General features: G+C 40.4%; 3 protein-coding genes across 3 annotated transcripts; 1 reads left to right on the top strand and 2 right to left on the bottom strand.

The window, feature by feature from the left end:
• Positions 1-8498: 8498 nt before the first annotated feature.
• On the bottom strand, positions 8499-22473 carry LOC126475496 (cytochrome c oxidase subunit 6B1). Its single transcript, XM_050103403.1, has 3 exons — positions 22450-22473; positions 9167-9291; positions 8499-8798 (listed from the first exon to the last, which is right to left on the bottom strand). Exons 1-3 carry the CDS (start codon positions 22456-22458, stop codon positions 8627-8629), a joined length of 306 nt encoding a protein of 101 aa, XP_049959360.1. The 5' UTR covers positions 22459-22473; the 3' UTR covers positions 8499-8626.
• A 148-nt stretch (positions 22474-22621) lies between these two features.
• Positions 22622-44445, bottom strand: LOC126475494 (eukaryotic translation initiation factor 3 subunit A). Its single transcript, XM_050103400.1, has 2 exons — positions 44188-44445; positions 22622-24294 (listed from the first exon to the last, which is right to left on the bottom strand). Exons 1-2 carry the CDS (start codon positions 44330-44332, stop codon positions 22979-22981), a joined length of 1461 nt encoding a protein of 486 aa, XP_049959357.1. The 5' UTR covers positions 44333-44445; the 3' UTR covers positions 22622-22978.
• Positions 44446-44788: 343 nt separating this feature from the next.
• On the top strand, positions 44789-93767 carry LOC126475495 (uncharacterized). The gene is made up of 3 exons (XM_050103402.1): positions 44789-45334; positions 45450-45583; positions 93423-93767. The coding sequence occupies exons 1-3, from the start codon at positions 45176-45178 to the stop codon at positions 93535-93537; spliced, it is 408 nt and encodes a 135-aa protein (XP_049959359.1). The 5' UTR covers positions 44789-45175; the 3' UTR covers positions 93538-93767.
• The last annotated feature ends 48009 nt before the right edge of the window (positions 93768-141776 follow it).

A 141776-nucleotide genomic window follows, 5' to 3' on the forward strand; every position in this document is an offset into this window, starting at 1 on the left:
GTGAAGCTTTGACAATGCCAGCCACTCGTGCTGGCGAAACATCAGAAATATCATTAGATGAACGTCGGCCGAAGAACCCGAGACAGAAGCCAATAGGCAGTCTGTCAGAAATCACTTTCCCACAAAACACAGAGTTTCTGGTCCGTGAAACCTACACCTGGTTCTTACACTTGTCAAAGCGCCAAATTGGGTATAAAAATATTTTTCAGCTAATTAATTGCAGTGATGCACCGTTAAACATACTGAAAGCGTGTGACACACGATGGCTATCTATCGAACTGGCTATAGCAAGAATAGTTCACCACAAAAACCAAAACATTACTGTCACACATTCCATGTACAAATGAAGAGCGACTGACATACTAATACTTCAGGCATTCACCAATTACCGTTTATGGTCACTTGTAATTCTCCCTTGCCAAGCACTCAGAAATAACTGCCCCTGATAATCTCTGTCCATAAAACTAAAATCACTTTTAGCAAATGGATGACTGCAGATCTCTATGATTGGTTTCACAATGAGCTCTGTCTGTAAGTTGGTGCTGGAGTGGAGACCCTCATGTCTTAACACTTTGTAACATTGCGATCTCTTGTAGGACAATTCATCTAAAGAAGTGAGTTGAAACAGGGAAACGGCCGAGTTTTGCCCAAAAGCCCACTGCCCAGCAAGTTGTTGAAATTGTTAAGGTCATTATCACAAACTGACCCTTTGAGAACTGCTTTGATGACACCTTTGTAAAATTATATATGTACCACAACATCAAACACCTAAGCTTGGACCACAGTTTAAAGAAACATCCTCTGAAGATTAACAGATGATTTTACAGTGCAGGCATCCACAGCTTACTTGACACATGTTAAAAATTTCTTTACAATTCATTTTTATTAAAATCTTGCAAAAGGCTTCTGGAAACTGCACTTTCTTTTGATAATGCTTTATTCCAATGTTATGTAACCTTGTAATAACAGTTTATCAACAGCTAACACAGTTTCCAAAGTTGTTTTAGAATATTTTAATAAATACGTTTAAATAAATTTTTTGCCTGAAGATGAAACTAATGACATAACAGTTTCCAATTATATCAAAGATTTCCATCAATTCACAATGAAAGTCAAAACTGTTAGAAACTGCTACTAACCCTTTTGCTTCTACAGATATGCTCTCTATATTCTGTGCCAAGTGTGGCTGTGTTATGGCTGTCATAAGACTGATGTGAGATGGCATTCCAACTGCTATGAGTTACATATCATCCAGCTTTAACAAAATTACTGGGTGAATAAATCTGATTTTTTGCACATCTTAGTCTGGTAGCTTCACTCAAAGGACTGAATTTATTTTCGTTATTTGTCATAATTACTGTGCTAGTCAATATAAATAAACATGGCATGAAATTTTAAATAGTTTGCAGAGGTAAAGAAACATGTGCATGTGGTTGAGTTTAGCTAATACATTGCAGTGTATGCACATATACTGTATAATAAACAATCAAAACTTTTTTAAATCATCAAGATATGGAAATCTCCATCAGTGAGAGATCAGCAGAACAGGATGCGTTAACAAGTCAAAGTGCTTCAGGAAAACCCAGGTTCACACTGTAAACACATCTTCAGCATCTGGGAAGCAGCCAAGCATGACAAGTTAACCCTACACTGCATGGTGTTGCTGTTTGGCAACGCTAATTTTCATTACGTTTTTCGGGTGTACTTCTTGTTGCCAGATGGCAACACCATGTGTATTGTATACATTGGAGCTATTCTAAGGATTTAGTTGATTGTTTCCTCCACAAAAGGCAGCACAGTCTTGAATTGAGGAGAAATGCAACAAAGAGTGCAATGTAATTATAAACTGACAACTACTAATCCCGTAAAAAAAAAAAAAAAAAAAATATTGCATGTTAGAGACCTAATATGAGTTTAAAACATATTAAACACTAATTTTTTTCTTAAAAGTAAGTTTCTGTGTAAAGAAAATCATGTGTCACCATTAGGCAACACTATACATTCAGTCATGGCATTGTCGTGTACTTGCTTAGAAAGCTTGCACGCAGCACTGACGAAATTTCTGCAATTTCAGTGAATTATGCTCTTTCTTTTATAAAATTAGGTATCATGAATCCTGAAAAAGTTTATTTTGTGGATAACAATGGACAATTAAAGGAGTTGACAGAAGAAATTTGGTTTTCAATACCAGTTCCGAGTGAAAAGTGAAGATGCCAGTGGTGATGAAGATAAACATGTGACACCAGCAATAAATTTGTGAAATCACACAGTGAAACTGTTAATCTTGTTGAATCCAACGTGACTTCAACGCTGATTGTTAGATTATGTCAGAATGTACCAGATAATGTAAATGACAAAATTTACTTTGATAATTATTACGCATCAATACTGCTAATTCACTATTTGAAGGGAAGAGGCATTTTATCTCTAGGAACTGTTTGAAGAAATAGAGTTCACAGTAAGAAACTCCATCCTCCGGAAGGACAAGAAGACAGTCATGTTATCCACATTTGTAGGAAGTAACCCTGCAAGCAATACAAATACATATGATAGAAGTAGGAAGGAACATATTTTTGTATCTTGTCCAAAAATTGTGCAAATTTATAACAAGCATATGGGGGGAGTGGATCTTCTAGACAGTCTCACTGGCAGATACAGAATCATAATGCGGAGTAAGAAACAGTACTTTCGAATATTTTACCATCTTGTTGATGTAGCCACAATCAACAGCTGCATTTTGTACCGCAGAGTTAACAGAATCTGCAACCCAGCGTCTCAAGCTAAAGAGCTCCAATAAGCAAATTTTAGGATTGAACTGGCTGAAACTTTCCTCAAAATAGGTTTCAGTTCTACAACAGAGAGAGGAAGGCCAAGTTTTATAGAGAAACCACCTAAAGACAGCTTCACACCATCATCAGTTATCTGCTATATTAGCAGGTCCTTTGCCTCTCCATTTTCTGCGATCCATTGCTTCCTTCTTAAGGCTGCTGTATGTTGTCCCGTCCATCATGTCATCCAGTATCTGGAACCTCTTCCTTCCTCACTTCCTTTTCCCTTCTACATAACCTTCTAAAACTGTTTTTATCAGTCCGTCATTCTTTCTTAATATATGCCCAATCCAATTTCTTTTTCTTCTCATTATTACATCTAGTAACTGTCTTTTCTCTCCCACTCTTCTCAGTACCTCTTCATTTTTTACTCTGTCCATCCAACTTATTCTTTCCATCTTCCGCCATGTCCAGATCTCAAAAGCCTCCAGCCTCTCTCTGTCCTTTTTCCTCATAGTCCATGTTTCAGCGCCATATAGAAGAACACTCCATACAAGACATTTTATGAGTCTCTTTCTGAGTTCTCAGTCCAGACCACTGCAGAAAATTCTCCTTTTCTTATAAAACGCCTCTTTGGCCATTGCTATCCTTGTTTTAATTTCTGTGGTGCACTTCCAGTCGGTGTCTATCCTGCTTCCAAGATACTTAAAATTTTGCACCTGTTCTAGTGTTCCTCCATTCAGCACAATTTTTATTTCCTCGTATTGCCAATACTTTTGTTTTATTTGTGTTAATTTTCATTCCATATTTTTTTCCGTTAGTTGCAATGGTGTCCACCAAATCCTGTAATTCTTTTTCCCCTGTGGCTAGAAGGACCACGTCATCAGCAAATCTCAAGCACCCTACTCTTCTTCCTCCAATTTCTACTCCTTTGTCATCTAATGAGCATTGGTCAATCATATTTTCCAAGTACAGGTTGAAAAGAGTAGATGATAAACAGCATCCTTGTCTTACTCCTTTCCCAAGTCTGATCCTCCTCTCACTTTAACTGAAACTTTTTGATTAAGGTATAATGAGTTTATAAGTCTTCTGGTTTTCCAGTCCACTCTTTTCCCTCATAATAGTCGCCAGCTTGTCCCAAACCACATTGTCAAATGCCTTTTCTAAATCGATGAAGCACATATATAGGTCTCTTCCTTTTTCAATAAACCTTTCTCCCAAGATTCGTAGGAGCCCTATTGCATCTCTGGTGCCCGTATTCCGTCTCAAGCCAAACTGCTCCTCGCCGAGATTCCCCTCTATTACTTTTTCCAAGTCTTTTATTAATTATTCTTAACATCACTTTGGCTGCATGTAAAATGAGGCTGATTGTCCTGTGCTTGCTGCATTTCTTGGTTCCTTGTTTTTTCGGTAATGGAATCATTACTGTTGTCAAAAAGTCCTCGGGCCATTCACCACTGTCCTATTTTATTACATAACCTCAATATTTCTCTTATTCCATTGTGGTTCACACCATCCAACTAAAAATATCACAGATTCGATCAGGTCGGATACTGGCCTGTTTATTTAGACAAAAAACAGAGGTGCAAAAATGAAAATTTCAAAGGTTATAGTTATACCATTATTAAATGCAAAAATTGTAACGTGGAGCTGTGTCTTAACAGGAAAGGTAACTGTTTCACTAAGTATCATGTACTGTGATTTCAATGTTTTCAGATTTATTTCACAGAACTATCCTGCTTTAAATGCCACTGAGATCAATAATATGAAATTTAAATTCAAAATCAAAACTCATAAAATCTTTGTTCCATAAAATGTATTTGTTACTTAATTTTCCTGTTTGATTTGCTGTTGTAAAAGTTTTGGCAACTGGAGAGAGTGTAATGTCTAAACTCATGATGTTGCCAAATGGAAACAAGTATTAATGACTTTCACATTGTTAAATGAGTTATATATTTTTTCAGTATTTTTCCCCTTCATTGGTGAACATTTTCTACTATATATATTTTTTGCACTAAAATAAAAATTCATGCAGTGTAGGGTAAACTAATCACAGCAGTTAGAGGGTTGTTGACAGTAACATACTGGAAGAGTCTGATTAGAGTGGTGATTAAAGTGTCAGAGTTCATTTTGTCATTGAAAGATTTTGAACTACTTTAAACTGCCCCAAGTGAAATCTATATACTACAGACAGGGGCTATGGCAGCTCCTAGGACACTCACCCACAAGGAGCCAAAAAAAAAAAATCATAGCTACTTTTTAACTAATTATTTTTTCTTTAATTCATTTATATTACACACAGGCAACAGTCTCTTATCACATTACTATTAACACCCACATATCACTCATTTTGCATAATTAACTGTTTTCTGTTTTGAAAAATGTAAATTTATATTCTGTAAACCACTGTGATGTGTATAGCAGAGGGTACATCCCATTATGCCAGTTATTGGGGTTTCTTCCCATTCCACTCACATACGGAGTGCGGTAAGAATGACTGATCATCTCTGTGCTTGTAATAATTATTCTCATCTTACCCTCATGATCCATACGAAAATGATACATGGGGGATTGTAGTATATTCCTTAAGTCATCATTTAAAACCTGTTCTTGAAACTTTGTTAATAAACTTTTGCAGGATCCCATTAGTCCTATATGGTATGGGTCCTGCACACTTGAGCAATGTTCTAGAATGGGTCGCACAAATGAGTCTACCACCTGTTTTACTCACAAAGGAGCCTGTATGATCATTCCATTTCATGTCCCTACAGTCTTTTACACTCAGGTATTTGTACGAGTTGCCGTTTCCGACAGTGACTCACTGGTATTATAGTCATAGGATACTACTTTTTTTTCGTTTTGTGAAGTGCACAGTTTTACATTTCTGAACTGCACCACTTTGAAATCTTACAGAGATCCAACTAAATATTTATGCAGCTTCTTTGTGATATTACTTCATTATAGATAACTGTATCACCTGCAAAAAGTCTGAGGTTACTATTCACATTATTATACAACAAGAACAGCAAGGGTTCCAATCTGCTTACCTAGAGCACACCTGATGTTACTTCAACTGACAATAACTCTCCATCCAAGATAACATGCTGCATCCTCCCTACCAAAAAGTCCTCAATCCAGTCAAAGATTTCACTCTATTCCCCTTATGACCATACTTTTGACAATAAGTGTAGATGTGGTACTAAGTCAAATGCTCTTCAGAAATCAAGCATTCATCTACTTGACTGCCTTGGCTCTGAAAGCTTTCAGTATGTTATGTGATAAAAGACGAAGCAGGATTTCACGTAATTGCTGTCTTAGAAATCTGTTTTTGGAATCCACACTGGTTGGCACAGAGGAGGTCATTTTGATCAAGATACCTCATTATGTTTGAGCTCAGAATATATTCTAAGATTCTGAGACAAATTAAAGTTAAGGGACGGTAGTTTTGTGGATCATTTCTACAAATGTATGCAACATTGTACTTTTTTTCCTATTGTCCGAGGCTGTTAAGCTCTTGTCTACTTTACGCAATCTAGGTTCACCTACTAAATACAGCTTATGGAAAAATGCTTTTTCCTTTCTACAAACAGAACAAAGATCACAAACAAGCATATTTTGCAGAATCTAAGGCATCTTCATCAACCGCACACAGATACACGAGAGAGAGCACTTTCAAACCTCCTGCCAGTGTGCTGCTGAGACAGCTCACTCGTCCGCTGCTCACCATTCTCCAAGGGGTGTTGCCAAGCACAGATGCTGAGTTGACAGTACTTCACTACTAGTGACCATTGCATCATTTCAAGCAGCCACAATTCAGGGCTTCACCTCCAGATTTAGTACATCTACAGACTTAACATCAATACAGAAGACTGTCATGAGGACAATACGTCAAACATGACACTACAAAGCATTACTGCTATTCACTGACTTATGTTATTGTATTTGCATTAAAGATTATTTGTTACGATCACCAATTCAACTCTCTCTGTATATAACTCAGCGTAACAGAAGAACCTACAGCTATATAAAGTTGTGTGTATCTCTACTATTAAGTGTACAAAGTGTAAATGAATTTATTAATGTGTTAAGTTTTTGTACACATCAGACTGACTGTATTTTACCTTCTCTACTACAGACGCATCAGTCTGTACATTCTCTCCTTGCCCTGTAAGTTATTTCTTTGAAGAGTTGCTTCCACTCTGTTAATGCACCATAAACATACTTTTGCTTTTGTAATTTAAATATGCCAGTCCGTTGAATTATCAGTTTCAGAAAATACTCTGAACACACACTCTGCATCATTTTTTACTCTACTGTTAGTCATTAAATTCTGCATAGAATATAAGAACACAACTTTCATATTTTATGATACAAGCAAGTAATAAAATATAAGATGTTCTTTTTCTGAGGAATGAACTTGAGATTCACAGTATTCAAGACGAAGCGTATGCCTGTGTGTGTGTTTGTTTGCTGTGCTACAGTATCTCTTAAGTGCAGTTATTTCCTTTCTCCACTAGATAATTTTAGTTAATTTCACACTTTAACAAGATTTAATAGTACACAAGCTTGTAAAACTGTAGCAGAGATGATAATATTTAATAAATGTGAAATTAACAGTAACTGATTTTGGCTATGTAATTAAGGTGACATAATTTTATTGTTGTGTACACAATACTGTAAGAACTAATTTGCTGATATTACAGTATGGATTGAACACAAACTATTAACTACCTTCATCTGAGTAGATTTCCAAACTTCAATGTCTACAAACTGCAATATGTTAATGTACTCAAAAGAATCAGCACAAGCACTCGAACCAGCTTTACCACTGCAAGATAAAACAAAACCAGGAAATATATAGTGTTCATTTTATACTCTTAAAGCTAAAAGTAACTTTCGATTGCCTGAACAACAAAGATATCCACTGGTTCGGCCAACCACTTAAGAATTGTCCTTTTAAACATACCTAAGTCACTAAGTTACAGTTTGAGCAAATCTGAATTGTCTTTGTGCTCAAAGCATACACGTAAGTTCACCCCATCAGAGGATTACCAACATCATAAAAGGTCGGTGACTAGGGAGCGTCGTCAAAGCTGCCACTGTTATCCTAATCCTCTTGGTAAAGAGTGCCTATAATTCGCATATGTGACAGTATATATAACACAGTTGGGAACATCTGTAACTGAAAATGAAGTTACACATGTTTCGCAAGAGGAAATGAATTTATGATTTCCTCCCTACAACCATCGTAAGTCCTACCTGTTTAATTGGAGCAAAGTGAAGATGGGCTCATACCTGTATGTTGTAAACCCTCCTTTTTTTGTGTATTTTATGTTTCTAACAGTAATATTTTATAGAAATTACATATAGGATGCCCTAATAACAGTGTACATTCACAATTATTCATACATGGCAAACAAACATTTACAACACACACACACACACACACACACACACACACACACACACACACAGAGAGAGAGAGAGAGAGAGAGAGAGAGAGAGAGAGAGAGAGAGAGAGAGAGAGAGAGAGAGAGAGAGAGAGAGAGAGATCGATGGAACTAAGTATGTGGAATTTAAGACTTCAAGAACAGATTCAGGAAACTATTTCTGACAGGAATGAAAAGTAACAAACAGCTTTAATTGTTCATTACCACATTTTCAACTGTCAGGGACAATTTATTATATACACTAAAGTTTATGAAATTTGAAGAACATTTTAAACATTCATTACCATCTTCTCAAGCATATTTTATCAATGTATTTACATGATCCATTTACAAAAGCATTATTAACCATTACAACAACACTACAGGAAAAACTGTCATTTCGTGCCTTAGAGCATACGCACACACACATTACAGAATTTTTCCAGGAAATCTGCCCTCTTCGAGTTGTGTGTCCCATTTTTCAATCCACGCATTAGGACAAATGGATTTGAATACCCTCCTGAAATAATCACACGGCTCATAGTTCTCACCCTTCAGAGCTCTGCAACGATGAAAGTCGAGATAGCTCTGGTAACAGTACCTGAAACACACCTTAGTAGTAATACACCGTGCTGTTCAAAAACTATTATAATTACGTAAGGCAAGGCATGTTACAATAATCAGAGTTTGATTTCAACCGGTTTTGTTTCAATTCCTACAGTTACAAATAAATTTTACTCTACAAAAACATTAACAAGGTTTTTCTATTTAATACTGTTATTTTAGCAGCTTGAAGAAGCCAAAAATTGATTGATTATTATTCCCCTACAAAGTCACCGAGTCCCTAGTATTTCCCACACACTATTATGCACCACAGGCAAGATATATTCATATAAACATAACAAGACTATTTCCTGTTTCCTCACAATAAATAAATTCAATTCAACAGCCACCAAAACTTTTACTCACTTTGTTTGATTTTGATTTGGGAATCTTGGATCAAATGGAGCTGTTCGTAGCTCATGCTTTTCTTCTTTACCCTTTGCCGCAGCTTCGGTAACAGGCATTATGGCGACAGGCATTCTATATAAAATCTGCAATCAAATACAATTACTCACTTTATACATAAACGAAATCCAAAGACACCTGCTTTCATTTAAAAAGCAACATTCAATATATTTTATGTTAATTTCAAGATCCAATGAGTAACCACACAAGGAAAAGTGGAAATTTGTCAGATTTCATAAACATTTCTTACAACAGTTGAATTTGAAGACACTGGTAACCAAAATATATATGATCTTTACACACATCATTGGAAGAACGGCAATATCAGTGCAATTTTTTTTTTTTAAGTTACAAATTAAAACAGCCTTGATCAAGTAATTGTAATAAATGTTTTTACATGATCGGGATTGTTTTGATTTGTAACTTGACGAAATATATAATAAATGTAAACATTGTTTGACCACACATGCCATTACATCTCCACAGCTAACCAACAGTCCCACAGGAGTTATACAGTTTGTAAGCTTTCCAACCAGCATCCTTGAAGAAGGTTGGAACTGCTGGAGTTGGGTTGGATGATATAGGTCTCTAAAGGGCGCACCACATGAATGAGAAGTCTGTGAAGCAGCTGAGAATTATGTGCCAAAGTTACAGATTGGCCAGAATGTTCCTGAATGTTCTGTATGGTGGGGATACCTTCCAGCTTAGAAGGGTATGTGCAGTAGTGACAATTATTTTGACACACATTTTCACTGCTAGGTGTGTCATGTGCTTCCTACCTCACTAGCCCGTCTAGGCTCACAGTGCAGCAGCACACATCCATATAAACATGTGCATCAGGATTCAGCACAATAGCAGTAAGTACAATACTGACAATATTGTGGTCCGAACAAAAGCATTTTGACACTGTGGTTTATTGTTGGAAACAAAATGCCTATGTCAGTATAACGTCAAATACCTTTGGTTTACATTAGCTTTTGTTTTGTTTTCATGCAGTTAACTACACGCAGAATGGTAGAGTATACAGCAGACCTCAAAAACACTGTAATCAATGCCCTATAGCGGACAAGTATCAGGCAGATGTCACTCGGGATTTTGGTTTGTCCTGAAAAATTTTGACTGTAGGGAATAAGAAGAAACAATTCACAGGAAACAAAGTTAATAAAGAGCACATACGCCCAGCAAAGTCACACTCCAATTGAAGAATCTCATAAGGATAATGTCAAAGGGCGACCCAAAGAAGACTGTTGTTGACATAAACAGAGAACTGCATAAATTCCACAACATATAAATATGGAATGGTACTGTAAAACAGATTCTTAGAGTCTAGTCTCATGGCCAACACCCAAGCAAAAATCCATTAATATCTGCAAAGAACAGGAAAGCCTGACTTGAGTTTGCGACATCACACGACTGGACACAAACAGTGGTTGCGTGTGCTGTGGAGCGATGAAAGTAAGTTTAACTGGCTTTTTTTTCCAATGGGATTCGATATGTTCAAAGGCCATTCAATGCAAGAAATGACGTCCAGTACCAAATACCCTTTGTTAAGCAAAGTGGCAGGAATGTATTGGTGTGGTGACCCATTGAGGTGGCAGCCCTCTGGTGCTTACTGAAGACATTACAGATTGTTTCAAATCTTGAGAATGCACGTTGCCCTACGCCAACAATAAAAATGGGACAAAACTGGGAATTTCAGCATGAAATTAATCCTAAGCTCACCTCTGTTATGTCAGACTTTTTGTGAAGGATGCAAGTAAGGATACTGAAATGGCCTAGCCAAAGCCCACATCTCACTCCAATTGAACATCTGTGGGAGAAACTTTATCAAAGGCTAAGGGAACAAAATTCTCCAGCCTTTGTCAATTATTGCGATCTTTGGTTAAAGAATGGCAGAAAATCCTTCTGCACCATTTATTGGGCTACACTCACTCATTGACTCCATGCCACCACACTGGGCGGCTCTAAGCTGAAAGCTTATTGAACCAAGTACTGATAGCTATCTACACTGACTCAAGTTCCAAAAGTCTTAAACTGTAACATGACCTTCGTCAAACTACAGTAATTTTGTAAAACCTGTCTGTGATATTTGCCAGTTATAGAACACAATGTTCCGTGATATTAGCACAATTAGCTCTGTTAATCAAATGGCATAACAGTTAAAGATTTTCTGTTGAATAATTTGGTTTTCTTATGAAAATGTGCTTGTCAAAATATTTAGTGTTGCTGTCGTATGAACAATGCTGAGATGCATGCATCGGTATACTCTTGAAAATCTATTACAGCAGATCAATGAGAAGTGAAGTAAATTTACATGAAAGGGAATTCCTTAAGGTAGCAAACAATGAATTTAGTGGAATTTTAGTGTTCGAGCAATAAATATATAACAGAATACCAAAACATAAAAGAGAAGATCTTGCCAATGGCAAATTGAGTGAAGGAAACAGCAGCAAAGAAATTAAACAGATGAGGAGTGAGAAGCATGTTTAGCTTCACAACAGAAGAGAATGAATGGACAGAAGATATGTAACAGATTAACAATGAGATGAAATTAGATAAAAGGAAAGAGTGAGACACTCAAAAAGCAGACAGAGAGAAACTGCTCAAGAAACAAATTATGAAATGAGCTAAATAGAGTAACAATGAGTGAAAGACATTTACATGTTTCTGGGTATGAAACATTAACATTTTTACAATTTTCTGAAGTTCATTTTCACAATACAGAATATTCCAAAAACAAATGAAACCAACAACTAAAGTTTGCAACCTTGAGAAATGCTACAGACACGTGGATTAGGGGAGGAAAAAAAAGCATATGTTACTGAAAACCATTTCCCCATAAGCAAAAAGAAGTCTTCCATACTTATACACAACTAGTAGGATGAAAATCACAATTCCAAAAGTGTATTACAGTACAGGATGAAAAATGCTTTAAAAATTACTGGAGAACTTTGTCAACGGCCAGTACTGCTATGTCAAGTAAAGAAGCTAAAAGAAAGATAAAGTAATATAGCTTAAGTTTGCTAAAAAATTATTATAATATACTTTTGTGTTACACTTCAACTGATAAAAACCGCAACAGCTGCTTTACAATGATTAATAAATTATGAGTAAATTCTTGACATAGTTAAACCTTCAGGTAATAAATTGTTTATGTTTCATACACAATGACCTTACAACTCTTTAATGGTAGATAACAGAAAAGCCCTCTCTTTCAGCATTAGATTGGCATCACAGGGTACAATTGTCATAAATATCATATTCCTCGATGGTACCATCTGACATTATATGTAATTGTTTATGAGACGCACTTTAGATCAGCCAATGTGCAAGCAAACATTGCATTTCTTTATCGAGAATATTCTGCTATAACTAAGTTGTCATCTGCCATTTAAGTTGCAATAATGCCTGCAGGTAGCCACAGTAGTGCTCCGCAGATGCAGACGCGCACAAAATCAATCAATTTAAAGTATATCTCCTGCAAAAACTTCACAAAAATACTCAAGTTCATTTATGGTACAAGTACTTTAGCCAATATAATTCTTCTAGAGATACAGCCATCAAACATGTTCCACTGACTTTGTAGCAGCTTTGAAACTTATCACCTTTGGCAGTATTTTCTTGAAAGAAACAGAACTTTGCAATCTTTTACAACTTTTTGTGGTCTTAAGAACAATAACAAAATATTTCTTCAGCAATTTTCAAATGGATAATTCAAAGGGAAGGTGACCAAAAAAATTAGACACCTGAAAAAATGTTAAGTTTAGCTTTTTATTTCTTCAGAACTGTGGCATAAAACTGAAACCTCACCTGCATTAACTTAGCAATACAAGGTCTTCGAATGTAAAATTCAATTCTCTTACTGCTTTCCAGCAGTTTACAAGTTCAGGGAAAAGTTCAAGATTTTTGCAAAACATCACTTTTTGGCATTTTAGGCCACTTTTACAATAAAGTTTTTCCTGCAAACACTTTTAAACCATTTTCATTAGAAAGACTATGTTCTAAAACCACCTAGAAACGGGAGTTGGTTTTTCAATGTGAGCATATAAGACACTAAAAGACAATGACAAGGTGGAGATGCATTTAAAAATATGCCCATTTTCCACTGGCACTCAAATCTGACGTCTTTAACAACGTTTTACAATTGTTAAGTATTCTCTGGGAAAGGTAATATTTAAAGTCCTGATGACCAGAAAGTGAGATTGAGTCAGGTGAACTCTAAATACTTTAGAAGAGGGGTGTCTTTGGTCACTACTCATCAAGACAAATTTCAGACTGTTTTCCTCCTATAACAACTACAGGATCAAACTGGTTCTAAACTTAGAAATTTAACTGTGAAGTAACAGGGCAACGGGCATCATGGTAGTAAAATAGTTGTGCAACACACATCGTATAAACTGTCTTCAACTATTCATTTTATTGGCAATCGAGGACTGCCACATGCTGGGTGCTATAACAGCACGTTATTGCAGTTATTCCAGCTCCATCAGTGACATCACCTGGCTGGCAGTACAGTTTCCCCTCAATTTTTTTCGGTATACTAATGAAACCTGAAAAACTTCAAGCAGCTTGAAGTAAAAACATAAGCTTACGATCCTGAGAGATCTCTCTTCTAGTTTTGGCTGGTGACACTTATAGGAAAGAAATGTAACATCCTGCTTGGGATGCTATGTAAAGAAACCCTTATCAGGTTAGAGAAACTAGTGAACAAATACACTGGTGGCTGCTGTTGCACAGCTATTGGGCATGACCCCTATGATTATGAGAACGTCAGTTTTCTCAATTTAAAAGAAACCCAGCAATGGTAAGGCTGTCATGGACCAGAGTAACAATTTACACAATTTTTCACCAGTACATTAATATTCTTCATAAGCTGCAAACTACGCGAACACAAAATCTGCTATACTTTAGACTTACATTAAATTAATGTGTTAATAGCATTGCATAATAAAAAATGTGAGGCAGATTGCTATGAACTTCGCCAAAATTAATGGTTCTTTCCTTTTGATTATGGTGTAGAACTTAAGGCAGTTTATGCGCTGTGTATTGCAGCAGTTATGCAACAATTTTACAACCACGATGTCCAGTGCCTCTGTAATGCATAGTTGATTAAGAAGTTTAGCACAAGTCTGATTCTGTATTATAGCAGGGAAACAGGCTAAAATTTGCCATGATGAGTAATGACGAAAGACACCCCTTTCCTGAAGTTTTTTTGAGTCCTCCTGACACAGGATTTTCAATATTACCTTCTCCAGGGAATACTAAACAATTTTGTATCATCATTAATGACGTCAGACTTGAGTACCAATGGAATATGGGCATATTTTCAATGCACCTCCACCTTGTTTTTCATGGCCTTATATGCTCGGATTACAGAACCAAATCCAGTTTCTTATGTGGTTTACAAGATGGTCTTTCTAAAGATAATGGTTTAAAAGAATTTGCAGAAAATGTTTCTGTAAAAATACGCAAAAATTCTCATTTTAGTGTTTTCAAAAATCATAAATTTTCCCTGAATTTGTAAACTACTGGAAAGCTGTAGGAGAATGAAATTTTATATTCTCAGACCTTGTGTTAGCAAGTTATTAAATGTGAAGTTTCAGGTTTATATCACAATTAGTTCTGCAGATAAAGAAAGCTTAACTTCACATTTTTTTAAGCATCTATTCTTCGACCAATTCTGCTTATATTATTACTCATAAGAAAATTGCTCAAGAAACCTATCATTTTTCTGAGAACACAAAAAGTTGTACAAGATGGTCTAGCTTTGTTTCAAGAAAAACTGGCACATACCGCTGAAAGCTGCACTATGAAGTCAAAAACAATGACTATTTCCACAACTATTGAATTGGTGATCAGGAAACTTTACCAATGTTTATTTGGAACCTGTGTAAATGTTCACACAATCTTATCAGGGTGTATACATGGAAGAGGAAAAAAAGTTCCTGGATCCTTCACGGATTTCTCAGTTAAAAATACACTTTCTCCCGTATGAAAATACACTTTTTCCATGCTAAGTGACAGTATACTTTTCGTCGTAACTGTAAAACTTACCAATCTTTTCAATGGTTGTGGTTTTATACACCAGCGTAGAATTGCCCGGCACTTTAGAAAACGAAACTCATGTAAAAAAACACGTTTTTGGGAAGATGTCTTACGTGCAGCAACATGTACACTGCATATTTTCGCATTACGAAAGTATAAATTCGAATTCCACCAAACACCCATTTTACTTTCTGAAGCATTGAAATCGAGATTGCGTTGCATTTGTGTAAACCAGTCGTAGCTCATGTAAGGTGATCTCGCCAGCCGAAGACAGCGGACATTTTTGAATGAGAGTCAAACACTCTGTGACTTAAGAAATTCATCGTACATTCTCGAACAAAGTTCATCTTGCGTAAAACGAAATTTACTTTGAAAGTAACACTTTTCAAACAACCATTCAGAATATTTTCCTGCAGCCTGTTACAAAACAGGTTCGTTTCAGCAGCTCCCAGAGAACACCAGATAATAGGCGTCACCACACTTGCGCAGCTACGATGACGTAAGAAGCCCGTATGTTTGTACATGTAAAACATTAAAAGATCTTACATTATGTCATAAAAGAAACAAGACACCAGAGGATACTCAAAGAGCATGGGAATTTTGTGAACCATACTAAAATGCATAATTCGGCTTAAAGTGCACCTTCGCGTGTCCAGATTCGGACATAAATTTTCTTGAGTACCAGTACTGTATTATCTCTCATGTTTGGTTCTTTATTATGGCATAATGCCATACGTGCTAGGAGATGGAAACGTGCACTTGAAATGCAGCGAACAGTTGAAACTAGCCAATAGTGTGGAATTAAACACTTCACTTTCTTTAACAAACCAACAAAAATAACTTCATTGTTCTGCAAGGTGATTAATGCTTGACTGTCAGAAAGGTGGAAATAAAATAAAATCTGACATTAACATATTTTAGCCTTCTGTAATCATGTGGATGTATTTTAATTCACTTGATAGCTCCCAGCCACAGAAATCCGTTTTGTTTTCATTTGACGTGAGAGCAATAAACGAAGAGGAAACAGCAAAATCACTTAAGGTAAACATCGGTCACGTGAAGACTATTACCTCCCCGCTACAACTTAAGACTGGCTAAATGGCTCTGAGCACTATGGGTCTTAACTGCTGAGGTCATCAGTCCCCTAGAACTTAGAACTACTTAAACCTAACTAACCTAAGGACATCACATACATCCATGCCCGAAGCAGGATTCGAACCTGTGAACACAGCAGTCGCGCAGTTCCAGACTGTATCGCCAAGAACCACTCGGCCACACCAGCCATCCAACTTAAAGACTCCTCAGTGCATCAGGTCCAGGTCTACAATATATCCGAACTGGGGTAATATTAGATAGTGGCACTCCCCCCTGCCTCTAGTATTTGAAGCAGGATGCAAAAAATTTAAAAAACCGACTTTACAAAAATATTTTCATTTTGTAGTGCACGTCTTTCTGAAGAGTCTCATACATAAGACATGTATGTTCGAGGGAACGTAAGACATGTTATTTGGCCGTAAGTGCGCCGAAGTGCAGTGCAACACCTCTTCACACAGCAGTCTTCCATCATACGTCTCTGTACACTCTGTGGAATTCAAATGTGCAATATTTTGTAATGGGTGCTATCAAACTATATTCAGGAAAGTGGAAATTAAAATGTCCAGTGGTGCCTCTCCTGCTCCTAGTCAGCCGGTTTAACAACTCGCAATTAATACTGGATAGGATTATTTGTAACCGGCAGAACAAGAACTGTTCAGAAAATTTGCAGTCTTTAATGCCTAACTGCTAAAAACTTGCTGTTTTGTGTGACATAAAATTAAATATGGGATACATAAAACCAGTAAAGACAAGAGACAAGCAAGACAGTACACATTTCTTCAATCCTTAAGTCATTGCATTTTTTTCTCTCTAATCTTGCCAGAGCTGTATATGGCGTACTTTCCTTTCTGGGAAAGAATATATTACCTCAAAGTTTGTCAACGTTTTGCTACATGAAAAAACGAAATGTCGTCATCTAATACTAGAAAAGCTGATAATAAAATAGTACCCAAGACTGGTGTCGTTTCTCTATCTGATTACATGTATTTTGTCACCATCTGCTAGATAAAAACAAAATAGGCCTGCCTAATATTGCAGCAATTGTTACACACCCCAAATAAACGAGACTGTTTTGGCACAAATGGTAATTTTTATAACACGACAGAATATAATTCATGAAGTACCAATATCAAATGCCTATTAGGCCAACTACAAGCAAAAAGTTTTATGTTAGGAAATAGCTTCACATTTTATTTATACTCTCCAGCTTCTGAAGCATGAGCTCGAAAAAGCAGTAGTATGAAATTTTTATATAAATTTAGAATTGTCATATTCTTCCATAATTTGTGAGTCCCTGTTTATTCTCCTTCCTCATTCTAACAAACTATATACACTCCTGGAAATTGAAATAAGAACACCGTGAATTCATTGTCCCAGGAAGGGGAAACTTTATTGACACATTCCTGGGGTCAGATACATCACATGATCACACTGACAGAACCACAGGCGCACAGACACAGGCAACAGAGCATGCACAATGTCGGCACTAGTACAGTGTATATCTACCTTTCGCAGCAATGCAGGCTGCTATTCTCCCATGGAGACGATCGTAGAGATGCTGGATGTAGTCCTGTGGAACGGCTTGCCATGCCATTTCCACCTGGTGCCTCAGTTGGACCAGCGTTCGTGCTGGACGTGCAGACCGCGTGAGACGACGCTTCATCCAGTCCCAAACATGCTCAATGGGGGACAGATCCGGAGATCTTGCTGGCCAGGGTAGTTGACTTACACCTTCTAGAGCACGTTGGGTGGCACGGGATACATGCGGACGTGCATTGTCCTGTTGGAACAGCAAGTTCCCTTGCCGGTCTAGGAATGGTAGAACGATGGGTTCGATGACGGTTTGGATGTACCGTGCACTATTCAGTGTCCCCTCGACGATCACCAGTGGTGTACGGCCAGTGTAGGAGATCGCTCCCCACACCATGATGCCGGGTGTTGGCCCTGTGTGCCTCGGTCGTATGCAGTCCTGATTGTGGCGCTCACCTGCACGGCGCCAAACACGCATACGACCATCATTGGCACCAAGGCAGAAGCGACTCTCATCGCTGAAGACGACACGTCTCCATTCGTCCCTCCATTCACGCCTGTCGCGACACCACTGGAGGCGGGCTGCACGATGTTGTGGCGTGAGCGGAAAACGGCCTAACGGTGTGCGGGACCGTAGCCCAGCTTCATGGAGACGGTTGCGAATGGTCCTCGCCGATACCCCAGGAGCAACAGTGTCCCTAATTTGCTGGGAAGTGGCGGTGCGGTCCCCTACGGCACTGCGTAGGATCCTACGGTCTTGGCGTGCATCCGTGCGTCGCTGCGGTCCGGTCCCAGGTCGACGGGCACGTGGACCTTCCGCCGACCACTGGCGACAACATCGATGTACTGTGGAGACCTCACGTCCCACGTGTTGAGCAATTCGGCGGTACGTCCACCCGGCCTCCCGCATGCCCACTATACGCCCTCGCTCAAAGTCCGTCAACTGCACATACGGTTCACGTCCACGCTGTCGCGGCATGCTACCAGTGTTAAAGACTGCGATGGAACTCCGTATGCCACGGCAAACTGGCTGACACTGACGGCGGCGGTGCACAAATGCTGCGCAGCTAGCGCCATTCGACGGCCAACACCGCGATTCCTGGTGTGTCCGCTGTGCCGTGCGTGTGATCATTGCTTGTACAGCCCTCTCGCAGTGCCCGGAGCAAGTATGGTGGGTCTGACACACCGGTGTCAATGTGTTCTTTTTTCCATTTCCAGGAGTGTAGTCTTCACTAATTCTGTAAAAATTCCTGCTAGTGTCAAAACATATTCTCTGGTTAACTTCACTAACCCTGCCACAATCACCAGTTTAGTTGTTTTGAGTTTATTCTACGGTTAGGTGTTATTAAGTGTTCGTACAACCCATTTTCCGCACTACTCCCAGAATAGAATTTTAGCAGCTGCTAGCCGGGAACTGTATAACTGGCCCTTACTAGTGTAGTGGTCTGGTCAAAAATTTTCTGCCAAAATTTCATTTTCTTGGATACACACAGAAGATAATAGATAATCTTTGTTACCCGTTATTCATGTTAGTCGTCTATTAAATATATGGATGTCGCTAGTAATTATAACAACGCTGATCATTTGCAAACCCAGTCAACCACATTAATAGCGATTGTCGTTCACCCGTTTGGCTTTATTCGGTACAGCCCATATAGCACCATCCCCTTTTGTCTGCAGGAAAGTTTATGCCTTGATGCGATGGGGATTCCCTGGCAGACATCATGTACACTATTCATGCATTCAAAAATCAACTTACGATTTATTCAGAAATCAACTTAGAATTTGTTCAAAAATCAACAGGGATGCTTTCCAAAATCAAATGAATAACTGATAGATCAACATGCGCTGGAGCTAGGTGCTTTGTGAAACAAGGTCTTTTTCCACAATACTATGAATTTGGTTGCCTCTGTTGCCAGTGACCAGAGGGATATCCCTTAAACATTAAAAAGCAAATTATTAAGTGCATTACACTGCCACGTCTTTTTCTGCTCCATTCCAACTTTCTTTGCTCACACTGCTCTGCCTGCAAAGAGCATCACATATTCGTTCAATATACTTCTTTGGTAAATATTGTCATTTGCTTTTCTAAGCTAGTCCCATATTTATTAGGTCTCCTTCTGGGAGCCACATACTAAGAATTCCATTTACTGAACCCACCCACAGAAGGAGATGGGTGGTTCAAGGATTTTAATTAATCTTTTTGACATGGAAACATGTACTCCTCACTGAGAATACAAATTGAAAATGGAAACTTTTGATTTTGTACCACTGCGTACCTCACGCGATACATTCTATTCAAAATGATTTTTACAATCAAGAACAACTCCCAACATGAGTAGCTTGGAAGTAGATAACCTCGATGCAGTGAAGCAGCTTAAAACACTTAAGAAACACAAGTAATACACTGAATTAAGGATCTGTATCACTAATGTCAACTTGGAGGAGGATTTTGAAACACCTGCCGTGTTCGAACCTTATGAATTACCTCGAAGAAAACAATTTATTGACAAATAGGCAATATAGGTTCATAAAATATTGTTCTTGCAAAAAACAACTAGCTCTTTAATGAGTGTATTGACACAGTTGTGGTGACTGGATTCGTGATTTCTTACAATTCGTAATAACTGAAGAAAACTCATCGAGTAAAACAAAAGTAATATCTGGCATTCTATAAGGAAGTGTTATAGGCCATCTTATTTCTGATCTATATAAACAATTTAGAAGATTGCTTGCAGATAATTGTCAATTACAGTCATGTGAAGTTATACAACGATAAAAATCACATGCAAAATTATTTAGACAAGATATCTGTATGATGCAAAAAGTGGCAACTGACTAAATCTTGAGAGGTTTGAAGTCTTCCACATGAGCACTAAAAAGAATCTACTAAATTTCAGTTACGTGATAGATCACACAAATGTAAAGACAAATGTAAAGACTTAACTGCGTACTTGGGATTACAATTACGAATAACTTAAACTGGAATGATCACATAAATAATGTTGTGAAAAAGAAAACTAAAGACTGCCATTTATTGGTGAAACACTTAGAAAATGTAACAGGTCTACTGAAGAGACTGCTTGGACCTACATTTGCCTGCCCTCATCTGGAGTATGGTTGTGCAGTGTTGGATCCACATTAGATACGATTGACGGAGGACATTGAAGGAAGTCAGCTTGTTATTATTGCAAAATAAGGGAGAGGATGCCATGGATACGATACATGAATTAGGGTGGCAACCATTAAAACAAAAGCATTTTTGCTGCAGCAGAAATTTCTCATGAAATTTCAATCACCAACTCTCTTAGAGCATGAAAATAATTTTGTTGGCACTCACTATATAGGGAGAAATGATAATCGTAACAAAATAAATAATCACAGCTCGCAAGAAAGGTTTAAGTGTTCATTTTTCCCATGCACTGGTTAATAGTGGAATGGTAGAGAAGTACCTTGAAGGTTGTTCCAGAAAGAGCCCTCTGCCAGGCACATAACTGAGAATTGCAGAGTAAAAACATAGATGTAGATGCTCCAAGTAATTTAAGCTTTACAAAAGAAAGGCTTACACCTATTGAACTACTGCCACTGCCTTTTAGTGATTAATAACATGTATGACACTGCAAGAACGTAACATGAAAACTTCACACACAAATTCAGTTGTCAGCACAAAGATTCTGAAGAGAGTCCTATATATATATTGGTTGAAGCGACCACAGTGAGAAGCCAGATAGTTGGGTAGAACTACACACAACCCTAGCACACAAATAACAAGATAATTGAATTTAACTGATCAACTGGAAATAAATAATAGCAGCTGACCAAAACAGCAATTATTCCTTCCACCTTACAAAGGCATTCCACACTAAATCTGCATCTTATCTCACTATATTAGACCTGATAATGCATAAGGTAGAGATGAAACTAAGTAAACTTTCAGTCTAAGACTGCAAAGACCACGAGTTAATTATATTTTACAATATGACATATCTCTTCAAACTTATATACACTTCATCCATTAATTATTTTACACAAAAAGCGTATCTGTATGGGTCAAATGAAACTGACCATTCTTCATTAGTCCTTTAACTTGCCCAAAAAGTCAGATCCATAACTTAACAACCCTGTTAGGCAAATTTAACTTTTACAATGAAATAACTGAAACAATCTTTTCCTGTTCCTATACATTACATGTACTTCACCCTCAACATGACTTAGCAAGTTAATAACTTAACAATATAGTAGGACTCCTGACAAGTATTGTGTTCATCAAGATAACAAGTAACACAAATTAATGCCACGTTATTTGCTAAAAATGTGAAGACGAGTCCAACATATATTTGGGAAAAAATAAACAACAATCTGAAAATCTTTCAAAAAAAACAAACAGAACTTACTTCACAATCACCATGAAACATTGTTATGGAGTAGTATACAAGTAAAAATGGAAAACAATGACAAACTGTGGCCCTTGTTCCTTTTACTACAACCAATGATTAACAGTTTACAATGATGGATGTGGTATGCATAATATAAAATGAAGAAAGCATATACATATATATATAAACAAAACTTACCGATATCATCAAAATTATTTTCAGGACCCTGGAAATAACAGCCAAAACACAACACCAGAAAGTTTCAACATCAACAATAAAGCATCCTCTCACATAACAGTACTTTTTTTCTTTGATGACAGTTCATTGCTGTGTCCACTAAACTAATTTGTTTACAGCTATAAATTGCTTCACATTGTAGAGAAGTTCCCTAAGAAGGCATTACTACTATGCTGTAGATTCAAAAATATTTCTTATTTACAAGCAGCCAGTGGCAGAGTCTTTTTGGTCACTTGAGGCATTCCCCCACATCACCACAGCACTAAACACACTGTCAGTGTCTACCTCATTCAGTCTCACCCAGAAATAATCCTATAACTAATTACTTGACAAAAGTACACATCACAACATAAATAAATGCAGAAATTTTAATCTTCAGAGTTATTACTGCGAGAAGAGACTGTACCTATTCTCCAGAAAAAAGTATTCTTTCAAATTATGATGATCTCTTTTCGCACCTATTAAACAAAATTATTAAAAGTCCTTCATTTTATTTAACAAGGGGCCTTGTTTTTCCCTCTTCTTCACACGAGGCTTCCTTATATTTGCGCACCTCAGCCATATAAAGGGACCATGCATCTTTTGGTGGTTCTTCTTCCACTTCCTCCACCTTCCTTACTTTTTTCACCATTCCTGTAGGGAGCACTCTACCACCACGGCGTTTTCCAACAAGGGATGCAGTTGGTCTTTTCAAACCAACAGATGGTGCAGTTGTCTCTGGAGAACTTGCTGTAGGAGGTACACTGCTCTCAGCACTCTGTCCTGCCTCCTCAGTTTCCTTAACATCTGGTGGTTTATTGGCTTCTTGCATCTTCTTAAACATTTCCAAAAAGCTGCCATCATTCTGGAAAACATTTTGAATTCTTGGAGGTTCAACATCTCCTTTCGATTCCTCTTCATCATCATCATCTTCCTCTTCCTCCATTTCTCCATAAGCCGTAACTGGTTTGTCCCATCTAACTGAGCTTTCTCCATACTTAGCTTCATCATCCGAGTACCTGGACGTACCACGATACCTCTCCTCTCTGTGACGTGACCTGTTTTCTGAGTGCCAATCATCGCCACTATTTTCCCGGTGTCTGCCATAACGCCTTGAATTCTCAGAGTACCTTGGCTCATTATCGTACCTTGAATTTTCACCATACCTCCTATCATCAAACCTTGAATCATCACGAAATCTCTGTTCAGAGTACCTCTGACCATCTGGGCCCCTACTGTCTTCTGAACATCTCTGATCATCACGATATCTGGAATCATTGTATCTTGAATCTTCAAAATGCCTTGACTCTTCCGAATATCTCGATTTTTCGATGTATCGAGAACTTTCTTCATATCCTTCACCTGACCTGGATTCTCTGTGGTAGCGTGATGATTCACGATACCTTTGCCTATCAACATATTTAGGACTGTCATAAAACCTGTCATCAATTCTTTCACGCTCCCTTACATTGCCCCCCCTTCTGTCCCTTGAACGTGATCGATTGTAATAACGATTGTCTCTAGATCTAAATCCACTCCTTGGAAACCTCTCATCTCTACCATTTCGTGACCTCGAACGTTCAGAGTATCGACCTTCTCTTGTTCTGTAATTTCCTGGTCCCCTATCATCATCCATCCCTTCCCATGACTGCCGTCGTTCTGGAAAAGACCCTCCCTCTTCAGGTCCGCCTGGTGGTCCCCCCGAGTCTTCTCCGGCGTCTCTGGGAGCCTCGGACTCCTGTTGGAAGGCAGCAGAGCTCGAACTGCCGCTGTCCAACCTATGATACACCATCACGTGGGATGCCCCTTCTCCTCTCTGTAGTCCACCTAAAAGGAAGAGAAACTGCCTGGTGTAATTAAGGTGCTAAACACTGTTTCATATGGAATTTGCCGGACTAAACAACTTCATTAAAATTTTCTGAAACCACAATCCATCATTGTAAGCTATATTCCAATAAAGTGAGTATTTTATCTACACTGCACATTTAATAACGGACAGCAAACATTTAGGGCCAGCCTCATTTAAAATCCTGTAAATGTCAATTTCCTTTTCGAGAAACCAAAAGGAAAATAGCAATCATGTGGATAAGATAATGTACAATCAGGCACTCTTGGAATTTCAGTAAATAACATCTCTAAATAGAGGACAATATCCTGAGCAATCTGCTCCCCCCGCCCCCAACATACATACACATATGTAAATACAGACAAATCGCTCTATGTACAAATCCCCAGGATACAATAATTCAAACAACAACAAATAATGTTAAAGGGACACAAAAGTACCTCACTGTTATAGAACATGTATTGTCTCTCATAGTCGGCACAGACATTTTTTCCCCACCGATCAAACTTGCCACACAAAAAGATCATCTTAGACCGCGAAAATAGATATTGGATGGGAAAGGATGATGGGCTTGTCTTACAAAAATATGGATTATTTAATGTGTAAAAGAAATCTCTTAAATGAGCAACTCACTAAAAAGAAGTGATACAACAAATGAGAGAAAATTACCAGAGCCAAATAAGAAGTAGGCTAAAAAAATGAAGCAATAATGTAATTTTTCCAATAACACTGCAAAGCTGCTGCATTCCACGACGTTAGGGCAAAATATATGACTAAGGAACTAGCTACTGCAAGCAGTTGTCCATTTACATAAGCTGTAAATGTCATTATCAGGCCCCACATTTAAATGTAGCAACTTCACTTGGCATACCATAGCCAAATATTTCATAATTTGTTTTTAGCACACACAATACAAGATTAATATTTTATATTTTCACGTGTCGCAAAAACATTTCAACACATCCAAATCTCACGTATGTTCACAAATGGGAACAGAAATTGCAGTTGTATGAACCAAAATTGTCACATTTTAAATAAACAATAGAATCCCCTCAAACATGTAGCTTTAATACTGAAAGATTCCTGCTTTTCAAAGTTGATAACTTCACTATATGAGAGAGGGGAGTGGTAGGTGAGGGGGGAGGGAGGGGAGGGAGGGAGGGAGGGAGAGCTCAGATGAACAGTGATGAGATTGGAAATCTCTCCTGAAAAAGTATTTGATCACATGTTGATGCATTACACTAGTAGAGCTGGCCTGTAGTACTAGTGTTACAACTCTGCTCCGCCGAAATAAAAATTCTCAACTGTATCAAACAACCCTAAATCATGCTAAGTCAATCTTATGTAAATATGCATGTCTCTGTACCTGTAATTCACAAGCCATTGTGTGGTGTCCAGGTACCAGTACTGTTTCCTCCTCCTCTGTTCTATTAACAAATTGTGCACAGGAAGACTTGCTGTTGGTGAACTTCAATACAGGAGTAATAAATTCTTTGACTCTTCTTACAAACAAATTAAACAGTGAACCTCTTAACACCTGACCAAGTGAGATGACAGTGGCGACACACCGGATTTATATTCATGAAGACAACTGTTCAAATCTCCATATGGTCGTCCAGATATAGGTTGTCTATGATTTCCCTATATCACTTTATGTAAGTTTTAAGATAGGTCCCTAAAGGACACAAGCAACTACCCATTTCAAGCTGATGTTCCATCTACGGAGGTTATCATAATTAATGGCATAAACAGATACTGTTGAAAGCACACAATACTAGAAGCAAAAGAGTCTTAGTAAACAGGGGGTCAAAAATGCATACCTTAAGAGCTACGACCAATTTTTCCATCTTTGTTACTTTGAAACACAACTGTTCTAATGATCAAGTACTTGTAACTTTTAAGGTATGCATTTTAGTGCAATATTTGCTGGATGTTTCTTTCTTATTATTGTCCATACTACCACATCTTTTAATATTGAAAGCAAAGAACTTGCAGTGGAAGGGATTTATTTCACAGTATCGAAGATGGAAAAATTGCTCGTAGCTCTTAAGGTATGCATTTTCAACCCTATGTTTGCCGAGACTTTTTGCTTCTAGTATTGTGTACTTTCAACTATATGTGTTTACGCCATAATTATGATACACCCTGTATAATGGCCTTGTCAATAGGTGCTAAGCTATAATCTTCATTCTTCCATGTTCATGCAGAGTGTGCCACTTTAGTTCGTAAGAATAGCAATAATGGTCTTCAACTCACTAAACAAACCCTTAATCAATAAAATAAATCAATTATTCTTTGCACGTGTATCACCTTATTAATCCTACCTCATAAGAGACAGAGTGACAAGCTGTATTCAATACTCTGCCTTACAGCAAGTAGATAATTTAGTCTTAAACCATTATCAGTGTACTTGTCTACACTGAAGCATTACTAAGAAAAGGCAGCTCCCCCTCCAAAACACACTTTTATTATGTTGCCTTAAACACAGCAGTTGTAAAAGCGACACATCAGTATTTAATTGTGCAGATATTTTTAATTTTGTAGAATCGTACATCCAAATCATCTTGGCAGTCTTCACCCACTACCATGTACTTTGTCTTTACGTATATTTTCACGCCCCATTTTGAGAATAATTCACGCAGTTTCCTGAATGTGTAACAAGGGTCATCAGCGAAGAGCAAAGAAAACTGTGTGTATTCTGCAGGGATTCCCATTCCACAACACTTTTTCTTCCAATTTTACAAATCTTCTTCCAAGCATAAGTGGTGCTAATGAATGTCATCATCTTAAGACTCTTATTTATGGAGAATTCTTGGGAAATTTTGTTACCTACTTCAACCATATAGTTGTAAACTCTCATGCAAGCTTCTTATTGCCTGGTCATACTTATTTCCAATAATGAACTTCTGCACTGCTACCCAAAACTTACTTAGTGGGACTGTTATGTACCTTCTGCAGAGGAATAAAAGTTAAATGAACTCATTCCCCTTTCTAGCTTCATTTCAATGAGGTATTTAAGAGTGAAAATACAATCTGCACACAAGCTTCGAATCTAAGTACATTTTGCTCCTCTGACTTGTTTGCGCTTTCATTTTACACTTCATTACTTTACTGTACAGTTGGGCTATTCATCAAATAGTACTAATTCATCTGTAATTTGTACAATCTTGTGTTTCCTTTATTAAATACGGATGAAATAATTGCTCTCTTCCATTCATTTGGCAGTTAAACAACATTTAAACATCTATTAAATATTTCTGCCAGAATTTCTAAAACAATACACTACATGGAGATTACTATGAGCAGAGGACTGAAAACTAACTGAGGTTCCCTACTTCAATAGTCGAGACTGAAGATAGCTTCAATGAGAGCTGCAAAAATGCTATACGTAAACTGATAAAATCACTTCAAAGACAATTTCAATTTGCCACTTTTTGATCAATTAATGCATTTGTAGAAGCCGACAGGTACATTTCTATCAAATCTGTGACCAAACTACTGGAAAATCATCTTGAATTAGTTGTGAAAATCTGATGACTTACAATATGGAAAATTTATACCTAGTTCGGTTCAAGGACTTAGTCATGGTGAAAAATTTGGAGAAGATACCCACAGATTTTTAAAAATTAAGTACCTATTAAAATAGTATTGAAGAACTGCAAAAACAGTAACATTTGTACTATGGGTTCAAAAGATATCAGATTTTGCAAAAACATATTAAAAAACTATCTACAAAAACCCAATAACACCTTAATGTTTTACTCATACAATATCGGTCATGAGAAAATCGCTTGCTCAGTTGTTCATGTTCAAATTGCTGTCAAAGAAGTTGGTAGCAAAATAACAACTTGGTTTTTTAAACCCTATTTAATGGATTTCTTTGGTTATAACATATTTAGGAAGGTGGGAAACATACAAACATGCTTCTGTGAATCTGTAAATACCTAAAATCTTTGTGCAGAAGCACAGCAATGAGATCCCCAAATTGGTTTCCGAGTTGATTGAACACCATAACAGAGCTGACAGTTTACATTATTAGGCTGTCCAATAAGCAGCTGACCATAGTGGTGGAAGAGAGAAATCACTTATGTTTCCAAGACAACAAAGCCAATCTGTACTGATAGAAACCTGTGTCTAACACCAGCTGCAAAAAATCTAAATACCATGTCCAAATGTGTTCAACTCAGTACTATACAGCTCCTCTGTGGAGATCAGGATGGATTTCAAAAGTGAAAACAGTTGAAACATACGTCTCTTGTGTTCATGAGAGTTTGAAGACTATGTTAATGACATCCATGTTACACATTTTTGTATTTCGCTATGCACTAATATATAATGAAAACAGTACGTACTTAAAAATAAACAACCCATGACTCAACTGATGATGCTTCACATTACCTAAAATATGGTGTACAGAAGAATGCTTAAGATTAGATGCGTAGATTGGATAATTAATCAAGAAGATCTAAATTAAACTAGGAAGAAAAATATGATGGGTACAACTTGACTAAAAGATATCACCAGTTGATGACACATCCTGAGGCATCAAGGAAAAGTTAAGTTTTCAGTAAAGAAGTGAGCAGATTACAATTATTGGGGAGGTCAAGGCTTGACAACAGTAAAGAAGTTAAAAGTTGCAAATGTTATGCAGAGAAGAAGAGATGACCAAACAGAATTGACTGGTGTGGAATGCTTCACCAAACCAGTCTTCAGAATGAACAGTAACAACAACAGAAGAACAACGTTTACTTACAAACAAAACATGACAATGTTGTGACAAATGTCCATGTCTGTGATTCTCACCGAAGCTATTCTCACCAAAGCTATCATTTACATACGTCTTTCAATAACAGAACTGTTCTAATATTCCGAATCACTTTCAGGAAATTAGTACTGGTACAATAACTGGCAGCCATACTATTAACACTTTAAATCCAATCAGTTAACAACACACAAATCTCAATGGATATCTCAGCACAATTATGAGTACAGCATTAAATCAGCAGGCTGTGACAGTTAAATACTGTATTATGACCTTCCGAACAATTCAAAAATTTAGCTATTGTGTTAATCTTGACAGTGAAAGGACAGATTTATCAGTAGCACAGAAAGAAATTTCGACGAGACAATTTTCACATAAGAGTGATGACACCAATGTCCACCACCAAACAGCAGGCAGTCCATCAGGTCACTTTGGAAAGCAGTGGAACAAATTAAAAATATCTTTCAATTAAAAGTTCACTCCTACAAAATAGGCCTCAAATTACTATGCTGCCTGTGTTCTAGGCTACTCGTAACCATATGCTCAGTAAAATATTTGCAAGCAGAGCTACTTTACATTAACCATAAAGGCAATTCATTGAAACAAAATTTGTTACTGTTTAAGGATTATAAACATTGGAAAGAGGACTAATAACGCAATGGTGCATGTAAACTGCACATGAAGTATCAAATCGTGTTCCTCTCTCCATCATTAAAATTAGGTTATGTTTACTTAAAATGAACTATTAACAGTTTACTGACAAATTAGTGACATGCAAGTGTACTCAAAGTGAATGCATTTTTCTTTTTGAATATTTCTGGTCTGAGAACATACATACACCAGTCTCAAGAAGTTAAAGAAGTATTATAATAGAAAATACAGAACTTAGTGGTGGTGGTCGTGGTGAAGAAAATGATAATGAAAAATTAAGAGAAGGGAAAAGAAACAGGGTAATGGCCTATAAATATAGCAAAAATTTAACGTTCTGCCCTGCAAGCCAATATATACCAATTAAGCCCTATTACTTAAGCAATGCTTCATTTAAGTTTCTTCCAAGATGAATAAGTAACCAGGTAAGCAAACACTATTTTACTCTAACTTAGCTGTTCTCAGCTACTAAAGGTATTTCTAAATCTTCCCCGACATGTTAGGTAGCAGCTTTCTTGTATAACTGTTGTGGGGTTAAATTTCCTTCAATTTCTTTAATTCTTTTTTTCCACACAAAGCAACTAAGTTGAAGTTAGTAGATCATTCAGATTTCAACCCCATATATCTGGCACCAACTACACAAGGCATGTTTTTTCATGTACACTAAATACAAGTTGTGACGTAAAATTACCTGTATTTAGATCCACACTGTGTAAGAAAGTTCACCCAATTTTCCTGACAGTTCATCAGTATCAACTGTGTACTCTTCTAGGGAGAAAAAACTGAGAAAATCAAGTGAAACATAAGGAGGAGGGGGGAGAATAATGATGCAGAATATTTTCCTTTGGTCAAGTCTCTTAGCATTGACCAAACAACACCTGCAGAAAAATGTTCCTGTCGGCACACGGAAGATGTGAATATGTTCCTCTTTGATTGTAGCCATGGCGAAACCAGTATACACTTCAGTTTCGTCGTTTCGTGGGTTCTTGAGTCATGTCTGAAATGAAAGTTTTGGCAGCTGAACGTCACACCAGTTGTGATGAAGTTAAAAGCTTGTTGCGTGGAATCGCTGCATAAGAAAAAAATAAATAAGGAACTTGCTTCGATTTATGACTGGATGAATAAAAGACGTCAGCTCGGTTGCTGATATAATTTTTAATGGAAGACCCAAGAAGTTCTTTTAATTATCTTAGAATGTCACCAGAACTGTTCACATTTCTTCTAAATAGAGTTAATTATGCGATATGGAATAAAGATACGTAATACATGAAGCACTGTTGCCAGAACTTAAATTACATATCACATTGTGTGCATTACAATCGAGAACACTTGATAAGATGCTGTTTTAGTGGTGATGGCGCGTTTTCTTTAACACCAATAATTACTAACATTAATAGTAATAATTATTAACATAAACAGCAGTAATTGTTTGAAGCACATTGCATTAAGAAGAGAATGGTTTGCAAACTACTCTCTTGAAGATAGATCTCTACAGCGGCAATATTTCAAAATTCAAACGTATGTGAATGGGGAACACTGCTGCGACGTTTTAAATAGATGAATATTGAATAAAGGATGCAGCTTCTTTATTTGTGTAGCCTTCTATCTTGTCAACAATATTCCTTTTTTAAAAAAAAAAAAAAATCTGCCAACTCAAACAATGGGATTTTAGTCTTGTAGACGAGAGCATTTCCACAGCTAGAATTACATTTGCTTGTATTTTTCTTAATTCAGTTGTATATGTGCTCCTAATTCAATAAATTTTGTCCTGCACCTCAGATACTGTCAAACTATCTTATGTTATGATCGCATGTGAAGGTCTCAGGAGCAGCAACATGTTGCTTACTTTTGTAATCAGCATCACTGAAATCCCACAAATACCTATGCAAAGCACAGATGTCTACACTCTACCAACACACAACCACAAAACTCATGCAACTAGTGTTGTCAAAGTTGGAACACGCCGAAAGTGTTTAGTTTCAACAACGAGTTGGGCAAACGCACGGCGCACATGCACAGTAGCCGGTAGTGCAGTCGCCTGCAATCTAGTGTCGTCGTGTAAACTAGGCTTAAATCTGTAACTTTACTGACTGATAGTCTCTTTATATAAGCAGAAAAATGCTCCTGTTGGAGCACAAAAGTGGTGAATACATTCCTATTGAAAAGACTGATAGGAAAAATGGGGAACCAGCTGCCTCAGTTCTAATTCATACTTCCTCACCGAAAATTACGGCATGCTAACATAAACTTTCTTGTGGTTATAGATAGTGGAGATGGAAGGATAGTGCGAGTGGGAGGACAAGAGAAAGGAGACGGTGATGTGAGGAAGAAAAAATGGCAGCAAAAGAGAAAGGGAGATGGATGGACACAGAAGCAGTGGGAGCAAAAGAGGAGACAGTGGAAATGAAAAACTCAAATTAATGGAGACCATACATTAGCTTGGGAGGAGGGGGGGGGTTTCTGGATTCTCCCAGACCTACGTGCTTTAAGACTTGGGCATAGGGGGAGGGTGTGTTTGGGACCGAAATGTTAAACACATGGACATAAGTGAAAAAATAGTGTTTGGGCACCCAGAATTTTTGAGCTTCTGAGGTATGGTGAAGACACTGGCAGTGGGAAAGAAATATGAAAGGAGTTGGTGTGAGAGAGAGGAGACAGTGGATTGGGCTATACTGTAAATCAGTGGGAAAAAAAGACATTGGGGTGTAAAGAGAGACAGGGTAAAGGAATTTAGAATCTTCTGTGAATATGTTTGCAAGCAAACTTTTTGGTAGGAAGGCAGAATAAAGAGTGAGACAGATGGTTTCCCTCTTTTCCGAAGCAAGTTCCTTATTTTTTTTTCTTATGCAGCGATTCCACGCAACAAGCTTTTAACTTCATCACAACTGGTGTGACGTTCAGCTGCCAAAACTTTCATTTCAGACAAGACTCAAGAACCCACGAAACGACGAAACTGAAGTGTGTACTGGTTTCGCCGTGTCTACAATCAAATATGAAACCATTTGTGTACAACTCATTCCACGCAACGAGTGGCGCAACCCAATGTCATCATGTAAACTACGCTTTACGTACTTTCACATGTGAACAACAAATAAGTGTGCATAATATAAGATTAAAACAAAATTGTTTGCTTTACATTTTTTTCTGGATACTTTGTTCATCAAAAACAGATTATGTTTTTTATGTCGTTAGAAATATTTTACTGAATTTTCAGTCTTTACAGTTTTACATAATGTTTCGCAGTCAATGAAAGTTTTTCAGGCATATTAAGACCCTTTTTTGTCCATTTTTCTCACTGCAGTACAGCTTTGGGCGTACAGTGTTTGTACAGGTGTAAAGTGCCCACTATGCAGAGAGAGCACTTCAAGTTTTATTGGTGAAAAAAACATTGATTCATAACAGTCTAGTGACCTCAGAACCCTTGCGATGACCCTAGAACCCTTGCCATGTGTTCACTTTTTGAGTTAAGACTATATTTACACCTGAGACCAGATATTACTTGCATAAGTACAGTAATTTTGAACCTCTGGATCTCTGTAACATACAATGATATCAAAACAGATAAAATCATCTTAAGCATATACGGTAAAAATTTCAATGATTTTCCATTAATAGGCATCATAGACATGGTCATATCCACAATCAGTACTTTTAACATGCTGAAAATCAAAGTTTTTCGTGTGTAACTTGACAACCGACACAGATTTTCGAAAACTGGGGAAAAAGTGTTTCTAGATCAATAACCTACAGAATGTACACTTAAAATCTGAGGCATTTGCTATGGCTAGTTATTTTGATAATTGCAACCAAAGGTGCAAAAACAACGAAAAACCAGTTTTTGCAGTTTTCTGCATACAATAACTTTGAACCTCAGGGTCTCACTAACACGTAGTACAGAAATAAAAAATTTCGAAGTTCCCTGAGAATATCATCTTAAAAAAATCACGTTTTCTCAGGAATCACCCAATAACAAATAGTGTTTATCGAGCCACTTAAGAATCACTCTACACCATCATAACACAAAGGAACCAATTTGATTTGCTCAATTTGCCTGTGGGCTAGAAGCAGTGCGCAGCATTTAAATTACAACCCTTTACAAGCAGTGTGCAGCATTTAAATTACAACCCTTTACTGTGCGATAGCTACAGTATGCCAGTTCGTTCAGAAGATACACAAATGGTTGCTACGCAAAGGAATAACCAAAACATTTGACCCGTTACATCTTTGAGCAATAGACAAAAATCTCTTTTTCATTGTCATGTTAATACGGACTAGTAGAAAACAAAATATTTCCTGCATTTATTAAGTGAATATACTTATCAAGATTTCACACAAAAACAAGAGATCAATGACAGAAAACAATACACCAACAGTGACAAAATATATGCCACAACTATTACATCAGTAAAAATTCTCCAATTATAAGGTATTCATTACAGTCAATGAAATCTACAAGGAAAAGTAAAAGCACAACGGTACCTATAGGTGAACTCTATTTAGAAATAACATGCAAGTTAAGAACTAACCTGGTATGATTACATATCTATGCAGTTAGCAGGATTGTTAAGATTAAGACAACATGTAAAACCTTACACGTTTTGATATTACTGCTATATATCACTACTGAAGTCATTGTAGCCTCATAACATGTTCAATTGAGCCTCTTTTTCGTATAGACATGAAATAAGGTCTGCCATGGGCAACAGTTAAAGTTCCTCCATCTAGATCTATGACTTATCTACACAATATTAGGGACACTATTTTTTGTATGCTGCAGTGCACTTGTCCCGATACCATTGTTGTTTGTTTCAACAATGAAAAACAAGGTTGGATACTTTTTGAACATCCCCTGTATCTATTTTTCCATGCTTTCTGATCCTGGCTTTCGACTGGCGCTTATGAAGTTAAAAATATATTTCTGTTTTAAAAATTTTTTTACTTTTCCAATTTTATCTCCTTTTTAAATAATTTATTCATGAGTGTTCATTTCAACTATTGGTTTTAGTTCCAGATTAGTAATGCTTCTTTTCGAGACAGCATACACATAATGGTACATTCCAATTTTTGCATTGGTTTCTGGCTTCCCAGAGCACTTTGTTTTGTGGAAACAACACGTTAGTGCATTAGCAAACTTTACTTTTAATGTTCATTCACAATACCATCTGAAAAAGGGCTTTCGGTAAATCTTAAAGATGATTCTCATTATTGGAGCGTCTGTGTGCCGGCTTTTCTGTATTCTGTTCCATATTTTACTAAAATATCCCTAATGAAAAATAGGTGAAACTCTAGAAGTGCCATTTTTTTGCACTGTAACTGACCTTTGGCAAGCATTAGCTTTTAAAATTCACTAATCCAGAAAACAAACGAAAGTTTCATAAATCATTTCACACACTTCCACACAGTAGTATGTCACAACAGTAAACTTTAGTTTTAAACTACAGTACACCGAGATTTATTGACTTTTTCACCAGAATTTCTTCCCTGCTTCTCTCTTGTAACATCACAGATTAACAATCAAAGTCACATAACAAACTCAGCTTCTCCTCACTTCAGTCACCTCTGTAGTTTTGTTTTCCTCACTTCAGTTACCTCTACAGTTTTGTTATGTTGCGCCTGTTGTCTGAACAGTTGTGCTTACGGCTGTTCCACAGTTGTGAAGCCAGAGATTCAGGTCTGGAAAGGAATACCATTGTGGAGATGTCCCTGCTCAAAATATGGTCTCGTAAGTGTTATCACATAGCCACTACTGAGCGGGTGGCGCAGTAGTTAGCACACTGGACTTGCATTCGAGAGGATGATGGTTCAAACCCAAGTCCGGCCATCCTGATTTAGGTTTTCCATGATTTCCCTAAACCGCTTCAGGCAAATGCCGGAATGGTTCCTTTGAAAGGGCATGGCTGACTTCCTTCCCCATCCTTCCCTAATCTGATGGAACCGATGACCTCGCTGCTTGGTCCACTTTCATCAAAACAAAGCTTCTGTTATGGACTAAATGTGCTGTGAAACATTGCACAAACTTTTATCAACAAAATTCCTAATTTCAAATAAACTGTCACCACCTGTGACGCCACACCTGCTACTGAAGTGTAGCGATTTTCGAAAGGAAAATAAAACGGCATCGGGACACTATTTTGCTGAAAACTGGAGTTGTCAGGCTATAAGTATGGACCAATAATCATTTTCAACTTTTTACTTTGATCCATTACAAGATAAATAGCAACAAAACAAAGTTCTTCAAATCCAGTATCATTCTGCCTTGACAATCAAGAATGCATAGATTCACAAGTATATTCCTTTGTGTATACACAAAATCAACGTGTTTTGTCTGCCATAAAATGTAATAGGCCTTCTGACAGAGTATTATAAAAAAAATATACAATGCTCAAGTCATTAACCAGATGACATTTGCACCGTGAAACCGGCTCATCAAATGCATGCTTTAATGGCTGGAAATTTATCTGTTTCCAATCAAAAGTGACACTAAGGTTTGCACTGTTCCAAAGTGTTTTGCTATCATATTCCGATTCATCCAATTCTGAACATCTGCCAACTTCATATTTTGTAGAAGTGTCAAACTAGTGTGCTGTTACCAGGTGATGTATAGGGCTGAGTATATTATTTTGAGCTTCTGCTGAAAACTCAACACTGCTACAATGTAAGACCATTCATAAACACTATCACTCCTAGTATCTCCATCATCTTTCAACCCACACAAATGCATTAACGTGACAATTACCTCCCTGAAAACGTTAAATTCATACTGAGAAAAACCACAGAATGCCTAGTCAAAATCTAGAATAACAGCCCACAGTAACAAACGTAAATGCACATGAACCCTGTAACTGGAACACTGAAAATCTAAGGGAAAGAACAGTGCGGAAATTATTCTCTGCTTGTTGACACGTCTGGAACCTGCAGGTTCCTGTGACTCAGCAGGCTTAAACTTGTCCTCTGCAGTGAGGGGGCAGGTGGAATGGGACATGTAAACACATCAACCCACAGATCACACACTAAATGCATCCACAGCACTGGGAAACAGCAAAGGATGGCAAGTTCACTTGTCCACAGAAGTCAAAGTGTTAACAATATTCCTTGGCACATGGATGATTGCCAAGAACAGGCCCCTGGTTTCCACAAGATTGCACAAAAATTTTGGAAGAAAGACATAATTTATAGTTGTGCGAGTCCCACCTTCAGTCTATACACTTGAGTAAAATCAACTCAAAGTTTAAAATAAAGTAGAAAATTTCCTATATTCAAAGTACACCTTTGTTTTAATGTGAACTTTATTTTATTATTTCTTTAGTTCCAACATTATAAAACACATTACCACATTTGCGGATAATTGCAAATACCTCTCCTACTGCACTTAGCTCCATAGTCTATATAATTTGTTGCAAGAGCAATTACACTATTCAGCTCCTTTACAGACTTCATGCTCACTGTCATTCTTTCCGCTCTTTCAACAGCAACATTTTGGCGAAAGTCAACCCTCTCTTGAAAAAGAACATTTTTCTCTACAAAATGTTCTTTCTCCCTTTGTATAGGTAATCCCAATGCATTATGAGTTACACACATTACCAGTAATGCATACTCTCCAACTTATTCCTTAAATTTAATTTAGTCGTGCCTTGATCGTATACAACAGCACCTTGCACGATACTATAAGCTCTTTATCACCAGACCTAAAGTTCCACTATCACATCCGACCATTTGGAAGCTGATGGTAAAAATAATTGTCACTAAACAATGGGTCATTCCATGTCAGTTCAACCAGGGGCTCCAGCTCAGTTTCAGATTTGACTGAAAGTCAGTACCCTAATTCTACTATGTGTGGAACGCTCATGTACAAAGTATTAGTTTCCCCTGCCAATTAGTTCCAGAATTATGACTTGTGAAAGAAGGTGGCATGACCCAGAAATTGCAACCCGCATCTGGCAATCTACCTTCAGATCCAATTTCAGGTCTTAATAACTTTGGAACTATTCCACACAGTCCAGCGAAATTTTTACAACCCAGTAACATCCACTTAGAGAACACACTCCATGAATCAAAACACCAACAACATATTTCTGAGGGAAGATAAAAATTCCAAAGTGTGATTAAAAAAATGTAATACGTTAAAAGGTACATATTGTAGGTGCCCTATACGCCAAATATAATTCACTCGAAAAAGGTATGAATTTTTTGTGGTAAGCTTAATGTGGCCTAAACACACACAGAACTCATCATGCCCATATCAGTCACAAAAACTGAGTTACATTAAAAAAAAAAAAAAAAGACCATACTGATATATATCTCAAAATTTCAGCATGTTATTGCAAGACATTTGTGTACAATGGAAGTTGACAGAGGTATTTGGTGATGTGGCAATTGTACCACAACAGAATTTTGTGAAAACATATCGTAAACTGTTCTGCCTCTTCTTATCCTCCCCCACAACTGTTTAATCACTAAGCAACAATATACAGACAGATTAACACAACCTATCATTAATGTATACTGCACCTTAACAGCTAAAAACCAGTCAATTGTGCTTTGAACAGAAGTTTTCCCACACTTTATCTACTGTACTCTGTACATTGAGTGGCAAATTGTACTGTCTTCCTGACACTGGTAGGAACTGGAACAGTCATAAGAATATGTTAAAAATGAATCCAACACCTGTATGCCAAACTTGGCCAATGAAATGATCTTGCTGGTGCCATGAAGTTCACAAATACATCACCTTCTGCTTCACAGCACTCTGCAACACATCCTAAGTACCATTTGTCATCCTAAACAGCAATAACATAGCAACCTGGTTGTATGTTGCTGCTTTTGATTCTGAATCCTGAGTCAGACACACTGTGAAGACACATGTGCATGAACCTATAGTTATAACCAGACAGTCTGCTCATCTGCACATTGTCAGAGTCCACTGGGGAGAAGTGATGATGACTCCTTGTGCCTGCAACAGTTTTAATGTGTTCTAGTCTGCTTTTTAGCAACTCTGATTTCACCTCATCTTTCGAAACATAGAATGATTGTATATGAGAGATATTTTTCTGTACCCAGGTAAATAATTGAAGAGGTGTTAGAATGTGACCTCCTATAGGGTGCTGCAGAATAGCTCGTGATGCCATGCACTTAATGGTAGCACCAATACCATCACATACATTTTTACCATGACTTGTTGCGAAAAAATTCCATTCTGCATGTATCTGAAAATCATGATAATGCATGCATAAACTTTTGAAATTTTTACAGTTTTTGTACTGACTAGCTGCCCCATCACTGAAGTATTTCGCAAAATGTATGTGAGGCAGCTTGTTTTTCACATATGCCATGACAGTGCGAATGTTGGCACGAACTGCAATGGCATCATGAATTAAATAGTCTCTAAAAACGCACAGGTTCATGACAGACACATCACCTGATTCACCTCTATAGTAAATCACAAATGGCTGGAGAGTTGCTTGACTGTTGTCCCAATGATATCCTTAGATGGCATCTTGAACTATAAATTCATAATTTTCAGAAAAGTCTAGTATTTACTATAATTTCATCTTGTTTCCAATTATCCTTACAAAACTGGAGATACGCTGATTGTGCTGTTGCTGTGAAGCTGTGTGTGGTCAGTTTGTCTGGTTTTAGACAACACATTTCAACAAAATCTTCCACTGTACTTTGCTTTGTTCCAAGACTTGTGCGATTCATGTGTGTCCATTGTTTCTTATAAACAAGTTCATCTTCATCCCTAAGGAGTTCACCATACAGTTTGTTATTCATGTGTTCTGCAAGATTTGCCTTACCAGGACACTTTTCACACCTGTGTATCATACACTGGTAGGAAGAGATGTCACACACTAGCAGCTTCATTGCACCTTTGTAATCCGGACCAGAATCCTTTATAGCAGCAAACATCAGCTTAGCATTTTGACGGGTCTCACATACACAAACATTGTGTGTGCCCTTTGCACTTACAGGCACAACAGATTTTGGCCGAAGATTGAAAAAAGATGATAAACCTACTTTGGTATTGGGATACTTTTCCTTGAATTCTACATATAGTTCTGATATGTTGCATAGCAACATTCTTTTTTGCATCTGTACACGTACATTTCCCATTTTCACCATTCCATAGTCTTTTTTTTTCAGGCATTATTCGACTGTAGTCATTATTTTCATAAAACTCTGACACTAGCACCTGTATTTCCGAACTCAATTGCTAACTCTGAGCCTGCTGAAGTTGTGGAAGCACTCCTTGGGTTGCTTTTATTTTCCAAGCTTCCTTTACGATATATGTAGAAACATTGAATTCCTTTGCAGTGTAGTCAATAGACCAGCTGGAAGGTGCAAGGCTAAGAATTTTCTGGCGTGTGGATATGGCAAATTTTTCTTTCAAATTGTGCACAATTTTGTCAAAATCAGAGCATTTCTGGCATGATTTCTGTTCCTTTGGAGCACATAGTTCTTCCTCTTCCACCATGAGTGTGTGAGTTATTTTGTCTTTTAGTTCCATTTGAGCTTCTTGAAGTTTTCTTCTACCATAGCTGGACCATTCTCCTCTCCCAACTTTGTGTGTCTTCATGGGAGACAAACCAAGAGCAGTCACTGAAGCATTTAATTGCTCATCCGCTGTGGTTGTAGGTGGCTGATACTCTTTGTCACTGTCATGTAAATTATCAGAATATTCTCCATTTTTTAGCACTGTAACACACCTGGAACATAACTTCTGTAATGGTTTCATGTTACGTCCCATGCACTGATTCGCTTTCAATACTGATTTTATATCAATTTCTCTGAGGCTGCACTTCACCGTATTCTTATGAATCCGAAATGGATCAAAACAACTTCTTTGTAGGAAAGAATACTTATCCAGAAACACTTTCATATGATTATAAACACTAAAGTTTCCTGGAACTGTACTACTTCTGCCCACAGGATGTATCCCGGATCTCCATAGCAACATATCTTGGTCCGATTCATCCAGATGATACAGTACAAAGCGAATGCCACATTTTGTTCATTATGTTGTTTTATGACATTCAGATGCTTGTGCTCTACCGATACCGCAACTTGTTTGAACAAAAGCACCACTACTACACTCTTCTGCCTCCATACTGACTTTCCACAACAGTACTGACCAGTCTGAACTAGAATCTTAAAAACATGAGTAACCTGTAATGGTTGCTTGTTTCCTTTGTTGTTCCTGCCTAACAATGACCCATTATGTCCCTGAAAACTACCATTGTTTAACTTTCTGTTGCCCGATTGTTCCCAACAATTGCTGCAGCTTTATCTGAAGCAAGCTGTCTGCATCATCACTATTACTTGCTAAATCGTGTTAAAAGAAAAGCAACCCAGTACATCTCAGTCAACTTTTATTAGAAACAAATGCCTTGCAATAACAAGTTGAAATTTTGCCACATACTATATTATGGTCTACTTATGCAGTGTTTGAAATTTGCCATGGATATCACTTGTCCCTTTTGTGCTACCACACTTCGAAAATCCATGTTTTTCAGGTAATTTTTCAAATTTTTGTATTTTGTGTGCAGGTAACTGTTCGTGTGACATATGGGAAAGATGAGACGTTAAGCTTACCACAAAAATTATATTTGGCATAGAGGGCACCTACAATATGTACCTTTTAACATATTACATTTTTTTAATCACATTTTGGAATTTTTTATTTTCCTCGGAAATATGTTGTTGGTGTTTTGATTCATAGTGTGTTCTCTATGTGGATGTTAATGGGTTGTAAAAATTTCACTGGACTGTGCAGAATAGTTCCAAAGTTATTAAGACCTAAGGTGGGTCTGAAGGTAGATTGCCAGATGTGGTTTGCAAATTCTGGGTCCTGCCACCTGCTTTCAAAAGCCGTAATTCTGAACTAATTGGCAGGGGAACTTAAAGTTTTGTACATGAGTGTTCCACACTTGGTAGCATTGGTGTGCTAAATTCCAGCCAAATCTGAGACTATCAGCTGGAACATTTTCTCAAATTGGTTGAATTGATATGGAATGAACCCAGATGTTTACCTCAGAGGTTGAAAAACATATCCAACCACTACTACTAAGACACTGATGTCTAATTAAGCCTCTAACAAGACATTCCACCACAAGACCACAAAATCCAATAAGTGGAACTCATTACATACCACAAATGCTGAACAATGCCACACATTTTACCACACCATTAGGGGATATGAAGTACATTATGGCCTCAGAGTTACTGCAAATGTTCTTTTTCTTACCTTTACATCCAACTATCTCTCCAGCCAAGGTTGTTCATGTCCTATTGGACTATTTCTGAACAAAAACTTACGTTTTTGATTACAAAATCAAGAAGTTACCTAATTTTAAGGTAAGTTATTGAAACTCCTGCTGAGATATTTAAAAAAAAAAAAAAAAAAAAATTAAAAAAAATTTACAATTATCACTTTTGTACATGAAAGTTTTATCCACTTACAAAACAAACACACAATGGTTTGTTCCTAGACCTGGAAAATTTGTGAACTTTCCACGATGAGACCCCTATAACATTTAGAATCGGAGGATGATGTTACTATGTATATACTAAATAATTACGTCAAAGACAACTGGACTTATGTATTCTGTACTGGCAGTAAATGAGTAACTTTGTTACACATTAGACACTTTTCTTACAGCCTTGGATCCATTGTGCAGTTTGTGAACTGCAGGCCACTGGGAGTAAAAGTGCACTTAACAGACTCAGCTTCAGTTAGTAACTATTTATGTAGTGAAAGGTAGGAAGTGAACATAACAAATCATGCATCAGATGGTTAGACAAGATGGCAGAACCAATGAATATATACCAATATATACAAAAAACCAGTAACCAACTTTATGATCAACAACAGCAAAATCAAAAATCATCAATCTCGCACTGTCATGTCAGAAAAAAAGTAGTACATTTTATCAGATGTATCATACTGTTGTGCCAAATGGTCGAACGATGAATAAATGAGTAAATAAATTATATTAGGGTGCAATGGCCTACAGTAGAAAGAAGTTAATTATTAAAGTTGCACAGTATACACTTTTATTTCTGTTAATACTAATGAATATTTGCAAAATTGCATGTATAATCAGATTGTTATCTTTACTATTTTCCACAACACACACACACACACACACACACACACACACACACTTTTGCTTGCAGCCTCTCTGATGAGAGAGAATTTAGTTTTTAATTTCAGGATTTAAAGTGATTCTACATGTTGAATGAAATCTGCAGAAGTAAAACTATATCCAGAAGTCACATTTCTCTGCAGCATACTTCACCTCCATATAAAAGATTGTGTGTTAAAATGCATAGATGGCAGAAATGGCTTCTAATAAGGTGATTCCAACTGTGTTGTTACACACATCAAAAACTATTTTATATATGATTGATAAATCAAAGTTCTGCACATGCACAAACTGATTCTGCAAAACTTCTTGGAAATGAATGCCAAAACATGTAGTACAACAAAATTTAACTTCCAGAACTTTGTTGTAAGAATCAATCTGGATAACATAAAATAGGACTGCATAAAAGGCGTTCAACAGTTGATTCATCATCAACGCTGTGAAAAGAAAATTCAAGTTCTTTTACTTGCACTTCCCGGCTCCTGCCACACGTACAAAACGGCTGAATTGAGGAGTGATTGATGACTAAATGGATTCCACCTACGAAGTAGACAAATTAACGCAACCCAAAAATTGCAAAACATAGGGAAGAAATTCAAACTAGTGCAAACGTTAAGACCCTGTGACAAGCATCATTACCCTATTTTACTGCAGTTGAGCTACTCGTCAGCATACACAAATCTTCAAAACGACTGGTGTAGCACACTTAATAGTCGTGCAACACGAAGTTCATTACGGTTAGGAGCTGTTTGCGTAATATGTTACGTTTAGTCTAACGATTTTTTGTGTCTGAAAACATAATACAACTTCATAGGCATCAATAAATCCACGAAGAAGAAATACAATGTTGGAATGCCGGAATCTCTTTGAAAGCTGCAGATTTCCTCTAAGTCACTAGCGATAATTTAAACAATTCTAAAAACGAGTAAACGACGCAAACTACACAACAAAGTACCTTTCAAAACTTTCTTCCCGCACTGGAATACGGTGGTTCACTACCAATGCATTTACGTTCTACCGACTAAGTTGGATAGAGGGTACACTGCAGTTAAGTAAGGCTTAAATAACCAAAATAAAGAAAAAAAAACTTATCACTAAACTTTTCTTATTATCATGTTATCCAAATAATCTTTGCAGCAATATGAAGCAAGGTGCTGATCAATAGTACTCCCTGTTATTACAAATGAATTGTTCATGCAGTTTAATTGTTTACTGTGGCACATATCAATCAGGGGAAAGCGTAAAAACACCGGAGATCATTACCTAAGAATCAGTTAACGTCTTTCCTACTTTTAACTTAGGAAATACTCCTAAATTCCTACCTCTTTCTACTCGAGTATAATGGCCGAAAACCAAGGATGTTACACCAAAGACTGCGTTCTGCGAACGATGAATTGAACACTCGACTTCAACTTTTAAGTTCCGTAATAATGCGAAGCTGTAGATGCTGCCAAAATATTGAAACATTTAGCAATCGTTTAATTTTCTGAATCCATTTAATTAGATAATAGTGCAAATGTCGACTCAGCTTTCAACACGAATGCAGATTCTGGATTGTTCTTTCTCGATAGATTTTTTTTTCCGCTTGCGTTTATCGAAATTCTCGACGATGACGAAACGTATATCCTGCTGACTTTTCCACACATTTCAATTCACATCGATTATTAGCGGCTTTCTGATAAGTTTGAAAGGTTGCTCATAAAAAGAAGAGACGACATAGTCTGTCCCACTCAGTTCCACGAGAATTAAAAACGACAACAAACGTGAATGGCGCTATTGTTGCTACTAAATATTGTCAATAGCATCACCAAACAATGTTGGAATAAACCAGTAATTAGTGCAATATTAGAATGGTGTGTTTGCATTAACTTCATGATCTATCAAATTGTGAAACATCAACTTTGAACATTAAAAAGTAATGGAGTGAAAACGAATTTAATGGTGTAATTTCAAATAAGGACATTCATGCGTGACACATTTAACCTTAGTCGAAGCATCCTTGTCGCGGCCCGATTAAGGTAAAAGAGGGAAAGAATCTTAATATACTATTTTATCACCGGTTCTACATCTTTTCATACTCGTATAACATCACACATACTACGTCAAGGTAAATCAGTGTTTCAGTCATGGGTGTTGTTGACTGCCTTTTTTAGGTGAATTAGGTACATATCTTTGCCGATAGTGCTGTTGCGCTAAACGAGAAGAATACAAATGGGAATGCTAGCTACTTGTGTAAATTTCATGGACGCTCGGAGCGTTGGAAGGTAGATATTTTCCATTGACAGATAGGCATGAGTGCTTCATCGAAAAATGTTGTCGTTGTGGTTTGACAACTTTGTTGTATATTATGACAATTTATCCATGTACTACGTTGTAAGTGTAATTATGTCATTCATGGCACTTTTTCTGGCGTGGTGGTACAGTTACTACAGTAATGGAACAGAACTAACTTCTGACCAAGCTCTGATGGTAAGTACATAGTAAAGAGCAGCCGTTCCCTTTACATGTGTGTAAGCAGGTGAGGACTGGGTGTCGTGAACTATGTAACGACACTGATTTTTAAAAAGAAAACGTCCCATTTCAGAGCGAAAATATCCAATGTGAAGGCGCCGTATCTAAGAGCGGACTGCTAAAGAAAATAAAATTGGCTCGTCAGGAGGCAATTGAACAAGAATTGGCAGCAGGACTCACAGACCAGCAGCTCCAGCAAGAGAAAGAGTAACTAACCAAAAAAATTTAACAGAATGCATTTTAGATGTCTGTGTGAAAGATCTAAGGAGTATAACCGTATTTAATTAATGTGTTTCACTTTTGAGAATACAGAAACTTTTGTTTTTAGAGTTTTTATTTGTCTATACACTTCTCCCAGCAGGAAAGACAAAACTAAAATATATACAGTATGCAAGATTTGGAATCAAAAATCACGGAATGAAGTGAAGGTTTCTAAAGGATATATTTGCACTGTTAAATGTTTTCATGTTCCCTTACATTTCACATCCTAAGTTGAAAACAAGTTTCAGAGTGGTGGTGCTCAGATGTATGGTATATGTGGCTAGTGCTCAGGATTTTGTCCTATGCACGTGTTAATGCAACAAAAAGTAAAGCTCTGCCACATGTTGTAATATTTCTCGGATTCTGAATAAAGTAAATTACTATTTATTGCAGCGAGAAACAAAAAAAGGGGGGGGGGAGAGAGAGAGAGAGAGAGAGAGAGAGAGAGAGAGAGAGAGAGAGAGAGAGAGAGAGAGAGAGAGAGCAGATCATCACCTTGCGGTAAACTCTGGGGTATATTACATTGCTAATGCGTATGTTAGAGTTTCTGCGGATTGGAATTTTCTTCAAACAGATATTGATGTGCTCTGGTTGTCTTAATTGGCTTACTGTATTTTTAGCATATTGCATCTCTTCGTGGAACACAGTTGATGCCCATTTGTTTAAATACTCGCAGAAATTTAAATGCCAAAAGGAATAAAAAGACAAAAATATATCATTAGTGGTTCCAGAGTTAGAACAGTTTTCCTCCATTGCAAGCATGATTTTTTTATATATATAATCTTCACAAGAGGATTAGAAGTAGTGATCTATAAAACTGTCTTCCAGTATCACTGACAATCATTTGTTTTAGAACATGTACTGAGCTCAAATATAATTCTGTGCCTCCCACTTGCCAGCTAACTTGGATTCCAGAAACATTGGTCATGTGAAACCCAATTCGCACTTTTCCCATATAACATCCAGAAATCCATGCAGCATGGTAACAAGGTGGACATAGTATACCTTGATTTCCAAACAGAATAGGAGACAATGCTCACATAAACACATATTAACAAACATTATCAACTAAATTTGTGAGAGTAGATTGAACATGTCTAGGGTATTGAGGACACAGCATATCATCTTGGATGAAGGTTTCATTGACATATATATTTATTTAAACATGAAATCATGATATGGGGTACAAGTTAAAGCAATACGTTGCTGTAGGATCATAAACCTTTCTGTTAGATAAATTTTTAAATATACATGCACTCTAAGGGACACAATGATTCTAAGCAGCAATCTGTATTTTAAAATACAAAATCAACATGAGCAATATTATTATTTTTATTTATTTATTTAACCATCTTCACATTCATGGTTAATACATTTTGGGTGGAATTAAAATTACAGGTGACACGTATTTAGTCTACATAAATTCAGCAACAGAATAAAAGCTGGAGCATTACATCGGTAACATTCTTCCCGAAAAAGTTTCGACTGACCAAGGCAGGCTAATTTTTTGTAGAGCAAGCTGCCTATGTACCTCATACTGTCATGGCATTTACCCGGTGTCTGATGTTTCAGATGAATGTTACCATCACGACAGTGTGATGATCTCACACATTATTACTTGTTTTAAGAGGTTGTTTTCATAAAGCCAGTGTAAGAACCTTTCACAACTGTCAACTATCTCAGCGCTCATCTCATCTTCTCAGCCTTTTCCCACATCATGTGGGGTTGGCGTTGCTTTGCTGGGTCCTCCTTTTCCACAAGTGCCTATCCAGTCCTTCTTCTTCGAGCCATCCTTTCTACCGTAGGTCCGCTGCTACCTTGTCTTTCCATCTCAGTCTCGGTATTCCTCTTCTGCTTGATCCTTCAACACCATAGCCTACTTTCTTGGATCTTTTTCCCTATGGGCCCCACTTCCACTGTTCCCCTGATGTACTCATTCCGTAGTCTATCCTTTCGTGTCACTGTACTCATCCACCTTAACATTCTCATTTCTGCCACTTCCATCTCTTTCTCTTGGGCTTTTGTAATTGGCCAAGTTTCTGCGCTATACAGCATCGCAGGCCTCGCCACAAACTTGTGAAGCTTTCCTTTCATTCTGCAGCCAACCTTCTTATCACACAATACCCTGCTCAGTTTCCTCCAGTTCATCCATCCACTATTCATCCTGTGTTGTATTTCGGCCTCCAGTCCACCATCACTTCGCATTTAAGAGTCTAGGTATTTAAATTTCTTGACCAGCATCAGTTATTCTCCTTTCAGGTTAATATATAGATCTTTGGCACCCTTTGTACACATATATTCTGTTTTCACCCTGCTAATTCTCATTCCCCTTTCCTCTAGAGCTTTTCTCCACTGTTCAAGCTTGTCTTGAAATGCCTCCTGGGTGGGTTCACAGATTACAACATCATCGGCAAACATCATGCTCCAAGGTGCCTCTTTTTTCACATCTTTGACTAGTACATCCATGACAAGGTCAAAGAGAGATGGGCTGAGAGTAGACCTCTGATGTAGTCCTAATCTCACTGGAAATGCATTTGTTGCACCTGCACTGCTCCTGACTTGTGTCATTGCACCTTCATACATGTCTTCTACCACCCTGATATATTTTTCTGGCAGGCATTTACTTCTCAGACATTTCCATATCTCTTGCCTCGGCACTGTCATATGCCCTCTCAAGATCGATAAAGGCCATATGCATTTTGGCTTGTACTTCTCTGTGCCTCTCAATCAGTTACCTTAGTGCAAATATTGTGTCGGTTGTTCCTTTTCCTGGCATAAATCCAAACTGTTCTTCACATACTTCAATTTCTAGACGCAACCTCTTCTCAAATATCCTTTCCCAGATCTTCATTGTGTAGGACATCAGTTTAATCCCTGTCTAATTGCCACAGTTTTGGGTATCTCCTTTCCCCTTATTTATGGGAACCAGTTTACTGCTTCTCCATGCATGTGGCATTCTTTCTCCTTTCCAGATCTTCTGCATTAGATCCCAGAGAATATCAGTTCCCTGTTCTCCCAGACTTTTTGATGCTTCTATTGGGATTTGGTGTGCCCCTAGGGCCTTCCCATTTTTCATTTTCTTCATCGTGTGTTTGACTTCTTCTCTACTTATACTTTGTGCCATTCCTTCATTTATATCACTATCCTCATACTTCTCTCATACATTTTCCTCACTCAGTTGCCTTTCAAAGTACTCCCACCACCTATTCAGGATTTTCTCAAGGTCGTGTAATACTACACCTGATTCATCCTCATTGATTTTATGTCCTTGATTGCCTTATCTCTTGCTTTAGCAATCCGTAAGAGTTGCCTGCCATCCTGTCTTCTTTCCAGCTCTTCCATTGCCTCAGCCTTTGCTTTTACCACTGTTCTTTTTGCTTTCTTTTTTGCAGTCTTGTAGGCTTCCCTATCCTCCTGTCTTCTTGTTAAGTCCCTTTGTGGTTCCCCCCATCCCCCCCCCCCCTGCACCCTCACTTTTATCACTTTCTGAACCTCCTCATTCCACCACCATGCCTCCTCATCTTCTGGTGCTCCCCTTCCTGTTGCTACACCCAGCACATCTTTTCCAGATTTTGTAATTACATTGCTATAATAACTCCACCACTCCTGTACATCCTCTGGTAATTTCACTTCTCTTAATACTGTTTCCTTGAATTTTTCTCGCAACACTTCTTTCAGTTTCCACCACTTTATTCTTCGTTCTCTTCGCTTTATGCGTTTACACTTTGTCCCCACTACCATTCCATAATCGGCCTCTACGAGTTTGTGATGCGCAACCACACTTTCACTGTATATAACCGTGGTATTCTTGATTTCCTTTATGTGTTTCCTTCTGGACAACAAGTAATCTAACTGACTTTTATGGTCTCCACTTCTGTACGTTATAAGTTGTTCTCTTAGACAACTGAAGTAGGTATTGGCGATCATTAGGTCAAAAGATACAGCGTATTCTGCAATCTTGTGCCCTGCTGCATTTCTTTCTCCATAACTCCATCCACCATGAATTCTATCTTCTCCACTCCTCCTCTCACCAACATGTCCCAATTATTACCCTTTCATTGTATGGTGTTTCCATTGTTACTCCATCTAGGATTTTCCAAAATTTGTCCTTCTCTTCCTCCGAACACACTGTCTGGGGTGTATACACACGTAGAACTGTGTTGACGTCTCCTCCGATAGTAAGTTTTATGCTCATGATTATGTCATTGATTCTGTCCACTACACAGACTTCCTGTTTTAGATCTTTATCCACAATAATCCCTACTCAATTTCTGGACTCTTTGTCTGCACTGCTATAGAACAACTTGTATCCTTCTGCCAATAGTTTGGCTTTGTCACCCTTCTGCCTGGTCTCTTGTAAGCACAGGATATTTACCTTCCTTTTTTGCACCATGTCTACAATCTCTCGACTCTTTCCCTTCAATGTTCCTTTGTTTAACGTTACGACTCTGATTTTGCATTTCATTCCTTCTTTCGCACCCTAGTCTTTTGTTGGATTCTTCACAAAATGTCTCTCCCGGAGATCCGATTGGGAGATTATTACTCCAGAAAATTTACTTTGAGAAGTATCCACTGTTGGTGTGGTTTTGGTACACTCTCTCTCTCTCTCTCTCTCTCTCTCTCTCTCTCTCTCTCTCTCTCTCTCTCTCTTTTTTTTTTTTTTTTTTTTTTGCTGTATGCCCTTCCTGACGCCAACCCTCCTCCTTTATCCGGGCTCGGGACCGGCAACAACAGTTAACGAGCTACTCAATCCACTCATTACCTGTTGCAGGCAGAGTTATGTCAGCTCTCATCTGCTGTGGAGAAATGTTACAAGAGAGTATGTTTGTATCACTTGCAATTAACACAGTTATTGTGAGATTAGGTGTTATTGTAGGTCATTAATAAAGAGAAGGAAGAGGAGAGGGCCTAAGATTGAGGGACTCTTGACCACACAGCCATGTTCAAAACTTTGAGGTGGAGATTCGTATTTATAAATGAAACAGTCTCAAATCTGTACATGCATGGGACAGATATAATTTACAGGTCTTTAAAGATTAGCTTGGTTAGTGGATGCGGTTGTACTCGATCATGATGTTGATAATTAATTTTTGCATAACAAATATTTGCTTTATGATTGAGTTAACTAGTGCAGAGTACACAGTTTTAATGGTGATCAAGTTACAATTTTGACTGAGAACTCTAAAGGCATTGCAGAGGCTACTCAGTTTACACACCCCCCAGGGGGTCCACAACTCTTTTGTGGATACGTGCGTAGCGAGCACGGGACCCCGAGCTAATGTGGCCCTCCTTCCTTTCCGGGCTGCATACCTTCCTTTTCCGCATCCTTCCCTATCCCCCATCTTCGCCCCCCCTCCCCTCACCTCTGGCTCTTTCCTTCCCTTTCTCCCCCTCTGGGAGTATGGTTTGTGCCTACGTCCGGAGACGGACGCTCGTAAATGTAACGCATTCTTCGTCTTCTCTGCTTGTCTGTCTTCATCCTTCCTTTGTCCTTCTCTTTTCCTTACCTCGTCTCTTTACCCTTTTCTCCGCTGCGGCGTTTGAGACCTCTCTTCTTTCCTTTCCCTTTCTTTGTTTTTCCCTTTCTCTTTCTTCCTCCCTGTGCGTGTCTGAAGGCCGACCCACGCATTTTTGTGCGTAGCCAGTGACGGGTAACGCATAATTCCACGCCCCGGGTAGACAGGTAGGACACGTACGTACCCCCTGGTAACGGCCAGGCCCAGGGAGGGGTGATTACCCGAGCTGATACCTTCCGAAAGTGCCGATCAGTCCCTCCGTCCGTTTGTCGGGAGGTGTGACCTGAGGTGTGAACAATCACCTAAGGCGGGAGTGCCCTCAGAGAGGGCCCCCACAAGGGAGGAGCGCGCCATCGGAGACGCCGGTAATCGTGGGGGATTCTTCCGCAATGGTTTCCTCACCTTCCACTATGTCTGCTCACAAGCATAAGTTCACTGAGTCTCAGCCACAGACAGTTCTTCCATCGTTGCCACAGTTCCTTGTTGTTTCTCGGTCTGACGAAGGTCACGACTTCTCCACGGTCAACCCTTTCATTATTCAGAAAGGTGTCGACGCAATTGCAGGTCCTGTAAAGTCTTGTTCCAGATTATGGAATGGCACCTTGTTGTTAGAAACAGTCAGTGTCCTCCAGGCACAAAAATTGCTGCGTACTTCACTGCTCCACACCTTCCCTGTCCGGGTTGAAACGCACCGCACTTTAAATTCCTCGCGTGGAGTCGTTTATACACTCTCCCTCGATGGATTGTCTGACGAAGAAATTCAGCACTACCTATCTGACCAGGGCGTAACGGCTGTTCATAGAGTTATGAAAAGGGTTGACGTGATAATCATTCCAACCCGCACTGTCTTCTTGACATTTGACAAAGTTCAACTCCCATCAAAAATCAAAGCAGGCTATGAGATAATTTCCGTTCGCCCTTACGTCCCAAACCCTATGCGTTGCTATCGGTGTCAGCGGTTCAATCACACCAGCCAGTCCTGTTCCAATCCGGCCAAATGTGCTACGTGTGACAAGGATGCCCATGAGGGTGCTTGTCCACCTCCATCCCCTCGCTGCATCAACTGTATGGGTGACCACGCTGTTTCCTCTCGAGATTGCCCTGTCTTTAAAGACAAAAAGCTCATCCAGGAAATAAGAGTGAAGGAAAAGGTGTCGACCTTTGCTGCTCGAAAATTATTCGCCAGTCGCCGGCCCACCGTGCCTCAGACAGGAAAATACAGCACTGTCCTTGCTTCTCCTCGGCCAACAAAGGAGGCGGCCACGCAGACTTGCGACCTCACCTTTAGTGCCACGGTCGTCAGATCGGCCAGTGCAAAGATCGCCCGTTCAACCTCACCACTTTTGCCTGCCCACTCTATGGCTCACCCTTCATCGGGTTCTGCTAAATCTCGAGCCCAAAAGTCAGACACCCGGTCTTCCAAAAAAGAGCACACTCGTGAAGATTTTTTACGTACCCCAACTTCGCAACCATCAGTTCCTCCTCCACCTAAACATCATATTTCCAAGAAGGCTACTAAGAAACCCAGTTCATCTCCTTCTCCGCCAAGGCGTGTCCAATCTACAGCACCACCTGGCGGAAATCGCCCTCGGCCGTCTTCTGTGTCGCCGAGGCACACTGCTGGCGGCCGATCAACCGGCCGATTGCTGGTGGCAGGAGCTGCTCCTGAACAACCTATGGATCAGGATCTTCTGCCTTCGGCTGAATGCCATTCCATGCCGTCGGTCGCAAGCTCTGAGCAGTCGATGAGTTGACAGAAACCTTGGTCACATTCCTCCATTTTCTGTTCACCCTATGTCCATTATCCACTGGAATATCCGTGGCATTCGAGCCAATCGAGATGAATTGTCGATCCTCTTACGATCCTACTCGCCGGTCATCTTCTGTCTTCAGGAAACAAAGCTGCGTCCCCATGACCTCTTTGTTCTCCCCCATTTTCAGTCCATCTGATTTGATCTCCCCTCTGTTGAAGGAACTCCAGCCCATGGAGGACTCATGATTCTTCTCCATGATACTCTCCATTATCACCCAATCCACTTAAACACTTCCTTCCAAGCTGTCGCTGTCCGTCTTTCCCTTTCTGGATATACCTTTTCTCTTTGTACTGTATACATTCCATCGTCCACACCAATGGCACGAGCTGATCTCCTTCATCTTCTTGGTCAGCTTCCACCCCCCTATTTGCTGGTTGGGGACTTCAATGCCCACCACCCGCTTTGGGGATCTCCACATCCTTGTCCACGTGGCTCACTATTGCTAGACGTCTTCCACCAAGCGGATCTAGTTTGCCTCAACATTGGGGTCCCTACGTTTTTGTCTGCCTCCACGACAAATTTCTCTCACTTGGACCTTTCGGTCAGTACTGTTCCGCTAGCTCGGCGCTTCGAATGGTTCGCCCTTGACGATACACACTCGAGTGACCACTTTCCATGTGTCCTTAGACTGCAGCCTCAACTGCCATGTATGCGCCCGCGACGCTGGAAGTTTGCCCAAGCCGATTGGACACTTTTTTCGTCTCTAGCAACATTTGATGACCGTCACTTTCCCAGCGTCGACGATGAGGTCACCCATATTACCGACGTTATTCTTACAGCTGCGGAACGTTCAATACCACGCACCTCCGAATTGCCCCGGCGCCCCCCAGTTCCTTGGTGGAACGAGGCGTGCCGCGACGCAATACGTGAGCAGCGACGTGCTCTTCGCGTTTTCCGCCACCGTCCTACTTTGGCCAACTGTATCCGTTATAAGCAGTTCCGTGCGCGATGCCGTCATGTCATCAGCGATAGCAAGAAGGCAAGCTGGAAATTCTTTATTAGCTCATTTAACACCTTCACTCCCTCCTCGGAAGTTTGGAGTCGGCTTCGGCAGTTATCAGGCGCGCCTCGTTTCTCCCCGGTCTCTGGGCTCACAGTCGCACATGATACATTAGTGGACCCCGTCGCAATTTCTAACTCATTGGGTCAACACTTTGCTGAGATTTCGAGCTCTTCAAATTACCCACCAGCGTTTCTCCCGAAGAAACGTGCAGCGGAAGTGCGACCTCTTGCTTTCTCCTCTCAACATCGTGAAAGCTACAATATTGTTTTCTCCATGCGGGAACTCCAACATGCACTCTCTTCTTCTCGCTTCTCGCTCCTCCGCCCCATGACCGGATGGTATCCACGTCCAAATGTTGCTGCATTTACCAACCCATAGTCTGCGTTACCTCCTTCGCCTTTATAATCGAATTTGGACCGACAGTACTTTTCCCAGATGATGGCGGGAAGCTATCGTCGTTCCTGTTCCGAAACCTGGAAAGGACAAACATCTCCCCTCTAGCTATCGCCCCATTTCTCTCACGAGTAGTGTGTGTAAGGTTTTGGAGCGTATGGTGAATTGCCGTTTAGCTTGGTGGCTGGAGTCCCGAAGTCTTTTAACACCTGCCCAATGCGGATTCCGAAAGCATCGTTCTGCAGTTGACCATCTTGTTTCTCTCTCCACTTATATCAGGAACAATTTTCTCCGGAAACGCCAAACAGTAGCAATATTTTTTGATCTGGAGAGAGCATACGATACCTGTTGGAGGACAGGCATCCTCCGCACACTGTTCTCTTGGGGCTTTCGAGGTCGGCTGCCCCTTTTTCTTCGCGAATTTATGGCAGAGCGCACATTTAGAGTGCGGGTGAACACTACTCTCTCCCATACTTTCTCCCAAGAAAACGGGGTATCCCAGGGCTCCGTGCTGAGTGTTGTACTGTTTGCCATTGCCATAAATCCAATTATGGATTGTCTCCTTCCTGATGTCTCGGGCTCCCTCTTTGTGGATGATTTTGCGATCTACTACCGTTCTCAACGGACCAGCCTTCTTGAACGACGTCTTCAGGGATGTCCCGATCGCCTCCACTCTAGGAGCATCGAAACCGGCTTCCGTTTTTCTCCCAGTAAGACTGTTTGTGTTAATTTTTGGCGACGTAAGGAGTTTCTTCCACCCTCCTTACATCGAGGTCCTGTCAACCTTCCGTTTTCGGACGTCGCTAAATTCTTGGGTCTTATGTTTGACAGAAAACTGTGTTGGTCCTCCCACGTTTCCTATCTTTCGGCTCGCTGTCTGTGATCCCTCAACACCCTCCGTGTCCTGAATGGTACCTCCTGGGGAGCGGACCGAGTGGTCCTTCTCCGCCTCTATAGCGCCTTAGTGCGCTCGAAATTGGACTATGGAAGCATAGTTTATTCCTCTGCTCGGCCGTCTATTCTTTGTCGTCTCGACTCTAACCATCACCGTGGATTACGTTTAGTGTCTGGAGCTTTTTACACCAGCCCTGTGGAAAGCCTTTATGCTGAGACTGCTGAACCTCCGCTGTCCTATCGGCGAGTAGTCCTTCTGAGTCGTTATGCTAGCCATCTGTCTTCCATGCCTGCTAATCCAGCCCATGACATTTTTTTCGACGCCTCCTTTGATGTAGGGTATGCAGGCCGCCCCTCCTCCCCACTACCACCGGGAGTCCGCTTCCATCAACTGCTCCATTCTCTTTCCTTCCGCTTTCCTGAAACCTTCTTGACAACTTGGGGTACAGAACCGCCATGGCTCCGTCCCCGGATCTGCCTGCTCCGTGACCTTTGTCAGTTTCCCAAGGATGGTACCTCTTCACTTGTTTATCGTCGGGCATTTTCTGCTCTATGTGCACAAATGAAGGAAGCCACATTTATTTACACTGATGGCTCGAAAACATCGTTAGGTGTAGGGAGTGCCTATGTTGTTGGCGACACCCCACATCGATTTCGGCTTCCCGACCAGTGTTCGGTTTATACTGCGGAGCTTTACGCTGTTCTCCAGGCTGTCCACTACATCCGCCGCCATCAGCGGATACAGTATGTTATCTGCCCAGATTCTCTCAGCTCTCTCCTCAGTCTCCAAGCTCTTTAACCTGTCCACCCTCTGGTCCACCGGATTCGGGACTGTCTGTGCTTGCTCCACCTGGGGGGCGTATCGGTGGCGTTCCTCTGGCTCCCGGGACACGTTGGTGAATGTGGAAATGAGGCGGCCGATATAGCGGCCAAGGCTGCAGTCTCTTTTCCTCGGCCAGCTATTCAATCGACTCCCTTCGCCGATCTACGGAGCGTTTTATGTCGTCGTGGTGTTCTTTTATAGCACGCACATTGGTCGACACTTCCCCATAATAAATTGCAGGACGTGAAAGCTCTTCCTTGTGCTTGGACCTCTTCCTCCCGAACGCGTCATCGGGAGGAGGTAATTTTAACTCAACTCCGGATAGGACACTGTCTTTTTAGCCATCGACATCTTTTAAGCGGCGATCCTCCCCCTCTCTGTCCCCACTGCTCTCAGCCGTGGACGGTAAGACACCTTTTAATTGAGTGCCCCTATTTTACTCCGTTACGCGCCCGTCTACAGCTGTCGCCTGATATATCGTCAATTTTAGCAGACGACACGCGCTCGGCCGATCGCGTTCTCGAGTTTATTGGTGCCAGTGAGATGACGTCAGTCATTTGAAGCTTTTTTTGGGGACAACCAACCCCTTTCTGTAGTGGATTTTTAAGCCTTCCTTCTGCTTTTAGTTTCTCCAATTTTTTGAGTTTCGTTCCCATTGCTGCTGGTTTCCATTTTCGGTTTTTTACTGTTTCCTAAGTCATGGACCAGGTGCTAATGATCACTTTTTCCATATATTGTATGGATCTTCGATGGTCAGCATATCACATGAGCAGTTTTTTCACATATTAAATAAGAGGTTGTTTTCATAGAGTCAGTGTAGGACCCTTTCACAACTTTCAACTATGTCAGCTCTCATCTGCTGTGGAGAAATGTTACAAGAGAGTATGTTTGTAACACTGGCAAATAACACAGTTATTGTGAGATTAGGTGTTGTTGTAGATCATTGATAAAGAGAAGGAAGAGGAGAGGACCTAAGGTTGAGGGACTCTTGATATAATTGGTATTATATATGAATAGCTCATTTTTTCCATCATGTGTTATTATTTCTACTAGTTGCCCTCTGTTTGATAGATATGACTGAAACCATTCATTACAGTCTTTTCTTATACTTTAATCCTCCAGTTCACTGAAGAGCAGTGTGTGTCTGATTAGGTCAAACACCTTTATCATATCAATGAAAAGCCCAGAAGCATAATGTTTTTCATTACATGCATGTATTATGTGGTAAGTAAATGAAAATAGCCTCATTAATGGATTTATTTAGAAAAACACCACTATTGTGCTGCTAGTAGGGAGCTATTTTAAAGAAAGGACATTACTTGAGTATATACAATTATTTCTATTATTTTGGACACAAGTTGGGAGGAGGGACATAGGTCGGTAGTTCTTGAACTCGTGCTTGTCCCAGTTCTCTTGTAATAGAACTATCTTGGAGGTTTAGAGTGATTGAGGAAAAATGCCAGTGTCCATGGAGTGGTTGATTATGTTGCAAAGTGGTTGTATTACTTCATCATCAACCTATTTCATTGCGTAATTAGGTAAACCACCTAAGCCAGATGAGAGGGAATTTTTCATACCCCCAATAATTAAGAGTACCTCCTTCAAAGTTGCAGGTACTATAAAAAGTTATTTGTCAGATCTTTTACACTTTGACACTTGACACTTTGGAGAAAGAGATTTTGTTGGTGGAGAGCGACTAACTGAAAGACTGCTAGCAATTTCAGGAAAGTGGTAAACGGATTACAAATACGAGGCACATCCAGAAAGTAAGTTTCCCTATTTTTTTAAAAAACAGACAACATAGTTATATGAAAAACTTTATTGGCAACGGGTACAGCAATGTTTTATGTATTTTTCGACATAATTACGAAAAGAATTGAGCCTCTTGTCATCGTGTAGGAGCAACTTCTGTATTCCTGTGTCGTAGAAGTCTACCACCTGTGACAGGAATCAGCATGTGGCAGTTGTCTTAGCTCTTCGCCTTTGTTAAAACACTGACCAGTTGGCAGGAATTCCTTGAGGTGCAAGAAAAGAAGGAAATCACTGGAAGCAAGATCAGGATTGTTTGCTGGATATCAAACAGCTCCAAGCCGAACTTCTGCAAAACAACTGCTGTGCTCCGAGGCATTTGGAAATGAGATTTGTCATGGAGCAGCACTACAACTGCAGTTAGCATTCCACACCCCTTGTTCTGAATGGCACATCGCTGTTTTCACATTGTTTCACAGTAACGGTCTGTGTTCACTATATCACCTCCGGGTGGGAAGTGAATGAGCAGAATGCCCTTATTGTCCCAAAGCACGGTGCAAACCCATATTCTGCACCAATGCACTCTATTTGAATTTCACCTTGAGCAGAGATCCACTGTGATGCCAGTGCATTGACTGCCACTTGGTTTGCAATGTTAAGTAAGAAATCCACGTCTCATCACCATGACAGTCCTGTCTAGGAGCTCATCGCCATCATCGTGATACTGCTGCAGAAGTCTGTGCTGCTCCAAAGTTTTTTGTTTTGTGCTCAGGTGCCAGGTCTTAAGGCACACAATTTCGTGAACAGCAGGTGCGTAGTGACAATTTCATGCATCAAAGATCATGATATCTGCTGAAAATAGCTGCTGAGCTTCGTAATCATGAAGCGACAGTTCCCCAGGATGCGCTGCCACACCAGCTCAACCAGGTGATTATTGATCAGGAACTCACTCTTCATCATGGACACTTTGACGACCTTAGGAAAAAAGCGTATACCACTGACCCACCACCTGTTTGCTCATGATATTCTGCCCATAGATCTGGCAGAGCTGACAATGAATTTCAATGGGCACTATATTTTGCGCATTAAGGAACTGTATCACTGACCGAACCTCGCAGGTGACGGGAAAACAAATAACACACACCATTTCGGGCAGTGCACCCGTGTTGCAAAGTTTTTCTGACCATACATGTCATTAGACTCATTTATGTAGGCTTTATTTGCTAATTGTTTTGCTTTAGATATTACTTTATGAAGGTCCTTCTTGTTAGATATGAAATAACTGTGGAAATTTTTATCATCTGTTTTTATACTTTGCTTATAGAGGGACCTCTTGGTTTTACATGACATTCTTATACTTTCTGTGATCCACCTATTATTACTTTTCCTTGCTGGATGTTGTACATTGATTTGTTTTACTGGAAATGGTGGCCCAGTACATTAAGGAATAGTGAAGTTTTCTTATCTACATTATCTTCCTTGCAAGTAACATCCCAGGGCTGGGATTGAAGTAGATTTTTAAACATGCCCATATTTCTAGGGTTTTTGGTCTGTCTTGTGTAGATGTAATAGGGTGGTGACTTGTCTTTCATTTGTCATAACACTGGACTCGCATTCGGGAGGACGACGGTTCAATCCCGTCTCCGGCCATCCTGATTTAGGTTTTCCGTGATTTCCCTAAATCGTTTCAGGCAAATGCCGGGATGGTTCCTTTGAAAGGGCACGGCCGATTTCCTTCCCCATCCTTCCCTAACCCGAGCTTGCGCTCCGTCTCTAATGACTTCGTTGTCGACGGGACGTTAAACACCACTAACCTAACCATTTGTCATAAACTAAGCCGTAACAAGATACCCTATAAAGTGAGGTGGTGCAGTGGTTAGTATGCTGGACTTGCATTCAGGAGGACGATGCTTCAATTGTGCATCCGGCCATCTAGATTTGGGTTTTCTGTGATTTTCCTAAATTGCTCCAGGCAAATAATTTCTTTTATCTCATTATACATTTCATCAATCTCTTCATCTGCAGAGCTCGTTGGCATATAAACTTGTACTACTGTGGTAGGCGTTTGCTTCGTGTCTATCTTGGCCACAATAAAGCGTTCACTACGCTGCTTGTAGTAGCTTACCCGCACTCCTATTTTTTATTCATTATTAAACCTTCTCCTGCATTACCCCTGTTTGAATTTGTATTTGTAACCCTGTATTCACCTGACCAAAAGTCTTGTTCCTCCTGCCACCGAGCTTCACTAATTCCCACTATATCTAACTTTAACCTATTCATTTTCTAACCTGCCTGCCCAATAGAGGGATCTGACATTCCACACTCTGATCCGTAGAATGCCAGTTTTCTTTCTCCTGATAATGACGTCCTCCTGAGTAGGCCCCACCCGGAGATCCGAATGGGGGACTATTTTACCTCTGGAATATTTTACCCGAGAGGACGCCATCATCATTTAACCATGCAGTAAAGCTGCATGCCCTCAGGAAAAATTACGACTTTAGTTTCCCCTTGCTTTCAGCCATTTGCAGTACCATCACAGCAAAGCCATTTTGGTTAGTGTTACAAGGCCAGATCAGTCAATCATCCAGACTGTTGCCCCTGCAACTACTGAAAAGGCTGCTGCCCCTCTTCAGGAACCACACATTTGTCTGGCCTCTCAACAGATACCCTTCCATTGTGGTTGCACCTATGATACGACTATCTGTATCACTGAGGCACGCAAGCCTCCCCATCAACAGCAAGGTCCATGGTTCATTGGGGGGGGGGGGGGGGGAGAGAATCAGAAAGTATAACATAAAAAACATAGAACATTTGAATATGATACTCATCTGACTGATCATTTGCCAGGAGATTGTCAGGATATCTTAATACAGTACGGTAAACTGGAATTGCTAATATTTACGGAATTAATACCCTGTAGGAATGAAACATAGTTATGTACTGCATGATAATTAATCTTGATTTTTGTGACCAAATGTTGCCAATACTGAAATATAACAGACATTTTTACTTAAGCATGCCTAACAGTCTCTGTAAATATATTCATCTGTATAGTAGAATGAGTTTAAACTGTGCATTATCTGAGACCAAGTTTCTTCTGAGAAGTGGTTGTGCAAGTGATTTGTTTAATATGCAGCATCGTTGTGAGCCGACACCATTCAAATGGGGTATATTGGTTGGTGCCTGGTGGTTGGGAATTTCAGGTTTGGCAGTGATGCTGGAATTCGGCTTCACACGTTCAACCATGTCCAATGTGTATTGTGAACTGTTGAATTAGGCTGTAACAGCCCACAACACAAACTACCAGCCATCCATCTACCTTATATGACCATGACCGGCAACAGCAGAGACGAATTGCCAATAGTGACGTAAGGGCTACAGTGCAACAAACCAAGGCTCAGTTCAACACAGGACGTGGCAGACAAGTCTCCCAGTGAACAATCTGTAGGAACATGGGTTCCATGGGATATGGGAGCCAGCACCACACATTGGTGCCACTGTTAAACCGAAGTCATCAGGCACAGTGGCTTCCATTTGTCACCAGTCACCAGGGATGGATGCTGAAACAAAGGCATATGGTTGGATGAATCACAATTTCCACTGCACCACGCCAATAAGAGGCACCGTTTGTGGCACAGATCACATGAATGGATTTATCCCATGTGCCAAGAAGATGTGGTCCAAGGCATTGGTGTCTCTGTTATGGTCTGGGTGCATTTTCCTGGTATGGAATGGGCCCCTTGTTCTTATGGAAGGTACTTTGAATGGTCTACAGTATGTTTAGCTGCTCAGGGACCATGTCCAGCAATTTTTGCCCTTCCAACACCCTGACAGTTCCATCTTGTTTCAACATAACGCGCAGCCACATCACTCCCGTGTTGCCCGGGAGTGATTCCATGAACATGCGCAGGAGGTCCAGAGATTGAGATGGCCACCCCAGAGCCCAAATTTGAACCACATCAAGCATATCTGGGATGTCATGGAACTGTGACACGGATCCTCCACCCACGAACAGACCTGAATTGGCTACCACTCTGGAAACAATTTGGTATCAGCTGCCTCCAGAGAAGTACCAGGGACTTGTAGACTCACTTCCAGAGCGTCTCACTGCAGTCCGCAATATTAGGTTCCTATCCCATAACATATGCTAAATCAGTGTGGATCTATACCTGTTACAGCTGACATCGAGGAATTCAGTCAGCACATTAATTTCAAAAGAACATTATTTACCATTTCTTCTGTTGCTGTGTGTGTGTGTGCACGTGTGCTTCGATAGATTATCATAGTAGTGTCATAAGCAAAAGAACTAATTATGCTTGTTGCAAATTAGAAGGAATATCGTTTACATGTGTGAAGAGCAATAGCAGACCTAAAATTGAGCTACAGAGAACCCATAAGTGCCCCCCCCCCCCCCCCCCCCCCAGTCAGAATAATACCTCCTGATTCCATTGGTTGAATTAGTAAGTACAACTTTCTGCATTCCTTTGGTTAGATATAACATTAGTTTACTACTTTAAGTGTCTCATTTCCTAATCTAATTCCCTCAGCATCACCCGACTTAATTCGACTACATTCCATTATCCTCGTTTTGCTTTTGTTGATGTTCATCTTATACCCTCCTTTCAAGACACTGTCCATTCCGTTCAGCTGCTCTTCCAACACTATGTAGTAGTAGGCTAACAATAATATAATGAAGTTAAGAATTACAACAATGCATTGTTACATAAGGAACAGTACCTAAATTTCAGCCTTGTTGCCAGTGAATGATGAACCATATTTCCAGAAACATATGTTAGAAGATGCAAGTTCATTGTATTACACATTGTGTTTTGATGAAACTACCAATATTAAAGATAAAAAAGAATTACAAACAACTGTTACCTTTTTGCCAGAGACAAAGTTTTGCATAGTAGTGTGCCACCTAAGAACATTCATTATCGGCAAAACAGATGGTGGAACGTTACATTATAAATTAAATGAAACACTTTTTGAAGACTGCTTGCCCCTAAATAAATGCCTTAAACTGGGATCAGGCAGATCTAAAGTCAATAAAAAAAAGTGTTTAGGCTTTTAGAAGTTTTTCATAATGAACTCTTACATCAGATAATTAGCTTTCTCTTGAACAACTACTCGTTAGGGGGGAAGTAAACGAAGAGCTTTGTAAAGGGGAAGAGTGTGACAAGTTGTGACTTCTAAAGAATGCCTAAACACATTGCATTGCAGCTTGGAAACATGTGATGAAAAAAACTTGCTTATCAACTGCAACTCTGAAAAATTTTAGGTTTTTTAGAACCCATATGAAGAACAAAGAGCAGAGGCTATGTGGCATTTAAGGGTTGCAAATATATGATGTCATTAAATATCCAGCAAGATTACTTATTAGATAAGTGGAAGGCTTTACATTTTAAAAAAGATGTCCCAACTTTAGATAACAAAGGTATTAACAATTACTGTTAGCAGTACATCTCAAAAAGAGACCCTTCACCCATAGAGTTAAAGTATCCAAATTTTTCAAAACTTCTTAAGGCTCGTCGTACATTGTCCCATGGCAAGGCAGACATAGAGAGAAGATATTATGTTTAGAGGCACAGATTAGGAGAAGACATTGCAGCCATGGTCGAGTGATTTTCAAACTGGGTGTTGACTGTGAGAGATGCTTGGGGATAATACTCCCATAATTTTTTTGTGCCCATTGACTTACAGCAAGCACACGCAAATTACAAGGTGTTAAAAAGTGTTGAATATTTTGAGAGGTGGAAGGACCCATCAAAATAAGAAAATGAGCTCTAAAATGCATATCTTAAGAGCTATGAGCACTCTTTAAAGAGAAGAGATGTGTTTCACTGTATTGAAGACGAAAAAGCACTCATAGCTCTCATGTTACTTGTTTTAGAGCCCATGTTGTCTAAGAAAACTTTAATTAGAAGAAAATCAATAAGAGGAATGATACTAAAGGCTTCTTGAAGATGAGATTAAAAAGATTATTAATATGGGGAAAAAAATGACTAAGGGTCAGTTGCTCTGGAAAAAAAAGAAAAAAAACCTTCTCTCTCAAGCTTCAGCTAAACTGAAGAAAGCAATTGGAAAAAATGATTTAAAGGCAGCAAAATTTGCCCTGGGTATGCTTCAGGTTGTACAAATAATGACAGTAAGAGAAAGAGTGAAAGAAAGGGAGATGGAAACCATTCATAAAAATCTTGAGAAGACAAAAATGTAGTATGATTACTATATTTTTTGCTAAGGTTCCGAGAAAACAATAACCCAAAAATATTTTGTTGTTTATGCAGTATTGAAGTGTAAAATGTCATCAGTTGTTAAAAAGTAGTGTAGATTTTGTTTGTGAATTGCGATTACCAATAATAAATTACCATTTTAGCTGCAGGTATTAATAAATTTTATGAAGGGAGAAAAATGGCCATGCCTCATCCTGGATCATAATAGGGAAATTTATTATATTCTTTACCAGTCATTTTATAGGATAATATCAAAAATGAAAACAAGTCATTTGTCAGACAGTGGAAAACCCAGGATGGAATGGAACAGTATTATGAACAGGATAATTGCTACTCATCAATGTAGCGGAGATGTTAAGTCGCAGGTAGACACAACAAAAAGACTGTCAGAAAGTGAGTTTTCAGCCAACAAGGCCTTCATCAGAAACAAGCAGAAAACACACACACACACACACACACACACACACACACACACTCTAAACGCAACTCACACACATGTGACCACAGTCTGTGACTGCTGAGGTCAGACAGTGAGCAGCAGCACATGATAAGAGAGGCAACTGGGTGGGGCTAAGGAGCAGGCTGGGGCGGAGAGGGGGAGGGATATCAGGGTAGGGGTGGGAGATAGTAGAGTGCTGCTTGTGGGAGCGTACAGGTACAAGATGGACAGATGGTAGGGCAGCTGGGTACAGTCAGGGGGTTAAACGGAGGGCAGGGGGTAATGAAAGGGAGAGAAGCAAAAAGACGGTGGGTGCATTGGTGAAATAGAGGGCAGTGTAATGCTGAAAAGGGAACAAGAAAGAGGCTAGGTGGGGGGACAATGACTAATGAAGGTTAATGCCAGGAAGGTTACAAGGACATAGGATGTATTGCAGGAAGAGTTCCCACCTGTGCAATTCAGAGAAGCTGGTGTTGGTGGGAAAGATCCAGATAACACAGACTGTGAAGCAATCATTGAACTGTAGAACATCATGTTGGGTGGCATGCTCAGCAATGGGGTGCTCCAGCTGTTTCTTGGCCGTAGTTTGCTGGTGGCCATTCATGCAGATAGACAACTTGTTGGTTGTCATTTCCATGTGGAATGCAGGAAATGGCTACAGCTTAGCTTGTAGATCACATGACTGGTTTCACTGGTAGCCCCGCCTTTGATGGGATAGGGGATGCTTGTGATGGGACTGGAGTAGGTGATGATGGGAGGAGGTGATGGCTGACTGGACAAATAAGGCACAGGAGACCAGTTTTTGTACAAGATTGGGAGAGTAATTATGGTCTGTGAAGGCCTCAGTAAGACCTTCAGTATATTTCGAGGGGACCGCTCCTCAGTGCAGGTGCGACAGCCATGGGTAGATAGACTATGGAAGGGGCTTCTTGGTGTGGAATGGGTGGCAGCTGTCAAAGTGGAGGTATTTCTGATGGTTGGTAGGTTTGACATGGACGGAGGTACTGAGGTAACCACCTTTGAGGTTAGCTCAACATCGAGGAAGGTGGCTTGAGTTGAGAAGGACCAGGCGAAGCGAATGGGGGAGAAAGTGTTGAGGTTCAGGAGGAAGGTGGATAGGGTGTCCTGACCCTTGATCTGATCACAAAAATGTCGTCAGTGAATCTGAACCAGGTGAGGGGTTCAGGATTCTGGACGTTTAGGAAGGATTCCTCCAGGTGGCCCACCAATAGGTTGGCATAGATGGTGTCATGTGGGTGCCCATAAGCATATGCCAGATTTGTTTGTAGGTAATACCTTCAAAGAAGAACTAATTGTGGATGAGGATATAGTTGGTAATGGTGATTGGATAGGAGATTATAGGTTTGGAATCCATTGGCCATTGGCATAAGGGATGTTTGTGTAAAGGAAGGTGGCATCAATAGTGATGAGCAGTGCACGGTGTGGTAAAGGAACAGGAACTGTGCTGTGGAGAGTTAGTGGAGGAAATGGTTGGTGTCTTTTATGTAGGGGAGTACGTTACGAGTAATAGGCTGAAGGTGTTAGTCTACAAGAGTAGAGATTCTCTCTGTGGGGGCACAGTAGCTGGCTACAATGGGGCATCCTGGGTAGTAGGCTTTATGGACTCTACAAAGCATGCAGTAGAAGGTGCGGAGAATGGTAGGGATGAGGAGAGAGATGGACTCTGGGGACAGGTTCTGGGATGGGGATAAGGATATGAGGAGAGACTGGAGATCCTGCTAGATTTCTGGAATGGTTTCACTGTGGCAGGGTTTGTAGGTGGATGAATCTGGTAGCTGGCATAGTCCTTCTGCCAGGTAATTCTTGCAGTTCAAAATAACGATGGTGGAGACATGTCAGCAGGTATGATTATAAAGTCAGGATCAGTTTTTAGGTGGTGGGTTGCTGTTCTTTTTGCATATGTAAGGTTAGTTTGCATGATGAGGGATTTGGAGAATGGAGGTTAAGCAAGGTTTGACATTAAGAAATTTTGGAAAGTTAACGGGGTGATTTGGGTAGGGGTGAATCACGGTTGGATGGAGGAGTGAACTGAGTCAGACAGCATTCTATATTCGGTCTTTGGTTGAATATAATTGGTAGAACTGATGGTGAAACAGTGTTTTCACTTTGGGGACTGGGTGAAGGACAGAAGGTTTTTAACAAGTCCTGCGTGATTTAATTTGGCAATGGGGCAAAAGGTGGGACCTTTGGAAAGGATTGATACTTCATCGAGGCTAGGGCTTTGTAGAGGTGGTGGATTGTGTTAGTCTAAGGTGGGAGTAGGACGTGAACAGGGTTGAGAGTTTTTCGAGGTGGCATTCTGCATGTTATCTGGTTCCTGGAGGGCAAGAATTTCAATGTGTCATAAGGGATGCAGGAATTTGGGATTGTACAGCAATAGAATTTTACAGATCAAGAGGTGGTATTGCAAGGATGTTTGGGCCTGATTGATATAATTTTGGAGGACTATGTTGGTGACGGTTAAGGATTGGCGGAGTCTGAACAGATGGAGGTCATTGTGGAAAGAGTGGTGGCAGCCAGAGATGGGAATTTGATGGTAAAGCCATTTGGGGCGATTCCATGAGCCAAGCAACAATGCAGGAACAGTATATGAGACTGGGTTCTGTCTAGGGATCAGGAAACTTTTCTGTATTGATGCTGATTAAGCAGCAAGGATCCATGGTTGTGGATAAAAATGCATAAAAATACGTAATAACATAGAAATACATTAAAAAAATTAACCCAGAGACGTACAAAAAAAAATCTGAAAAAGGATGAAACAGATGAAATAAGGGAACAGGACGAAATCACAAAGAAAAAATAAATAAAAAGATTGTTATTTCATTTGCTGGTTTGTGGCTGGAAAAGTGTGAAGAAGGGGAACAGCAGAAGCGACTAAATTAGCTAAAGCTAGATGGTGCAAACTGGAATAGAGAGGAAAAGGAGTGTGGGGATGGAGAGTGGTTGGTAGGATGAGATACAAATTAGTGTGGCACAGGAAGGTACGGAAAATAACACATGAAAATGCACGGGAATGACACATGAAGAGTGATCAATTAGAAGGTGTAAGATTAATTATATCGGTGGGAGTAAAATGGGACATGAGATGCTGCACCAACAATCGGCACAGTCTTGTAGCCATCTGTTGTGCACAGCTGAGACAATTGATACAGTGTCGTAAGTAGAGCATGCAGTGTGGTTTGTAAGGTGACAAGAGAAACCTGGGAAAGAAGACAAGGAAGGATGGACACTGAGAATAGTATGCATTAGGAAATAGTAACAAAGGAAACAGCACTAGGTTGCAGGATGGAAGAAAAGCCAGATAATAGAAAATCCATAATGGAATGTAACAGTATTACCAAAAGGATAGTTGCTACTCAACCCTGGCTGACTCAGTTCCTCCTCCATCTAACTGTGACCCATCACCATTGCCCCCAAATCACACCCTGTTAACTTTACAGAATTTCTTAACCTCGAACCTTGCCTCACCATCATTCCTCAAATCCCTGAACGTGTAAACTAACTTTACATCCACAGAAAGAACTGCAACCCACTACCTAAAAACTGTTCCCAACCATAAAATCCTACGTGCTGACAAAGACTCCACCTCTGTTGCTTTGAACTGGAAGAATTACGTGGCAGAAGGACTTCACCTATAAACCCTGCCACAGTGACCCTATTCCAGAAATCCAGCAGGATATCCAGTCTCTCCTCAAATCCTTACCCCATCCCAGAACTTCTCATTAGAGTCCATCTCTCACCTCACCCCTACCACTCCCTGCACTACTACCTTCTACATGCTTCCTAAAGCCCATAAACCCTATCGCCCAGGATGCCTGATTGTGGCCAATTACTATGCCGTCACTGAGAGAATCTCTGCTCTCATAAACCAACATCTTCAGCCTGTTACCTGCAACCTACCCTCCTATATAAAAAATTACAACCATTTCCTCCATTGACTCTCCACAGTTCCTGCTCATTTACCACATGGCACCCTGCTCATCACTACTGATGCCACCTCCCTTCACACTAACATCCCTAATGTCCATGACCTTACAGCCATTGAATACTACCTTTTCCAGCACCCGATGTATTCCAGACCTACAACCTCCTTCCTAGTTGCCATAACCAACTATATCCTCACCCACAATTGCTTCTCCTTTGAAGGCATTACCTACAAACAGATCTGGGGTATGGCTATGGGCACCAGCATGGCACCATCATATGCCAACTTATTTGTGGGCCATGTAGAGGAATCCATCATAAACACCTAGAATCCTGAGCCCCTCACCTGGTTCAGATCCATTGATGACTTCTTCATGATCTAGATCTAAGGTGAGGACACCTTATTGGGATTCATCCAGAACCTCAACACCTTCTCCCCCATTCACTTCACCTGGTCTTACTCAATCCAACAAGCCATCTTCCTCGATGTTGAGCTAACCTCAAAGATGGCTACATCAGTACCTCCGTCCATGTCAAACCTACTAACCGCCAGATATACACTCCTGGAAATTGAAATAAGAACACCGTGAATTCATTGTCCCAGGAAGGGGAAACTATATTGACACATTCCTGGGGTCAGATACATCACATGATCACACTGACAGAACCACAGGCACATAGACACAGGCAACAGAGCATGCACAATGTCGGCACTAGTACAGTGTATACCCACCTTTCGCAGCAATGCAGGCTGCTATTCTCCCATGGAGACGATCGTAGAGATGCTGGATGTAGTCCTGTGGAACGGCTTGCCATGCCATTTCCACCTGGCGCCTCAGTTGGACCAGCGTTCGTGCTGGACGTGCAGACCGTGTGGGACGACGCTTCATCCAGTCCCAAACATGCTCAATGGGGGACAGATCCGGAGATCTTGCTGGCCAGGGTAGTTGACTTACACCTTCTAGAGCACGTTGGGTGGCATGGGATACATGCAGACGTGCATTGTCCTGTTGGAACAGCAAGTTCCCTTGCCGGTCTAGGAATGGTAGAACGATGGGTTCGATGACGGTTTGGATGTACCGTGCACTATTCAGTGTCCCCTCGGCGATCACCAGTGGTGTACGGCCAGTGTAGGAGATCGCTCCCCACACCATAATGCCGGGTGTTGGCCCTGTGTGCCTCGGTCGTATGCAGTCCTGATTGTGGCACTCACCTGCACGGCGCCAAACACGCATACGACCATCATCGGCACCAAGGCAGAAGCGACTCTCATCGCTGAAGACGACACGTCTCCATTCGTCCCTCCATTCACGCCTGTCGCGACACCACTGGAGGCGGGCTGCACGATGTTGGGGCGTGAGCGGAAGACGGCCTAACGGTGTGCGGGACCGTAGCCCAGCTTCATGGAGACGGTTGCGAATGGTCCTCGCCGATACCCCAGGAGCAACAGTGTCCCTAATTTGCTGGGAAGTGGCGGTGCGGTCCCCTACGGCACTGCGTAGGATCCTACGGTCTTGGCGTGCATCCGTGCGTCGCTGCGGTCCGGTCCCAGGTCGACGGGCACGTGTACTTTCCGCCGACCACTGGCGACAACATCGATGTACTGTGGAGACCTCACGCCCCACGTGTTGAGCAATTCGGCGGTACGTCCACCCGGCCTCCCGCATGCTCACTATACGCCCTCGCTCAAAGTCCGTCAACTGCACATACGGTTCACGTCCACGCTGTCGCGTCATGCTACCAGTGTTAAAGACTGCGATGGAGCTCCGTATGCCACGGCAAACTGGCTGACACTGACGGCGGCGGTGCACAAATGCTGCGCAGCTAGCGCCATTCGACGGCCAACACCGCGGCTCCTGGTGTGTCCGCTGTGCCGTGCGTGTGATCATTGCTTGTACAGCCCTCTCGCAGTGTCCGGAGCAAGTATGGTGGGTCTGACACACCGGTGTCAATGTGTTCTTTTTTCCATTTCCAGGAGTGTACATCCACTTTGACAGCTGCCACTCATTCCACACCAAGAAGTCCTTTCCCTACAGCCTTGCCACCTGTGGCTGTCGTATCTTCAGTGATGTATACTGAGTGTCTCACTGAAGCCTTCGAAAACCCCAATTACCCTCCCAGCCTTGCACAAAAACAGATCTCCCATGCCTTATCCGTCCCATCGCCCACCACCTCCCAGAGTCCCACCATCTGGCCACAGAGCAGCATTCCTGTCGTGACTTAGATGTAAGATCTGTCCCATTCATCCTCCCATCACCACTTACTCCACCCCATCACCAGCATCACCTGCCCCATCAAAGGCAGGACTACCTGTGAAACCAGTCATGTGATGTAAAAGCTAAAGTGCAACCAGAGTGTTGCATCTATGTGGGCATGACAACCAACAAATTGTCTGTCTGCATGAATGGCCATTGGCAATCTGTGGCCAAGAAACAGCTGGACCACCCCATTGCTGAGCACGATGCCTAACATGTTCTTCATTTCAACGACTGCTTCACAGCCTGTGTTACCTGGATCCTTCACACCAACACCAGTTTCTCTGAATTGTGCAGGAGGAACTCCCCCCGTAATACATCCTATGTTCCCGTAACCCACCTGGCCTCAACCTTCATTAGTCATTGTCCACCCCTCTAGCCCCTTCTCTGTTCCCATTCCAGCACTACACAACCCTCTATTCCACCAATGCGCCCACATTCTTTTTGCTTCTCTCCTTTTCCACTACCCCCTGCCCTTCCTGCCATCTGTCTATCCCCTGACTGCATCTAGCTGCTCTACCCTCTCTCCTTGTCCCCCTACACACCTACAAACAGCACTTTACCATTCCACACCCTTACGCTACTATCCCTCCCCCTCCCTGTCTCAGCCTCCTCCTTACCCTCACATCTGGTTGCCTCCCCCATCTTGCACTGCTGCTCACTGCCTGACCTCAGCAGCCAGAGCCTGTGGTCATGTGTCTGATTTGTGTTTGCATGAGTGTGTGTGTGCAAATGTTGCCGACCTTGTTGGCTGAAAGCTCACTTTCTGACAATCTTTTTGTTGTGGCAATCAGCGACTCAGCATCTCCATTGTATTGGTGAGTAGCACCCACTCTTTTCATAATATTGAACAATTCATTTGTGCACTATCTGTTTATTGAAATAATTCATTACCTTTCAGTAACCTTTTTAAAATATTTTATCAGCTTTTAATCACCTTTTTCTAATATTTTGTCATGTTTTTCAAGTGCCACTATTGCTCCTCACTCTGCATTCTCAGAAGAGTATCTCTTCTGAAATCCAAACTGTGATTTACTGGAAATATTATTGTTACTTTGGTGAGATACTATTCTAGAATACATTATCTTCTCAAAAATTTTGGAAAATAATGTTAATAGTGAAGTAGGTCAGTAGTTATTGGTATCTCTTATATTGCCTTTCTTATCCAGAGGTTTCACAACTTTTACAACAGCATATTTCAGTCTTTCTGAAGAAATGCCTTTAGTCAGTGATGCCTTGCATATTGCCGATAAGACAGGGCATATTATATGGGAACAAATTTTTCATACTATGCTGAAAGCAGAATCAAATCAAGATAAGCTCTTATTTTTGAGAGAATATAAAAAATTCTTAATTTCAGGGGAAAAATTTGGTTTTGCATTTATATGATTGAATATTCAGCTATGATTTTTCTCTCAAACTTTTTCTCTCTGTATTTTGTACTATATTTAAGATTTGACTATTAAACATGTTTACTGCCTGTGACTCATCGTTTAGAGCTAACGGTTAATTTAGTAGCAATGTTACCCCATTATTATATTTTCGTCAGTGAATTGTTGGAATTACTGTTTTTTTACACAGTGCAAAAGTTCCTTGAAGTTTTAATAACTTTTCTTAGTGATTTCCAGTAGATTTTGTAGTGTGAAACTACTGCAGAACTCTATTTGTTTTTGCCAGAAGGTACATTTCCCTGTTTCTTCGACAACATACTTTAATCCCTTCATGATTCATTGTTTTTTTCATGGCTGTTTAATGTGCTTTCTGATCAGCTTTCAGATTTATTGTGGAATAGATTAAACTTCATGTCAGCATTTGCTTCATTATAAATTTCATCCAGAGTCATCTCTAGCAAATTATTCTTAGAAACATTTGTTCTGAAATCATTCATTATTCTAACCAGTATCCACTGAGGAGTATCCACACTGTAAGACACCATCTTATTTGTCCTAACTGACTTGCCTGATGATCAGAGAGAGCGTTTGTACTGGGTATTCAGTTATTTTCTTGCTTTGAGCTTCATCAAATAAAATAATATCAATTGGGGGCATACTGTTTATACCCACCCATGTGGAAAATTAATTACTGAACTCAAATTGTAGGATCCAAATGAGGTTTCCAAATTATTATTTCTATCAGAATCCTTTAGGAAATCTATATTGAAATCACCGTGGACTATTAAGTGCTTGATGCTGTCTTACAGTGTAGTAAGGAATCCAAATTGCTTGTAAACGGTTCAAAATTTGCCAGTGGGCATTTACACATATCAGTCAAAACATTATGACCACTGCCCACTCGACGTCGGGTGCTGCCTGGTGGCGTTGCAGACACGTCACATGATAACGAAAGTATGTAAGTGGAACAGATACGCACGGGGATCTCTGTACCAAAGATATGGGCTGCAAATGGGGAAATGCATTGAGATAAGTGACTTTGGCAAAGGACTGATTATTATTACCCAGAGCCTGTGAAAGAGTATCTCAAAAACAGTGAAGCTGGTCGAATGTTCACATGCTACTGTCATGAGCATCTATTGAAGAGGTAGAAGGAAAGTGAAACTACTACTAGGTGCTAAATGGTTAGACGTCCATGGTGGTTCATAGAATGTGGGGTTCAGAGGCATCAGTTACAATTGCAGTGATCATGGGATCATTGGGATTTGAGCGTCGGTCAATGTAAATGAGTCAGCTCATTGGGACCTGTGGTAGTAATCAAAGACATACTGACAGCAGCGAACCACCTGCATCTCTTCATGCTTGATGTCTTTCCCAAAGGCGATGTCATCTTTCTGCTCTACAAGTGTCCATCCCTCAGAGCCAGAACCATGCTACAGTGGTTTGAGGAGCATTATAGTGAACTCGCATTGATGTCTCAATGGCCAAAGTCATCTGATGTAAATCTTATGGAACCCTTAAGAGTTACTAATTGGGCACCATCACCATGTATGCAAATCAGTGGCATGTTATTTATGAGTTACATGACCTATGTGCAGACATCTAATGCCACATATCTCCACAAACCTACAAACGAACAGTCAATCCCTGATATGCAGAATCAGTTATGTATTTGTTCCGAAGACAGACAAACAAGCTATTAAGTAGGTGGTCATAAAGTTTTGTCTTATCAGCATGTACACAGTTACAATCAAAAGTTAATGTTTTTCTTGTATTAATTCACAAGGATACACTTCTATGTGCTGATGACTATAAAATCTTCTCACTCGATGCTTTTGAATTTGTATTCTGTCCTTTTCCCAATTAGTTCTATGTTAGTAAGAGGCTAGAGTGTAACTTCTGTAACACTGTGGTTATGTGCTGCTCAGGCACAGAATGTCTCTTATCATTTCTTAGCTTTCTAAATTTTCGAAACTGTCAAGAAGCTTTTCTATTGGATGTAATAAGTTAACCTTACTTTTCTGTGCAGCCTTCAGCATTTTGTAGGACTCTTTTGTTATTTTAACTGTTGTATTCTATAAAGTGGGCTCTTTGTTTCCATCTTTCTTCCAGATAATAGTGTTCGTGTCTGTATTCTTTGAATTTAATATCTAAATTATTGTGAATTGTTGTTTTTTGTTATGAAAATTATCATCTGTCACTCCCATAAAAACCTGAATATGATTTAGAAGTAACCTACATTGCTTTTTTATCTGTTTATCTTCCTCGGTGCAAAAATCTTTGTTTGGCACACAAGGAGCAAACAGATTCTTACTATCTATTCTGTTGTGTCCAACAATTCCTGAAAGCCATATGAGATTGATCCACCATCCTAGAAAATGGGACATATACATTTGACAGCCATTGTACATACCAGGTTGATATTAGACAGAAAAAAAATTAATACTTGCCTTTACATGGTGTAACAGGTGTAAGTTCAGATATTTTTATATGCTGTTCCTTAATATGTACGCACCTCAGTGTGTTGGTTGTTTTTTCCCTTCATTGCACAGTCTTCCCACAAACAAGTCACAAACTTTAGAGCATGATATTTTCTGCATGGTCGTAACCACTTTACATCCACATGTCCACACTTCCAATACCTGACCTGCTGCCCAGGGGAAAGTGACCATTAATGGCTTGCTCTTGCCACTACCCAACCAAAAATAATGTGACATTCAATAGCTATAATTATTAATCTGCAAATGATGTAAGTACTGATATAGTGTTGTTGAGTATGCTGTCCTCAGTCACCAATAGAAATATCTACACTTTCACCTGTTACATTACACACACACACACACACACACACACACACACACACACACATGACTGATGGGTGGCAGCAAGTAATCTTCACTGCACCATTTATGCAAGAACAAATACTATTTCTTGTCAGTCACATGAAGAGTCTAAAAGTGTTGTTCACTATCACTGGTCTGTCGTAAAACAGGTCTCATGTTTAAAAGGTTTAAATCTTGTCAGACAAGCACTCTAGCTTGGCCCCTTGGCATTCATGGCCAGTACTCTCACCTGATTGAATAATCTTGGCAAGACTCTTGAGCTGGCTCAAAATATCGATCTGCCAGATCTTTTCTTACTTCCCAAACTCTACTGTCACACCTGAAAATTTGTAAACAGTAAGAGTAAACACTGGGTGAAATGAACAAACCACCAAGCCCCTTCTTTAATGTTCTTTACTTTTACTTCCTGGAAATATAATAACTGCAGCAGCCATATAAAATGATGTTTCAGTAAATTATCCATCCTGGGTCCAGCACTGGATGCTGTAACAAGCTACTAAGAGACTGTGAAAAAAACATGAGATGCTTTTACAAATGTACTTTCAAGAGTTTCCAACATTCACCTGACTGATTTACTAACTTCACCAATTTGTTCTAAGTTTTTATATAACTATATTGTTGACTACATGGAGACAAATAGTCATCAGAATGAGATTTTCACTCTGCAGCGGAGTGTGTGCTGATATGAAACTTCCTGGCAGATTAAAACTGTGTGCCGGACCGAGACTCGAACTCGGGACCTTTGCCTTTCGCGGGCAAGTGCTCTACCAACTGAGCTACCCAAGCACGACTCACACCCCGTCCTCACAGCTTTACCTCTGCCAGTACCTCGCCTCCTACCTCCATCTCATTCTCATTCTGGAAACGTCCCCCAGGCTGTGGCTAAGCCATGTCTCCGCAATATCCTTTCTTTCAGGTGTGCTAGTTCTGCAAGGTTCGCAGGAGAGCTTCTGTAAAGTTTGGAAGGTAGGAAGCGAGGTACTGGCAGAGGTAAAGCTGTGAGGACGGGGTGTGAGTCGTGCTTGGGTAGCTCATTTGGTAGAGCACTTGCCCACGAAAGGCAAAGGTCCCGAGTTCGAGTCTCAGTCCGGCACACAGTTTTAATCTGCCAGGAAGTTTCAAATAGTCATCAACCTCGTGTAGTCTTTCACTGCAGGTCGTCGTGGCTGCAACATCCTTTCTACATTTTGGCTTATTATACTCTCACTAAATAGCTTTGTAATTCATTTCAGAGTTCTTCTATATCTTTTCACATGCAGAACTATCCATCCATAGGGATAAATTAAAGGTGAATTTATTTTCACACTGCCATACTGCCATGTCAAAGAGCACACAAACCTTAAAACAAAAAAAACAAAAAAACAAAAAAAACCTCGTCACTACAATAAAGAATACTCTCTTGAACAAAGCAACTGTAGCCTTAGCCAGTGTGTCGGCACCACTCTACATCAGGGAGAGAGAGAGAGAGAGAGAGAGAGGTGGCATTATATTCTTGGTATGTTCAAGATTTCATCTGCCACTTGAATAAGTGACAGCTGAAGTAACTGCCAAGTTGCTACCAAAATATAATTTCATGCTACTGCTGCTGTGTTGATAGCAGTATCCATTTAACTATTTTCTGTACTGTTATCACAGTCTTCATTCTTAACTGCGGCTTTGCTTCTGGAAATTCAGCTGTGCATAGTAAATTTTTTCATGGGTATTCAGACTGGATGACACAAGAGTTACAGTACTTTTTTTATTGAGTGTCATTATAGTTACAATAATGAAATGTTGTGTGACCTTAAATATACACTCTATCTTGTTGCTTCAGATACACAAATTCACAGTCTGATGTGTGATTGCATTTCATATAAACAAACAAATAGCTGTTTTGGCTTGTATTTGCTTTGTTTTATTGTACAAGTTCAATTTGGCAACTGTTCTCCTGTTCGCACTTAGCCACTGTGTACTCTAGCACTCTTTAATATGGAAATGCAGCATCAAATTTTTTTCTGATATATTTGCTATCTTTAAAGCCCAACACTATGTAACTTCTTTGTGGACATACTAAATCAAACAATGGAAAATCCAGGATGGGATATGGCAATATTAGAAAAGAATAATTGCCACTACATAATGGAGATGCTGAGTTGCAGGTAGGCACAACAAAAGGACTGTCAGAAAGTAAGCTTTTGGCCAACAGAAATAGGCAGCACACGACCACAGTCTCTGGCTGCTGAGTCTGGCCTCGGCAGCCAGTGTGTGTGTGTGTGTGTGTGTGTGTGTGTGTGTGTGTGTGTGTGTGTGTGTGTTGTGGGGGGGGGTCAGTTATCTATTTCCAACAAAGGCCTTGTTAGCCAAAAGCATACTTTCTGACAGTCTTTTTGTTGTGCCTATCTGTGACTCAGAGTCTCCACTCTATGATTTGTGGGTGTACTGTTCTATGGTTTGTGGGTGTACTGTTATAATACCCACAGTATCAAAGCCATCCATTCTTAATGGTACATCCATGCAGATCACATGGAACATACAGATTAGTCAATTTAGTCTTCTTTTTCTCTCTAAAGATGGTGTTGGAATTATACTCACCACTGTGTGGTAATCCCTGTTCAGTATTTTCAACACATCCCTCTTGTGCAATTACTGTATCTTGGGTGCCTTTTCTTTATGCAATTTCTCTTCTCTCTTTATAGTCATCAGTTGATTCATTGTTAACAAGCAAGCAACATGATCCATGAGCAAATTTTTTCCTATAGCTATCTGTGCATAATCTATTAAACAAAAGAGAACATTACTCTTTACAAGTATGTAGATTGCCATATGACCAATTTTATTTGCTGTAGCAGTTGAGCCTACACTTCAGTTTGTCAAAAGACACGAGCAATACGTAATATTTGTGGTGGTGTAACTTTATTTGTAGATAATATGTAAATGTTTTTCACTACATTTCTTTTCATATTTCCTTTTGAGCCTCAGTACAAATGAATTTTCAATTTTAAAGCAATTACAGCTATCATCTCCCAACCACTCACAAATATACCTCAGAAAAATTTCAGATCGATTTTAATACAAAAGAAGGCCTTTTCCTGTGCCTATCTGCAGTACAGTAGTATTTTAACTTCTTTTAATTTTGGCCACTAAATAATAATTTATTAAATGCATTTGATGATCTCATCAAGAGCGTTCTTATAACTGAGGGTAACACTTTTGCAGAAAGTGTCTGTCTGTGAATCACACAGTGGCTGCTAGAACAGTTTTTGGCATTATTTTCTTATAAACTAAATAATGTATTTGAGTACACCATTCATCACCTTCACTTGATCAGTACTTATATCAGTGTAGGTGTCCAGTGGCATCTTATTTTCTTCCAGAAAATAATTTTGAAGACCAAAGATTTAAACTCCAGTAGTACATCTGGTCATCTTCCAGAGAATTATAGCAATGAGCTATAATTATTTTTTATTATTTTTTTAAGTAGAACATTATTTTTTTCTAACTTTCTAACTTGTCACTGTAACTCTGTGGTGAATAACTGAATAAGCTTTATTCCTAACTTCATATAATGAGTAACATTTATTATGTTTACTAGTCAAAATAAATATTCTATTCAGTTATTATTTTGTAAGTTACAGAGAAAAAGCCTTACCTGAAACACCCTGTATATAGATTAAACTACAAAGCCTAAAGAGGACAAAATGATATGGTATGCTGTGGATGCTTGTGCACATTGAAGATAACATTCAGTTTAAACGGCTAGTGCCAAAATTGTGCCTCATGCAGTCATTCCTCAAGGTTAAATTCCCCATGTACAAAGTTGCTGTCTGATATATGATTCATGCAGCCTTATTCACAGTCAGTGTTGCATCTGTACTGATGATCTAAATCAGTAACTGGAAGCAAGTGTTGGTTGGTTATTCTTTTTTTATTAACTTCATAGAAGCATTAATTTTCATTGTTAATTCACTTTCTCGAATGTCATGAAGTGTGTAAGTTTTGGAGAACTTGTAGGTGATCTCCATGGAACACCAGGTTCTGCAAATCACAGTTTGGGAAATGTTGCTCCAGCAAATGCCTATTGACATGACTTACTAACATTCAAACTTGTATATAGTGTTGACAGTTTTCTCTTTTCAGAAAAGTATTTCTTGATATTGTCAGTCTGCATTTTATGTTCTCTCCACTTCAGCTGTTGTCAGTTATTTTACTACCTAAATAGGAGAACTCGTGTACTGTTTTTAGCATTCCGTATCTAAGTCCCTCACTGTCACCTTATTTAGTTTTCCTTCATTACATTACCCTTTCAGTACTGTTATTGATATCCACCTTTTCAAGACACTGTCCACTTTGTTCTAAAGATCTTCCAAGCCCTTTATCATGTGTGTTAGAATTACAATGTAATTGGCAAATCACATAATTTTTATATCTTCTCCCAGAACTTTAATACCCTTTCAAAATTTCTCCTTGGTTTCTGTTACTCGTTGCTCAGCATCAAGACTGAATAACCTGAAGGAAAGTCTACAGCCCCAACTCACTCCATTCTCATCTACTGCTTCCCATTTATGTCCTTTGACTTAAACTGGAGTCTTCTGTGCAAGTTATAGATAACCTTTCACTTCTTGTATTTTATCCTTGGTAAATTTATAATTTCAAAAAGTTTATTTCATTCACCATTGTCAAAAGTTTCCTCTAAATCTTCAAGTGCTATAAATGTATATTTGTCTTCTTCGGTTTAACATCCAAGATAAGTTGTAAGTTAATATTGTCTACATTTCTCTGGAATCCAAACTGATCATTGAAGTTGGCTTCTACCATATTTTCCATTGTAAACTGATTGTTTAGTAATGTTATCAACTGTCAGGGTGTATGTTTTAGAATCAGACTTATTACAGTCTTCTTGAAGTCTGAGGGAATTTCGCCCATTTCATCTACTTGCTTTGTTTTGTCGTGTATGACTTTCTTAACATTCTTAATATGTCTGTAAGAAAGTTGTCTAATGCAGAGCCCTCACTGTAAATTAGGTCATTCAGTGCCATGTCAAATTCTTTTCCAGTATTGTATTTCCCATATCACCTAGATCTGCTTCCTCTTCCATTTCTGTATAATGATGTCTTCAATTTCGCTTCCTTTGTAAAGACCCTCTATATATTCCTTCCGTCTTTCAGCCATCTCTTCTTTACTCAGTACAGGCTTCCCATCTAAGCACTTAATATTCTTTTCTCCAAAGACTTCTTTAATTTTCCAATAGCGGTAACCTTTCTTTTCCGTAGTCATGCATGCCACTACAGCTTAGCATTCATGCTTTGTCATTGTGCACTTTCTGTCAGCCTCATTTTTTAGACATTCATATTACCTGTTTCCTGCTTCATTTGCTGCATTTTTATATTTTCTCCTTTCAGTCAAATTCAATATCTCTTGTGTTATCCAGTTATTACTAACAGGCCTTGTCTTCTTGCATATTTGATCTTCTGCTGGCTTCACTATTTTTATCTCTCAAACATTTACATTTGGTGACGAATTACAGTTCCAAATATTGAAATTTATTGCCAAAATTTAACTTCACTGAAATAGGTATATATTTATTACTGAATGTGACACATGGAAAGTTTGTGCTGGACAGGACTTGAACCTGAATTTCCCTCTTACCGCAAGTGGTTGCCTTGCCACTTCAAGCGTGCTCCGCAGACCATACCAAACTTCCATATGTCACACATTTATCCATTTCTTCTCATAGATTATTAATTTAATTTAAGATTATTATTAATTAAATTTCAATATTTCAAACTGTAGGTGGTCACCAAATGTAAATATATAATAGTCACAGGCTGGCCTGTGACAAAAAGGACAACGATAGTTTAAGGCTTCTCGATATGTTAGTGTGGAAATCATGAGGTATGTGAGTGTGAGTAAATGAATTAAAGTGTGTGACATGTGGAAGTTTGGGTCAGATTGATGAGCATGCTCAGGTAGCCTAAGTGATGAGGCGACCACTTGTGATAATTGAGAAATCTGGGTTCGAGTCTTTGTCCAGTAAAAATTTTCATGTACCACTTTAGGTAGGACATCTATGCCTCTTAAAGTTAAGTTGAATTTCAGGAATAAATTTCATCTCTCAAAGCTACCAGTTCTTGTATTGTTGTTCCCTATTTGTCAGTCATTGCCTGTCACTCCCTTTGAAACACCCAAAAAACTTTAGTTCTTTCAATTTCCTAGCTTTCTACACTTTCCCCAGTTTTAATTTGCAGTTCATAGCCAGTATATTATGGTCAGAATACACATCTGTACTTGATAGCGTTTCCCAGTTGGATATCTGGTTCTGAAATCTTTGTCTGTTATTGTACAGGTTGTACATAAAGTCTGGGAGTACTTTCAATTATTTATTGCACAAGAACTAAACATTGTATAGATGTCATGCATATTGCATTTTGAAGAGAAACTCTGAAAGTTTTTTTTTACAAACATTCGATATGCGATCCACGAGTGACCCAGCAGATGGCAATACGGTAATCGAATTTTTGCCATACCTGTCTCAGCTGCTACATCACATGGTAGAGGCGGTATATACACCAGATCTTTAATATGTCCCCACAGAAAAAAGTCACATGGAGTGAGATCTGGTGATTGGGGAGGCCATTTCATGAAACAGCTGTCCCCTTCTGTAGCACGGCCGATACATCAATGCAGCAGCTCCATGTTCAGGTACCCATGAACTTCATGATGAAAATGGGGCGGAGCACCATTCTGCTGAAAGATGAATGGAAAGTCCAATTGCATTTGAGGTATCAGCCATTGCCGCAACATGTCCAAGTAGAAATATCCAGTGACAGTGCTCTCGGCGAAGAAGAATGGCCCGTACAGTTTTCTACGTGACAAGGTACAAAAAAGATTTACCTTTGGGGAATCGTGCTCAAATTAAATGTATTTGCCTGGATGGTTTGTACCCCAGATTCAACAATTATGCCTGTTCACTTTCTCACTAGTGTAAAAAGTGGCTTTGTTGCTAAAAATTAAGCGATCAACAATGCCATCCCCATACTCATTCAATTTTTGCAACTGCAAACAAAACTCAAAACACTTGTCTCTGTCATTGTCATTGAGCTTTTGCAGTAGCTCCAATTTGAATGGTTTCATAGACAGCTTCTGTCGCAGGGCTTTCTTACTGTCACTGGAACCATTTAGAGTTCATGGGATGCACGATGCACCGATACCTTTGGACTCCTTATGGATGTCTCTTGTATGCGCTCAACGTTCTCTTCACTCACACTGGGATGTCTGCTTCTCTTTACTGGGGACAAGCAACCCGTCTTAATGAATTTGTTGTGCCAGTGGTAAATGACCTTCCTTGTTGGTTGATTTTTTCTGAACTTGGTTCTTAACATCTGTTGAACAGCTGTAGCATACTTGTTTTTGTCGAACTCCAGCACACAGAAAGATCACTCTGCACTTGAACTCGCCATGTTTGTGACTAGCACTGACTATCAGCAAATTACCAAACTATGCTGTGGTGGTATACATGAAAAAAAAATGTTCAGAGTGTCTCTTCAAAATGACATATGTATGATATCTGTACAATGTTTGTTTCTTGCACAATAAATAATTGAAAGTGTTCCCAGACTTTTGTGTATACTTTGTATAATCTGTCTTAAACCTTCTGGGTTCTCTAGGTCTTTTCCATGTATACAACCCTCTTTCAAGATTTTTAAACCAAGTATTAGCAATGATTAAATTATGCTCTGTACAATATTCTACCTAATAGCTTCCCCTTTCATACATTTCCCTCAGTCCCTCTATTATTTTTCTGGATTTTCCTTTTTCTACTGTTGAATTCCATTGCCATCATAATTAAATTTTTGTCTCCATAAAATACTGAATTATTTATTTTATTGTATGCTGCATCAATCTCATATCATCATCACACCTGCAGATCTAATAGCCATAGAAACTTGCACTATTGTGGTGGCTGTTGGATTTTGTCTATTCAGGCTACAAAAATGTATTCATTATACTGTTCATAGTTGCTTGCCCACATTACTATTTTCTGTTCATTATTAGACCTAACCCTTCATTATTGTATTTGATTGTGTGTTATAATCCTGTACTCAAGTAACCAGAAGTCCTGTTCTTTCTGCTGTTACACACCACTTATTCCCGATGTATCTCACTTCTTCCTATCGATTTTCCTTTTTAAATTCTATAACCAACATACCCAATTAAGTGATCTACTCACCATATAGTGGAGATGCTGAGTCACAGATAGGCACAAGAAAAGACTGTCACAAATAAAGCTTTTGGTCACTAAGGTCTTTGTTAACAATACACACACACACACACACACACACACACACACAGACATATGCAAACGCACCTCTCATCCATGACTGCAGTCTCGGGCGACTGAAACCACACTGTGAGCAGCAGCACTAATGCCTGATGGGAGTGGCAACTGGGTGGGAGTAAGGAGGAGGCTGGGATGGGGAGGGATAGTATGGTGGGGGTGGAGGATGGTAAAGTGCTCCAGGTTAGACGGAGGGCAGGTGAGAGGGGGGGGGGGGGGCAGTAGCGGAAAAGGAAAGAAGTAAAAAGACTGAGTGTGATGGTGGAATGGTGGTTGTGTAGTGCTGGAATGGAAACGGGGAAGGGGCTGGTTCGTGACTTAACTGGAGTAGGTGGTGGTGGTGGTGGTGGTGGTGGTGGGAGTGGGAGGCTGTATGGGACCGATCTTGAATTTGTCTATTACAGGGGCATGAGCCATGAGGCAGGGGGTTGGGAGTAGGGGTTGTGTAAGGATGGATGATTATATTGTGTAGGTTAGGTGGATGGTGGGATACCACTGTGGGAAGGATGGGATGGATAGTGGGCAGGACGTTTCTCATTTCAGGGCATGACGAAACATAGTTGAAACCCTGGTGGAGATTGTTATTCAGTTGCTCCAGTCGTGGGTGGTGCCGCGCTAAGAGGGGAATGCTCCTCTGTGGCCGGAAGGTGGGACTTCGGGAGGTGGTGGGAGACTGTAAAGATAAGGTGCAGGAGATTTGTTTTTGTACAAGGTTGGGAGGATAATTAGGTTTTTGTGAAGGCTTCAGTGAGACCTGTTGCACATGCCAAGCAGGGTATTTCATTACCTTTGGTAACATTCCTTTCCACACTTATAGTCATTTATTTATAACAGCTTTATAGTCACTGGCTTTGTTTCTAGTGAAGACTTTTCACTTCGCCAAAACACAGTGTAAACATTGTTACTGTATTGATAACAACATTTCCGTTGTGTTTTGGTGAAGTGAAAAGCATTCATTACAAACAAAATTCTGCAAAATATGTAAAGTATTTGTGTATGCTTCTCAATAACTAATGAGAACACAAAAGAAAAAGAATCTGCTGAAGCAAAACATGACGAACAACTAGTACATGATGATATAAAAATGGTCTTACATAAGCATATAATGTAAAATTAAGACCTGAACAAAGAAACCCACTGATTATGGCATAGAGGATCCGAAACATGTTGGAGCCACATGAAAAAACAGTGTTTTGCATAACAGGCGGGTTATATACAATAATTTTAACTGCAAACATGGCAAATGTAAAAGCAGCAAGTCCAAATGAAGAATATTAAATTGGACAGAACACCACTTCAAGATGGCAAACTTCCAAAATCAAATATGGAAAGATCTTTTGGAGAAAAAGTTTCACTTTCCTGCACAGCAAGAAAGTAGGAGAAGGCTACACTGGATTTGGTAGGTAGGCACCTAGAAGGCAACAATGAATCGGAGAGTGTTTGCCATCACTCAGACGTCAACCAGTACATGAGCAGTCTCAAACATAACCAAATCAAATACATTCATCAGCATGGAAAGGCTAGATTGCTATTCACTTCATAGAGAAGACACTGAGTTGCAAACAGGCACAATGAAAAAGAATGCAAGAAATATTCATTTTTTGGGTTAAGTCTTTTGTCTGATGTAGAAAACTAGCACACATTCACGAAAACACAACTCGCACACTCATGGCCACTGTTTGCTATGGCACTAGACCCCATCTGCAACTGCATCTGAGCTTAGCAGCAATCGTAGCTGGGGTGGTAGTGGGGATACTGAAGAGGCTTGTCTGGGGAGGGAAGGAATATAAGGGATGGTGGGAGGGGGGGGGGGAGACAGTACTGCCTGGGACATGTTGGAGATAGTATAGTGGACTGCAAGGTGCAGCATTTGGAGGTTATGTTTGGGGGGGGGGGGGGGGGACTGTGCAGAAACATTGGTGGGATAGAAGGCCTGTGTAGTACTGGAGTAGGAGCGAGGAAAGGATAGACAGGTGATAGACAAGGACTAGCTAAAATTGACACCAGTGGAGTTAATAAGAAAGAAGGATATGTTGCAGGGGTAGTTCCGACATGCACAGGTTCAGAAAATCAGGTGTTGGTGGGAAGAATCCACTTGGTGCAGTCTGTGAAGTGGCTGTTAAAGTAAAGCGCACAAATCTGGGTGGCATGCTCAGTAACTGATTGGCCCAGATGCCTTTCGGCCATAGTTCGGCAGTGGCCATTATTGGGGACAGACAGCTCGTTAGTCATAATGCCAACATGGAATGTAGCACAGTGGTTGCAGCTAAGTTGGTAGATTACATGGCTGCTTTCACAGGGCGCATTTGATGAGTTAGGAGGTGCCACTGACAGGCTTGGAATAGGTGGTAGTGGGAGGATCAATGAGACAGGACTTGCATCTAGGTCTGTTGCAGGGATATGAGCCACGGGCAAGGAGTCAAGAGCAAAGGCAGACTGTAGAGACTTAAAGGATATCGCATAGGTTGGATGAGTGGCTGCATACGACTGTGGGAGATGTGGGGAGGATACTTTTTGTTTCAGGGCACAATGAGATGTAGTCGAAACTGTGGCAGAAAACATGATTCAGTTGCTCCAGTCTTGGGTGGTACAGTGTCACAAAGAGGATGCTGCTTTGTGGCTGGACAGTGGGTATGTCAGGGATAAGGCATGGGAGATTATGTTTCTGGACTAGTTCGGAACTAGGTTGTTTTGAAGGGACTTCTTGATATGAAATGAATGACAGCTGTCAAAGTCGAGGTATTGTTGGTGGTTGATAAGTTTGATGTAAGTGGAAGTGGTGATGTAGCCATCCTTGACGTGGTTAACATCAAGGATTGTGATTTGGGCTGAGTAGGACCTGGAGAAGTGAAAGGGAGAGGAGGTGTTGAGTTTCTAGAGGAATGCAGACAGGGTGTCATCACTCTTGGCACAGATTATGAAGATGTCATCAACGAACCTGACCCACCTGAGAGGTTTGGGATTCTTAGTCATTAGGAATGATTCCTTTAGATTGCCCATTAAGAACTGTGCCATGCAAGTGCCCTTTGTTGTATGAGGGGACACTGAAACAAAACCAGAATCACATTGCCATGGGTGGAGCTTGTGTAGTACACATTTCTGTCGCTAGGCATGTATAGTGTAGCTCGTTGCCAGTTCAGTGCCACCTGTTGATGATGCCAAGTTCAAGTGAACAATGTGCAGCTATGAAATTTTGTTTTCTACTCAGTAAAAATGCTGCTGAAACTGTTTAACTGTTTTAATGTTGAAAGCATCTTACCAAGATGGTGCTATGGGAAAAACTCAAGTGTACGAGTGGTTTGCTTGATTAAAAAATGGTGACATGTCAATTGATGACAGACCTCATTCTGGATGTCTATCAGCTGCCCAAATTGATGAAAATATTGAAAAAATTCGAGAGCTTGTGCTCACAGACTGTCAACAGACATGTTTGGAAGTTTTAAGAAGATTTTGCAACAGTGTTCATCAAAAAAGACCTGATTTGTGACAGACAGGAGACTGGTTCTTCCACCATGAAAAGGGGCATGAAAGGACATCGATTTGACAACATTGAAGAAGTTGAGGAAAAAAAAAGAAACAAGGGAAGAGCTGTCAGCCATTTCTAAAGATGACTACAAAAATGTTTTGAACAGTGGAAGCACCAGTAGGACAAATGTGTCAGTGGTAATGGAGAGTATTTTGAAGGGAATAAGGTATTAGTATTATAAACAACTTGAAAATATATAGCTTTTAAAACAAATTCCTTCCTCCCTCCACCCCCCCCCCCCCCCCCCCCCCCCTTGTACAACAGACTTTTTTAGGTGGTGCATTCAGACTAGAGGTACTGTGAATGATGAGAGAGTTGATTACGGTGATAGAAAGAGGTTGTAGGTTTCAAGTCAATCAGCCATTAGGAAAGTTAGTGTTCACTAACGCCAAGGCCATAGGCACTGGGGATGCTGGTGCAGTGGAAGGCAACATTGACATTAACAAGCCGGGCACCGAGTGGTAAAGAAACAGGAAATGTGTAGAGTAAGAGGAAATAGTTAGTATCATTTATACAGAAGTGTAATTTATGGTTAATAGGCTGAAGGTGTTGGTCCACAAGAGCAGAGATTCTCTCTATGGAGGCGTAGTAATCATCCACAATGGGGCATTCTGGGTGGAAGAATGTAGGTGTATGTGGCATGGTAGGCCTGGGAGGGGGTGATGGGGGGGGGGGGGGGGGACTGGGGAGAGGTTCTTGTCTGGACCTAAGGATTTGAGGAAGGATTGGAAAAACTGCTGAATTTCAGGAATTGGGACACTGTGGCGGGGCTTGTAGGTGGACATATCTGACAGCTTGGAGAGTGTCTCCACCAGGTAACCCGTACGGTTTGTAACCACAGTAGTGGAGCCTTTATGGGAAATTAGGATTATAAGGCCAGGATCAATATTTAGGTGGTGGATTGTGGTTCTTTCTACAAGTGTGAGGTGGATTTCAAAGTTTAGGAGTTTCGGGAATGATTGTTAGGCAAGGTCAAGGTTAGCATTCTGGAAAGTTTATAGGAGATGAATTTGGCGCACTGGTGGTGGAGGAGTAAATTGAGTCAGGCAGGCTTCAACATTGGTTTTTGATTGAGTCTGATTGGTGGGCTCAGTGGTGAAAAAGTGTTTCAAGTGTAGGGATGGGGAGAAGAAGAGAAGATCTTTATGAAGCCAACCATGATTGATTTTGGGAGTTGGACAAAAGGTAAGGGTGGGCAGCAATCTGCAGCTGTTTGCTGATGATCCTGTGGTTTACGGTAAGGTGCTGAAATTGAATGACTGTAGGAGGATGCAAGATGACTTAGACAAAATTTCTAGTTGGTGTAATGAATGGCAACTAGCCCTAAATGTAGAAAACTGTAAATTAGTACAGATGAGTAGGAAAAACAAACCTGTAATGTTCGGATACAGCATTAATACTGTTTGCTTGACACAGTCACGTCATTTAAATAATGGATGTAACATTGCAAAGTGATATGAAATAAAATGAGCATATGAGGATTGTGGTAGGAAAGGTAAATGGTCGACTTCAGTTTATTGGGAGAATTTTAGGTAAATACCGTTCATCTGTAAAGGAGACTGCATATAGGAAGCTACTGTAACCTATTCTTGAGTACTGCTTTAATGTTTGGGATCATTACCAGGTCAGATTAAAGGAGGGTGTGAAAGTAATTCAGAGGCGGGCTGCTAAATTTGTTACTGGGAGATCTGAACAACATCCAAGTGTTACAGAGGTGCTTTAGGAACTCAAATGGTGATCCCTGGAGCGAAGGCAAAATTCTTTTTTAGAACCACTTTACATAAGATTTAATGAACAGGCATTTGAAGCCGACGGCAGAAGTATTTTACTGCCACCAATACACATTTTGCTTAATGACTAATAAGATAAAATGCAAGAAATTAGGGCTCATATGGAGGTATATAGACAGTCATTTTTCTTGCACTCTGTTTGCGAGAGGAACAGAAAAGAAAATTTCTAGTAGTGATACAGGCTACCCTCTCTCACACACTGTACAGTGGTTTGTGCAGTATGGATGTAGATGTAAGACATTTGGAATGGACTGATACTGTTGTGGACTGAGGCCTTTGGAGGACAGGTTCATAACAATTGCAAGTCTGTTCACATTTTGCAACACACATTATTAATTCTCTAATAAAAACTGGAAAACTCAAAAGCTTTACTCCAGGAGATTATAAATAACATGGAAGAGCTATTTGACTCTTAAGAATATGAAAAAATGCAGTGGCAAAACCCGTGCCATGGGTCATGAAACATCCCCCCCACCCCCCTCAATTTGAACAGAATTTATTGTAAATGCAGAAGTAATTGATTCTGTAATCAATTTTCAGTGCATCTCAGCAAGAATTGTATCTTGAACCTTAAAAACACCAATTAAAATTTATACCATCATAAATGTCCATGGAGATCTTCTAATAAGTGTCAGGAAGAAAAGTGTAACAAAGTTTCGGAGAAATGTGGAAGTATGTCACTGACATGGCCTAGACCTCCATATGCTTGGCTCCTATCAAAAATTTTGCTTACAGTTTCTGAACATTTGGCCATGGCTGCGATCCACTTCTCCTGCAAAAACAAGACGAGCAATTGAGATAACTATGGTATGGACTGCACATACAAATTTTCTCCAGAATCTTCTAAAGTAGAATTAAATAAAAACTAGAGTAAGATATATGTAATAGCAGGGACGCTTCAGACTTGGGAGAAGCTGAACAGAACAGATTATTGCTTCAAAACTCTAGGAAACAAAACAACTCTGTTGCAGTTAGCTTAGTAGGTTTTAAGAAGGTGTATGACTGTGTCCATAGACCTTCAATATTGAAAATTTAAAGACATTTCTGCCTCCACTCAAAATTAGTCATATTGACAGGATTCACCTTAACCAACACAAAATCCAAAGTCAGTTTCAGAGGAGAATTTTCTGAGACATTCCCCACAAAAACGAGGATAAGACAGTGAGACTGCTTGTCTGACCACTTCTGTTCGACTGTTCATTGGGATGTATGATGAGAGAATGGTGCAAGGTTAACCCAAATATAATCAGAATTGGAAGACCCAAAGACATCATAAATTTCAACTTTCCCTGATTCATTCATGATCTTGTTGTCCTGATGAACAACTTTCAGGAAACCCAACAAGGAGTTAAATCAGTACAGGAAATCACACTGAAGATCTGCCTCAGAATATCCTTTGGAAAACAGACATTATTTTAACTGGCCCTACACTTGTAAACAAAATAATAGTGAAATTTAAGTATTTAGGCAAAACCAACAGACAAAAGCTCATTATATCTTCCAAGAATACATACAACAATACACTGAGGTAACAAAAGTCATGGGATACCGCCTAATATTGTGTCAGACCTCCTTTTGACCAGCATAGTTCAGCAACTTGGTGTGGCATAGACTCAGCAAATCACCGTAACTCCACTGCAGAAATATTGAGCCATGCTGCCTCTATAGTCATCCATAATTGTGAAAGTGTTGTCAGTGCAGGATTTTGTGCAAGAACTGACCTCTTGACTGTGTCCCATAAATGTCCAATGGGATTCATGTAAGGCAATCTGTGTGACAAAATCATTCGCTCAAACTGTCCAGAAAGTTCTTCAAACCAATTGCAAACAATTGTAGCCTGGTGACATGGCACAGTATCATCCATAAAAAATCCATCATTGTTTGGGAATATGAAGTCCACAAATTGCTGCAAATAGTCTCCAAATAGTCAAACATAACCATTGCCAGTCAATGATCGATTCACTTGGACCAGAGGACCCAGTCTATTCTATGTAAACAAAGTCCACACAATTATGGAGCCACCACCAGCTAGCACAGTGGCTTGTTAACAATTATGGGTCCATGGCTTTGTGGGTCTGCGCTACACTCAAAAACTTCCATCTGCTCTTACCAACCAAAATGAGGACTCGTCTGACCGCACCAGTTTTCCAGTCGTCTAGGGTCCAACCAATCTGCTGCAGCCGAAGTCATGCTGTTAGCAAAGGCACTGGCATTAGTCATTATGCCATAGTCCATTAATACCAAATTTTGCCACAGTGTCCTAACAGGCAGGTGCATCATATGTCCCACTTTGATTTCTGTGGTTATTTCACACAGTGTTGCTTGTTTGCTAGCACTGACGACTCTGTGCAAACACCCCTGCCCTCAGTTGTTAATTGAAGGTGTCAGCTACTGTGTTGTTCTTGGTGAGAGGTAATATGTAAAATGTGGTATTTTCAGCACATTCTTGACACTGTAGATCTTGGAATACTGAATTCCTAACAATTTTTGAAATGGAATTTCCTATGCATCTAGCTCCAACCAACATTCAGCATTCAAAGTCTAATTCCCATCATATGGCCAGAATCGTGTCTGAAATCTTTTCACATGAATCATCTGAGTACAAATGACAGCTCTGCCAATGCACTGCCTTTTTATACCTTGTGTACTCAATACTACCGTCATCTGCATGTGTGCATATCGCTATCCAGTGACTTTTGTCACCACAGTGGAAAGACCTCTCAGTAGCCACAAAACACTACAAACATTTACACACCTAGAAGTAATATATCAAACCATTCTCAAAACAACAAACACTGTAGAAATAGGCATCTTACTCAAGATAAAAAGATAAATAATCAGTGTACATAAACGAAAAAAATATCTAGAGAACAGACACTACCACTACCTTCCAACAAAACAGTCTACAATAGGTAATGAGCATGATCAGGGAGAAATGGATTTCATTCTTCGGACATCCAGTGAGGACACAATCAGGAATGTAACACAGAAATTATGTAACAATAGGAGCAACATCAGATGGATTATGTAAATCAAGGAATGTATGAGAGAACTGCAAAGTGCAATAGAATATTCTAAAAAACAGAACAGACAAAAATTGATAAACTCTAGACAAACTAACCAAGATCAACAAACAAGCAATTGGAAGAGTGATTTAAGATGAATAAAGTAAGTTTACTTGTGAGATAATGAAACTGAAAAATCCTTTGCACAAGAGCTGTTTAAATTGGTCCAATGAAGGCCATAAAATGTAAAATAAATCAATAACAATTGAAGGAGTGCAAGTAATAACACATGAAGTAGTTGGTGCTGAGTCATCGACAAACACAACTCTAATTTATTCCATGCTTTTTATGTACATGTGTTGTTCTGTTTGGAGATAAATGGTTATCAGTCTGTTAAAAGAGCCAGTTGTCACTTAGTTACTGCATCTGACAGCCCCTTTGGTGCATGGTTGTTCCAGTTATTTCTCTTAACTTCACCCTTTCATTCATTCATACAAATATAATACATCGTATTCCGTTCATTGCATCAAGAAGGAAAACCTGTCAGGGGTATGGAATGATTCAAGGTATACTTCTACCTAAGACAAATACATCATAGAAACTTAATTTGTATGTTGTATTAATATAAATTATCACCATGTTGCTTAATGCTATTTACACTTGTGACGTCTACATCATTATGACCGAGTTGTATAGTGAATAACTTACAAATTCACAAAGAAGTTACTAAATAGTCTGTGTTGTTCTGTACTCTCATACATGATGAATATATAACTTAGGAGTTAAAAGTGTATTTTAAAATAAAAGTAGACAAGTGCCAGCATATACAGTAAAATTGCATTTTTCAATATTATGGCTGTTGTTACACAATAAACAGTCATTCACTTCTCGTTCTGCAATAAGTTACTACTCATTTATAAATTCTCCAGATAAATTTGTATTTCTGTGGTAAAGTGATATTCAGTAAGCATTTTCAGATTTAGCTCCTTCTTCATTACGGAAAGAGCCTTTGAAAAAAATAAATTAAAAAATAAGAAAACTGTAGGTGTACTTAACAAGGAAACTAAAATTATTTAAAGTCTGCTGACAGTGTTCAAACATTAAAATAGTTCCCACAAAAGACCAATTAAATTTTTACACTGTCCCTTTGTGCTACAAAACACACCTAAACTAAAGTTATCAAGCTACATGAAACACCGTACTTCAAGAGTCTTATCCCTGAAAGAGAAATCCAGGACTTCAAGTCTTCTATAGAGATATAGTCCATTATATGAAATTGTGGATGTAAGCTTTCATGTTGCTGAACTTGGGTTACAGACTCTCAGGTAGCTGTCATAGTACTGAGCTCGTGAACTGCATAATAATGTTACAGTTAAATGATCTGCTGCCAACTAGAATGCTGCAAGTTAAACTGAGATTCTACGTTTAATCTGATGATCTTCATAGTAAGTGTCTGTGTGGAGTTTTCCAAGTTTTCCAGCAGGGATAGTACATATAGGTGCACTTCTAGAAGGCCCAGTAGAACAAGAAGGTACAGCACATTTTGCCATCCCTGTTCCTGGTGCTCCTAGTGTCTCACCATTTTACTCGTGAAAATGTTAGTTAAGAAACATTTTGCTGCCACATTGTGCAGGTGCTCTTCATAACATATTATCTGTTTTTACAATAATGAAGTTTCCAAAATAGAAAGACCAATCAAATCTGTTAATGTATAACAAAAATCCCTCGGCTTAGTTTCATTTTGTCATGTATTGTGAGCATCCTTGAATCCAGTAAAACAGGTTTTTTTGCTTATTAATAGTATTATTTAAAGGATCGTATGTTCACAAGTACTCTTCTTGGTGTTTTTCAGAACAGAACAGGCTCAGTTGGCTGCGATTTTTAAATTACTGCAGGAGCAAGAGGAAAAATTTCAAGTATCTTCAATGGAGGAATTGCAGGAGCAGCTGAAACTTTATCGCCGATAAAAGGAGCTAACTAATTCTGCTGCTGAAGAATGTATAATTTATAATTCACAGGTCCATTTGTTGTATGTAACATGAAGGCAGTTACTTTCTTAAAATGGAACACAGTTGGTGCTAAAAAATGTTAAAATGCACTGATATGCATAAACTATTTTTATATGTCCTTTACAAATGTGAACAAATGATTTGCATAATATTTATAAAAGATGTAATAAAAGTTATTTGTTGTATGAGCCTCTCCCTTCTTTATTAAAGTCATTGAACCTGCAAGAACAACATACATTTTACACTAGGTAAACATCTACTTTATTATTGGGCTGTGTGTGATGAACTCTAACCGTTGAATCTGTGTGAAACGATGGTAATAAACCATAATACTGTGTCTTAAGAGGAGCTAGTTTTATAATGCACACTGAAAACTAAACTCTTTCCAAACAGGCCTTGGAAGGCCCAACGGTACCGACTGGCCGCTGTATCATCCTCAGCCCACAGGCATCACTGGATGTGGAGGGTTGTGTGGTCAGCACAACGCTCTCATGGCCATATGTCAGTTTATGAGACCAGAGCTGCTGCTTCTCAATCAAGTAGCTCCTCAGCTTGCTTCCCAAGGGCTGAGTGCACCCCGCTTGGCAACAGTGCTCAGCAGACCAAATGGTCACCCATTCAATTGCTAGCCCCGCCCTACAGCACTTAACTTTGGTGATCTGACGGGAACAGGTGTTACCACTGTGGCTAGGCCATTGGCTGTAATGCCCACTGTATAGACAAATACAAGACATACAAAGAGAAGACATACAAAAATTAAAGAAATGTGTAAGCTTTTGATGCCAGTGGCTCCTTCTTATGGCAGAAGAGTTGAACAGGAAGGAAGAGGGATGATGGGAAAGGACTGGTGAGGTTTAGGAAAAGGGGAGAACACTCCTGCCAGAAAAAGGAGCGTCTGGCTCCGAAAGCTTGCACATTTCTTTAATTTTTGTGTTTTCCCCTGTTGCTACATGGTGGCTAGAATTTTTGTCTATCCAATTATATTATCTTTTCAGAAATTGATTATTACACTATACTTCTATTATATGAAATAGAAAGTTTGTACATGTATGAAATTAAAAAAATGAATGTTGCAATTACCATTTTTCTAACATAAGCCATAAGAACATACTTGGTGGTGTACAGTTCTTGTAAAATTCAAGATCTAGGAGGAGAAGCCTGGAAGCTTGATGTGTAGTACCCTCATTCATTTATTGTTACTTTGCCTAATATCACAAAAACTGCATTCTGTCACCAAAAGGGCCAAAAACCAGGCCATGATAATGGTATCACTAGTTGCAGCATCCGAAGCCCATAAATACTGCCCTTAAGCTCTTCTGGCCTCAAAACTCCAGGAACATGAGCCACAATGATCCGCTACTGCTAGTGAGGTGTTAACCACAGCACTGCTCAGCCCAGACTGCTTACCCGTCACAAAGAACGAGTTGCCACTTGCACACTAATCACACCTTTTCCACTCCGCCAGGCTACTTCTGTAGATGTGGGGCTTCCCCACATCTTTTACATTTAACCCTGTGTTTCCTAATTATGGGCCAAGTCGTTTACAGTACATTACATAACAATTATTCTATTAGTTATTTAAATTCACATGCATAATTTAAACATCATCATTCAAAAGTTTCGCATAGCTGAAACATGTATACATATTCAAAGAATTTCCATGACAGATACAACATTTTATATAACCAATAGTACAAATTGACGTAGAAATATTGATACAGATACAAAATAGGTGTTACAAATTGTGCAAAAAGCATAATTTAATCGTAGCTAACACTTGGTTTAAGAATCATGAAAGAAGTCTGTACACATGGAAGAGACCTGGAAACACCGGAAGGTTTCAGATTGGTTATATAAGATTTTAAATTGTAAGACATTTCTGGGAGCAGATAAGGACTCTGACCACAATTTATTGGTTATGAACTGTAGTTTGAAACTGAAGAAACTGCAATACGGTAGGAAATTAAGGCAGTGGGACCTGTAGGTTGAAAAAATCGGTGTTTGTTGAGGGTTTCAGAGCATTAGGCAGTCACTGACTAGAACAGGGGAAAGGAAGGCGACAAATGAGTAGCTTTGAGAGATGAAATAGTGAAGGCAGCAGAGGATCAAATAGATAACAAGGCCTAGTAGAAATACTTGGATAACACAGGAGACATTGAATTAAATTGATGGAAGGAGCAAATGTAAAAATGAAGCCAGCAAGGGGGAATACAAACATTCAAAAAATGAGGTTGACAGGAAGTGCAAAATGGCCAGAGGACAAATGTAAGGATTTAGAAGTATGTTTCACAAGAGGAAACATAGATATCACCTACAGGAAAATTAAAGAGGTCTTTGGAGAAAAGAGAAGCAGATGTATGAATATTGGAGCTCGGATGGAAAACCAGTCCTAAGCAAAGAAAAGAAAGGTGGAAGGAGTAAGTAGAGTGTCTATACAAGGGAGATGTACTTGAGAGCAATATTATGGAAATGTAAGAGGATGTAGATGAAGATGAGATGGAAGATAAGATGCTGCGAGAAGAATTTGACGGAGCACTAAAACACTGTATCCAAACATCTCCGTGAGTAGACGACATTTTGTCAGAATTACCGACAGTCTTGGGAGAGCCAGCCATGATAAAACTCCTCCATCTGGTGAACAAGATATATGAGACAGGCGAAATACCCTCAGACTTTGAGAAGAATGTAACAATTCCAAAGAAAACAAGTGCTGACAGGTGTGAAAATTACAGAACTATCAGTTTAATAAGTCATGATTGCAAAATACTAACATAAGTTATTTATAGAAGAATGGAAGAACTGGTAGAAGACAGCCTCAGGAAAGATCAGTTTGGATCCCTGAGAAATGTATGAACGCACAATGCAATACTAACCATAAGACTTATCTTAGAAGATAGGTTAAGGAACAGAAAATCTATGTTTGTAGCATTTGTAGACTTAGAGAAAGCTTTCGACAATGTTGATTGGAATACTCTGTTTGAAATTCTAAAGGTGGCAGGGGTAAAACACTGGGAGCAAAAGGCTGTTTACAATTTTTACAGAAACAAGATGGTACATAAAAGAGTCGAGGGGCACGAAAGGGAAGCAGTGGTTGAGAAGTGAGTGAGTCAGAGTTGCAGCCTGTCCCCAATGTTATTCAATTTGTATACTTAGCAAGTGGTAAAGGAAAAACAAGAAAAATTTGGTGTAGAATTAAAAGTCCAGGGAGAAGAAATAAAAACTAAGGGTTGCCAGTGACATTATAATTCTGCCAGAGACAGCAAAGGACTTGGAAGAGTAGTTGAATGTAATAGACAGTCTCTTGAAAGATGACATACAATGAACATCAAGGATAATGGAAAGATGCTGAGGGAATTATGTTAGAAAATGAGAATATAAAAGTATGAAATGAGTTTTGTTATTTGGACAGTAGAATAACTGATAATGGCAAAAGGAGAGGATATAAGATACTGATTGGGAATGGCAAGAAAAGCATTTTTGAAGAAAAATTTGTTAACATCAGATATAGATTTAAGTGTTAGGAAATATTTTATGAAAGTATTTGTATGGCATATAGCCATGTATGGATGTGAAACATGGGTGATGGACAGTTTAGACAAGGAGAAAATAGAACCTTTTGAAATGTGGTGTTACAGAAGATTTAGTATGTAAGTCATGTTACTAATGACGTGCAATCTGACTAGAAGAAGTGATTGGTTGATATGACACATTCTCAGACATCAAGGGATCACAATTCAGTGTGTGTGTGTGTGTGTGTGTGTGTGTGTGTGTGTGTGTGTGTGTGTGTGTGTGGCAGGGGGTTAAAAATTTTAAGAGGATGACCATGAGATGAATACAGTGAGCAGATTCAGAAGGATGTTAGTTTCAGTAGTTATTCAGAGATAAAGAGGCTTGCACAGGATAGACTAGCATAGAGAGCTGCATCAAACCAGTCTTTGGGCTAAAGACCACAACAACACAATTGCTGAAAACAGTTCTCTGGCGTTTTGATCCCATAACATAACTGGCCCCACCATACTCATACTGCTGTTGGGAGTATCACATATTGGTTTACTTTCCACCACCATAAAAATGTAAACTTAAGATTTATTGAAAAATAGTTGCTTGTATTTTGTGTGCATTTAGTCATAACAGCTCACTTAAACGTTAGTCTTGAAGCATTAAAGAGAAAAAAAATACTAATATAAATTGTACAAATAAAAGCTATACATCATTCAGATGCTTGTGATTTCCCATCATGAAGTCATTGTACATTATTAATTTATCAAAATTAACATGCAGTGCAAAAATGTCCCATAATGATCAACTGTTATATTCTTGTGAATTAGTGAGACAGATCCGCCTCAACAGCTGAGTGGTCAGCACGACGGAATGCTATGCTAAGGGGCCCAGGTTCGATTTCCAGCTGGGTCGGAGATTTTCTCTGCTCAGGGACTGGGTGTTGTGTTGTCTTCCTCATCATCTCCTCCTCATCAACGCACAAGTCGCTGAAGTGGTGTCAACTCAAAAGACTTGCACCAGGCGACCAGTCTACCAACGGGAGGCCCTAGCCACGTGACACTTCATTTCATTTCGGTGAGACAGATTGTTCTTGGGGCAAAAATTTTCACTTGCTAACATGATCATATATTCCTGGTTATTTAAAAAGATTTACACCTTTCATATAGAAAAAAATTCTCCTTTCCTCCAAGTTTGAATGTCACTATTACATGCTGACCACAGAAGCTTGTTGTGAAGTGTTGTGTACTTTGGATTAACGGCTAACATATTTTCATTTTGGAATTTAACCTTAAGAAACAATTGTTTTGATTCTACAAAGCAGGAAAGTTGTTATTGTATCTACCCCTCACCAACTTAGTAACAAGTACAAACCTCAGCTTGACAGTTTACACCCTGTAATTGTACAACCTTGTTAGTTTGGATATAAGTATTCTCTTGGCAAACTGAACCTTCTGGAACAGAAGCCAAGCAATCATTTTAATAATGGCATGCCTGTGTCATCATCATCATCAGCCAGTTCTATCACTTAATTATGTGGCCTCTTTGAGTCGGCGTGGAACAAAACGTCCCAGTAAGATCCTCCATTTCTTCCAATACTGAGCTTCCCATTGCCAATTGAATCCTACTGTCTTCCTTATATCTCTGTCCCAGCTGTCTGGTGGTCTACCCCTAGGTCTTTTTTTTTTTTGGCAAATTGGGGTCCAGTCTAGGACTTTTTGAGACCATCTACCATCCTTTGTTTGAGCAACATTACCAGCCCACTGCCATTTCGATGTATTCACTCTTTCCATTATGTCAGTGACCTTCATTGTTCGTCTTATTTCAATTGCTCTCTTCCTGTCTTTCTTCGTGTAACCCGACATTGATCCTTCCTTTCCTCTTTGGGATACTGTTAGCTTCCTAACAATGAACTCATTTAATGTCCATGTTTCACAGCCATAAGTTATTACTGGCAATACACATTGGTCAAAAATAGATTTCTTCAGCTCAACCAGCATTTTAGCTTTCAAAATTGAAGAGTGCCTCCCATAAGCTTTCCAGCCCAATTTAATTTGTCATAGTATTTCTGGTTTTAAATCTCTTTCATGTTTATCAGTTGACTCAGATAGATATATTCTGTGGCTCTGGAGTTGTGTACTTCCAACTGATATACTTCCCTCGGGTGTCCAATCATTGATCGTTATCTTGGTTTTATCAATGTTCATTTTTATTCCAACTTCAGAGCACACTAATGTCAGTTTTTATTAAAATGAAATTCCTCCAGCTGTACTTAAGATTTTTTATTTACTTCACTACTAGTTTCGGCGTTGCGTCAATGCCATCTTCAGGCCCATACACTTTGATGAAATCAGTTGTGTGTGGCTCAGTCTAAAATTACTCTGTGAGATCAACACGTGCTCCACATGGATGGCGGGCAGTAACTAGTGTCACTAAAAATTTGTGCCAGATCATATCCAAAATCAGATCCCTGGCTTTCGCACCACTGCTTATCTCCCTTTATGTATCCCTAAGCTTCAACCGGCTAAGTAATTTTGTTGGCCACATGTATTAGTACTATGTAGTCTTGCAAGAGAGCATGTACAGAATTTTGATGTAGAGGAGTCAGTGAGATTCAAGTTGCACGTTAAATAGAGTAATTTTCATCAGTCGACAATTTGTAGTGGAGTAAGTTCTGGAACATGGTTTCACAGGAATCTATTAGACAAGAAAGAATTGTACCCATTGGAATCTTCACATCGTCCATTGGCGACACAGGTAGTATGTATTCAGGTTTCTACCCAAGTTGACGATCCAATTTTGATGACATAGTCATTTTCTGGTACTCTTTCAAACGGCTCAGGGGACTTAACATCTGAGGTCATCAGTCCCCTAGAAATTAGAACTACTTGAACTTAACTAACCTAAGGACATCACACTCATCCATGCCCGAGGCAGGATTCGAACCTGCGACCATACCAGTCGCGCGGTTCCAGACTGAAGCGCCTAGAACTGCTCGGCCACTGCGGCTGGCTCTGGTACTCTTTAATGTGATTAATGTGCTTGTTATCTGGGCCTCAACCTTAAAGTGTGATATTGTATATGTTGCATCCCTATTTATAGTGGATTTAGACTCTCAGCATCCTCTATGCCAATTAATGTGATTACATTTTCTGTGCCTGTTCCCTTATAACACAGTCTTATTTTCAGTTATCTATGTAATTACTAGTTTATTTTTGTAATTTCTTGCATGTTTGAGTGCTTACTAGGCACGGCCTTTTTTTTTTTTAATAAATGTGTAGCGTACAGTATCGCCGTTGTTATCGATGCTTGTATCGACCCTCATATCATACAGGCTGTTTGTTTGCTTTGGTTAGTATAGCTCAGTGTCAGTTAGACTGTCAGTGAGAGAGCACCTCAAGTTCCTGCTGCTTATAAGCCGAGTACACCGTTCATTTGTTACATATCTTTACGAGCTTCAAACAGGAGTGACTTCAGTAATGGATAGGAACTGTGATTGCTGTGTACAGATACGAGCTGAGTTAGTGACCCTTCACTCAAAGCTCCGGGTGGTATTGGCTTCCTTCACACAGCCTGAGGCTGCTGCCAAGGTGCATCACTGTTGAGGGTCGGATGCAGGGATTCGACGGACATCAAGTATATCCCACATGCCCCCTGATCGGTCCACTGCAGTGGCTGCCTCAGGTACTGCCTACATTTCGGTTGATCCCTCACCGGTGGTTGAGTGGGAGATAATTCCAAACACTGGCAGGCAGCAAAAAACTAACTAAGGGGCTGATCGTAGGGCCTCCCCGGTTTGTTTGATGAACAGGTTTCGGGTGTTATCTATGGCTGACGAAGTCTCTAAGCCTGATGCAGTTGTCCACCCTGTTCCAGAGGAAGCTTCTCGGCCTGCAAGGTCTGGGCATTCACAGAAAGTGGGTTTGCTTGTAGTTGGGAGCTCCAATGTTTGGTGCATAATGGGGCCACTTAGTTACATGGGAGGTGGGGGCTGTGTGGAAGGGACTGGGCAGTTTTTAGATTAGAGGGCCTCAGGGAACCACAGAAAGGGCGTCCCTCTAAAAGGGGGCAGGTAAAACACAGTAAGGTAGCAACAATTGGTATAGTAGTTGTAAATTGTCATCCCTGTGTTGGGAAAGAACCAGAGCTTCAAGCCCTAATAGAAAGCACTGAAGCTCAAATAGTTATAGGTATGGAAAGCTGGCTAAAGCCAGAAATAAGTTCAACTGAATTTTTTTACAAATGACCTAACAGTGTTCAGAAAGGATAGATTAAATACAGTTGGTGGTGGAGTATTTATTGTGATCAGAAATAGTTTGTCTTTTAGTCAGATTGAAGTAGATAGTTCCTGCAGAATAGTATGGGTATAGGTTATACCTGACAATTGAACTAAACTATTAACTGGATCGTTTTACCAACCCCCAGACTCAGAAGATTCAGCTGCTGAACAGTCCAAAGAAAACTTGAGTCTCATTTCAAATAGGTACCCCACTCATCCAATTATAGTTGGTGGTGACTTCAATCTACCCTCGATACGCTGGAAAAATTATATGTTTAAAGCCAGCAGCAGGCATAAAATGTCATCTCAAATTGTACTGAATGCTTTCTCAGAAAATTATTTTGAACAATTAGTTCGTGATTCCACTCACAGCATAAATGGTTGCAAAAGCATACTCGACCTCTTAGCAACAAATAATCCTGGACAAATAGAGAGTGTCATGATGGATACAGGGATTAGCGACCACAAGGCAGTTGCTTCTAGGCTGAATACCGTAACACCCACGACCATCAAAAAGAAACACAAAGTACATATATTTAAAAAAGCTGACTGAAATGCTCTTAATGCCTTTTTAAGAGACAGTCTCCACTCCTTTTGATCTGATTATGTAAGTGTAGAAAAGATGTGGAATGATTTCAAAGAGATAGTGTCAATGGCAATTAAGATATATATATACCACATAAATTAATGAGTGATGATACTGGTTCCCCATGGTACACAAAAATGGGTCAGAGTACTGGTGCAGTAGCAACAAAAAAAGCATGCCTTATTTAAAAGAATGCAAAATCCACAAGATTGGCAAAGTTTAGCAGAAGTTCGAAATATAGTACGTGCTTCAATGCGAGATGCTTTTAATAATTTCCACAACGAAACTCTGTCTCGGAATCCTGCAGAAAACCCAAAGGGATTTTGGTCATACATAAAGCACACCAGTGGCAAGACACAATCAATACCTTCACTGTGCGATAACAACGGTGAAGTCACTGGCGACAGTGCCACTAAAGTGGAGTTATTAAAAATAGTTTTCCAAAACTCTTCACGAAAGAAGATGAAGTAAATATTCCTGAATTCCAACCAAGAACATCTGCTAAGATGAGAAACGTAGAAGTAGATATCCTCAGTGTGTCAAAGGTGCTTAAATCACATAATAAAGGCAAGGCCCCCAGTCCAGATTGTATACCAGTCAGTTTCCTTTCAGAGTATGCTGATGCAATAGCTCCATATTTATCAATTATAGACAACCACCCGCTCATAGAAAGATCTGTACCTAAAGACTGGAAAATTGCTCAAGTCACACCAATACCCAAAAAGGGAAATAGGAGTAATCTGCTGAATTGCAGGCCCATATCACTAATGTCGATTTGCAGTAGGGTTTTGGAACATATACTGTGTTCGATCATTATAAATTACCTCAAAGAAAATGATTTCTTGACACACAGTCAGTATGGATTCAGAAAATATCATTCTTGTGAAACACAACTAGCTCTTTATACTCATAAGGTAATGAGTGTTGTCGACAGGGAACGTCCAATTGATTTCATATTTTTAGATTTTCTAAAGGCTTTCGACACCATTCCTCACAAGCGTCTTCTAACCAAACTGCGTGCCTACGGAATATCACCTCAGTTGTGTGACTGGATTCATGATTTCCTGTCAGAAAGGTCACAGTTCATAGTAATAGATGGAAAATCATCGAGTAAAACAGGAGTAATATCTGGCATTCCACAAGGAAGTGTTATAGGTTCTCTATTGCTCCTGATCTATATTAACGACATAGGAGACAATCTGAGTAGCCTCTTAGATTGTCTGCAGATGATGCTGTCATTTACCATCTTGTAAAGTCATCAGATAACCAAATGGAATTGCAAAATGATTTGTGAGGTTACAAGGGATACTGTAATAGTATAACTAATTTGCTGGATGTGGTAATGTTTACTGTGGGAGAACAGTTGGGGTGTAGCAAGCACAAGTCAATATATTTATGGAGTTGCCTTCTTGATAAAGAGAGGAGGCAGCATATAACTGTTTCACATTGAATTACTTAGTTACATAATTGCCTATGTCTCAGTGCATAACTTGGTACATATGTTAATAATGTAAGGTGTGCTTGTCTTGCTAATCATTGGATTTTCTGGGTATCTGATCACTGAAATAGGAGTACTTCATAAACATAAGAGCTTTTCAAAATAGTTCAAAACTCAAATTTAAAGCATAGTAGCAGGGATAATATTTTGGATATTAAAGAACATATTTTACATAAAAATTAAATTGTAAGGATGTGTGAGAACCTCTGCATAATAAGTTATTGTCTTTTATTGTGAAGGTACTGTTCAGTTTTCGATCTATGTAGAGCGAAATGAGTATTTCGTATGCCACACCTTTTAGGCAAAGACGTGATTAAACAAAAGAAGAGGGGTGAAACTGCCAAAAAGTGGAGTGCCCTTAAATATGTAAATAATCTAATGATTGTCTACAATATAATATAAGGTATTTAGTTTTACGTATTTTAATATGTTAACATTGTAAATGCATGATGGCCACGTTTAGAAATAATGTCTTTGACTAATGTAGTGCCACGTGACCAGACACAGGACAGAGGATATGGGACAAAGGTCATGGTCTTTTAATCGTGGTCTGTCAGTGCAGTAAGGTCGGTGCAGCTAAGAGCCGCCAACATACTATCACGTGGCCATCAGTTTGTTTTGTGGATGTGATTTAGTAAAATAAAAACGTTTTCATTCTAAACTGTTGTCAGTGTAAATCATTTGTGAATGACCGCGATTTAGACAAATACTTGAATGCATTCACTGCTGAACTTAGGCTGGCTGTTTACTCAATATAGGGTGCAAATGCAACTGTGCACAACCGAACCCCTTTTGCAGACGAGTTATGATAAAAAGTTGTGTACAAGCCCGAGTGAAGTTGCAGATTGAGATAAGATATCTTGCAAAATGATTGAGATAAGATATCTGTATGGTGCAAAAAGTGGCAATTGACCCTGAATAAAGAAAAGTGTGAAGTTATTCACATGAGTACTGAAAGAAATCTAAATTTTGATTACTCAATAAGACACACAAATCTGAAGGCTGTAAATTCAACTAAATACTTAGGGATTACAATTACAAATAACCTAAATTGGAACGCTCGCATAGATAATGTTGTGGGTAGAGCCAGAACACTTATAAGCTGCAACAGGTGTACAAAAGAGGCTGTTTACACCACACTTGTCCACCCTAACATGGAATATTGCTGTGCAGTGTGGGATCCACATTAGGTGGGACCGATGGGTGACATTGAAAAAGTTCAAAGAAGGGCAGGTCATTTTGTATTGTCGCCAAATAGGGGAGATAGTGCCACGACATGGTATGTGAATTGGAGTGGCAATCATTAAAACAAAGGAGTTCGTCACTGTGATGGGATCTTCTCATGAAATTTCAATTACCAGTTTTCTCCTCCAATTCCAAACACATTCTGTTGGCACCCACCTACATAAGGAGAAGCTGGATGTACACCTGAATGAGGATTATTATGGGCACATTAAAATCCAGCCCGATCCCCTGGCTGCACATCATCAGCAACATCCCACCATCAGAATTATGACGCCAAGAAGCAATCGATCGAGAATGGAGGAAACTACACCACCCGGACTACCCGCAAGACCATCCAATTCATACAGTCTTAAACAACCCTTCCCCAGACCACTTAAAATCTCGCAATCCACTGTGGCATAATGGAAGGAATGATAAGAAGTTCGACATTAAAGAAGAGTGGCACAAAAGGTGGAATGCTGCAACAATAGCACGTCGAGGTATCCAAGACCCAACTGCCAGCCTACCAGGATTTCATCTGCTGAGAAGGGAGTGGACAAGGCTGAACAGAATAAGAACTGGCCACGCCAGGTGCAGTGTTATGATGCACAAGTGGGGACTCCGAGATTCTCCAGCCTGTGATTGTGGGGCCCAAGAACAAACCGTTCAACATATTGTTACAGACTGTCCTCAGAGGAAGTATCCTGGAGCATGTAGTGACTTTATTAATGCTACTCCCTCTGCTGTTAGTTGGCTTCAGTCATTAGGTATTGAACTATGATTAAATGTATCTGCCTTTTTTAACTTGCAATTATATCAGTCAAAGTAGTCAGTAATATTAAGTTAGTAATTTTCACAATTTAAAAGTGTGTACACAATTTATTCCAAAAAGTAAAACTAAAGTATATGTAAATACTTAACTGGATATACATGTATAATTAAACTTTCTGTACATGTCAATGTTTGCTGAAGTTGCCATACGATAAATAAAAATAAAACAAAGGGGGAAATTATCATCACGATAAAATAAGAGAAATCAGGGCTCGCACAGAAAAATTTAAGTGCTCATTTTTCCCGCACACCATTCGAGAGTGGAACGGTAGAGAGACAGCTTGAAGGTAGTTCATTGAATCCACTTCCAGGTACTTTATTGTGAATAGCAGAGTGATCACATAGATGTAGATGTAGATGTAGATTGCGCTTTTCAGGTTATGATGGAAATGGTGAGCAGAGAGGTCTTGTTGAGTGGGTACCTGTACGCCAAGCAATGCATGGATTTAAACAATTGTCATGATGCACAAGATCTTCTGACATCCCTATTTCAATAGGCTCACTAATGATGCTGCCTCCAAAATTTCTGCCTACACTATGACTAAGTGGGTCAGTCATCTCCGATTTCGCCGGACGTTTTCAAGCCTGCATCAATAAGTGAGGTTAGGAGTGCGCATGACTCAGCTATCAAACGCCTTTGTTCCCGCCACATGTGCCCTCCCTCATCGACTGTGCAGTTACCTCTTACGGATTTCTGTGCAGTGCGGGACCAATGCCGATTTCTGCAAATGCTTCGTCAGACAACCTACTACCGCCAGGACAACGATTTGCCACATCGCAATCCATGCAGTACAATGCGGATACCTGCCACATGGCTGGAACTGCTTTGTTCACAGGTCTACCTCCTCAGCATCCAACCACACCCGCACCTGCCTCGGTTCAGCATCAGCACATGCCTTCCTACTTCGATACCTCAGCCTGCAACAGGAACAATAACTTGTTATCTGTGCCTGACCTCCAACTCCGTCCCACTGCTACGCCTCAGTGTTTTGTGCCACAACATTCACCTTATCCGCACACCTTTTTGAGTGGAGTGACTATGAACAGTGAACATCAACACATTCCATCCCAAGTTCGACATCATTTCCCACACTGTGCTTCTGGACAGCCTGCACCTCTGCAGCCTCCCTGCAACACAAGTGGCCCCGGCTCTGATCATACGTCGAGCTTTCCGCGGACTAACACGTATTCTCAAAATTAGAACTTTTTCTCACCTGTCGCCCCCGCGCCGGCTCCAGTCGAGCTTCCACTACTCTTCTCGGCACGTCTCGGTGCCTCATCTGCATGGGTCTTCCACGACGCATCAATCCGAACACACCTGCAACATGTTGAGCTTCCACAACCACAATCGACACATTACGGTGTCTCACCCGCGTTTGCCTTCCGCGGCGCGACGGATCGCGCTCAACCACAACGTGTCACCTTCACGCTGCCACCCGAACAGCCGTCATTGCCACATCCCCTGGAGGCACACTCTCCTGGAATACTACAGCAACAACAGCTCGATTCAGGCAGTGCCCTGATGAGCTCAACTCAACCTGTTCTTCCGAACATTTTACAATGCTTACCAATGCTGCTGCCCTTTAATCCCAACAGAGCAACAACCTGGTTCAAAATTGTGGACGAAGTGTTCGATCATTACAAACTTGACGAGTCAACCAGGTTTCTGTGCCTCATCACCCACCTGCACGACCAGGAGGAATTGATTACTGACCTGGTCGATGCCCCAGACTCATATACACGGTACACTCTAGCCAAAAAGACAGTTCTACGTCGGCTTGCATGCTCAACCGAGGCAGCAATACGGCAAATGCTCCATGTCGAGCAACTAGGCCACAACAAACCTTTCCAGCTCTGGAGACGGCTACGTGCCCTGGGCAGTGCCAATCTATTCTCTGACACAGCTCTCCTCGTCATCTGGTCAGATAAACTATCTCCTCAAATCCGCTTTGCTCTGGCTCAAAGGTCTCCTGAACCTGTCGAGCAAAGAATGACAATTGCTGACAAGCTACACGATGCATTACTGCTCTATTTCCCCAGCCACTGCCTACCTGACAAGTCTCAGGTTCAGGCTCATAGCCCTGCGGCCAGACGCGGCCGGGGCCGTACTGTGCCGACCGTTCCGTTCACTCTGGGAAGCAGTAAACAAGCAACTGGGACATCACCGGCTTCACCCACGGTCACACCCCCTCCTGCAACCAAACCTACTGTGGCCACCGAATCTCGGCCACCACCACTGGCAACAAACTTTCCGCAGGAAATGCAAACGCATTACCCGTACTGTTACTTCCACACACAGTTTGGTGAGGCGACACGGAACTGCAGACCACCCTGCTACTTCCCAAACGCCAATCGCAGGTAGGTCCGGGTGCCACCTCCTGCGCACAACATGACAGGCACCCCCCCAGTGCTCCATTCTGTCCGGGAATAACCGGATAATTGTGGACGACTTTACATTAAAGACATTTCGTCGGGATACCTTTTCCTAGTGGACACAGGCGCCAATGTTTCGCTGCCGCCTACATCCTTAGCATTGTCGAACATCTGCCCTCATCATACTTCACTGCAAGCTGTGAATTCAACTAAACTACAGTGCTTGGGTTCAACTTCTCACATCGTCTCACTCTCCGCAAACTCCAAAGTTGAGTGGACTTTTTTTAGTGTGCGAAATTGACGAACCTATACTAGGCATTGACTTCTTGCGACACCACGAACTTTCACCATGTTTCATCATCCGTCCAAGACTCACTTCCCCTGTGCTCCATCGAGCAACCCCCCCCCCCCCCTCCCCCCGTGACACATTGGTCTGGGCTCATCTCATCCGTACATGCTTGTCTCTGTCGATGACGTTACAAGAAACCATGCACAAGAGCTTTGTTGAGCTTGAACACGTCGCCCGCCTACACAAGGAAAACTTCGAGCTCTCCCTCCGGCTCCACGAAACACAGCTCCAGCTCTCCGATGCAGCAAAGGAATTATAGACACTACAGCAAGGACAAAGCAAGGTCAGTAAGTGCACCGAATCTGCTTGCAATCCCAGTAATCGAGCCTCCATGTTTTCCCTCCCGCTACCCCTCGCAACTGTGCTATCAAGACTGCCATAATGAGTACTGACAGTTCCGCAGGGCCACACCATTCTAACAAGGCAGCGTTTGACACTCAACCAGACACAAGTGCGCATGCACAACGAGCGTCACGTGTTCCCGAACTGACGGCTCCTACCCCACCCCTCGCGGACAGCACCTCAAACTGTGCAACTTCGGCTCCTGCGTGCCGCCGTGCGACCGCCACTGACAACACAAAAAATGCACTCACACCGTGCTGCCGGCAACATTTCTGTCGTCACCAATGACACGGTTCACAAGCTTCACCTCACACCAGGTCGCCCGATCTTCAATAAACCACGTCGACTTTGTCTCCAGTGTTATTGATCCCTCTGCCAGTAGCTGGTCTACGCCCATACATATGACACCAAAGAAAGATGGGTCCTAGCGCATGTGCGGAGACTACCGTCGACTAAACGCACAAACAATTATGGACACCTACCCCATACCCAACATTGCCAACTTTACCAGTTCCCTCGCAGGTGTGACCACGTTCTCTGTCATTGATTGCAATCGGGCCAGCCACCAGATCCCCATGGCACCTGAAGACATTGAGAAGACAGCAATCACCACCCCAATCGGGTTATTCCAGTTTCGATTCATGCTCTTCAGTCTGATAAACGCAACCCAGACCTGGTAACGCTTCATCAACAAAGTGCTATTCGAACTAAAATTCTGCTTTGCATATCTTGATGACATTCTTGTGTTCAGCTCCTCCGTCAAGGACAATATTCGACATGTGCAAACTGTTATGAACACTCTCACGGCAGCAGGCATCGAGACAACCAGGACAAATTGCAGCTACATTGACCCGCTGTCACTTTACTTGGTTTTCGGGTCTCTGCTGACGGCATGTCACCTCCCCCTGAGAAAGTACAAACAATACTAAACCTACCCAGACCTACATCATTCAACGAGCTCCGGCGCTTTCTGGGGACAGTTAATTATTATCGCCGATATCTACCTCGGGCTGCGGAGATTCAGGCTCCACTGATGGATGCCTTGGCAGGCACCAACACTTCTGGATCTCGGCCTGTTCTATGGACCCCTGCTATGACTGACTCTTTCACTGCCCTCAAAAATCTTCTTGCCGAGGCCTGCACCATCATGCATCCTCATCTCAATGTGCAGGTTTTCATCACCACAGACGCGAGCAATACTGCCGTTGGCGCTGTCCTTAGCCAGACAATCGACAGCCAAACTTCGCCTCTGCAGTTCTTCTCGCGCAAGCTCACCAATGCACAACAGAAATATTCCGTGTTTGACAGGGAGTTGCTCGTGGTCTACGAAGCGATTAAGCATTTTAAGACTGACTTTGAGGGACGCCCTTTCTATGTTTTAACAGACCACAAACCCTTGGCTGCGGCCATTACAAACCCGCCAGCTGACCCGCCTCCTCGCCGCTTCAGATACATGGACTTCATATCTCGGTTCACCACCGATATCAGACACATAAAGGGTGCTGACAATACAGTTGCTGATTTTCTTTCACAAGTCGACACCATCCATTCGCTGTTAGACCAATATGAACTGCCTAACCTCCAACCCGCTGACAAGGAAACACAAAACCTGATTTCAGACTCTACTTCTTCACCACACTTCATCCGCACCACCTTCCCTGGCATTTCTGATGAGATCTGGCGCGACGACAGTACGGGCACATTACGCCCCATCATCCCAATGAAATCGACACCAATATGCATTCATCTTTGGACTCTAAGCATTATCTTTGGCTGTTCTGCCATGTTCAAACCAGTTCTTTGTGATCCTTGTATGTGTTAAGGTTAATAAATGAACTATTGCTAAATGGGTGTGGTAATTGGTGCAACCAACTCGGTAATCCTCCTCACTGCTATGCCAAGCACCCAGGTTTGATTCTCTCTACTGCCAGGAATTTATCATCGGTGGGAGGGCTCTAGTAAGGGGTACTCCCAGCCTCTTGAGGCCATTTGATGAATAAGCAATAACACCAACATGGTCAAGAAAGTCAGTAATGGCCAAGAGAGAGGAGTGCTGACCCCAGTACCCCTCCGTACTGCATCCACTGTTGCCATCAGCAGACGAGTTAGGGCTGCACTCGACCTCCTGAGGACATTTTACGACTGAGCTCCAAGGTCCAAGGTCAAGGAGGTCAATAATGGCCAGGAGAGTGGAATGCTGAGCCCCTACAACCCTCCATACTGCATCCACTATCACCATCAACAGAGGATGACACAGTGGTCGCTCAGCCTTGATTGACCCATCAGGACCAAAACATGGAGCTTTGCAAGTTCCAAATGCTGCAAAAGTATTATCTACTTTTAAGTATTTCTATTGGCAATATTCGGAATTTTGTCTCCTTTAGGAAGTGCTGGCCAGCTAATATGTCCCCTTGTAATTTAAATACATGAACAACCAGACACTAAGATAGTGCATATGAGTTCAGCAGTAATTAAAGCATGTTGCTGTCAATGTAAAAATGTAGGGACTTCAGAGATTAAGTTACACATGTCATGCCACACCAAGACAATTGCACAACAAGAATGGCCCATTGTCAGAAAAAAGTATATTGTTGTGGGTTCCCCACAGAGACAGTTCTAGAATGAAATTTTCACTCTACAGCGGAGTGTGCGCTGATATGAAACTTCCTGGCAGATTAAAACTGTGTGCCGGATCGAGACTCGAACTCGGGACCTCTGCCCTTCGCGGGCAAGTGCTCTACCAACTGAGCTACCCAAGCACAATTCACACCCCATCCACACAGCTTTAATTCCTCCAGTACCTCGTCTCCTACCTTCCAAACTTTACAGAATCTCTCCTGCGAACCTTGCAGAACTAGCACTCCTGAAAGAAAGGATATTGCGGAGACATGGCTTAGCCACAGCCTGGGGGTTGTTTCTAGAATGAAATTTTCACTCTACAGCGGAGTGTGCGCTGATATGAAACTTCCTGGCGGAATTAAAGCTGTGTGGACGGGCCGTGAGTCGTGCTTGGGTAGCTCTGTCGGTAGAGCACTTGCCCGCGAAAGGCAAAGGTCCCGAGTTCGAGTCTCGGTCCAGCACACAGTTTTAATCTGCCAGGAAGTTTCAGAGACAGTTCTGCTGTGGTACAGATAATAGGTGCATCACAATATGCCATTGAAATGGCATGGCAATTCAAAACGTACTCCGGAGTTCAAGCACGTAGGACATTTAGATTCTTGTGGACAAAACAAGATTCTTGTGGGCAAAACATCTAAATTGCACACAGATTCATTGTGCAATTCTAGCAGTATATGTACCAATTGCAGTATTGCATCCAACCACAGTGAAATGGTGTAAACAGTTTGTCTTAGGCCACATAGATGTGGGTGATCTTGATTGAGAAATCCAGATCTTGCATCATGCAATTTGCAACTTTTTGGCAAGCTGAACGAATGTCAGGGGGAGAGAGATTTTCCAGTGATGAGGATACTGATATGGCAGTTCTCAAATGGCTCCATGACCAAAAAGCAGATTCCTACCATCAGGGTACTGAATGATTTTCAGATTGTTCCAACAGTTGTTTACAAATATTTGGTGACAATGTTGGAAAAGAGTGTCACATATCTTTGTCACTTGGATATATATTGCATCCTTCAACAAAAGTTTCTTGGCCCGCCGTAATAATGTGTAACTTACTTTTTGAAGTCCCCTCAAATATAAACTTAAAGTTGTAAAGAAATAATTCCAGTGGTTAATTCTGCAATTTATAAGATAAACCAACCACTCAGAAACACATTAAAATCTTAGTCAAATCAAGATGGAGAAGAGCTTTGGCACCAAACAGACTTTTAACAATTGTTTTATAACAATTTCATAATCACTAAAATTAAGGGTGAGTACTGTGGAAGACTAAGGCATCTGGCTGTCTGGTCAGCATATAAAATACAGGATGTTACAAATGTAAAGTACTGTGAGTGCTATCCCAGAAGATCAGAATCCCTGAGGGTCTTCTTGTCAAGACTGACAGTTACCCTTCTGGAAGATGCCATTGACAATGAGGAAGACCTCAAGCACAGAGGGATGTATGTGATCTGTAATAATGTCCATGATGTCCATAGCTGTCATGATACCTACAATTACAGCCACGGGTTCCATGGAGACCAGGAAGCTCATAGCATAATACTGTTCTGACTGAATTGCATGTGTGGCATGGTTCATATTTCCAGCAGACGTTCACCTGGATGATGATGTATCCATACACAACCACCGAAGCAGTGTAATGAAACACAAGATTCATCTGACCAGACAACAAGCTTCCTTTGATCTATGATATAATGTCAGTGATCCTGTGCACACAGCAATCATAATTGATGATGTTGTTGGGGTACTCAGCTGCAGAGCCTTGTGTTCAACATTATGTGCTAAACAGTGTGATCCAAAGCAGTTGTGGCTGCATCAGCATTGTACTTTGTCATCAGATCTCAGATCTACCACAATCACCACATCTGTCTTGCTTTATAGAGTGGGCAAGCCTCCAATCTCTACATTCTGTGATGAGGTGTGGACTTGCAACAATTTGTCACCTACTCTTGGTTTCACCATCCTTCAACCACTTTCCATAGGTGCTCACAATAGTAGCACACAAACAGCTTCGCCGTTTCTGAGATGCTGATTCCAAGGCACTGGACCATAACAATCTGTCCCTTGTCAGAGTATCTTATGTTAGTGCATTTCCCTATTTGCAGCCCATATCGCCACTGGAATGAGTTTCCGTATATCTCTGTTCCACTTACATACTTTCCTTACTGTGTCACATGGCCACGGTGTCAACAGGCAGCATTCAATCTCACTCCCCCTTCCTCACCCTCCTCCCCCCCCCCTTACACACACACACACATATATATGGGGTTACCTCCCATCGTACCAGATACATAGCGGGTTGTAGTGTACTCCCACAGTCATTATTTGAAGCTGGTTCTTGAAACTTCATTAGTAGGCTTTCATGTGTAGGTTTGCACCTGTCTTCAAGTGTCTGCCAGTTCAGTTTCTTCAGTATCTCACCATCAAATCAAGCAAACCTGTAACAATTCATGCTGCCATTCTCCGTATGCATTCAGTACCCAAGTTAGTGATACACTGGTAGGTCTCCAACACACTTAAGAAGTATTCAAGGATGGGACACATGGGTAATTTGTAAGCAGTCTACTTTGTCAACTGAATGTGTTTCCCTAATATTGTACTACTAACAGTGAAGTTTGCCACCCGTTTTATCTACAACTGAGCCTATCCCTACAAAATGTCACAACCAGTATTTATTTATTTTAAATGGCACAATTTCAATTTTACGTTTCTTGAACATTTAAAGCTAGATGGTAATCTTGGCACCACTTTGAAATCCTATAGAGATCTGATTTAATATTTGTACAACTGTTTTCAGACAGTACTTCATTACAATAACTGCATCATCTGCAAAATCTCTGAGGTTATTATTAATATTGTCTGCAATGTTGTTAATATACAGCATGAACAGCAAGAGTCCCACCACACTTCCCTGGGGCACCTCAAAGTTACACATACTTCTACATCTATCACTGACTCTCCTTCCAAGATAATATGTTGTTTCCTCCGTACAAAAAAATCCTCGATCTAGTGACAAATTTCATTGATATCCCACATGATCACACTTTCGATAATAAGCATAGATGTAGACTTAAGTCAAATGCTTTTCAGGAATTGAGAAATACTGACAGCCTTGATCCGTGGCTTTCAGGATGTCGTGTAAGAAAAGTGCAAGTTGAATTTCAAATGATCAATGCTTTCCAAATCCATACTGGTTATCATGAGGGGGGAGGGGTAGGTCATTCTGTTCATGGTATCTCATCGTGTTTTTAGCTCAGAATACGTTATAAGTTTCCATAATACATTATAAGATTCCACAACAATGGAATCTCAAGGATATTGGGTGGTAGTTTCGTCTATTACATCTGTTACACTTCTTGTAAACAGTTGTAACGCGTGCTTTCCTCTAACTATTGGGCAAAGTTTTTTTGTTTGAGGGTCTACGGTAGATTAAAATTGAAATAGGGGCTAACTCAGTGACAAATTCAAACAATAGAATTTCAAGATTGGAAGATTAACAATGTAGGGAAAGGATAGATTGCAACCTACCATAAAGATGACATGTTAAGTTGCAGACAGGCACAATTAAAAGACACTTACACATTAGCTTTCGGCTGCTTGCTTGTGTGAGTGAATGTGCATGTGTGTTTCTCTTTCTTTTTCTGATGAAGGCTGTGGCTGAAAGCTAAATTGTAAGTGTCTTTTACTTGTGGCTGTCTGAAACTTAAAGTCAACCGCACATTCAGTATAGATTTCAATATGGACACCTTTGGGCCCTAGAGATTGGTTCAATTTTAATGAATTCAGCTGTTTCTTGACACCATTGATGCTAATATCAATTTCACTCATCTTTGCAGTAGTGTGAGAATTAAACTGGGGCAATACTCGTGGATTTTCAATTGTAAAGGAGCATATGAAAACACTTTGGTATGCCCAACAGTCCTTATATATGACCAGAATTTATTTGGTTTTTGTGAGAGATCCTTTGGTAATATTCCCCTATGGTAATTGTAGAAAGCTTCAAGCATTTCCCTGATTCAATATCTCCCTTTCTCTAGCCCTGTGCATTGTTTACCAACTATTTACTATGCATGGGTCTCTGTTACTTTAGAAGTTTCTACGCAGTGATTGTATGCCTTGGAGGTCCCTCCCATCATGAACTGTTCTTTATGTACATGTCTATCAACTGCTTGGTTAACAGTCCTCCTAAATGTGAGCCACAATTCTGCCTGCTCCTCTCCAGGGCTAAATATTTGCAGTTCCTTACTGAGATGTGACACTACTGTCTCTTTATCAATTTTGTTGAATATGTAAATCCTCCTACTTGTTTTAGTTGCCTTTGTACATTGGTAATCATTGTTGCTACACCTGCTTCAAGGTCACTGGTAGCAGTTTCTGTGTAGACATCCTCAAAGAGGTCAGGTCTATTTGTTGTTATTAAATCTAGTATATTTCCATCATGAGTGGATTGCCGAATGGTCTGTTCTAGCTAGTTCTCAGACAATGAATTTAGTAATATCTTGTCATGTCCACCACCTACAAAATTGTTATTTTCATAACTGATTGTTGTATGGTAAGTCTCCTCCAATGATGACAATATGATTGAGAAACTTATGTACTTGTGAGCTTAGGGTTTCTGTAACGTTTTTGGTTACATCTAAAAGTTAGGATGATGGTTGATAGAAGGATTTCATTATAAGTATAACCCACCATTTATACTGAGTCTTGCCCAGACTATCTTGGTGGATTTGAGTTTCTTAGTTACTGTGACAAATACATCACCTCCATTTTCCATTAGCCTATCCTTCTGAAATATGCTTAAATTTTTGCCAAGTATGACAGTGCTATCAATTTCGAGTTTTAACCAGTTTTGTGTACCTAGTACACGGTGTCTGGGATAAATGTATAATAATATAAAATATAATAGCTTGAGACATAATTGAGACATTTGTTCAAAATTTGTTTCTACAGGTATGGTAACTCAAAATGTTTTCTTTATGTGCTTGTGGCAATTGGTATCACATGCACATGAGTGTAACTACTTTGTTCACAAAAATGCGCATCAGTAGCCATGTGGTCTCCACAGCAGAAGGTGTTCTGTCTGCTTTCTCTCATGAAGCTAAAGTTTGTTACACTGGTACAACATCATTCTTGGTGTATGAACTGTGACCAACCAACAATATTCCCACTTATGTAACAATCAATAATTCAGACAAGGGGCTTTGGTTTCAGTTTCAGGCCAGTGCTAAGCATGCAGTTCCAGAGGTTATTGTTGAATTAACCCATACATCCTTCCAGTGAAGCCATCCTATGTCAATCCACCAGGCAAGTAGACAGTTACAAGGGTACACAAACTGCAGCTTCATTGCAAAATCAAGCATGAGGACAGGCCATGACTGAAGGCTTTCAAGGAAACAATTCTGGCAAAAATGGATGAAAATGTGGCATTTCTCAAAAATGGTTCAAATGGCTCTGAGCACTATGAGATTTTAACAGCTGTGGTCATCAGTCCCCTAGAACTTAGAACTACTTAAACCTAACTAACCTAAGGACATCACACACATCCATGCCCGAGGCAGGATTCGAACCTGCGACCGTAGCAGCCGCGCGGTTCCGGACTGCGCGCCTAGGGCATTTCTCAATATCATTTGTTTCTCAGACTAGGCTACATTCCACACTTCTGGTGCAGTGTGAAAGACACCACTGACCTACCAAATCTGCACTGTTGCATGCATCCATCTATCACAAATGTTACACCTGCAATGATGCAAAACCCTTATAGAGAAGTGGAATATACATTAGACATCTGTCATGCCGCTAATGGTGTGCATACTGGGGAGTGTATTAGACATTTAAAAAAAGCATTTGGAGTAAATATACTTGTAAAACCATACAGATAATAAATATCTGAATTACTGCTCAAGTTATTAAATTTTATATTATTATATGTTTAACATGTACACCCCGTGTAATGTGAGCTCCACAGCTTTTTGAGAGTACCTGAGACTCTTGCACTTTTCTGTGAAGCTTTGGCAGTTAAACTGTAGGATTTTAATACTCTCGTCTGAATGGGGCATTCCTTTGGATCTTATATGGCCACATCTGGGTTCCCTACAGCTACTATTATTTTAACTAGAAGGGACGTCTCCTAAACTAAAAAAACACTTGTATGCAACTCACACAGAACCAGCTACCTGAGTTGCAGCCTCTGATGTGTAGTTCACACCTGACCCATTTAAGGGAACACTGCAGTTCTCAACTGTATAATGCAATTCCAGAAAGTCACAGCCTAGCTTACCACAGAACCTTTTAAGTCTCTGGTTCAACCTTTTCACTCTACTTGGAACCAAGGGGGCAAAATCAGCTCTCTGGACAGCACTGCAAATTGTGAGCTTTGTTGAAACTCCCTAAAGTAGGTATGTCTTCACAACCTTCTTTGACAGTTGCTGGAATGATCACAGTATGATCTCAGAGCCCAGAAAACAAGCATTCCTTGTTCTAATGTGCACCATAACCTGCAGTTGGTTGAACCCTGTTCCCTCGGCAGCATCACACACTTTCTTGAACAAAGTGGCAGACCTGTGTCAATGTGAATAAGTTATGCATTTCTCGAACCTATAGAAACTATTATACAGCAGCACTTTTTTAAATTATTTTCTTTAAAATAGATTCAATGTTTTTAGATTCTGGTTTTCTATAGGTGGTGCACTCAAATTAGTTTAGGTTTATGTAGCATACTTTTCTAATAAGGGGCCCTTCTGTGTACTTCTCCAATAAAATCTTTCAAACTTCTAGATTCACATTTATGAACTTAGCTGTTTAATGCTGATTCTGAGTCCTTTAAAAGAATCCCTTCATGATACCCTATTAGTTACCATTTTCACTATCTCTATTGCTCTTTTTTTCAAATTTTGAATGGTTGTTTTACAAATCTTGCACTTCCACACACATCAAACCATACCATAACAGGCTACGTGCATTTGTATAGTACATAGTATTGTTTTAATGTCCTTTTGTTCAATGTGTTTTTCCCATCTTAATGATCGCCTAACCAAACTCGTAGAAACTTTTTGTACAAAGATGTTTTTTCACTGCTGTAGTGCTTCAAGCTTTTGTCCTGTCTGTAACACGTCCACACCATTTTTTCTCCATTTACCACAATACAGTTGTATCTAAAATATCTTTCTGCTTCTTCAGTTGTCAAAGAGACCTTCTGCTGTTAAGTTCATTCTGTCCTTTAATATGAAAGCTAGTATCATCTGCAATCTGTACTGGCTCTACTGCTGGCAAGTTGTATGGTAAATCATCAATAAAAATTAAGGGCAACAGAGAACCTAACACAGAGCTTTGTAGTGCACCAGAAATAACTGCATGGATAAGGTGTTGAATGTCAGACTGGCACACTGAAAAAAGGAGTGCTAGGTATTAATTAACTATCAAACTAAGTTCTTCATCAGACATAGACAAAACAAAAAAACATACACAGCCACTGTCATCTCCAGATGCTGACAACCAACTGCATATGAGGTGAGCAGTGATCTTTGCAACGGGGGGGTTACAGAAGAGTTATGAAGTGAGGCGAGGGGGGATGGAAGGTTAGGGGTTGGAGAATATGCTAGTGCTGCCTGTGGGAGCATCCAGAAGGCCTGCATAATACTGCAGTAGGTACATGGAAGGGTTGGCAGATGGGAGATATGGAATAGCTATGGTTTATGCTGGCAGGATTATGGAATGAAGGATAAGTTGCAGGGAGAGTTCCCTCTTTCCACTTGCAAACTGTAGAAAAGCTAGTGTTGATGAGAAGGAGTCAGATGGCATAGGCTGTGAAGCAATCATTTAAGTTGAGCATGTTGTGTTGGGCAGCATACACAGCAACTGGGTGGTCCAGCTGTCTCGATCACAAGGGGCTGTGGCCATTGATGCAAACAGACAGTTTGTTAGTGGTCATGCCCACATAGAATGTGGCACAATGGTTCCATCTAAGTTCATAGATCACGCAGCTGCTTTCACATGTGGTCCTCCTTTTGACAGAGCAGGAGACATCTGTGCCAGAATTGGAGTAGGTGGTACGGGCAGGACACATGGGACAGGTCTTGCATCTAAGTCTATTGCAGGGATATGAGCCATGGGGCTTTGAGACGGGAGAAGGGGTATACTAGGAATGGATAAGGATATACATATCTACATCTATTAGATACTCCACAAGCAACCGTACAGTATGTACCACTACTAGTAATTTCCTTTCATGTTCCATTTGCAAATAGACCAACAGAACAACAACTGTCTAAATGCCTCCATATGAGCCCTAATTTCTCATATCTTTCATTACAACCCCCCTGGACTCAGGGGTAAATATGTCAAAACAACAGGGAGGTATCGTTTGTGAGAAAAGGCTGACTCATGCTAAAGTTTGCCAAGAAACACCAGCAAGTGCCCATCGACTTTATTGCATTGAAGGTACACAGCCAGCATTTTACTAATCCTGATGAAGGTACCACATGTGTGCATGTGTGGGTTAGTGCCAATGCCAATGCCAGAACCTGATGTGCTGGCATCCAGTCACACAGCCTTGCAGACATAGCACTCCTGCTCATGCCATGGCTAAGTGGTCACATGTGTTGTCTGTGCCAGTAGCCCATGACATTGGCTGACTGCTCCCTCAAGTGCAGCTCATGGACACCATGTAGAGCACAGAAGGGAAACACATCTACCATCATTGTAGTAAGCCTTAGCAGCTCTGGCCATCCACCCAGGGCAGTCTGGTCAAAGCCCGCAGAAGGCTCTGTACCAGGGAGGCTGTGAGTTCACACCCCAGTCCTGCCCCTACAGATGACAGCTTGCACTTTTCTGGATGATATCACCCAGAAAGTGGAGCCCAGCAGCCCTACATCTACATTTATATCTACATTTATACTCTGCAAGCCACCCAACAGTGTGTGGCGGAGGGCATTTTACGTGCCACTGTCATTACCTCTCGCTCCTTGCACTACTGCAGCTCCAAGGTGCTGCCCACCCCACCACAGTTATGCTGGGTCCATGCAATGGCAGTTGTTGGTAGGTTCAGAGGGCCAGTTGGCTGCCAATATTAATCACCACAGGTTATCATGGTTGGCTTGCAACTTAAACGATTGTGATTCTCTCTGGTTGACATAGACAGAATGGTGACACGACTGCTTGATTTGAGTCTCCAGGCTTGCTTGTTTATAGTCTTTTCCCTATGCCTCTGATGTAGTTCCTATGGAGGGGACAAAAGGAGTGCTCTTTAATTGTTACAACACCATCTTTACTCAGCCCTCTTCAACCCCTACACACAGGTCATTAGGTGCTGTTGTAATTGCAATGTTTGGGTTCTTCACAGCATGTCAGTCCCCTGTGTTTACCTGATTATCCCACACTTCTACACAGTGCCTGCCAGGCCATGACTTCTGGCCTGTGATCGGTGTCATAAACCTGTCTCATAGAATAATTTGCCCACACCTGCCATCCAGTATGCCAGTTGGTCCCTTAAGTACTATCTTCCAGCCTTAGCTGCACGAAATTTACAAGAATTCCCCAAATCCATGCCTGTATTTATTCATGGCACAGCATACCTCCTCCCTTCTGAGAAGATACATCCCAAATCTTTAACATCATATTTCCTTCCAACTACCTTCACTCTAATAATTTGCATATTGAGGACAATCTCCCGAATTCACCACACAGGACTTACGCTCACACTTTACTACTACCATGTACTCATCATCATACCCTTATACTAATTAAGACCTTAGAACCAATTGCTCCCCCTACCAACGCTGATCAACCATTCTACTTGTAATTGGTGTTGACACATACACAACCTGTGCCCTCTCACATGTTACCCAGAAATACAGTATGCGAAAACCTGCTAGAAACACCCCACAACAGTTGGCTGATATGCTCACCACTAATACTTCGTGCTGCTGTTCTTTGTGGAAATGATGTACATGCTGTCTCATTTGTTCCACCAAAATTTCCCCTTACTGAGGCTCTATTAGTCTGTCCAAGGACTGCAAAAGCTCTGGATTGAAGGTGTCATTTAAATACATTAAATTTTGAACAGAGATCCTTCTGGCCATTACAATGTATTTCCCAACAGTGTCATAACAGTTGAGCCTGTAAGTGTAGCCAGAAGACAAAAATCCATTCTGACTACCTCATATGTAGTGCTATTAATGATCATTCTTCTTTCCCAAAGCTCAAGGTTTTTCAACCCTACCAGTCTGCCTTCTTCGTAGCAATTCAACCATAATGTTTTTGGCATGAATAAGGAGCATAACCAATGTGTACTCACCCCCTGGAAGTCCATTTGGACTGGCAGAAGCTTCTTCCCACAACTTGTCCCATTTAATTCCCCCAGCAACAAACCCACTTCACATGTTCGCATATCAGTCCATACTTGACCATCTGGGCAGATCACAAATTACTCTGTCAGCTCCTTCTCTCCTTCTGAGAATGCACTATCCACAGATAAACAATATCAGTAATAATGACATAAAAAACTAACAACTCTGCAAAAAAAACTATGGCAATAAAAATACATATTCTTTGATACACTAAATCATAAATACCCCCAACTAATTACAATTACACAACTTACTCACATCTCACATGACCTTCACCTGTATGCCACATCATGCACCTTACTTTGCTCACGAATTCCAGGTTCCTTCTTTTTACCCTTTGTAACTTTCATCTCCTGGTTGGTTGCCAATAACTGTGGTATTCCCTTTACCATTCCTTTAAATGGTTTTATATGTCTGATGTGCACAACAGACATTTTTTTGGGGAACTGTATCTTCACATCGACCAGCGAGGTAACTTTCACGACCTGGCTGGTCCCCAGTATTTTGTTAAAAATTCTTCGTTTTCCCCACTACCCGCTGCCCCATGCAATATTGTGGCAATTTGTCCACGCTTCTGTTTGGTTGTTCCTTGTGTTCTAGCATCTTCATGTTTGCCTTTTGCATATTCCACCACATTTACACAATTCTTCTGGCAAACTCATTAATTGACTCACCATCCTTTCCTAATTTAGCAATCAAAACATCAAAGGGAGATGGCACTTTCCTACTATACACCACCTCAAATGGCAACAAGCCCATTGCAGTATGAACCTTGAAATTATATACACACTGTACATAAGGTAAATAATTGTCCAAATCATTGTGCCTGAAACTTATGTAATAGCTCAACACCCTTGCAACTGTCTTGTGCACATGTTCCGTTGTCCCATTGATCTGCAGATGAAACAGACTCGCCCGTAACTTCCGTATAAGCAACATGCAGCATAGTTGTTTCATTAAATCTGAGACAAAATTCATACCTTGGTGCTTAATTATGGTCTCTGGCTCCCCAGACTTTAATATCCACTTGTTTACTAGTGCCTTCACTACAGTACTAGCCCGTTGGTCCAGCATTGGTACCATTGCCAAAACTTGAGAAAAATGATTGATGATCATCAGAATGTACCTATTTCCTGCAGATGTTTTATTAAATGGCCCAGGACATCCACACTAACTAAGAAAATGGACTGGATGCCTCTCGTAACCTTTGCAATGGCACTTTCTGATGCATACTGTTGGCCCTCTGCACTCAGGGCCCACAGTCCTTAACATACTCCTCCAAGTCATGCTTCCTGTTCCTCCACCAAAACTGTTCTGCTACATGTCTCTCCATAGCACATCACCCACCATGACCTGATAACATATGGTCATGAGATTGCTGTAAAACTTCCTTCTGAAAACACATGGTCCACACCTTGTTGTTCTACACAACAAACCATCATGCATAACGAAATGTTACTCTTGACTTAAATGCCTGCCACCCCTTATCCCTTACTTGTGCTCACTGCCACTGCCACTCTTCTATAATAATTACAGAGGCAAATGAATGCCTGTACCTGCTTAGTTGTTTGTGGTATCAGCATAGCAGCCCTGCAGCTTAACATCTCTGCATTTGCATGCGACCTCCCTGTCTTATGGATTACCTTGTACTCAAATTCACTAAGCTTAAGTGTCCACTGAGTTAATCTACTAGACAGATCTTTCAAACCAAGCAACCATTTCAATGAGGCATGGTCTGTCACAACCTCAAACTTCCTACCACACAGATAACACCAAAAATACGTAATACCATATATGACCTCCAACGTCTCTTTCTCCGTTCTTGAGTAATTAAACTCCGCCTTGTTTAACTGGCTTGAAGGGTAAGCTACCAGATGTTCCTCATTGTATACCCTCTGTCCCAAAACACTACCGGCCGCCTCATATGAAGCATTACATGAAAGGATAAAATCTTTCTCAAAATCCAGAGAAACCAATGCTGGACCTGAAACTAATATTTCTTTCAGTTTTTGAAATGCCTTCTGACATTCCTGCAACCAATGGAATTCCATCCCCTTCTTCAGTAGCTTGTTCAAGGGTCTAGCTATTTTCGCAAAGTCCTTCACGTACCTTCTATAATAATTACAGAGGCAAATGAATGCCTGTACCTGCTTAGTTGTTTGTGGTATCAGATAGTTTTTAACTGTGTCTGTAAGATGAGGATCAGTCTGCACGCCATGTTCACTAATCATGTGCCCCAGATAGTTTACTTGAGTTTGCTTAAAATGGCACTTGTCCACTCTTAATGTCAAACAAGCCAACTGTAGTCAACTAAAGACATACTCCAGATGTCTCAAAAGCTCCAGTAAATCCTTCCAATAGACAGTTATGTCATTAAGACAGACTAGATAAATTTTTAGCTTTAATCATTTCAGTACCCCATCTAACAACTGCTGAAAAGTTGCTGGGGTGTTCTTTAGTCCAGATGGCAAGCATTTGTAATGAAAATGGCGTGCTGGGACAGTAAACGAGTACCCTATTAGCTTCTGCATTCTGGGTCTGTACATATGTTGTTGCATTTAGCTTTCAGATTCTATCTGACAATGCATCCACAGAAACATTGCACTGTATCAATAACATACTTAATTTCTCCCAATAAAATCATGCAATGTTCAATCTTTTGGTACCGCTGACACAATCCAGTGGCCCACTTCTGGAACATATGTGCTTTACTCAATGTCCCATGGTAGACAACATATACCTTGGTGTCCCCAGCCAAATTCATATTAACAACATACGAGGTGTGGCTAGAAAAAAACCGGACTAGTACTGGTGAAACAATAAAACGAATGCAATAAGGCTGAAAGTCGCGTGGCCTGTCACGTGACTCTCGCTCCGCCTACTGCTCGAGTTTCATCTGCCTCCTGCACTCAGTCTGCCCGTGGCGTCTGTTTTAAGTAGTTGACATTTTGTCTGTGCGTCGGAAAATGTTGAGTGTACAGAAAGAACAGCGTGTTAACATCAAATTTTGTGTCAAACTAGGAAAATCTGCAAGTGAAACGTTTGTAATGTTACAACAAGTGTACGGCGATGATTGTTTATTGCGAACACAAGTGTTTGAGTGGTTTAAACGATTTAAAGATGGCCGCGAAGACACCAGTGATGACACTCGCACTGGCAGACCATTGTCAGCAAAAACTGATGCAAACATTGAAAAAATCGGTAAACTTGTTCGACAAGATCGCCGTTTAACAATCAGAGCAGTGTCTGAGTTAACAGGAATTGACAAGGAAAGTGTTAGGCAGATTCTTCATGAAAGTTTCAACATGAACAAAGTGTGTTCAAAAATGGTTCCAAAGTGTCTGACAATTGAACAGAAGGAACGCCGAAGAATGATTTGTTCTGACATCCTGGAAAACATTGAAAGTGATCCCACCTTCTTACAAAATGTTATTACTTGCGATGAATCGTGGTTTTTTTACTTACAATCCCGAAACTAAACGCCAATCGATGCATTGGAAAACTCCTGGTTCTCCACGACAAAAAAAAGCGCAAATGTCAAAATCGAAATTCAAGGCAATGATGAGTGTTTTTTTTTTGACATCAAAGGGATTGTGCACATTGATTGGGTACCAGAGGGACAAACAGTGAATCAGCATTACTACATTAGCGTCCTGGCTACCCTACGTGAGCGAGTACGGAGAAAACGGAATGATTTGTGGAGAAAAAAGTCATGGATCCTTCACCAAGGCAATGCCCCAGCTCACAGTGCGTTGTCAGTGAAGACGTTTTTGGCAAAACACAACATTCCCATCTTAGATCATCCACCCTACTCACCTGATTTGGCCCCCTGTGACTTTTTTTCTTTTCCCTAAAGTCAAGTCAGCTTTGAAAGGAACTAGATTTGAGACTGTTGAAGCAGTAAAAGAAAAAGCGACGGAAGTAATGTATGGACTTACCGAAAATGATCTGCAGCATTGCTATGAACAGTGGAAAATTCGTATGGAGCGGTGTAGAGACCGAGGAGGAGAGTACATTGAAGGAGATAACATGAAATTGTAAATAATTGTAAATAAATGTTTTTTCCAGCATCAGTCCGGTTTTTTTCTAGCCGCACCTCGTACATGGTTACTTCATCTAACCACCCATTCACTTTCGCAGCGTCCTTAACATCCATAACAAAAATTGACACATAATCCGTTGCCTTGCTGAGAAGGGATTAATCAGTGCGATGACTGCTGGGTCATACAAAAGAGAAGGCACTCTCAATCTAGACTTACTCTCCCGTGAATCTGATTGTTACTGATCGTGACTCTCTTTACAAGCCTCTAACTCATGATTACGTATGAAATTTGTCTCCTTCATGCCCTCAAACTGTTCTGTTAATGTTTGCACTTGCTGAGTTAAAGCAGAAACTGCATCTGCTATAGTAGCATGTGTTTCCACCATTTTGCATTCTCTACTTCCACCTTAATTCAACTGACCATTTGTTTTCTTTGAAAGAATAAAGATGAAACACAAACTCCCATTTAACCCTCCACAAAAAATGTAAACATAAATTAATTCCTCCAGCGAATTGTCACCCATCTACACTCAGTACAATTACTAGACAGATGACCAGTATGCCCACAGACAAAACAAATAGTTGCTACAGCATCATTACCTCTAAACAAAGATATGTCCAAAGGTTCCTGTGGCTTCACCAATGTAACTCTATACATATTTTACCCTAGCTCACACAACTAACTCTGACAAAGAGAATAAACATCAAAAGTAATACAAATAAAACTTCAGCCCACTGCACCACATTGTGCTGAGCTGGTACCTATTTCAAGTGCCACTGCCTTACTCACCACTCACCAAAATCAAATCTCTCACCAAAACATAGGGTCACACATGGATGAACACTTTCCAACTCAACATGTATTGGAAAGTGAGACGACCACTTCCTGATACCTAATTGTTACAACCTCCCAGATCTCAGGGGTTGTAATATGTCAGAACATCAGACAGGCATGGTTTGGGAGAGAGGGTTGACTCGCGCCAAAGTGTGCAGAAAACAGTGTCAAGTGTGTCATTGACTTTATTGCATTGGAGGTACACAGCCGGTCCTTCGCTGATCCCAGTGAAGGCGTGATCCCGCATGTGCGTGCATGGGTTAGCACCAATTCCAATGCTGAAATCTGCTGTGTCAGCATCTGGTCACCCAGCCTTGCAGGCATAGTGCTCCTGCTTATGCCATGGCTAATTGGCTACTGCATGTGTAGGCCACACCTGCAGCCCATGACATGACTGGCTGCTCCCTCAAGTGTTACTCGAGGACCCCACGTGGAGAGCCGAAGGGAAACAGCCATTTGTCATCTTTGTAGTGAGCCTTAGCAGCCCCAGCCATCTGCCCAGGCAGCTTGGTCAGTGGCTGCAGACAGCTCTGTAACCAGGAGGCCGTGAATTCGCGTCCCGGGCCCACCCCTGCAGACGGCAGCTTGCAGTTCACCAGACGACGTCACCCAGAGAAAGAAAGCCGACAATGCTCTTGCTCCTCATGCCACTGCAGCTCCAAGGTGCGGCCTACCCCCACCACAATTATGTCAGATCCACGCAGCAGAGGTTGTTGGTAGGATCAGAGTGCCAGATGGCCACCGATATCTATTATCAGATGTCATCAAGGTTGGCCTGCAACTTAAACAATCTTAATTCTCGCACTTCTAGACATAGACAGAATGGTGACATTACTGCTTGATTTGATCCTCTGAGCTCGCTCATTTATACATCTTTTTCTTACACCTCTGATGTTGTTGCTCTGGAGGGACAAGTGGATTTCTCTTTAATAATAACTATGTCAGCATTCCTGAGCCTGCTTATGCCCCTATACATAGGTCACTAGGTGCTGTTGTAAATGCAATGTATGGGTTCTTCATAGCATATCAATGCACTGTGCTTCCCTGATACCTAGACACTTCTGTGTAGTGCCCCCCAGGCCACGCAGCTGCGAGCGGTGTCATAAACCTGCCTCACAGAATCGTAGGCAAAATATCGATATTACCCACACCTGCCATCTGATATGCCAGTCGATCCCTTAACTACAATCTTCCAGCCATAGCTGCGCAAAATTTACAAGAATTCCCCAAATCCACAACTGTACTTATTTGTGGTGCAGCACTTACCTTCATGGTCCTTATGCACCATGTATGTTGGTGACAGTAGAATTGTTTGGTAGTCAGCTTCACATTCCAGTTCTCTAAATTTTCTCAACAGGTTTCTCAAAACGAATGTTGCCTTCCCTCTGGGGATTCCCATTTTAGCTCTCAGAACATCTCGGTAACAGTTACATGTTGCTCGAACCTACCGGTAACAGATCTAGCAGCGCACCACTGGATCGCTTCAATGTCTTCCTTCAATCTGACCTGGTACAAATCCCAAACACTCGAGCAGTACTCAAGAATAGATTGCACCAGCATCCTACATGTGGTCTCCTTTACAGATAAAAGACATTTTCCCAAAATTCTCCCAATTAACTGAAGTCAATCATTCACCTTTATACCACAGTTCTCACATGCTCGTTCCATTTCATATCGCTTTGCATTGTTACACATAGATATTTAAATGACTTGACTGTGTCAAGCAGGACACTAGTAATATTGTATCCATACATTACAGGTTTGTTCTTCCTGCTCATCTGTGTTAACTTACATTTTTCTACATTTAGAGCTAGCTGCCTTTCATTGCACCAACTTGAAATTTTGTCTAAGTTTTCTTATATCTTCCTACAGTCACTCAACTTCAACACCTTACTATACACTACAGCATCATCAGCCAACATAAGCTTCTCAGTCTGAAGAAAGTTTATTATATTCGAACTGAGAATATGCTCAAGGATTCTGCAGCAAACCGAAGTTAGGGATATTGGTCTGTAATTTTGCGATTCTGTCCTTTAACCCTTCTTACATACTGGAGTCACCTACGCTTTTCTCCAGTCACTTGGGACTTCGTGCTGAGTGAGAGATGCATGGTAGATGTGGGCTCAGTAAGGGGCCAATGATGTAGAGTACTCTTTGTAAAATCAAATTGGGATTCCATCCAGATCTGATGCTTTAAATGCTTTCAAATCTTTCAGTTGTTTCTCTATGCCAGGGATGCTTATTACTATGTTGTCCATACAGGGGGCTGTCCAATGGTCAAATGATGGTATGTTTGTGCAATTCTCCTGTGTGAACAATTTCTTGAACATGAAATTTAAAACTCCGGCTTTCGTTATCCTGTCTTTAACTGCCACGCCAGACTGGTCAACAAAGGACTGAATGGAAACCTTAGACACACTTAGCAATTTTGCGTAAGACCAAAACTTTCTCAGGTTCTCTGCCTGATCTTTTGCTAAGGTGTGACGTTGGTAGTTGTTGTACGCTTCATACACAAATCTTTTCACAGACATAAGAATCTCTATTAACCTTCCGTTGTCATCATTTGTGCATTCCCTTTTGAACCAAGAGTGCAACAGCTTCTACTTCTTCGGCATTTCATTATTAAACCATGGGAGGTCTTCCCCATTCTTTATCCAATTACTTGGCACATAACTCTCCAGTCCACAGTTTAAAATCTGCTTAAACTTTGCCCATAATTCCTCTACATCCATCTTACTGGAACTAAGTGATGTCAATTCACTATCTAAATGAGACGCTAAAAACTAGCTATCTATCCTGTATAACAAAAACACTCTCATAGTCATCTTGACTGATTTATTAACTTTCATAGTCATAGTTGCTATAATGACAGCATGATCGCTAATCCTTGTTTCTATACTGATATTGTTGATAAGGTCTGGCCTATTTGTTGGTACAAGGTCTAACAATCTTTATTGAATGTGGGCTGCCGAGCTAGATGCTCAAGACCATTTTCAGAAAATGTTTCAAAAATATTTCTCATGACTGTCTGTCTGTACCACCCACCCTCGCCTTGCAATGAATCCGTAGACATCCTTGTCTATACTCCTTATGTTAAAGTCGCCTCCAACTAGTACTGCATGATCTGTGTATTTACGCATAATTGACCATAGATTTCTTTGAATGACTCTAGATCTGTTATAGCAGAATTGGGTGGCCAGTAGAAACATCGAACAATTAACTTTGTTTCACGTACACCTGTTACTCGTGACCAGATAACTTCACTGTCACAGTCAACTCCGATCTCAATAGAGACAATATTTTTGTCGACTGCAACAAACACTCCTCCTCCTATGACCTTTAATCTATCTTTCCAACATATATTCCATGACTTGTTAAATATCTCTGAGCTTTCCACTATGGGTTTCAGCCAGCTCTCGGTCTCAAGAATAATCTGAGCACAAGAGGTTTCCTGGGGGGGGCAGTAAATTTGGGAACTTTACATCAAATACATCAACAGTTTACTGATAAAATTATGACAGTCGAAGTGTCTTTCTTCTGAACATCATTTGAATTCCCTTGCTGCATATTGACTGGTGAGTGTTTATCAGAGCACCTCAAACTACTGCCTAGCCTAAAAATTCCTCAAGTGCATTCCACAAGTACTGTGCTAGCTGAGTCACTGCTTCATTTGTGTTGTTGTTGTTGTTGTGGTCTTCAGTCCTGAGACTGGTTTGATGCAGCTCTCCATGCTACTCTATCCTGTGCAAGCTTCGCCATCTCCCAGTACCTACTGCAGCCTACATCGTTCTGAATCTGCTTAGTGTATTCATCTCTTGGTCTCCCTCTACGATTTTTACCCTCTACACTGCCCTCCAGTACTAAATTGGTGATCCCTTGATGCCTCAGAACATGTCCTACCAACTGGTCCCTTCTTCTAGTCAATTTGTGCCACAAACTCCTCTTCTCCCCAATTCTATTCAATACTTCATCATTAGTTATGTGATCTACCCATCTAATCTTCAGCATTCTTCTGTAGCACCACATTTCGAAAGCTTCTATTCTCTTCTTGTCTAAACTATTTATCGTCCATGTTTCACTTGCATACGTGGCTATACTCCATACAAATACTTTCAGAAATGACCTCCTGACACTTAAATCAATACTTGATGTTAACAAATTTCTCTTCTTCAGAAACGCTTTCCTTGCCATTGCCAGTCTACATTTTATATCCTCTCTACTTCAACCATCATCAGCTATTTTGCTCCCCAAATAGCAAAACTCCTTTACTACTTTAAGTGTCTTGTTTCCTAATCTAATTCCCTCAGCATCACCCGACTTAATTCGAGTACATTCCATTATCCTCGTTTTGCTTTTGTTGATGTTCATCTTATACCCTCCTTTCAAGACACTGTTCAATCCGTTCAACTGCTCTTCCAAGTCCTTTGCTGTCTCTGACAGAATTACCATATCATCGGCGAACCTCAAAGTTTTTATTTCTTCTCCATGGATTTTAATACCTAATCCGAACTTTTCTTTTGTTTCCTTCACTGCTTGCTCAATAAACAGATTGAATAGCATCGGGGAGAGGCTACAACCCTGTCTCACTCCCTTCCCAACCACTGCTTCCCTTTCATGTCCCTCGACTCTTATAACTGCCATCTGATTTATGTACAAATTGTAAATAGCCTTTTGCTCCCTGTATTTTACCCCTGCCACCTTCAGAATTTGAAAGAGAGTATTCCAGTCAACATTGTCAAAAGCTTTCTCTAAGTCTCTAAATGCTAGAAACGTAGGTTTGCCTTTCCTTAATCTTTCTTCTACGATAAGTCGCAGGGTCAATATTGCCTCACGTGTTCCAACATTTCTACGGAATCCAAACTGATCTTCCCCGAGGTCAGCTTCTACCAGTTTTTCCATTCATCTGTAAAGAATTTGTGTTAGTATTTTGCAGCTGTGACTTATTAAAGTGATAGTTCGGTAATTTTCCCATGTGTCAACACCTGCTTTCTTTGGGATTGGAATTATTATATTCATCTTGAAGTCTGAGGGTATTTTGCCTGTCTCATACACCTTGCAGACTAGATGGTAGAGTTTTGTCAGGGCTGGCTCTCCCAAGGCTGTCAGTAGTTCTAATGGAATGTTGTCTACTTGTGGGGCCTTGTTTCGACTTAGGTCTTTCAGTGCTCTGTCAAACTCTTCCTGCAGTATCATATCTCCCATTTCATCTACATCCTCTTCCATTTCCATAATATTGTCCTCGAATACATCACCCTTGTACAGACCCTCTATATACTCCTCCCACCTTCCTGCTTTCTCTTCTTTGCTTAGAACTTGGTTACCATCTGAGCTCTTGATATTCATGCAAGTGGTTCTCTTTTCTCCAAAGATTTCTTTAATTTTCCTGTAGGCAGTATCTATCTTACCCCTCGTGAGATAAGCCTCTACATCCTTACATTTGTCCTCTAGCCATCCCTGCTTAGCCATTTTGCACTTCCTGTCGTTCTCATTTTTGAGACGTTTGTATTCCTTTTTGCCTGCTTCATTTACTGCATTTTTGTATTTTCTCCTTTCATCAATTAAATTCCGTATCTCTTCTGTTACCCAAGGATTTCTACTAGCCCTCGTCTTTTTACCTACTTGATCCTCTGCTGCCTTCACTACTTCATCCCTGAGAGCTACCCATTCTTCTTCTACTGTATTTCTTTCCCCTATTCCTGTCAATTGTTCCCTTATGCTCTCCCTGAAACTCTGTACAACCTCTGGTTTAGTCAGTTTATCCAGGTCCCATCTCCTTAAATTCCCACCTTTTTGCAGTTTCTTCAGTTTTAATCTACAGTTCATAACCAATAGATTGTGGTCAGAGTCCACATCTGCCCCTGGAAATGTCTTACAATTTAAAATCTGGTTCCTAAATCTCTGTCTTACCATTATATAATCTATCTGAAACCTATTAGTATCTCCAGGGTCCTTCCATGTATACAACCTTCTTTCATGATTTCTTGAACAAGTGTTAGCTTCCTCTTTCATTTCTTAGCCCCAATTCATATTCACCTACTATGTTTCCTTCTCTTCCTTTTCCTTCTCTCGAATTCCAGTCACCCATGACTATTAAATTTTTGTCTCCCTTAACTACCTGAATAATTTCTTTTATCTCATCATACATTTCATTAATTTCTTCATCATCTGCAGAGATAGTTGGCATATAAACTTGTACTACTGTAGTAGGATTGGGCTTCATGTCTATCTTGGCCACTATTATGCGTTCACTATGCTGCTTGTAGTAGCTTACCCGTACTCCTATTTTTTTATTCATTATTAAACCTACTCCTGCATTACCCCCATTTGATTTTGTGTTTATAACCCTGTATTCGCCTAACCAAAAGTCTTGCTCCTCCTGCCACCAAATGTCACTAATTCATACTATATCTAACTTTACCCTATCCATTTTCCTTTTTAAATTTTCTAACCTACCTGCCCGATTAAGGGATCTGACATTTCTCCTGATAACGACATCCTCCTGAGTAGTCCCCGCCCGGAGATCCGAAGGGGGGACTATTTTACCTCCGGAATATTTTACCCAAGAGGACGCCATCGTCATTTAATCATATAGTAAAGCTGCATGCCCTAGGGAAAAATTATGACTGTGGCTTCCCCTTGCTTTCAGCCCTTCGCAGTACAACAGCAAGGCCGTTTTGATTAGTGTTACAGAGCCAGATCAGTCAATCATCCGGAGTTCAAAAATGTGTTTTTTCCCATTTAAATTCTCATCAATATGGACACCTAAGAAATTTGAAGTTTCCACCCTATGTATTATTTCATCACCATGTGTCATGCTTATCGCTGGTGCAGCACCGTTACAGTTGCATCAATGAATATGATGTGTCTTTGTGAAATTCAGGAGAAGACTACTCACAGAAAACCAGTCAATGATACTTTTGAGAACTTTGTCCACCATTTCTTCCATTTCTGTATGTATACTGGGAGTGATTACAAAAATCAAATCTGCAAAAACTAATTCTGCTTGTTGTACATTAGACAGTAGATCATTTACATGTGTGAGAAGCAGTAGTGGACCTAAGATTGAGTCTTGGGGAACCCCATACGTGATTTCTCCCCCATAAGAATTATGTCCCTGGATTCTGTTGGTTGAATTACTACTATGTACAACTTTCTGCATTCTTTTGGTTAGATATGACATGATCCACTGGTAGGCTATACCATCAACCCCATAAAACTTCAATTTATCTAGGCGTATACTATGATTCACATAATCAAATGGCTTGGATAGGTCACACAAAATACCTAATGGTGATAGTTTGTTATCTAATGCTTGTAATATCTGGTGTGTTAACATGCAAATGGCATTCTCATTAGAGCAACCCTTCTGAAACCCATACCCCACACAGGTCTAGAAATCTGCAGCCAAGACCATCATAGAGTGTTCAGACATTCCACTTGGCTCCAAACCAAAGACCCTGATCAACACTGGGAACAATTTTGCAAACTGTGAGCTCTGCTTCCATCGTTAGTGCCGATATGAGCTACAACTTGCAGATAACTGCACCCTGCAAGCTCAATAACCACAAGCAAGGCCTCCTCCACATCTCAGATGAGGTACCCCAGCAGACATACTGAGTGCACATTGGCTTTCTTTCTAGCCCTGAGTTCTGTCTGTCTAAGGAGCTCCATAACACGCCTAATATTGGAGCTCCCAATAAGCAGTAAATCCCTCCCCTTGTGTGCATACTCGAACCCTACTGAAGCAGCAGCAACCTCTCTACTCGTGGGGTTAATGGGCAAGGCCTAGCAGCCAGTCTCCACACTCCGCCTCGAGTGATGAAAATGCATTACCACCCTTCAGTCACGCTGCTGTGAGGGCAGATCCACCATGTCGGGTGCACTAGGAGGTGCCTGGAAGCAGAGCCCATTGTCAGAACGGGCAACATCTGAGCTGTTCCATGCGATGTGCCAGGTTTTCGGCCACCGCTATACCTGAGGCAGCAGCCTGAAGGTGACTGACCATAGCCAAAATTGCCTTCAGCTGTTCACAAACTGTGGCCAACTCCTCCTGCATCCACACACAGCAACCACACACCCTAACTATTCTAACAAGACTAACTGAAGATGTAAACTACGAAAGCAGACACAATCCCAGATATGCAACATGCTAACCTCCTGATTCGTCACCAATGGACGCTGGTGATTTAATGAGCTAAGTAGCTGGCTGTTCAGTGAGCAACTACAGTAAAACTTCATAATTTCATTACACGTTTTTCTCAATTATTTATTTATTTTTCGTGTCCCAGCGAAATATCCACAGAGAGCAGAATTAATGATGCAGTGTTTCAGAGTGGGTTGTTGGGAAGTGGATTAGTAAGGCCGATGTTATACTATAATAAAATTTGATAGTGTAATAAGGAACATCGTCAAAGTTAGGCATTGGTCAAATTTTCTTTGATCAAATCTGGCGCCTCGCCTTAGATTTTATCAAAGGAAGCGTTCGTCTTATGTTTCCTGCATGGAGAAATCAACCGCTTGCAGCGCTAGCATCGCTGCAGCTCTCTGACACACAATGTTTATCAATGATTCAATATGGTTCCCAAATTTACATCGTGCGTCACATATATAACGAAATTATAGAAATATTCGGAGCAGATGAAGCACTGTGTACCTTACGACGCCCGAATACAGAAACAGAATAAAAAGTGAGAGCTATAAAAAATTGCGGATGCTATTAGCCGTTAAGTACTGCCAGGATATACCCCCGAGCATATAAAGGTGAAAATCTACAACTTCTGTGGAAATAAAAAAATTTCATGACTGTAGTACCTACCTATAAAATTTATTTGCCTTCACATGCATTATAAATAGCTTCAAATGTTCTGGTATTATTTTCGTCAATGTGCACTGCACCATTGTAACGCTATACCGGTACTATAAACTAGAGTAGCTACAAATCGCAGTATTACGGTAAGTCTGTCTTTTGCGGATCTAGCATTTCTGAGAAGAGTGTTCAGCTTCATAATATGAGGAGCCACTTTCCTGAGCACATATTGGAATGTACTCTCGTCAATTCTCAAAGGGATTTTCATGCGACTTTTCGTCATCGACTTGCAGCTCCCGTTGCAAATTTTGTTGTATATCTTTCGCATCTCGCCGTGAAGTTCACGGCTTCGCCTAACTATGTTTCCTTTTCTTCTGCTTCTCTTGCAAATGCAATGACACTGCATTTGCAGGGCAAGCAACTGCAGACCAGGTATAATTTTTCGTACAGCATCGGTGGCGAAGTGTGTTGATGTTGGCAACGACCGTTCATAGCTGGGAATTCATTTCTCCACGAAGTAAATAATTAAATCTGTTCTTGAACTATAGTTAATAGATTCTTGTATGTACCCTTTTCCGCTCAGTAAATTGGTTATACTTGTAAAATGAAGATTTCATAACAAAACATTTGCATTATACGAAGATGATGATGTCAAGATCAGCACACTACAACGACGATGCCGTAAGTAAAATTGAAACAGGCGTGTAAAGCTAGCGAAATGAGATTTTACTAAATATTTGATGACAGTGTAATACCCCATTTGCGCCACGTCAAAGATAATTGTCAAAGAAAATTTCATAGTATAATACCGGTCTAAGCTCCATCTCTTAACACAGCACCGCGTTTGCCAACTAGAGAATCACTTTGTTGCGAGCATCCGAATCCAACTAACATCTAATTTTTAATATGACAGACTTGGGATTGTTTTATAGATTGATACGCAACAATAGTATAAACTGAAATAATAGTGTCATCACAAAAACCAGTTGTTATACGGAGACTGTACAGTATTGGAAGTATAGTACAACGTATGAAGCTTACTATTATGGCAATGGTGATAGTCATAGGAAAGGTTGGTAGTAGATGTAGCACTCATTTGTTTTCGCGAAATTACACGATTTCTGCCGAACTAGGGCACAACTGGATAAGAATTGTTGCATGTCACTCGGGAACCTCGAAATACATCACTCCTCATATTTTATAGGTTATAGTACCGTACTGTATTTCTAATTATTTTGAGAACTGGTTGCATGAGTGGAAGAAAACTGAGAGGCTGAAAAGCTACGAATTTTGAGAGTTGTGAAGGGAAACAGTAATCGAAGGCGAGTGGATATTGCCAAGGAATTAGGAATTTCTGCGTCTACTTTAAATTCTATAGTAGAAAAGGCAAAGGAAATTGAAGATAGTGTATGTATGTTCGGAATTTCTACTAATAAGCGGACACGCATTCAGAGCGGGAAATATGAAGATGTGGAATATTGGTTGTTGCATTGGTTCAGGCAACATAGAGCAGAAGGCATTCCTATTAGCGCCGCAATGCTTTGTGAAAAAGCAAATGAATTTGCAGTTCGACTCGGTGTGGAAAATTTCAGTGCTTCATCAGGTTGGCTCCACAAATTTAAGGTCAGACATAGCATCAGCGAAAGCAAAAGTGTCGATCCCGAGACAGCGCGAGATTGGAAGGAAACCTGTTTGAAAGAACTATGGTCCTAAACACATTTTCAATGCGGATAAGACGGGCGTGTTTTACAAAGTGACGCCTGACGGCACAATGGCATTCAAAGGCGAGAACTGCCACAGAGGAAAATAAAGTAAACAACATGTAACAGTTCTGTCATGTGTTAACAGTGATGGGAGTGAGAAACTCCCCCCACTTACGATTGGCAAATTTGCCAAACCCTGAAAATTCACACGCTTCCCACAAAATGCGCTACTAACAAGAAATTGTAGATTACAACAAAAGTTTTCAAAAGCTGGCTTCGAAGTGTCGATGCGAAAATGGGTGCAGCAGGCCGGAACATTTTATTGTTCATAGACAGTGTGCAGCACATCCTCCCCTTATTTCCTATTTGAGAAATGTGACCGTGGAATTCTTTCCAGCGAATTGTACGAGTGAGCTCCAGCCACTTGACCATGGAGTAATACATAATTTCAAGTTGCATTATTGCAAAATGCTCGAGCAGCACGCCATCATGTGTATAAACATCGAAAAAAGGAAAAATGAAAAATAAACATTTTACAGGTAAGGTTTTTACCTGCCATTTATTTCATGTTGTGCTACCGGAGCCAAAGAACACTTCGAGAAATTATGAGTGAAGTTGTTTCTTCTGATAGGCATTGCACTACGCTGTAGCTTCATGGTACAGAGTTTCAGACGATACCATCCGGAACTGTTTCCGAAAAGCCGGATTTGGAAATGAAGCCCATGATAATGGTGGAAATGTTCATACTGACGATATTTCACCTAATGATGAAGAATGGAATCGACTTGAAGAGCAGGCAACATTTGAGGATTACGTGAACGATGATGAAAACCTCATCACTACAGAACTCATAACTATCGCTGAGATAGTACATGTGCACCGCGGGAACTGGACAAGAAAGAAACTGACGATGAGGATGACAGAAAAGCCTCAGCATTCCTCCATGACGTTTAACAATGCAGCAAATGCGTTAGAAATAATTAAAGAATTTGTGACACTCCACAATGTTTCTGACGAACTAATGACAAAGTTATCCCATTTTGACAGCACAGTGTACACTACTACTGCATCAAAGAAAAAACAAGCAAAAATTATGGACACTTTTACGAAATGACGTTTTCTTCTGTGTAGAGGTTTACATTGTTTTCATATCTTTGTTAAGTACGGTACAACATAGAACGTTACTTCTTATTTACTGGATTTCTCATTTGTGTTTACCAATTAATTTCATAGTATGGTGCTACATTTCACATATACGTTTTTTCTCTGTAGTCCATTGCGAAACATATGAACGAAGTTTTACTGTACTGTGCTACAGACTGAATTAATTTACGCTTACAAAAATAGGAGAATAAATCTCTTAAATAGGAAAACACGCATTAAATTTAATAAATATACTACGAGGAAAGCACAGAAAAAGGTAAACACTTAACTTGTCGCTCTGTAGATGTATATTAGCTGCGACTGGCTGGCTTAATAAATGAGCCGGCAGTTGCTTAAAAAAAAAAAATGGAGCAACTACTGTGCTACAGACAGAATGAATTTACACTTACAAAAACGCGAGATTAAACCTCTTAAGCAGAAAAACACACACAAAATTTAATAAATATACTATGAGAAAAACAGCGAATATTCTTTGGTTAGCAGCAGAGTATCACAGTGCGAGGGGAGGGGGATATTAATCATTTTAATACACAATAGAGTCAAAATGCTGGCAGAGAATGTGATTTAGTTTCTGCAGTTATGGATGGTACAGAGTCATGAGTGGCTGCTCCTTAGTGACAGGACAGTGAGGAATGGTAAGTGACTGGGAAAAGGCACAAAAATGGTTCAAATGGCTCTGAGCAGTATGGGACTCAACTTCTGAGGTCATCAATACCCTAGAACTTGGAACAACTTAAACCTAACTAACCTAAGGACATCACACACATCCATGCCCGAGGCAGGATATGAGCCTGCGACCGTAGCGGTCTCGCGGGAAAAGGCGCAGGTGATCTCTTTCTGAACAAGGTATGGAGCGTAATTTTCGCCTGTGAAGGCCTCAGGAAGACCCTTGCTCCTCTCTACAGATGCACCTTGTCTACAGATGCTTGACCAAGCTATATAGAAGATGTGGAATGGGTTATAGCTGTTGAAGTGCAGGTGTTGTTGGTGGTTGGTAGGTTTGATTTGGATGGAGGTGAAGGTCAATATTGAGGGTAATGACTTGTTGGGATGAGGACAAGCAGATGAACTGTATGGGGGAGAAGGTATTGAGGTTTTGAAGGAATGTGGATATGGTGTCCTCATCCTTGTCGAGATTGTAAATACGTTATCAGTGAACCTGAAGCAGCAGTTAGGGATTCTGGACGGTTTTCATACTGTTATTGTTCTGTCCCAGATTTACCATTGTTTGATATCTTGACAGCCCTGCATTCTGAAAAGATTTTTTTAATTTTTATGACATATTACTCCTGTCTGTTGGCTGCCAGAAAGATACAACTTAAAACAATTATAGGCAACTCCATGGATATCCTAGTTTTATCATTTCCTTAGCTGCACATTATGCTGTATCAGATGGAATGCCTTAGATGGGCCCAGAAACAGTCCACAACACAATACATGTGGGTCTACAATGTTCAATGCAAGCTTCAAGAGGTCGAAGATTATTGTTTCAATAGATTTTTCCCCTCATTTAGGGTGTTAACTAGTATTTTATTTTTATTTGAAAAGTTAGATAACATTTCAGATATGACTCTAGAATGTATCATCCATTTGTGAAGTGTTTGTAGCATTGATTGTTTTTGATGGTTGACTGTTTTAGGGAACATTCCTCTATTAAATGATACATTGATTATATTAGCTACTTTAGAATTTATTTGGAGTGTACTTTGTTTAATGAAATTTCATGTTACTCATGGCAAAACAGCCCATAGGAGAACATTAAACTGAGAAATAATATTTTCCTGTCAGCTTGCTCCCACTTTCTGTCAGATGTTCGCATTTGAGGAATTGTGTTTAAGGCACCAAGGGAGCTGGAACACACAACGGACTTACCTCCACATTGACACATTGAGATCCTATTCCTTAGAAGTCTACCGAATCACCCACAGGTCATTAATGGCACAATGTGGGAAAATAACAGAGCACTCTAGATTGAGTCACTGATTAAAGCCATTGGTAGCCACAAGTTCGTGCTCATTGTTTTCAGATAATATGCTGTTAACCTTTTTCTAAAAAAAAAACGTCCCTCTAGATTTTTTGCTCAGATGCCTGTTGCTCAGAACCTTTTGCTAACTGTCTACTGTATGGATTATGCAGCCATAGTATGCTAAAATATCTCTGGCATGGACCTACCTTTATTTCTGTATTGCACCATACAAAGGGGTAAAATGCAAGATCAGGGACAAGACCTTACTTACATGTTTCATATAGCAATTTTGTCAGTGCTAGCCATGAGGCTGATAGTAATGAAAGGGAGTGGGTTGGGGTCTGGTTCTATGCAGCTTATGGGAGAGCAGTGGACAGATGTGTTCCATAACAAGAGGGAAAGGAATATTGTCAAATTCATGGCATAATATCACAAACATTGGGTTCACCAACTCACAACTAAGTTATCATCTTCCAACCTAACCTAAACCTCAGGCAGTAATACAGATCACTCAGTCAATACAATCTTTATTCATTGGCTTCTCCAGTTCACAATGAAATTATCACCTTCCAACATCAGTGGACCTCATCTTCACTTCTCATTCTGCCCTATCATCTCAAGACTGAAGGTGGCATAGTGTTTAGCAATGTACGTTCCATGACCTCCTCTTCTCTGACACACCTCCTTCATATCTCCCCCCCCCCTCCTCCATCCTCACAGCAGGTAGATCCCTCTCAACCTATGGTGTAACTAACCTTCCCCTCCTTCCCAACCTTCCGAAACCTGTCCCTCTCTCCGCCGTGAAGAAGGAACTAACAGTTCCAATAGCCAGGAATAGTTTTCTCTACATTTTAATGTGTCTCTAGGCAGTACAGACAGTACTGGCCAGCCTATCTGTATCCTTGTAATTTTACATTTCTTATCCATTTGTTTCGCTAATTTCAATTTCAAGGCTACTGATATTTCATTGAACAACAGCTCGGTGGATGTTCCTATGAGGGTCCTCCACACACTGAAGATCGTCACACATTGAACCGGCATGGCAAAAAGCTGAACAGGCATTGCTAAAATTGTACTTTTCAAAAGCTGTGATAGGAGCAACAGCTTATAACTTACATAGTAATTGCTGAAATTGTAAATAAACCATTATTTTGTTGCATTTGGTCTGATGAGTAGCTAATTACGTGCAGTCACAAAACTCTACATCAATAAATTCATAACACATTAAGTTGGAGACACACAGTTACAAATTAGCTTTTGGCCACATCCTTCATCAGGAAAAAAATACCACACACACACACACGCACACACACACACACACACACACACACACACACACACACACACACACACACACGCACACGCACACACACATACACACACGTGATGGCTGTCATGTGATATGCTGTGCTACGTGTATGAAAGTGTGTGTGTGTGTGTGTTCCTTTTTCCCAAGAAGACTGCGGCTGGAAGCTAATGTGTAAGGCACTTTTACTTGTGCCTGTCTGCATCTTAACATGTCATCTTCATGGTAGATAGCAATCTACCTTTTACTTGGTTCAACCTGAAGTTTCCCTAGTTTTATTCTGTTTTAATAAATCCGTAGAGTTGTAGGGGGGGGGGGGGGCAGGATACCTTGAAACAGTATTAGGAGCAGCTTATTACAAGAAATATTTCTTGCACAGTGTTATTTGCCAATCTTGCAGCATATGAGCCAATTCACATTGGCCATCCCG

The sequence above is a fragment of the Schistocerca serialis genome, chromosome 4 (assembly GCF_023864345.2).
Source record: "Schistocerca serialis cubense isolate TAMUIC-IGC-003099 chromosome 4, iqSchSeri2.2, whole genome shotgun sequence".
NCBI lineage: Eukaryota > Metazoa > Arthropoda > Insecta > Orthoptera > Acrididae > Schistocerca > Schistocerca serialis.

Excerpts from the sequence above, each read along its gene's own strand:
- LOC126475496 (XM_050103403.1), bottom strand. Across the intron at positions 8,799-9,166 it reads CCAAATCAAAATCAAACAAA|GTACTGTTACCAGAGCTATC; the intron begins GTGAGTAAAAGT and ends GGTGTGTTTCAG.
- LOC126475494 (XM_050103400.1), bottom strand. The coding sequence starts at position 44,332 with ATGTTTCAATATTTTGGCAGCATCTACAGCTTCGCATTATTACGGAAC. Across the intron at positions 24,295-44,187 it reads TTATACTCGAGTAGAAAGAG|GTGGACTACAGAGAGGAGAA; the intron begins GTAGGAATTTAG and ends TCTTCCTTTTAG.
- LOC126475495 (XM_050103402.1), top strand. The coding sequence starts at position 45,176 with ATGTTGTCGTTGTGGTTTGACAACTTTGTTGTATATTATGACAATTTA. Across the intron at positions 45,335-45,449 it reads CTTCTGACCAAGCTCTGATG|AGCGAAAATATCCAATGTGA; the intron begins GTAAGTACATAG and ends GTCCCATTTCAG. Across the intron at positions 45,584-93,422 it reads CAGCTCCAGCAAGAGAAAGA|AACAGAACAGGCTCAGTTGG; the intron begins GTAACTAACCAA and ends GGTGTTTTTCAG.